Below are 141749 nucleotides of genomic sequence, written 5' to 3'. Positions count from 1 at the left end.
AACCTCCCCTTAAGAAAAGACCAAGATTGGTTCTGAGAAAAGATGGGGAGGAGGGTTGTAACAGAATATCAATTTAATATACAGTGCAGCAATGCTTAAAGTTTGGAAACGTCCTCATTTAGCAGTGGGAGGAATAGATCCACAGGCACCAAGGAATTCACAGAACAGATACAAGACAATATCTGAGATGACCATGTAGACTTTTGTGTCTATCATAGAGCAGACTAAGTGAAACATAAGGTAGTAAGTGTAGTGAAAGACTAATTTTATTAAATATTCTATATTTTGGGAAACCTCTAAAAATTACTCTTTTTAGGTGAAGTTTTTAATTTGACTTATCAATGCACTGCTTTCAGGTAAAGTTTGGAAAAAAATCTGAGACATCCTTAAAGTTTACTAATGGGGAGGAGGTACTATTAGTTAAGTAAAGGTGTGGCCAAATAGGTCCTGTATTGCTGCTGGATGCTTTCCAGGCCTGGGTTCCAGCAAACATCTGGAAAGGATGAATTTCAGAAACATGGGAGCTCTACTGGGAATTTTCTGCCACTGTTTGTGGAATTCTTAAACCTAGATTATCAGTAGATAGTTGCTGTGACAGGATAAAGGAAGAGGCAATTCCTCAGTTGAAATTTAGAATATTTATGCTTTTATAAATTTAACAGAGGTCAATGCAGAGCATAGTGGATTGGTGGTATGTGCTCTTGGCTGCTCATTTCCTTCACGAGGCAAACCATTGCATTCTATACAAGCTGAAGAAAATGCTGCAGATTTGGGTAAAGTAACCTTCAGAAAATTGCTGAGTATTAACATTTTTTCATTGATTGTGTTCCATCCTGTTTTTAAAAATCTTATTTGTAAGGCACAATGAATGTTAACCACAACAATAATTGTCGTTAATTTTAACTTGTATCTTCAAAATAGGGCCAGATCATGATCCTATGTGAAGTCAATAGCGAAATTCCCGTTGACTTCAAACCGACCAAGAATTATCCCACATGTTGGAATTTTCAAAAGTGTTCCCATATCACTTAAGTACGCAAGCCTGTTGACTGTGCTCCTAAAGTCACTTAGGTGCTTTGGAAAATCTCACACATGGAATTCAAAATAATAAATTATGAGATTACTACAAAGCATAGGAGAAGAGGAGGAAAGCTTCTGAAAATCTTTCTTCTTCAAAAGTCCACAGCTATTAAAGTTAGTAACCCTAGTGAATGTTGGTATTCCCCTTTAGATGTGATTTTAGGTGTGGTTTGTATAAAGGTAGTCCTTTAGAAGGATCACTTTTTATGTGTAGACATCTGCAAATCTAGATAATAAAGCTCCAGTGCTTGGCAATTTGAGTACCATAAATAAGAATTGTTCACTATGCAACAGGTATGCAGGACACATGTTAAAATCATAATGAGTGAGAAGTTTAGTAATATCCTCTATCAAAGGAGTTAAGGGATTTTCCCATTCTTTACCATCAGTTGACAACCCCAATTAAAGCATATAAATATTAGACATTAGTTGAGATTTTCAAAAGCACTAGGGATTTAGCTAGGCGTCTTCCATTTAACTTTAAATTCAGGCCATGCTTCCTGCAAAGGTTAGTGTTTGTTTATTTATGTGTGTATGTATGTATATATATATATATATATATGGAGAAAAAAGTAAAGCAATTATTATATAACTTTTTTCCCATGTCATAGAATCATAGAATATCAGGGTTGGAAGGGACCTCAGGAGGTCATCTAGTCCAACCCCCTGCTCAAAAGCAGGACCCATACCCAATTAAATTATCCCAGCCAGGGCTTTGTCAAGCCTGACCTTAAAAACTTCTAAGGAAGGAGATTCTACCACCTCCCTAGGTAATGCATTCCAGTGTTTCACCACCCTCCTAGTGAAAAAGTTTTTCCTAATATCCAACCTAAACCTCCCCCACTGCAACTTGAGACCATTACTCCTTGTTCTGTCATCAGCTACCATTGAGAACAGTCTAGATCCATCCTCTTTGGAACCCCCTTTCAGGTAGTTGAAAGCAGCTATCAAATCCCCCCTCATTCTTCTCTTCAGCAGACTAAACAATCCCAGTTCCCTCAGCCTCTCCTCATAAGTCATGTGTTCCAGTCCCCTAATCATTTTTGTTGCCCTCCGCTGGACGTTTTCCAATTTTTCCACATCCTTCTTGTAGTGTGGGGCCCAAAACTGGACACAGTACTCCAGATGAGGCCTCACCAATGTCGAATAGAGGGGAACGATCACGTCCCTCGATCTGCTCGCTATGCCGCTGCTTATACATCCCAAAATGCCATTGGCCTTCTTGGCAACAAGGGCACACTGCTGACTCATATCCAGCTTCTCGTCTACTGTCACCCGTAGGTCCTTTTCTGCAGAACTGCTGCCTAGCCATTCGGTCCCTAGTCTGTAGCAGTGATTAATTTGCTCAGTGAATTGTAGCCTGCCACCTTTTCCCAAATAACCTGTCCTTTTAACGCATTTGTGTTCTACTTTCACAGGATTCAGACCTTCAAGCAAGTCCACTACCTTGAAATTGGTAGCTGAACATCTTCCAAATGAGTTCCATCTCCAGGGCTTGAATTCTTCTGTCATAAATATAAAGGGAAGAGTAAACATCTTTAAAATCCCTCGTGGCCAGAGGAAAAATTCTTTCACCTGTAAAGGGTTAAGAAGCTAGGATAACCTCGCTGGCACCTGACCAAAATGACCAATGAGGAGACCAGATACTTTCAAAAGCTGGGAGGAGGGAGAAAAACAAAGGGTCTGTCTGTGTGATGCTTTTGCCAGGGACAGAACAGGAATGGAGTCTTAGAACTTAGTAAGTAATCTAGCTAAATATGCGTTAGATAATTTCTCAGCCATTTAAAGAAATAATAAAGCTGTGCTGAATAGAATGGATATTCCTGTCTGTGTGTCTTTTTGTAACTTAAGGTTTTGCCTAGAGGGATTCTCTGTGTTTTGAATCTAATTACCCTGTAAGGTATTTACCATCCTGATTTTACAGAGGTGATTCTTTTTATTGTTACTTCTGTTATTTCTATTAAAATTCTTCTTTTCAAGAACTGAATTTTTTTTTTATTAAGATCCAAGGGTTTGGGTCTGTGGTCACCTATGCAAATTGGTGAGGATTTTTATCAAACCTTCCCCAGGAAGTGGGGTGCAAGGGTTGGGAGGATTTATGGGAGAAAAGTTTCCAAACAATGCTTTCCTAATAAAAATAAACCCAAATAAACGTTTGGTGGTGGCAGTGGAAGTCCAAGGGCAAAGTTTGTACCTTGGGGAATAGTTTGTACCTTGGGGAAGTTTTAACCTAAGCTGGTAAAAGTAAGCTTAGGAGGTTTTCATGCAGGTCCCCACATCTGAACCCTAGAGTTCAGAGTGGGGAAGGAACCTTGACAGCTTCTCAAATAAGTAGGCTTTCTTCAAGTGCTGTCCCTGGGGGTGCTCCACTTTAGGTGCTCGTGCGCCCCTGCATTCGTAGTCTGAGACTTTTGGTAGCAGTGTGTGCTGCAGGCAGTTAACCAATGCTGTGCGACCAGCCCCCACTCAGTTCCTTCTCTACTGCCCTTAGCTACCAGCCAGAGCAAACAGCAGCTCTGCTTTGTAGTTAATTAGTCAGTTACTTAGTTTCCTTGTTAGCAGCTACTTAGATTGTTTCCCTTTTCTTTTCACCTTGGTTAAAAAAAAACAAAACAAAACACACAACCAAAAACCTCACAGCCAGGAATTTCAGAAAAACAGCCATTTTGAGGGTGAAAATGACACTCTCTCTCTCCCCCTCCCCCTGGTTTCCCAGGCTTTCAGCACCGCAGTGCCTGTCCCTGACAGCCACGGTTGGTGTGTTTGTGGCATGCCTTCTTCGCGCAGGCAGCAAAGTTTTGCATTGCCTCAGGCTCATGGCCAGAACGGCACAGAGTGGAGAGGTCTCTTGGACCTGCATCAGGGCATGAAGCTCGGAACACACACACAGACTCCCCAACTTTGCCAACTGCAGCTTCGGACAGGGCTCCTTTCTCCAACCCCACACTGGAGTGCCCCGCCGTGTGACACTTGAGGAAGCACCTGGGTCCCCACCGCAGGAATTAAAAAAACAAACCAACAAAAAAACCAACCAGCTGTCCAGACAGTAACAGCACCGGCTGTGCTCGGGCGGCTGAGAGCTCCGGCACCACTGCAGCCAAGGACTGTGGGGGACGGCTCCGGCACAGGCACTGAGGGGAGGTCGGAACCCTGTGCCTCCATGCCACAATCTACAGCCGCTCTGCAGACAGGCATCCGGTGCCGGCACCGGCTGTGCTGTCAGCACCGGGAGCCAAAGTAGCGGAAAATCCAGGCACCGCTGGCACTGCTAGAGCCAGAGACGCTCTACAAGAGCTGGCTCCGACGCAGGCACGAGGGGGAAACCAAAACCCTGCGCCTCTGCTCCGCGATCTACAAACGGCGGTGTGGCGCCGCTGCAAAAGGCGGCGGCTTCAAAGGGGCACCCAACACGCACAGAGGCACAGCCAGCAGCACCACCTTCTCCTCTGCAGCCCTGGCACTGACAAGGAGGCAGCCCCAGGGACCAATCAAGCCAGCACAGCAGCGGTTCCTCAGACAGCGGGTGCTGGTATTTGGCTCTGCCCCTGATCCCCCTATTCGTGGTACCGATATGAGAATGATACCCTCTGCACCAAGTCTCCCTGCGTCCCCAACATCACTCACTGTGTCACTCCTTATTTGAAGGAGGAAGAACAGGAAGCTATTCCCCCACCAGCTTCTATCCATCAGGAGTCATTCCTGGGGCATATTATGCTGTCCCCAGGTACTGACAGTGGTACGGGGACTCCCTATGCTGCTCCCATCCCAATGGGCATACTGGAATCCATTGGTAATGTGCCCCACACAAGGGGGGACTGCCCGCCACGGCCAGACCAGCACACAGTAATTCCCCACAGCTTCTGTACCAGCACCCTCAGTGGTACCAGGGGAAGAGGAGGAAGAACCCCTGCTTCTGCAGGGGACATCTCCTACCCACTTGCCATCATTGTCCATAGAGGACACCTTTATGCCTCCTCCCCCTAACATAGGGGATGATTTCAAATTGTTCCATGGCTTATTGAGAGGGTGGCCCTCTCTGGACATCGCCCTTGAGGAGGTCGCCGTGATACAGCATGGGCTAGTGGACTTTTGCATACATCTGCTTCATTTAAAAAAAAAAAAATTGCCCTTCATATGAATGAGGCACCAATGGACCTTGTAATGGTCATTCTGTGGACCCCTGTGGCTGCCCCTCCAGCCAGTGGGAGGTCCAACAGGAGGTGTGTACCAACAAAGGGCGCAGACTTCCCATCCAGCACCTAATTTCTTAGTGATAGACGCAGTCTAGCGACATGGCATACAACAACAGCATACGTTTCGTGATCCGATGAAGTGAGCTGTAGCTCACGAAAACTTACGCTCAAATTGGTTAGTCTCTAAGGTGCCACAAGTCCTCCTTTTCTTTTTGCGAATACAGACTAACGTGGCTGCTACTCTGAAACCTGTCATAGGAGGTAACTGTTCACCTTAAATATGTTACATTCAGCTTTGTGGTGTTAACAGCTAAGAAGTATGCTATCACAGCATTTATGAACTCTCTACTGATTTTCAACATATAAAACTGAGGGTTTTTCTCCCACAATATCAAATGAAAATCTTTCTCTGGATTTTTTTGTATTATCTTGATCACCATAGTATCTGGGTGCCTATTCAACTAAACTGAGGGAGATGGCAGGGTTTAAATCTTACATAATACATAAGTCTAAACATCAAGTAAAATATGTCATATATTCAACATACTCTTTTTTTTTTTCTTAGCCAGAGATGGTCCATAAATTTATTAGCTGTTTCTTTGAAATCCACATGAATATTTTTTCTCATAAAATGCATGTTCCATCAACATAGGCAGAGGATAGACTCTGTCTGGGGATTTTGTCTGTTCGATTTAACGTGGGAGGAGGTTGAGAACACTTTTATAACTAGAGCTTTTCCTATTTGTTAATATTATAATGGTACATCTGCGTCTGTTAGTAAGGGAACTAGGTCTGTAACGTTCCTGAAGAAGTTTGCCTTTTCTCCAAAGTACAGAAATAAATGTGAAATTGTCTGAAAATTGCATAGCTCAATACTTCAATCTAAATGGGAGACTATTTTTAAAAGCAATGTTAAAACTTAGTAGGACATCTCTAGGGGCTGGGTGCTTCCCCTATCTTCAGTGACCGAACTGCTCCATATGCAAACTATTTTTCTGCCAGGAGCTCCCCAGTCTGGAACTGGGCAGCTGCTCTTCTAGGCTCTGCTTCAAGTAGGTCTATGCCTTTAGTGTGTTGCATGCCCAGCTCAGTCCCTCCTTGCTGCAGGCTGCTCTCAGTGCAGACGAAGTTTCGCACACTTAACAGAATGAGAAAGGGAACAGCAAAATACTACTGATACCTAGTTCTTATATAGCACTTTTCGCCCATAGAACTTAAAGAGCTTTACAAGGGAGGGTATCATTATCCTCATTCTATAGATCAATGTTTTTCAAACCGTGGGTCGCAACCCAGTACTGGGTCGTCTTGCTCTGGTCAGCACCACTGACTGGGACATTAAAAGTCCCATCAGCAGTGCTGCCCAGCTAAGGCAGGCTAGTGCTTTCTGACGGTGCTCTTATCCCGCCCACGCTCTCTCTCCCGCGCCCCCAACAATCACTTGCAATACCAGGACTTGCTTTAATGCATGGGTACAGACCTCAGTCTGCCTGTCAAAGATATCCAGGACCCACAAAACCAATTCCTGGACATCCTGCAAACCCCCTGGACTCTGGCATGGTGCCCTCATGCAGCTAGACCAACCTGTTTGGCACATCAACATCCTGGAGCTGTGGGTCATTTGCCTTGCCTGCCAAACCTTTCTGTCCTTTCTCCAATCTCACCACCTTCATCTGCTGTCCAACAACATGACAGCAGTCATCTATATAACCAAACAGTGTGGGGCTTGGACTGGTGTGTCCAATACAACATCACGCTACAAGCCGTTCACCTTCCAAACACCAGCAACTCCTTGGCGGACATATTCAGCTGCTCCTTCCATGCCAACCACAAATGGGAACTTCATGACCCCAATCTTCCGTTTCTGGGGCACAACTTGTTACAATCTCTTTGCCACACCAGAGAACTGCAAGCTTCCCCTCTTTTGTTCCAGGGGAGGGACCTGCCCAGGTTCCCAGGGCAATTCCTTCCTCCTTTCCTGGACCACCGGCCTCCGCTACACATTCCCACCCATTCCCCTGGTCCCCCAAGTCCTGCGCAAGGTGCGGAATGACGGTGTAATTCTTCTCCTTATTGTCCCCACCTGGCATCACTAGTACTGGTACACTGACCTCCTACATCTCTCTGCTTGTCCTCCAATCCATCTCCTTATGCAAGCAAATAGTCAGCTACAACATCCCAACCTGAACCCTCTCCATCTCACGACCTGGTATTTGGATGGGGCTCACACATAGAAAACGCATGCTCCTCTGTCTGCAACATCCTTACCCATTGCCGATGCCCAACCACTCGAGCATGCTATCAAGCCAAATGGCACCTTTTTACCACTTGAGTGCAGTGCCACCAGCACCACCTGCACTCCATCTCCATTCCCACCATCCTGGATTATCTGCTTTCTCTCCATTGGTTAGGCCTCACCCACTCCTCTGTCCATGTCCGCCTGGCTGCGCTTAGTGCCTTCCTTCCGCCTGTGGATGGGTTTTCCATTTTCACCCACCCAACTACCTCCCGCTTCCTTTGCAGCCTTCTCAATGCCTTCCCCGCCATCCAGAAGCCTTCTCCTTCCTGGGACCTTAACCTTGTCCTTTCCAACCTCACCAACCTTCCCTTTGAACCACTCGCCACCTGCTCCCTCACTCATCTTTCCACGAAGGTGATCTTTTTGGTGGCTATTACCTCTGCATGGAATGTTAGTGAAAGGACACCCATGATGGAGGACCTTTCACTGTCTTCCCTGTGCCTCCATCCAAAATTTCTCCCCAAGGTGACCTCGCCATTCCACCTCAACCAGTGCGTGCACCTCCTGACCATCTACCCCAAATCGCACGCCATCCCTTGAGACCATGCACTCCACCCGCATAATGTTTGACAGGCCTTGGCCTTTTATCTTAATTTTGCCCCGCCTTCTGTGTGTCTAATTGACTCTTCTGCAATGGTGACGAATGCTGCCAGGGTCGCACACTCGCGCTCTCTCTCTCGCTCTCTCTCTTTTCTCAGCAACTCTCTAAATGGATCATCTGGTGCATTACCAACTGCTATACACTCTCTCGTGTCTTTCCCCCCTGCCCCCAGGGGGTCATGGTCCACTCTACGCGGGAGTATGCTGCTACATTGGCCTTCCTCGCAGATGTCCCATGGCATGATATTTGTAGGGCAGCTACCTGGACCTCCAGCCACACCTTTTCTGCCCATTACGCCATTGCCCCTGCCTCTGCAATGGATGCAGCAGTCCTGCACACAGTCTCTCTTCTCATGAGCCCTCGTGCCCATCTCCACACTGACCACTGGTCACTACTCTTCCACATTTGGAATCCACATAGGGACCATCACTTGAAGAAGAAGAAAAGTTTACTTACTGTAATTGGAGGTTCTTAGAGATGTGTGGTCCCTATATGGATTCCAATCCCACCCTCCAGCTCCTCTGCTCTGGGCTCCTTTCCTTCTGGGTAAGGGAACTGGAGTGGCATCAACCCGTACAGTCTCCTTAAAGCGTCGGACGCACCACACAGTCGACACATGCAAGTCAACAGACCCTACTATGAACAGTTCTGGCGCATGGCACACATGCACACCCATAGCTGGAATCCAGATAAGGACCACACATCACAAAGAACCTCCAATTACAGTAAATAACCTTCTCTCATGTGCCTAAGTTGTTTCCCATACAGATTGATAGTCTTCCTATACAGAGCCCATCACTATTATTAATATCATAACAATATGAAGAGGAGGAAATATTTGTGACACATTTTCTTTGAAGAGAAGTGAAATCCTAATGCTTTGATGCATTCAGATGCAGTACATGATATGACAGCCCTGAACAAAACGAAATAATTTAAATAAAAATCAAACTGCTTAATTATTAATATAATGTTAGTCCTACAGTCTTCAACAGTTGTCCTATGTTCTCACTGGTAGTTGCCTAGCCCCTGAAGCCTGCAAATGGATCTGTGCAGAGCCTCACTGAAGTCAGTTGTGGTTTGCCTACTCATTACAAACTCAGGCTACGGACTGTAAGGTCTTCAGGATCAGGACTAGGGCCGAGAATCCTAGATCCTCCCATTGAAACCAGTGGGAGTTAGGCACCTACATGCAGTTGAGGATGTGGGCTTCGGCTTAATAGTCTAACTCTTGTAAACAGTTGTGAGTAACTTTACTCATGTGAGTAGTCCCATATAAGTTTATGGCACTAATCACATATGTAATGTTACTCATGTGCATATTCATTTATAGGATTGGGCTATGCATTTGTATAACATCTAGCACAACTGGTTGCTGATCCTTCTCAGATGATGCCATAATATAAACAATGTTATCCTAGCTATGAGTATTATCACAATACGTGGTAGAATTCATTCATAAGCACTTATTGTGACAGGATTGGGCCAGATGGCTATAGGAGAGTAATAGAAGGCAGATATATAAGCCCCAGGCTAAGCAGGTCCCTTTTCCCTGGGTAAGGTAACAGGGAAGGTTCCAGAACAATCAGGAACCTTCTGGAGACAATTAAGACAGGCTGATTAGAACACCTGCAGCCAATCAAGAAGCTGCTAGAATCAATTAAGGCAGGCTAATCAGGACACCTGGGTTTTAAAAAGGAGCTCACTTCAGTTTGTGGTGTGTGTGTGAGGAGCTGGGAGCAAGAGGCTCTAGGAGCTGAGAGTGAGAACACGGAGTGTTGGAGGACTGAGGAGTACAAGCATTATCAGACACCAGGAGGAAAGTCCTGTGGTGAGGATAAAGGTGGTGTTGGCAGGAGGCCGTGGGAAAGTAGCCCATGGAGTTGTAGCTGTCGCACAGCTGTTCCAGGAGGCACTCTAGACAGCTGCATTCCACAGGGCCCTGGGCTGGAACCCAGAGTAGAGGGCGGGCCTGGGTTGCCCCCAAACCTCCCAACTCCTGGTCAGACACAGGAGGGGTCGACCTGGACTGTGAATTCAGAAAAACGGCCAAGCTGAGGGCTGCCGTGAAGCTCCCAGGCAAGCAAATCCGCCAATAAGCTCAAGACCCACCAAGGTAGAGCAGGAACTTTGTCACATTATGTATTTCTTTTAGTTTGGTGAAATCAGCATCTGTATTATTTTCATTGGTATTAAAGCCTGATAATTCACAGCATTGTGTCATTTTGAATTGGTTTCTAGCTCCATTCCAACTGTTGATTGCCTTGCCTTTAAAAAAAAATCAGCATTCCATTCACAGGTTGCAAATGAATAAGGCTTGAACAGATGTTAAATAATGTTTTGTGAATGTAGGGCACTTTATGAATCAGGTTAGTATTCTCTAATTACAATTATCTCACACACACTCTGGCATTCAGCTTCATTAATCGCAGCTATTTGATTTCATTTGCCATAAACACTCCTTAGCTAATGTTGTGTGACATTATCTCATGTGCAGCAAAACATAACACATACTGGGTAAACAGAGAGAAACTATAATAGTGCTTAGCATACATTGGCATCAGATGCAGATTTTGTTTGCCACACATGGTCAATTGCTTTAAAAAATCTGAATGTATGAATCTAAAACAAATGTTTTACTTTGGGTAAACATTCAGGTAAAAACATTTACTTGTGGACACAGCACTATCAAAACTGCTTTTTTAGAACATGTTCACACATCTCATAAATCAGAGTACTTAAGATATACGTATGGGACCACATTAACTTAATAAAGTTGTTCTTGACAACCAGCCTCTCACAACTAGGCTGATTAAAAGTTGACTGTAGTTTGAAGCCAACACAAAATGTAACATAAGCATATACTTGCCAATGGCATAAGTTCTAACTTTGTTTACCCTGGAACCTTTAAGGCTCCAGGATTCTCTCACCTCCAAAACCCCATCTTGTATGGAAGGACATTCCTCCTCACAGTGGGGAAGAGAGCATGCAGCTCCCCTGTGGAGTATAATGCTGTGTTTCAGCTGGACAGAAGCGGCGCAGTGTAAAACTTCCATAAAACTTCACACCTCTACTAGCCCAGGAATCAAGAGCTAACTAATTTCAAGCTCACATCTCTTTGTGGAAACATATGTTGCTACTGCTTGCCTGGCCCAAGCTGTAATTTTAAAATTGAAACTGTTCAGTGGCTAATAACATGAGAGGATTTCATATTTCTAAAACTTAACTTGCTCTGTATTAACAGAACTTTTAGCAGAGATGTTGCAACTGCAGCCGGCATTCAGACCATAGGCATACAGAGTGGCTTCCTGCTGCTTCCTTCAAATGCTTTCCTCCTGCAACCTGTGTTCCTCCCTCCAACTCCCATGCAGGTTGCTACATTTAGTATGTCATTTACTAATTAGAAGACATGATGTTAGAAATCTGTTTAAGTTTTAAGTTCTATGACTGGCCCAGTGTGACAGACTGTACCCCATAAAAGGCACAGCCAAACCATGGTTTGTGAGCCGTATGTGGCTCTTTTACAGTTAAAGTGCAGCTTGCGGAGCCCCTTCCCCCACTCCATTCTCCACCTACCAGATGTGGGGCAGGAAGCTCGGCGCTTCTGCCCTGCGGTGGGGTGGTGGGGCTAGGGGCTTCTGCCCTGCGGGGAAGGGAATCTTGGGGCTTTAGCCCCATGGTGTGTCGGGGGGCAATCAGGACAGAAGCCCTGTACCCTGGCAGGCACCAACCTGCAGAACAGATTGTGTGTGTCTTGCAGCTCTCGAACTTCTGAAAATTATCAGCTGTGGCTTGGAGGGTTAATAAGTTTGGCCACCCCATCATATTTTCATCCTTTTTACAAGACCATGATAAATTTTGTATGAAGTATGCCTTGTGAGGTATTATTTGAAAACTCAGAACCAGCTGAATATTATTGTCTTGGTAAAATATATATCAACGCTGTATGTAAAGTTATAAGATTCTTCTGTATAATATTCCTGTAACTTGTGCCAGAGTTAGAAAGGCAGGCCTAAACCAGTTTTTCAGAGACAAAGACAAACTGGCACCCTCACCAGGTATCAGCATAATTCAGATGAACAATTATAGACTATCACCTAGTTAAGTGGCCGTTCTGTGGCAGTAAGAAAGGTCTGAGCGAGAACTTTATATATTGACAATGGGATAGTTAGGAGCTTTGGGATAAACAGACTGCCTGTTGCCTGAACCTCCACTGGAGGTAATCAAAGAGGGAAGAATGGTATAAGAATGGAGGGGGGACACAACACAAATTATCTCTCCCACCTCTTCTCCACTCACGACATCAACAAAGCTTGAAAGACAAAGAAGGAAGCATCACTGAACTGGGGGGGAGGTCCTGGCTGAAACAATTCAGCCAGGCTCCTATAAGCTTTTGGTGAGAAAAACCTTTTTGCTTTTAAGTTCACTTAGCTTGTTAAGTTAGGCATAGTTTGTGATTTATCTTTTTATTTTCTTTGTAACCAATTATGACTTTGATGCCTCATTACTTGTAAATCTATCATTCTGTAATTAATAAACTAGTTTCATTGTTTTACTGAACCAGTGTGTTTGGACTGAAATGTTTGGGAACCACCACGTGAGATAACAAGGCTGGTGCATATCATTTTCATTGATGAAAGGATGGACTTTCGATGAGCTTGTATTGTCCTGAAGGAGAGAGCTGGGCAGTACAAGACACACATTTCTGGGGGAAGGTCTGGGACTGGGATGTTCCTGGTGTTGCCCTGTATGTAATTCATGAGTGGCTGGCCAAAGCATTCATTGTAATTCAGCTAGGAGTGATTTTGCATGCCAACAGCTGTGTGTAAGCAGGCCAGGAGTGGTTGCTCTCACAGAAAAGCAGTGTAAAAGGCACCCAAGGTTGGAGATTTAAGGGGACACAGCTGTCCAGCAGTCCAGATTGTACTCTGGGGAAATGTCACACCCAGGTAGTATGATATTTGCATAAAGGGTGGACTTTAAAGGATGCAGAGGAGAGCTATGATCTAATATTGGGAATACATGAGCAAGAGTCAGGATCTCCTGAGTTTTAATGCAAGCTCTCATTCAGAATCCTTCTGTGGACTGGAGCTGGTCAGGAATCTTCTGACAAAATAGTTTTCCCTCAGAAAATGCCAATTCGTTGGAACCAAAATGTTCCACAGAAATGTTTAGAGTTTGATGAACTTTTCCCTAAATGAAGGCAGGGTTCTAAATGGAAATCGACTGGTGTCCTGACCGCTCACCTAGTGGGCTGCTGGGAAGCATGGGCTTCCAGGGGCCATACAGCCTGGAAGCCCTGGCCCTAATAAGGGCTCTCAGAGTCTGCAGCAGGGAGCCTGAGAGCATCAACCCACTATCTGCAAAATGGGGGACTTCCAGGGCTGCCTCAAATCGTGGCGGATACCCCAGGCTTCCCCTGATGGCAGCTCAGGGAGCTGGGGCAGCTAGCAGCTCCATTTTGGCTGGGAGAAAAAATAACATGGAAACATTTCAATTTTTCAGAAACTAAAATCTTTTGGAATGGCCTTTCTATGCGAAATTTCAAAATTGATAGTTTTAGTTTGAAAAGGTCAGAATTTCCCATGGAACAAAAAGTTTCAACCAACTTGGACAAATTCCTTACCTCTGTCTGATTTCCCCACTAACTAAAATATGAACAGTTAGATCACCCACCTGTAAGGATTAATTAGATGATGATTTGAAAGCACTTTTGGCTCTTAATGCTAAGTTTTAGTACAGCCAGTATTTCCAACTCACTGTAGTGTAGTTTTTAATGTTGTCAGTTTTGACTTCCAAGGGTTTATTACACTATAAATAATTTTGTGTCTCACACTTTTTTAACGTGGAAATACCTTCTACAGGTACCTTCTTTTTGGAGCTCTCACTCTTCTGTTTACAGATGCATTGCATTACCAAGGCAATCCCTGCAAAAGAAATGTAGAAGCCTGATCATTTTAAAATGGAAATAATCCAGACTAAAGGTCAAATCCTAGATACAGGAGTCATAAATTCATTCACATCAAGTCTACTTGCTGACTGGAACTGTATTTGTAAAAATATAGGCAGGACAACTCTTGAGAATGCAGCACTGTTTTGCCTAAACTACGATATATTTGTTCACTGCTGCATAATAGCTAATCAACCAGTCTCGCTGCTTTGGTTCAGGTACTACCCCTTCCTAATACAGAGATATTCACAGAATCAGGATATTGAAAAAGAGAAGACAGATTTTTTTTTATTTATATTTTTGTAACTGTTTCTGAGAACAAAATCAAATTGAAGAAACTGCCCCAAGTGTTCAATGGGTATGAAGTACAGTTCTGGCAATGGATTTATTAATAAGACAAGAGTTTGCATGTATATCTGGCAGAGGAAACAGTGCCCTCTGGGGGCTCAAATTCATATTCATTACAGCTGCCTCTTGCAATTGTGATGTTTCCTTTATCATCTGGCTCTTGATATTTGCTTTCTGAATTAACACCAACAGCAGTTTCGCATTTTTCTAAACTCTTTGATTGTTTTAAATCTTTATTCATTTCTTTTTATTAACAAAAGGACCCATCCTTTTTAACCTCAAGTGACATAATAGGAATGTTGTTAGATGCATAGATTATTATTTCTAAATAGTTATAATTGTGCATGTGAATAAAAAATAGCATAGCCCTTGCCCTGAGGAACTTAGTCTATTTACATGACAAGCACAGCTGTGGGTAGCAGGAAAGGGAAGCTGGGTTGGGCTGTAAGACAGCTGTAGGAGAGCCCTGCTTTAAGGGAGAACAGTTTTCTACAGAGAGCAGAGGGTGTATGATAGTTTCACATGAGTTGTAGTTGGCACTCAGATAAGATGGTGATGGACATGGTAGGGGAAATCTGAACAGAAGAAAATTGTTAATTTGGTTTAAAATTTATTTTAATTTGGGAATAAACAGAGAGGAGAAATCCTGTTACAGGCCGGGAAATGTGATCATTTAAATCCTACAACCAATGGCCCAGGGAGTTCCCAAATAATCTGTCACCCTTTAAGAATGCCAGTATGAGAACCACAGAGCTCTCCTTCTGACCAATAAAATACCTTGGGAGGGCAGAGAGAGAGTGTCAGGGTTCCCTCCCCACTCTGAACTCTAGGGTAAAGATGTGGGGATCCGCATGAAAGATCCCCTATGCTTATTTCTACCAGCTTAGGTTAAAAACTTCGCCAAGGCACAAATTCTTCCTTGTCCTTGGACGGTACTTCTGCCACCACCAAGTGAGTTAGACAAAGATTCAGGAAAACGACCACTTGGAGTTCCTGTTTCCCCAAAATATCCCCCCAAACCCCTTCACTCCCTTTCCTGGGGAGGCTTGAGAATAATATACCAACCAAATAGGTAAACTAGGTGAGCACAGACCAGACCCTTGGGTTTTTAGGACACTAAAAACCAATCAGATTCTTAAAAACAGAACTTTATTATAAAGAAAAAAAAATAAAAGAAGCACCTCTGTAAAATCAGGATGGAAGGTAATTTTACAGGGTAATAAGATTTAAAACCCAGAGGATTCCCCTCTAGGCAAAACTTTAAAGTTACAAAAGAAAAAAAAAAAAAAACAGGAATAACCTCCCGCAGTGTAGGGAAAATTCACAAGCTAAAACAAAAGATAACCTTGCATAATTTTAGATGTATCATTTCAGTAGAAGCTGGATTATTTGTTTGGTTTCTGTTTGTCTCGAAAGGGAACACACAGAGAGCACAAACAAAACCTCCCCCTCTCCCTATTTGAAAGTATCTTCTTTCCCCATTGGTCATTCTGGTCAGGTGCCAACTAGGTTAATGGAACTGATTAACCCTTTACAGGTAAGTGATTCTGTACCTTTGGCCAGGAGGGATTTGATGTTACTGCATATATAAAGGTTACCCTTCCCTGTATATATATGACAACAGTCACAAGCCTTGTGATGGTATCAGACAAAAAAATCTGAGAGCAAGCATTCAGCATAGTCTCAGACTGCTGGAACTTCTTGGCTTACTGAGGGGGATATGGCTCCTGTTCAAAACGTGGCACTCAGTTCTTCTGAGCACAGAGCCTTGGCAGAAATGACCAATCTGCTCTTTGTCATCATATCCCGATTTTAAATCTGCATCTGGCTTCTTCCACAATGATCTCTTAGGTGAACATTTCCCTCTGCAGGCCAGGACATCATTTTTACCAAAACTACTAGTGCATGAGTAGGAGTCACCATGCCTTGGTATCATGGCACCACTTGTGTAGCCTGTTAATATATACATGCCAAACTTGCCTTCTCAATGGGCATCTTTGGGTTCTCTTTGTTCTTTGATCTCCTACATACTCTTAGGAATAAGGGAGTAAGCTCTTGTATTCTCTCAGGGTGTGAACATTCTGGTCAGACCAGAATTAATCTGAGATATACAAAATATACAATTCCTTCCCAGATCAATTTGAAACATGCATTAATGGAGATGACTTTAGTGAGTCCATAGATGTTATGCCAACATTTATTGTTCATGAATGCATTTAGAGCTTTCTCTCTCATCTATCCTTCAAAAGCAATCATAGTTTTTATAATACATTTATATATCATAGAGAATGGAACATTCTAACCAACTTTCCCTGGCATGTCAGTTAACTGTGGCTAGTTTACCCTGGAGTTGTGCACCTAATGCAAAACACCACCACCACCACACACCACCCTACAGGTATTCTCTAGAATTATTAAGTGAATGAGCTTTGGGCATGTTTACACCTTTTTAGCATTCACATTCTATTGTGTCGTTATCAGAAAGTGTCCCTTTTGAGATTCTCCACCGTCTCCTTCATGTTTGTGCTTGGTGATATGAGATCAACAACTCTAACAAGTGCAAAACCTCTCTTTGTCCTCCTTTGTGCTTTCTTTTTATTAAGGTTATTTGTTTTGATATGTTGGGATTTCCTTTTAATGGAAAGTAATGATTAATCTGATTAAAAGAAAGAATATAGATGTTTAGGTGGCGTATAATTGCTAATGTGGTGTACCAGTGTTATTCTATGTTTCTGGAAGTATGAGATATTACCTGTTATAGCACTGTTGTATGTATTTACCTACTGGCTAATCAATAACACAAAATGTATTTGTTTAAAAGAGTGCCTCCATCGGGACCTGACCCAAAGCCCAGTGAACTCAATGGGAATCTTTCCATTGACTTAGTGTACTTGGGATCAGGCCCTCAGCCTCCCATCGCATAAAATCTCTGCACATCATTTTTTATAACAAAGGACCAACACCAAATGGTAACACAACATATTGCATATCTTAAATAGACAGGGGAAAAAAGGCAAGAATTAAGGGGCTGTCAGATTTAAAAATGAATCCGAATAGAAAATAGAGCTAAGATGACCAAATTAGAGTTCTAGGAAATAATGTTAGTAACATTAGTCCTCTGTTTCATATAGCTTTGTATTAGATTCCCAACTAGCCTTCTTTTCATCTATCAGGTTTTTGGCAGTATCATAAGAAAAACCCTTAGTTTAAATATACTTGACATTCATTAAAATCATGAACTCCATGATTGTCTCATAGAATCACATGCACTAGTCATAGAAAATACTATTAGGTCATCTCCACTGTCAGTGCAGGGATTCTCTCCTTTACTATCCTTTCACGAGTTTTACTCAGACTCGTGGTGATGTCTCAGCTGTTAGTTCCTACCACGACATCCATAACTTCTCTACTTGTAAACCCAATGCCCCATACGTCGTATACCAAATGAGCTATCTGCCCTTTCTGCAACAAGCCAACTCAGCCTAGCCAAGCTAAGAAAAGGGAGCAGGCAACGTTTATTGATGGCTGTTGTTCATTTAGTACAATTTGTACTTTAACTGTTGGCAGAATAACAAACTGGAGGAGCTCGTGGCCAAATCAACTTTCAGCTGTGTGTGTGTGTGTGCACGCGTGTAGCTGGCACTCACTTTAATATGGAGCTCCTTCTGTCCATCTGAGGAGAGAATGGCACAGAGGGCAAAATTTCCATTATGATGCACTGTCTCAGCCTCAGTTTGGTACCTGTTGCTGCTACATTGTTGTTTTTGTATTGCCTTGTTTTACAGATTTCTATCGCTTCTGTTTTACTTCCAACATTATATTTAACGTATAAATAGAAAGGGAGCTTTACACCTCTCTACAAAAAACAGCAAACATTCATTATAATCCACAAACCCAGAGCAATCTGAGAGGATAGACAAAAATTACCAATTTTAAACTGTTAAGTTCTGCAGGGTGTGTTTTAATCAGCCCTTAGTTTTATGGTAATAAGTGATTTCCATTCTTTTTTATTTTTACATCAGCTCTCTTTGCAAGGTAAAAAATAAACCCTTTACATAAGTAACGTTTTATGGATCAAATGCTGAGAAAGCTAAATTTCTGCCATCTTGTGGTACCAAAGTTTACTGCAGCTAGGCAGCACAGTCCCTAGTGGTGGTGGTGATTTGCCTGCATTCACATCAGGCAGTAAATGTACACATAGTAAGATGACCAGTCCATCAGAGATTTAGGTATGCAGGTTGAGGGTTTCAAAACATGTGGTTATGGAGTTACATTCAGGCACATGATGTGAACATTTATGTGGCTTTGAATCAATACCTAGCAAAAATCTTTTTACATACTATTACAGTGCAGCTAAATATCATTATTAGTATTAGTAGTAAATATTATATTATGGTGAGTGTCCAAATGTTTCCATTGGAATAGTAATATATTGTCTTACAACCCAAAGCTTATCTGTAATATAGTTTTTGTCCATTATTTATTGTCATGATGAACAAAATAACTTGCCTTCTTGAAAAAATCTGTATATATGAAGGAGGCTGTTGTCTGTAGGACTCAATCTGATTTCTTGCAGAAGTTGGAAAGTGTGTAGTGAATAGGGTAGGGGACTGCAGGAAGAGGAAGAATAATCTTATGGTTAAGTCAGTTGAATGCTGCCCTGGAGAACTGGATTCTATCTCTGTCTGACTCGGAGTTCCTGTCTCATGCTGGGCAATTCAGTTAAACTAAGTTGTGTGTTCCTTGTTTTCTTGGTGCCCAACTTGATATCCTGGCTCTGATTTGCAGAAGTGCTGATTCTCACAACTGCAACTGAAGTCAATAGAAGCTATGTGTTGAATGTGTAAAATGCTATATAATGCTAAGTAATCTGAAAAATCAAATTGGGCACCCCAAATTAGTGGACACTTTCAAAATTAATCTCTATTCCTCAACTCTTATCTTTAAATACCACTCGCTCACCTCACAGTGGTATTGTGAAGTTAAATTAATTGTTTGTGAAGCACTCAGATACTGTAGTGCTGAGCACCACAGAAAATCCCATGAGGAAATTAATATATTGAGAGCAGGGTTTGAATTTTAATTAAAAAGGTTTAAGGCCACATATTGAACAATCAGAATTAAACAAAATATTGAATAGTGAGCACCATCCAGCGTGTGGACTGAATGAGGCAGGGGTCCTGTGGGAAAAACAGTATGACCTAGATCCATGTAGGAACTTAGGTCTTGTGATGCAGAACATTCCAACATCTAACTTTTAGGCACCCAGAAAATGCCAGGAACAACACTGTGACCCACAAAGCCTGAGTTAGGTGCCTAGGATCCCCATACAATGAACAGGAAGAAAAAGGCACCTTAGACTGCGATCTATACAACCAGCAACTTAGGCAGTGAGCTGCCTTAGCTAGCCAAGAGACAACAAGCGGGGGGTGGGGGGAGAGGGTGCTAAACCACGCCCCCTCACAGTTGCATGCAGGAGGCTCCCCCTAGGCATTTTGTTTTGGCCCCACATGCAACTTACGTGGCCACAGGCTATCTTTCACAGTTTGTGACTTGCTCTGGGGCATGTAGGCAATAGGCGCCTGGTTGTCTATCATAAGGCAGTAGTGCACATGCTCAGGAGGGGGATTGGTATCTAGCATTAGGCTGCACTCTGCATTCCCAGAGGCAAACACTAAGGCACTGAGTGAGTTTAGGTGCCTATAGGGTTAGGCAGCAGTCAAGCAAGAGTTTGGTGGTTCACAGTGGTGCCTAAAAACAGGAATTAGGTACCTAAGTACCTTTGTGGATTGTACTGTTTGTGATCATGTAATTAAAGGCTGTATCACAATGCATATGCACAAGGGAGCTGAATTAAGGTTGCTCAGGCAACCTTAACTCTAGCATTTCCTGTCTTTTAAGTGCTTGATTTACATCCTTAATGTGTTCTTTAACACAGTTTTTTATGTACTATATACTGTATGTGATCACATTTTGGCTCCTGGTTCATCTCCTATTCACCACCACAGAAGCATTTAGGGACCATAATAGGTGTGCAATGACCTTTCAGAAAACTCCCCAGTGACGCTTTAGGGAATATGTGGAACACTTGGTGATATTATTGATACCAATATTATTATAATGCAAATGATCTGACCAGATAGGCCATGTAAGGTATCTATGGAAATTTTATAATTTGCCAAATATGATAATCTTGTTTATATGTTTGTATCACTTGTGTATGATGAATTATAGATATATAGGGTATATCTGTATTTCCAAACTTGTACAGTGTTTCTGGGTGACACCCCTGGATATAATGGCATCAGCACTGCCTAGCCTGTTCAATGGCCCATCAAGGATTATCAGTCGTACAATGAACCCATTGAAAGGAGCCCAGGGGTAGACCTGATGAGTTAGCGAGGCATGTAGGGGCAGGCTGATGGACAGAACTCTAGGGCTTTTCCATGCCAGGTGCAGTGAAGCTTGTGTTTGGGACACAGGCAGTACAAGCTGCATGGCAAAAGGAATATAAATGGCAGCTGCATCATCTCCATTTTGTCGTCTTCATTCTTGCTTCTTACCTCTGGAGTAACTTTTCTACAAACTGAAGCTCTGAACAAAGGACTGCATGACCCATCCAAGCTGTGGATATGTTCCAGAGGGACTTTCAAGCCAGCAACTCACCAATACTGCTAAGAACCTGAGATAAGGACTTTATAGTCTTATGTAGATATCTGATTGCTATCATTTAACAACTTTCTTCTTGTTCTTTCTTTTTTTCCTTATTATAAACCTTTAGTTTTAGACACTAAAGGATTGGCTTGCAGCATGTTACTTTGGGTAAGATCCAAACTAATATTGACCTGGTAATGTGGCTGACCCTTTGGGGTCAGAAGAACATTTTGTATATGTGAACAGAGTTTTTAAATAACTTCTCACCGTACCAGACCTATGTATTGATTGGGACCCAGGAAACTGGAATGCAATGAAGGGGGCTGTGAGATTTATTTATTTATTTATGCCTTCTTGATAACCAATGTGGGGGATCAGAAGCACAGTTTGTGACTGGTTGCTGAGTCTACTGCTCTCCCTTTTGCAGGCTGCCCTGACCTTGGCATTTTCAGTGAAGGCTACCCTAGGCACACTGGGTCACATCTCCCAAAGCAGGAACAATGTAAAGCTGGCAAATATGGCCCTATGCTGTCCGCCTTTACAGCACCTGGCCAGGGGCATACTGGGGGCAGGAAAGGGAGTGGTCAGAGCATTCTGCACTCTGGCTATTCTGCAGAGCAGCCCTATAGCCGTGCCAAAGCTGTCATAAGTTGGACCAATAATTTCAGTGAAGAAACACAAACGAACAACTGAAATAAGAAACACAAATGGAGAGAGGGGGAGAGCTTGAAACTAACCTAGGCTAAAACTCAACAAGGTCAGGAAAATCAAACATCAGTGCACAGACCCCCAACAGCCGAAAAATAAACCAAGAGAAAAGTCAAGCAAACGAAGGGACATATTCTATATCACCCTCCCTGGTGTGCACATGGAACTAGCGTTCATGTCAGTGATACTGAGATGAGAATATACCTGCAATCATTCACTACGTGTCTTTTGTTTTCAGCTGCTGAGTTTCAGAGTTGTCTTCAAAGGGCAAACTGCAGGAAGCCATCTGCCTCCACAGAAGTGGCAGCCACCCAAGAACTGATGCTCAGTACAGAAACTGGTTGAGCAAGACAGTGTAAGTGTTCTTGACAAAGCACCTTAAAAAGAATCATCATGCAGGAACAGAAGGATATGGACAGCACAGTCAACTGTACACTGCCAAGACATTTCCCATTAAGGCATCCTCTTTAAGATTTGTTTTACAGACTGAGTGGATGGGTCACTACAAAAAGTATTTTTCCCTCTGCTGATACTCACACCTTCTTGTCAACTGTTGGGAATGAGTGACATCCACCTTAATTGCATTGGCCTCATTAGTACTGACCCCCCACTTGGTAAGGCAACTCCCATCTTTTCATGTGCTGTAAAATATATATACTGCTTGCTGTATTTTTCACTCCATGCATCTGATGAAGTGGGTTTTAGCCCATGAAAGCTTATGCCCAAATAAATTTGTTAGTCTCTAAGGTGCCACAAGGACTCCTCATTGTTTTTACAGACTCAGTTTCGGAGTATTCCAAAAGTCACAGAGCTGTAGTTTTCCCTTGATCCTATAAGCTGCTCCTCTGACTTACCACATCTACACATTCATAAAGTGAGATCCTCACCTGTTCTCTGGCCTCTTAACAAACATAAAAACATTGGAGAAGTGGAAAGCAGTTCTACAAGCCCCATGTCCAGCTGGGGAAGGATTCCCACAATGCAAGCACTATGGATAGCCATATGGCTGCCTTCTGAGAAGCCAGGGTATAAAGGGCCTGTTGGGAGCGGGTCTGGGAGGGGAAGGGGCATGTTGAGGCATAGGGCCACGGTACACAGCACTTTGGAGATCCCAGGAAGCACTACAGATCATAAAGCAGTCCTTGACACTGCTGTAATTTACGCAGGCCTCCAGGATTTCTCCAGGGGTCTCTGCAGTCCATGGAGCAGCCCACGACCAGAAGGGTACAAAGGTGGCTTGTAGCTAGCTTAGCATCCCCCTTCCTCTTGGGCTGTGACTTCTGTGCTGGGCTCACAGAATCTCACCTGTACATTTTAAGGCCAGAAGTGATGGAACATTTACCATATCCAGTGGAGGTCAGACAGTGCTGGCATTAGGCGTAAACATACTTAGCGATTGCTTTGGGCCCCAAGCAGCTCCAAGGGGACCTTCACTTGTGAGCCCCCTCCCAAAAAATATTCTTGTTTAGGGCCCCCAATGGGCTAGCACCACCTCTGAGGTCAGCTTAAATTATCCTAATTATCTCTCTGCCCTTAAACACAATGTCCATAGGTGTGTCATGTCAGGAGTACTGCATATGGGAACATGAGTTTATTTGTATTTGCAGGTATAACTTATTAAGCTTTCTGGGATTCTTTTATATAAATAACTCTACATACAAAAAGAATTGTATTATACAATAAATCAGAATATTCAAGATGTCCACACGAGGGATTTAAGGGCACTTGGTACAATAGAATCAACTACATACCTTTATTTTTTTTAACTTGTGGCTTTTCTTTGCTCAGAAGTGTAAGGTATTAATGTTTTATCAACTTCTTTATCTCTTGTTAAAATCCACTGCCCCAAAACTTCATTAATATAGAGTTACTGTTGACCTGCAGTGCCTCATATTTTTCCCAAATGTTGAGTACACCTCTATTTAAGACTCTAAAAACCAGCATATCAAGAGTGAAAGTATAATGGTAGATTTTACAGCACTTAGAAAAATCAGCTGTTAAACTGTGAAGCTACTTCAGCCTTACCGATCATGGTGCTACTGCTGCACTAAAATTCCAAATATTGTTACACTTGCTGTTATTTTGCTGTTTTTAATTCACCCCTTTTTCTTTCCTTGTTACTCTTGACCTATGAATCACAGCTGAATAATTAGTCTCCGTACTAAGAATGAAAAATAGAAGCTCAAGAGAAGTTAATTGGTCTCCTCACTCACTAGTCCAGGTACAGTACACTAATTTATGCACTAGAAATAATTCCAACGTTGCCTTGTGTGAAAATGGGCTTGGGTTGTGGCTATCTTTTCCCTTGTCAACAGTATGAGTCAGGTAAAAAAAAAAAACCCTCACCATACTGGGTTGCATCTCCTCAGTCCTTTAATATGCAATATGCCAACACCAAACATTCCAAAATCATCAGACAGACCCCCTCTGATGTTCTTCTCTGTAACCGTGAGGGCTAGAATCTTACTTTGTTTTGAAAAATGAGAGCTAAGATTCTCACCTAATCACTTGTCCCCAGGAACTTTAAGTAAGAAACCAAATATCACAAGACATGATAAAACTGCAAGAGTTGGTAATGCTGATGGGTCAACAAAAATAATGATAATGGATGTTATTAATACAACTGAGGATCAACAGACAAGGTTAAATAATGACCCAATCAAAACTTCATACCTGTATACCATAAACTTTTTATAATCAAAAAGACCTCAAAAAATCTTAATAATAATCATATTGAAGTTGTGGATTGCATATTCCATAGAAATATATTTGTATTTGCATGTCACTTACTGGGATAATTCTATGCTATAAAAGATCTATAGATGTATAAAAAAACCCAATCACATAGAAAGTCAAAATAAAGCAATTATAGAATAGCTAATTCTGAGGTTCAACATCTCTTGTAAGTTCAAAGCTTGTTCTCTACTTTAGAATAATTAGGACGTGGGAAGCCACATCCTATCAGAACTACTGATGCAGCTTTCAGCTTTGCACAACTGACTAATGTCTGTGATTTAAGCTTTTTATTATTTTTGCTATAGGAATAAGAATTGCTATATGAGAACAGACTGCACTGGTCTGCACCTATAATCAGCAATGTATGGTATCCTGTAGACAGCATGGTCAATCCTAAATGTTTCTGCAGAATAACAAAAAACATCCATAATACACACAAGTGTGCAATACTACAAAATGACACAGAAGAATTTCTTCCCAACCCTATCAAACCTAATGATTAGTTCATGCCCTGAAGCATAAGTATTGATAATCAGTATAACTTCTATTCTAGAAGGCAGTATTATATCCTAAGGTTCAGGGAGAGTGGGCCCCCAATAAGCACAAGTAAATCAAGAAATTGTGTGCATAGCCACCCATTTTCACATGCAGCTACCTTATTTGAAAATGTCAGTGTGGGAGTTTTATTGGCACAATGTGCCCTTTTGCAGGCTCAGTGAATCTGCATGTATTTTTGCAGGTACGCCCATGGCACTCACAAGTAAAAAAAACTATTCAAAGATGTCATTATGCTGGACTTGAAAGAACCTGCCTAGAGGGTATGTGCCACAATACTGGGTGCAATCAGGAGAGATGTTGTCGCCTAAATGAAGAGGTGGATGTGGGGAAGCATGCAAGCAAGCCCTGGCCTCCTGGAGAAGAAAAGATCCAGAATTTACTGAGTACAGCTTCCTCTGATTTACAGCCACGTCTGTCACTAACAAAGCGTTGACAAACATTTGTGATAAACACTTTGTCAGGCTTCTCTTGTGAAAGCTTTGGAGCTGTGCCTGACCATAGCTGGTGATAGTGCAGCAGCCTTTATCAGCCTAACCTTTATTCGTGCCACTTTAAATTTGGTATCAAAGAATGACCTTTTATTTCTCCTTTGATTAGCCCCTGTTCACAGACAGGTGTTCCCAATTAGCTTACCATCCTTCACTTCTTTTCTTGCAGCTTCTCTAGTGTTGCCACCTGTCCCTGCTTGTCCATTGCCCTTCCTGTTTTATTTGCATTGTTCCTTGACATATATCAAACTGGGATTATTGAAGTTCCTGGTTTAAGGGCTTTTGATCACTCAGAGGACTTGTAATGGGATACAGAGCCTTACCTTGGGGACATTTGTCCTCATCCAGCATAGGCTAGTAGTTAACAAAAGAAGTTAACCTTTGTTAGCTGAAATGGATTGCTGGTCTCAAGCCTGTTCCTGATGGACGTGGATCATCATCATGAAACCACCACCATAACTAGCACTCCAGTGCACAGACTCAAAAGTAAGGCAAAGGATCTAATGGCCTAGAGACTGACCTACACTCTGTCCCCTAAAACAGAGCTGAAGCATGTTGGCGGTGTGGTGTGCTGAGAATTTTGGTTTTTACTGGAATCATTACAGTATTTATCACAATTCTATTTTAAAAAGCTCCTGTTTTAGTGAGAATCCAAATTTCAATCTCCATCTGTCGCGGTTTCTGAGCCAGTCCCACTACTAATAAACAGCTACAGCAAAAAAATGAATACATTTTATTCCTAACCACTGCCACCCAAAAAATAAAGCAGATAGTCTGACTCCAAAAATGTCAGTCAGTTGTTCACTGCAGAGATGTCTTGAAAGAAAGGTTTCTACAGAATGGGTCAAGAAGCCATTACTTACAAGGAGCAGAGAAACTGATGACTACTCAGCCAGCTGATTCTTCAGGGCAAGAAACATCTGAATTCCTTTTATTTCCTTGTGCTTTCAAGTCAGATTTACAAGATGATATTTGCTGGAATTCTTGTTCACTTTACCATTTTCAGTAAGGATATACAGAAACAGAGCAAGCAACAGAGCAAATTCTCCAGTTTGGATTAACTCCAGAGTTAGTGGATGGATGGTTCTGGTGAGGTGAGAGCCTGACATCAAAGTATTGAAGCCTCTGTATCCAAATGTTGTATTTATGTCCTTTCCTCAGCAATAGGAACAAATTAAGTATCTTCAGATTCAACATTTTCTACAGAGACTTTACACATTTCCCTTGTGAACAGTCAGATCATTTTAGTTAGAAACCCCATATTCTATCTTCCCTTTGATAAGTCTAGCATTATTGGACCAGTTATGCAAATAGTCTGCATTCACAAAATTGAGTGTCAACTATACATTAAACCTGTGCTCATAAGCAATGGGGAGAATCCTGTTGGTGCCTTGTGTCTGCTTAGTTCAAAATATTGCACAAAATATGGACTCATGTGAGTCTTTTCTTTGTATTGTCATTGGCTCCTGCTGATGCTGGTAAGTCGCACATAGCTTTTGGTGATGCTTGGTCCAACAGGCATTTTGACAACAAATAACTGACTCTGGAAGAGATCCTGAGGTTGGACAATGACTGGACTGCATGATGTCGGAGACATCAAGCCTCTCTGTTCCTGCATTGAGGTGTCTACTCAGTCATATGCATCTGTTGGGACTGACATTATGACACTGAGGTGAAAAGACATATATTCATCAACCACCAAAGAGGATGTACACAGAGTGAAATTCACTAGTGGACTTAAGTAGAGGTTAGACCTTGTGCTGACCATCTGCACAGGGGTGAATTTCACCCACAGGTTGTGGAAATGGCTTCCCATGAATGGGTTATACTCTGTATTCCTTCAGTGAGAGATAGGTATTGTCTGGTTCTGCGATGGGGTATACAAACCCCACACTGGGCAACAAGGGGTTAAGGAAGTGCTCTGGACTCAGCCAGACCTTCACTGTCACACCTTTAGGAAATGCATCAACTGGAGCGGGAGTTAAAAGGCAGAGGAGCAGCTCATTTGGTGGCAGCCCAGGGAAGATAGTAGACCTACAACCTGCAGCTCTAGGAGAGAAAAGCTGGGGTAAAGGCAGAATCTCTCCTCACAGCAACTGTCAAAAGGTCCCTCCCTGAGGGAAGGGAGGATCTGCTCCAGAGACAGCCTGAGAGGGAAGCATTCCCCTCTCCCTCTAATATAAACTTACCCCTCTTTGTTTTGTTTGATTACCCAGCAGGGGAGAGCCCTGGGACTGAGCTGGCCCAGGAGAGCGAGACAGTTGCCACTTGAGAAAGGAAGAGAGCTACCATGTTACACGAAGCTGCCAGAAGGTGCCTTGTGGACAGAGGACATCTTTCACAGCACCTTAACCCAGATAGTGACCTTGGGGCAATCGTAAGGTGGGTGATAAGAAATGGCCCAGGGAGGGCAGCCTTAAGCCTCCCCTGGCTGCCAGATCACTGATAGCCCTCAAAAGGCCCTGAGTCAGAGCCCAGTGGCGAAGGTGGGCCCAGGCTCCCCCATGACAACCCCCTGCAGGTCATGGACCTAAGACTCCAAATTTGCCTTCTGGTTTCTGAGTCTTTAGGGTTAATGTTTTCAATTAATCTGCAACCCTGAGGACTAGGAACTTGCTTTTTTTTAAATGAAAGCTGAGTGGCTATATAATTGACTCTAAGGACATTGTTTTTAATAAAGCCCCCAAATATTGCTGTAGACTCACTGTAAAACTGCATGAGTTGAAAACGCTGCATTTCCAGGATCTTACAGCCAGCTTTTGGGCTACACTGGCCCCCAATTTTGTACTCCCTTACACATTAACACTAATCACAGTTTTCATGGTTTTTAATGTCAACGTCACTTCATTGCTGCTGATATAGCCCTCTAAAATGTAAATTGATCTCGCTGTGTAAGTCTGACCAAACTTCCTATTTCAGTTTGTGGATACCTTCTCCAGGGTTTCTCAAGAGGACATCATTGTTTTTGGTTTGGAAAACAGTAACTGTTCTGACTTAACAAAGTAAGCAGTGTTGAAAGAAGCATAGCAAAAACAAGCAGCACAAAGAAGCTTTCCTGGTTAAATGACTTTAGAGTCACCAGTCATGTTCCCCTTCAACAGATGTTGATATCGCAGAATGCACCACCACAACTGGCATTAGCTGGCAACTTAACAGGAAGTCTCAGCAGGAAGGCCCAGGATTGAATGAGGCTTGGAGACTGAACTCCCAGCTCAACCGTAGAGATGATCCTTTCAAGTTGGGGTTGATTCATGAAGTAAATGGGTGAGGCAGGATTTGGAGAATTTTGCAGTGCTGCTGCACATGCCACACGTAGTCTACATATAAAACTTCACTCTACAAAGCCAGTGATACACTGGACAATATTTTTACAAAGAAAATCTCAAAAGCGCTAGATAGAAGTCATTCCTAGTGCTCATAGATTTTTGTTGAAACCCTAGCCCTATTGAAGTCATTGGCAAAATTCCCATTCACTCCAATAGGACCAAGATTTCGCCCATTGTGTCTAGAAAGGAGGTGAACTCCAGAAGGGAAATTGTTTTAAACGTCTCATCAACTTAATGGTGCAATTTTAACTAAGGGTTCTTGTAAGCTCTCCCCAGCCTGGGTACTCCCATTAATTTAGTGGATGTCAAGCCAGTTTTTATTGTTCCCTCCCATTTTGTATTCTGCCATTTAGGTCAAAAATTTAGGAAAAGATGTGATCCTATGCACTCAATTGGCATTCCTGCTGCACTCTTTGAGAAAGATCCCAGAATATAACCTTGCATGTGTCTTCCTTTGCTATATGTACTGTCTTTGGTGACTGAGGTGGTATTGTATACTATCTTATAGAACTCTAAGGAATAATTAAAAACTTGCTTGTCCATATCAAATATAAAAACAAAAACAACAATGAAACCTCTTAAAGGCCTTGAACAGCTCTTAATTTTAGGGTTTTTTAAAAAAGGAAAAGCTGCCTATTAGTAATACAGTTTACAAATTCTAATACTTCGGAATTTACAGACTATGGCCCCAGTCTCGTGACTGAATTCAAATAAGCAGACCCTTTTGCCCACACAGAGCCCTATTGAGGGCAATAGGGCTTCACATGGGCACTGTTAGAGAGCTTATTCCTTCAAACTCTCCCACTTCCCTGGTCCTTCTCGCATGAACAGAGAGCAAAAATACCTGAAGTCCGAAGGTGCAAACAATTTAATGTTTATTGCGGTGAACTTCCAGCAAGCTTAAATCCAAGTTCCTTTTTCCTTATTTTCGAATCCCAACTTACTTCCTGTTTGCCCCTAATTTATATAGTAATAGTCCTAGCTATACCTTAACCAATCATTCTATTGAAATTTACCTAACCAATCCTAACATATTGTAACATAATTAGCTAACCAGTTATATCCCACCACCTTAATTAGTTTACACCCAGCAAAATTAATTATACAGCAGACAGAAACAATCACAGAACCAGACAGAGACCATGCAAATAAACAATAGCGAAGTGTGAACTATAATGACAAAACAATACAGAAGTGAGGATTTCACAACTACATCTACAAAGACATAAGGGTTTCCCAGCTGTGTCAAATGATAAGTGAGTTCTTACCAGACAGAAAACTATCAACCTAAATTTCCTTTTACATCTTCTAGGCTCTTCCCTTTCTCTGGAGGTGATAGATCGGATCACCTTCCTAATAGCCCCATATTGACTAGTTTGGAATGTGAGGATGTGACCGTTCGCTTCCCAGCTTATGGCTGCCTCTTCTGCTTAGCCAAAGGCATTGGCCTAAGAACAGGGCCTCAAACTGTCACAGTGAGAGAAGGCCCTTACACAGATTCTTTCTTGTATATCTCTATTACTAGCTACATGATAAACATATATCTGAATTTTTAAAGTATAGACCTTTACAGGCAGGCCTGAATATCTATATCCTAACAGCAGAGGTGAAAGTAAGCTGGTACGCCCTGGTACGGTGTACCAGTAAGAGCTGGTGCGCCATACCGGGACCGGATTTCCCAGAGGGCAATTTAAAGCCCTGGGGTAGCAGAGGCGGGACTGCGGCGGGGATTTAAAGGGCCCTGGAGCGCCAGCATCTGCTACCACCCTAGCCCTTTAAATCCCTGCCACCGCTACTCCAGGGCTCGGGCAGCAGGGCTCAGGCGGGGATTTAAAGGGCCCTGAGCTTCAGCCACCGCTACCCCCCCCCCCCCCGGGCCCTTTAAATCCCCCCTGAACCCTGCTGCCCGAGCCCTGGGGTAGTGGTGGCGGGGCTCTGGCGGGGATTTAAAGGGCTCTGGAGCTCCAGCTGCCGCTAAAGCCCCGGCCCTTTAAATCCCCGCCTGAGCCCTGCTGCTGAAGCCCTGGGGTAGCGGCGGCTGGGCTCTGGAGGGAATTTAAAGGGCCAGGATGGTAGTGGCTGCTGGAGCCCCAAGCCCTTTAAATCCCCATCTGAGCCCTGCTGCCGAAGCCCTGGGGTAGGATTTAAAAGGCCTGGGGATTTAAGGCCCCGCCTCTTCCGGTTGAGGCCACCCCCCTGCTCAGGACTCCGGCGTACCGGTAAGTCCTCTAGTACCGGTAAGTCCTCTAACTTACTTTCACCCCTGCCTAACAGGCACAAGGGTCTGTTTGCACAGAATCAGCTGCAGGAATTGGGCTGTAAAAAGAACATGTGTTATATTCCTAGTCATAACTGAACTAATCCAGACAAATATAATGAGATAAAACCCTATAGAAACTTGTTTACAACACATAGGATTTTAAACAAACTAGAGACAATGCTGGAGGTCAAAGCCAGTACCAAGATTTAAGAGTCCAAGTAATGCATTAGACTTAGTGTTGGAAAGAACCATGCACAGCAGCATTTTGAATCAGATGCAGTCTATGAATCAGCAGCTCTGGAATGTCAGTGCAGAAAGAATGGCAGTAATGGATGCAAGAGGACACAAAAACATGTGTAGGCCATTCCAAATCTATTTTAGCAAAGCACTTGTCTCTAAACTAAAAGATATTCCTGTGATGGTAAAATGATGTCTTGGTAACATATTAACTAAGATCCTCAAAGCATTAATTCAGATCCCTAAGATTCTGAACAAAAGACAAAATCTGTTAACCGGACACAGAGAGAACAAAAAAGAGCTTCCTGAAGCAAGGAGCGGGTACTGGAGGGGCTGAGTGTGGAGACAGGATGTTGTCTTATCACTACTAAGTTTCCAAAACATTTTGGGCCAAATACAGTGGTGCAAGTAGAAATCATTTCTTGCTGGTACGCTGCACTCATGGGAGGGACACAAAGGGGGAGGCACGTGACCTCCCCACGTGACTCTGCCCTGCCCCCAGCCCGGGCCCACCACGCTCTCCCTGTCCCCTCCCCATAATCCACATCCATCCCACGTTACCTGGGGGGAAGGAGGGTGCTCTGTGCTCCTCCTGCTGTGCTGGAGACTTCTGCTGTACAGACCCCAGGCAGGAGGACTCAGGAGACACAGCTGTGTGGAAGGACTGGGGACCGGGCTGGGGGTGGTACAGCCGTGCCAGAGGAGCTGCTGGTGTGAGGCCGACCTGCAGCCCCACGTTCTGCTCCTTTTGCTGCTGTGGTTCCTGGGAGATCAGGGCTCTCTGGAACCACAGCGGGGAAAGGAGCAGAACGTGGGGCTGCCTGACAGTTCCTCTGGCACGGCTGCTCCCCGGAAGGAACTGTCGGGCAGACACAGGAGCCTGCCCCCAGCCCCGACCCCTGCACAGCCCTGTCCTCTGGTGGGGCTGCTGTACAGACCCCAGGCAGGAGGACTCAGGAGACGCAGCTGTGTGGAAGGGCTGGGGACGGGGCTGGGGGCAGGCTCCTCCTGTGTCTTTCCAGTACACCATACCAGCTAAAAATATCTTACTGATACGGTGTACTGGACTGTACCACCATACTTGCACCACTGGCTAAGTCATACCTTGGCTAGTACTGAGACAGTCTAGAGGAAGCAGAGACTGCTGTCTCATAATCCTCTGTAAAAGCAGCACAGAGTCCTGTGGCACCTTATAGACGAACAGACGTATTGGAGCATGAGCTTTCGTCACCCACGAAAGCTCATGCTCCAATACGTCTGTTCGTCTATAAGGTGCCACAGGACTCTCTGCCGCTTTTACAGATCCAGACTAACACGGCTACCCGTCTGAAGCTTCATAATCCTCTGTTACTGGCATCCTCCTGGCTAAAGCAGCATTCCTCAAAATGGGTGGGGAAAAGAGACATGTACTCTGGACAAGAGCAGCATCTGTTCCCAGCTATCTCAGGCTACGTACTGCATTGCAGCAGGATAAATGCCAGCTATCTGGAAGGCTGGACGTAAATTTTTAAATTGCAGAACACTCCCCCGACTTAGGGAAGTGGTATGTCAGAACAGTGCATTTCCTGGCCCTCATTACTAACATTCTCTTGAGCACTATGGAAAGATCTTGTCCTGCTGTTCATGCAGTGGAAAAGACTCCCTATGCTCTCTTATGCTTTCCGGCCCCCCATTCCCACCTCCTTGCCTCTCTCCACTTGTGCCCTAGCCCAGAACAGAGAAGCATTTTTTCTCCAGCATCTTCCAGGATCCCAAAGCATCTGAACACTCATTAGAGAAAAGTGATTTTAGACTAGTTAACCTGAAGAAAAAGTGGAGTAAATCACCTTTTTGTTACTGTGAAGGAGGGGAAAGCATGTGAGCAATGCTAGAAGAGTTTTGTAACTGAACTTTATTTTTAAATGGGTCATAATTCAGGACCTCTTCCCCCTTGTCAAATTCATTTCAAACCTTTGTAGAGAATGTCTACCTTTGCTCCAAATCTAACCTATCAGTTTTGAGGCCAATGTAACCTTTTTGTGCACTTTAAAGGGGAGACAAAAAGCAGTCTTGGAATGAAACTCAGTTGTAAACTTAACTGCCATTGCTACATAAAAGCACAAATTGATTAAGAAATAAATGATTTCAGAATAAACTTTTCCCCAGGCTTCTGCACAAAAGAACTCAGATATCTGAAAGACTCCTCTGGTTAACTTTCTGCATCAGAAGCAGCTGACTGAATGAGTAGATATTATGCACTGATCAGCATACAAAGAGTTCATTGCTATCATTCGCAGCGTGGACTCTAAACTATATTAGAAATTATGTGGCAAGGCAATAATGGCGACTGGATGGATAGCTGGCAGGCAGGGCTCTGATAGTAATGGGAGAGAGCTACTAAAAATCACCACTTATTTCTCTGATTTTCAGTTGCACAGGATTCTTTCACTCATTTCAGTTTCCTGTGAAAAGGCAGGCTATATTGTCAGCAGAAAAGAGTATCTTCAGTGCTTCCTATACCTACTTCTATAATTGTCTCTGACTGGAGCTTCTTTCAGCATATAATAGGGGGTATACTTGTGGCCCCTTAAGAAGTACCAGTCACAAACAGGTTCTAGTTTTGAATGGTTTCCTGGGTTATCAAGTAATTGCATTACAATTAATTTCTAAATAACAATATGGAGTCCTTTTCACAGAGAAGGATAATAATCCTTCCACCACTACCTGCTGCACTGAAATCCTTGAATGGGATTGGAATGAGGGCAGGCCAGAAATTAGGAGGAAGAAGAGTCACTACATTTCATACTATTCGTCAGTATAAAACATCCTCAAAGGTATCATAATATATTTCAGCAAAGATTGTGGTCAGAGGGAGAATATTGCATTTAGAAGATTATTGCTAAAGTACTGTTCTGAAGAACTGAATAATTTGAACTCTGAGAGCACTTTAAGACACATTCTTTTCAGTCTCAGTATGTCCAAACCAAGGTCTTAAGTGGAACTTTAATGATGCATAAGACCTTGTGTGGGCCACCTGCACTGGGGTGAATTTCACACATAATAATGTGAATGCAGCAACAGGACAAGTTTCCCTACAAGGTACCGTTAATGACCTTAGCACTGGTTTGAAGGATGAGAAAGTAATTCACTCCCCTTTGTTCATTCAGTCCTTGGTTTCTACTGAGACTTCCCACAAGTGTGACAATTAATGTCAAATGTGATACTGTGGCTGATGAGGACACCTGTCCACTGAGAACTGGACTGAGACCACCAAAATAATTTCACACAAAACACCGAATAAACAACGTGTGGTAAAAACTGTTGATTACTACCAGTGTGGGATTTGAATCAATAAATTAGAAGCATAATGCTCTGTTCCCCATTACTAAGCCCCTGAGCCATCCAATCCTCCTTCAAAATTTTCTATGCTGTAAAAACATGAAAGGAAACTACTGAAACCTCTGGGTGTTTTCTTTTGAGTTATTGTACAGGGAGACTTTGTCTTGCCTCTGAATAATGAGACCTGGTTCCTGCTCAGCACCCCGCCCTTAATGAATAATTTTAAATAATTCAAATTAAAACTAAGTAATCATTGCAGAGTAATTGTTTTAACCACTGCATATAAAGCTGGTCCTTGGAAATAAATACATCATTAAACAAACAAACACAGTCTGTAATCTTTCCAGTCGAAGACTCAATTCATTTAGATTACTCTGCTGGTCCCTTCCCCAAAGGCTGAGGAAAAAGGGCTCTCCAGAGGAACAGGCAGAAAAAAGGAAACAAAACAAAATTATGTCTAATGGTTTGAACAGAATCACTCTCAATATGTGTAAATTAAATAAAACTGTTTAAAAAGCTTATGATTTTGGACATCACTGTTTATGGGTGGGAAAATTAGGTTGAACAGTAGAATGTTTTACCAGTAGAATGTCTGTTTTGGAACACTTAAAGTAAAAGTTAACTAGGTATGGTACATCATTGTTGTCATCTAGACAACAATTGTAATGCATGGCTGTGCACTTTAGGATTATGTAATTCTTTATTTTAACATCCTTTTATCAATAACAATGTCTGTAGAAGCTTGTGGGGAAAAGTGCATAATAGTCCATTATTGGTAGGCTGTTCTGTTAAATTGTGTAAATGATTACACTTCAAATCTGATTGCTCATTACTTTTCTTTCAAATATGCAAGAGGCAAATGCAGAATTTGTCTCTTTAATGTTTAAGTAAAATGTTTGTTTTTTCTTTCTATTGGCTTTTTAATAGAGGAAGTATAATGACAGGACAGAAAATTGAGAAGTCACTGGCAGATTTGGGTGTGCAAGGAATACAGAGTTAGAATCTAAAATGTGCATTCTCTGTATTAATGCTGTGTGCAAGCTATATCCCTTTATAGTCTAACAGCCCATTTTTTTGTGAGCAATAAGAAGACATCTTAACAGCTTAAAGGCAAGAGGTCCACCATAATATTAAAGTACTGTACGGAGTTGTAAACTTAAATAAAAATCTTTTATGGATTATTCTTGATCATGCACAACATTTTGACCTGAGACAATGGTTTATTGTGGAGAAGGTTCTTATCTGTATAGCTAGTGCCAGTAGCATGCCAACACAAGAAAAAATAACTCTGAAATGTTATGTCATTTATTAATTGAGCCAGCTGGAGTCCCAAATACAGCTTCTCCAATGGCAGAACTGTCCATGGCAATGCACTATATACTAAATACATGGTGCAAACATGAGCCATCCTCTCTCATAATAACTAGAGCTGCAGTTCTGAGGTTACTATTAAGGCTGTCAATTAATCACAGTTAACGCAAGTGATTAACGCAAAACAAATTAACACCTTTTTTTAGGGCTGTCAAGTGATTAAAAAGTTAATTGTGCTGTTAATAGAATACCATTTACTTAAATATTTTTGGATGTTTTCTACATTGTCAAATATATTGATTTCAATTACAACACAGAATACAAAGTGTACAATGCTCACCTTACATTTATTTTTTATCACAAATATTTGCACTGTAAAAAACAAAAGAAATAGTATTTTTCAATTCACCTAATGTAAATACTGTCGTGCAATCTCTTTATCATGAAAGTTGAATTTACAAATGTGGAATTATGTACAAAAAAACCTGTATTCAAAAATAAAACAATGTAAAACTTTAAAGTCCAGAAGTCCAATCAGTCCTACTTCTTGTTCAGCCAATCGCTCAGGCAAAGAAGTTTGTTTACATTTACAGGAGATAATGCTGCCTGCTTCTTGTTTACAATGTCACCTGAAGTGAGAACAGGCATTTGCATGGCACTGTTGTAGCCGACATCACAAGACATTTACATGCCAGATGCACAAAAGACTCATATGTCCCTTGATGCTTCAACCACCATTCCAGAGTATGTGTCCATGCTAATGACAGGTTCTGCTTGATAACAATCCAAAGCAGTGCAGACCGATGCATGTTCATTTTCATCATCTGAGTCAGATGTCACCAGATGAAGATTGATTTTCTTTTTTGGTGGTTTGGGTTCTGTAGTTTTCGCATCAGAGTGTTGCTCTTTTACAACTTCTGAAAGCATGCTCCACACCTCATCCCTCTCAGATTTTGGAAGGCACTTCAGATTCTTAAACCTTGGGTCGAGTGCTGTAGCTATCTTTAGAAATTTCACATTGCTATCTTCTTTGCATTTTGTCAAATCTACTATGAAAGTGTTCTTAAAATGAACATGTACTGGGTCATCATCTGAGACTGCTATAACATGAAATATATGGCAGAATATGGGTAAAACGAAGCAGGAGATATACAATTCTCCCCCAAGGAGTTCAGTCACAAATTTAATTAATGCATGATTTTTTTAATGAGCGTCATCAGCATGGAAGCATGTCCTCTGAAACAATGGCCGAAGCATGAAGAGGCATATGAATCTTTAGTGCACCTGGCGTATAAATATCTTGCAAAGCCAGCTACAACAGTGCCATGCGAATACCTGTTCTCACTTTCAGGTGACATTGTAATTAAGAAGTGGGCAGCATAATCGCCTGTAAATGTAAACAACCTTGTTTCTCTTAGCGATTGACTGAAGAAGAAGTAAGACTGAGTGGATTTGTAACCTCCAAAGTTTTACATTGTTTTGTTTTTGAGTGCAGTTATGTAACAAAAAAACCCCACATTTGTAAATTTCACTTTCATGATAGAGATTGCACTACAGTACTTGTATGAGGTGAACTGAAAAATACTATTTATTTTGTTTAAAGTTATACAGTGCAAATATTTGTAATAAAATATAATATAAAGTGAGCACTGTACACTTTGTATTCTGTGTTGTCATTGAAATTGATGTATTTGGAAATGTAGAAAAAATCCACAAATATTTAATACATTTCAATTGGTATTCTATTGCTTAACAGTGCAATTAATTTTTTAAATCACTATTAATTTTTTTGAGTTAATCGCATGAGTTAACTGTGATTAATAGGCAGCCCTACTTTTTTTTTAATGAGTGTTAATCGCAAATCTCTGTTTTGAACCTCTTCACTTACTGTACTTTATCACTTGGTGGAATTGGCACAGTTCCACTGTGTTCTCATGATCTGGAGTGATTAAATATCATAAAAAGTTAATGGAGCAAAGTAGCAAAAGTTCAGGTCTTTTGAATAGGATGTTTATTTTTTAAAAACTTCTGGATCATTCTCTGGATAAAAAGATGGTTATCTGTAGCTATTACAAGGCTGAGTTCCAACACCATCAAAGTACTTCAAGTCTGAATAGCACCTATGTGCTAAACATGCTTTTGCCTCCAGTTCTTCTGCTATAGATAACCCTCCAACAGCAAATGAATCCTGCCAGTCATGACAGAGTTATTACAGAGTTTCAGGATTGCTACAAGCCCATGGATCAAACAAAGTACAACAGCTTAACCAATGCTATTGCAAAGTGGATAGCTATGGACTGGAGACCACTCAACATTGTACATGACAGAGGGCTAAGACATGTTATTCAAATTGCATCTTCCAGAATTGCACATTCTGTGTTGTAATTGAAATCAATATATTTGAAAATGTAAAAAAATCCAAAAATATTATAATACATTTAAATTGGTATTCTAATATTGTTTAACAGTGAGATTAAAACTGTGATTAATTGCGACTTTTTTTTTATCTTGAAATTAATTGCAATTACTTTTTTAATTGTTTGACAAACCTAGTTATTATGTATCCCTATCAATAGAACTTTTCTGGAAACAGAAAGTTGATCCAAGTTTATTGTAGATAGCAACAATGCTAAACTTAAGAATCAGCATGAAATTGCCCTGGTTTTCTGTCTGGATAACAATAGTTCACTGATACAGTTTGAATATTGAATTTTGAATCATGTAGTTCTTTAACATTCTAAAGAGCCTCCTCATCTAGGACACGGTGAATGACGAATTTAGAATCTCACTGGGTTATAGAACTTGAAAACAAGTCCGGTGCAACGTAAAGTAACCTTCAGCTTTGCCCAACCTACGCTGAAGCCAAAACAAAATATTGAACAGATTCAACCAGACACCAGCCAGACAACAGGCCAAGAACCTTGCAGAACCTCCCGACTGCTGGAGATGCATCCACTTGAATGCCTTGCTATCACAAAGCCTTTGATCCTGTCACAGGACTGCCCTCACATGGACAAGTATCTGCACCCAATGTCTCAGAAGCACTGAACTACCACATTAGACTTTCTGCAAAACTCTCAAGCAGGAAGAGCCCATATCAGTTTATCTAATGTGCCATTAGAGTTTTTACTCTTTACAGAGGAGATTTATTGAGATATTAAAATTCGTCTCCTCCCCAGTCTGAGTAGAAACTGGATTTAACATCTATCCTCATAGTGAAAAAACATTGTCCAGAGAGGGCAACTGGTTTTGTTCTTCCAATCCTAGGAGATTCTGCAAGGTGAAAGGCATTTTTATGCCATGAAAACCACTTTTATGATCACATGTTATTGTAGACCCTTCATCACACAAACTAATGGGTCCTTACTTGGTATCCCCATGCTCATCTCTTTTGGTCTCTTCCTTTCTTTCTCACTTCCTTTCTTTTTTGTTCCTCATGAACTTTTTCTTTTCTTTCTTATTCTTCCTCCTCTGTTTTTATTTCATACAGGTTGACAAGGTGTTAATGGCATATTGTTAACCTGCACTCTCTTCTTAAGAGAGTCTGATTTTTAATGCTCTTGCATTTTTGGGTGCTTAAAAATCTGACCCTAAGTTATTTTTTTCCTAATTCCTTCCCTCACATAATGGCAATGCCTTGGACCTTTAAATATTTCCCTTTAAAGTTTCCCTGCTCATTGGTTTCTTATATCAAATTAAATTTCCTTGTAAGTACTTTGTCCAATCTGCTATCTCTTTACATCTATACTTTGTTTATATGTTTATGGAAAAAAACAAAAAAGTATTTCATGTTAATAGAAAAAGAGAGCATTCTAAAGAGCTATCCCATTATAAACACAGCCTTTTAATAGATAAAAGATCAGTCTTTTCTTACCCTTTAAAAGCATTGCTAGATAGTGGTCTAAGAAGGAGGCAAACTAATCTGGATAAAATAATAACTGATCTGAAATTTCTTTTAAGTTTGGTTACTATTTCTTTTTGTTTATTTTAATGTTCTTGTTCCTGGGTTGGAAGCGGTACACTAGAAAGCTATTCTTCTGACTCAGCCAAAGTCAGGAAGTACTGGAAATCTCAAGAGAAACCTGTTATTTCAAAACATCTAGCCTTGAAAGGTTCAGATAAATTTTGTTACTTAAAGATTTGATTCTTTATAAATAAGACATCAAATACTCACAAATAACCAAATTTATTAACCCATGAGTACTCGTCAAAGATCAGTTAGCACAAATACAGAAGGATAAGAGTTAAACACTTTTTACTATTTAATTGATCATCTGGGGATGCAATCAGCAGCATGGACTGTTCCAGAAATATAACTCACTGCTGAGGAGTATATATACCTTATGTTGTTACCATGGGCACAAACTCCCCAAAATTAGTTTGCATAATTCTTGCCCTAATATTTCCATTTCTATGCAGTCTGCCCTTGCTATCCAAGATGGTTGGGAAATTGTACCTAGTTTTTAGCACAATTATATTAGTTGCTTCTTATTTTCACAATCCTCAGCAAAATACTATTTTATCTCTGTGTTAGCTAAGAACAAAAACTTACACCCAGTTTATAATATATTTCAGTATAGATGATGCTGGGGAAATGGTTTACTTTAGCATAAACATGGATTCTCTTAAAAACATATAATATTGACTAAGTAATTTTGGCAACAATCGGAAAAGTATCTGAACTTTTGATTTGATTCAGACAAGCATCCCAAACATCACAGGTTTTGAAGTGTGCTCCTTATGGAGTTGCTCAGATGTACTTGGCTGGAATATAGTTAACAACTCTCCTGCTGCTGCCAGAGAAAGAGCAGAATTTGGCTCACTCCCTCTCAATAGGTTTGACAAGAGTAAATAGCAATACTTTTTTTTTTTTTTGGTCATTAAAGCCAGTAAATAAAACTTTTTAGAGACAAAGAAAGCAGCTCTCATTCTTAGGTAATCACCTTTTCAGGATCGAACCATTCTTTAAAGTAAAGCAAAAACCAAAAAACCCCTCCCCCACGCCTCCTTTATGTATTAGAAGTAAGGACTCTTTTGTATTCTTGATAATTTCCCACTCATGATTACTTCTGTTTGTAGATCTTCTAAATCTCATCAGGCCTTCCAGGGTCTTACTGAAGCTTCATGCCCACAGTCGGGGTTGCTGGTTAATTTAAAAGTGATGTAATCAGCAGTCTAACATGCTGTGTCTGTTTTATAGTCGGAGTCATACTGCTCAGCAGTAAAAAGCCATAGCTAAGAATATGTCTGCCTCCCAGGTAAAGAGCTCTGCCACACCCACAGGCAAACAAGAAACAAAAATGCACTTCAGACCCAAAGAAATAACTGGATCTTCTTATATATTCAGCAATCTCTAAGCACTCACCTGGAATTTTTTAAGAAAATGCTTAACTTTTATTAGACCTAGAAGGAAGTGCTCCAAGCAGCTTAAAGATCGAAAGAGCCAGCCTTCCATGCTTACGGAAACTGCTTCTCCCTCTGCCTCTAGATCTATACCTATGTGCAATGTAGAACATTAGCTGTAACAATATACTATTGTCTGTCTGTTCCCAGGCAAACCTAGCTTGTGGGAACACAGCAGGCACTGGGTGTGTTGCTTTTTATTTTAAAGAAACAAGAGCTTGTAATTAACCCTTAAATTATTTTTATTTAAATGTTACAGGTGGGATCCATAAAGGAAGTTAGATGCCTAAGTCCCATTTTTAGGCACTACTGCAATCCACAAACCCTAGCTTGGTTGCTTTCTAACTCTGTAGGCATCTACAGTTGCTTGGTGTCTATGTTATTTGAAGTACAATTTCCCTAGGTGCCTATGTTTCTGCCTCAAGCATGCATACTGCTGCCTCCCTTTAGGCACCTGGGTGCCTATCTCCCATTTAAGCCCCACAGCAATCACGGACCAGGGGAAAGATAGATGTTTAAATTGTGCATGAGGTCTGATCCAGTAGGTCTGCTTAGAGGCCCCCCTAACCACTAGGCTATAGAGTCAGTCTAACGCTTTCTCTAGTCCAATTAATATGTAATTGAATTAAAATGCAACAACTTTAATAAGAGAGATTGAGAGAGCCCCACCTCAGAATATTCCACAGGATAGTGATTAGGGTTGCCAACTTTCTAATAGCACAAAACTGAATACCCTAGCCCACCCCCTGCCCTGCCCCTTGTCTGAGGCCCTGTCCCCTGCCCTACCCCTTCTCCAAAGCCCTGCCCCCTCCATTCCTCCCTCCCTCTGTCACTTGCTCTCCTCCACCCTCACTCACTTTCACCAGGCTGGGGCATGGGGTTGGGGTGTGAGAGGGGCTGAGGGCTCGGGCTGGGGGTGCGGGCTCTGGGGTGGGGTCAGGGATGAGGGGTTTGGGGTGCAGGAGGGGGCTCCGGGTTGGAGTCAAGGGGTTTGGAGGGGGAGCTCAGGGCTGGGGCAGGGGGCTAGGGTGCAGGAGAGGGCTCAGGGATGGGGCAGAGGGTGAAGGCTCCGGCAGGGTGGTGCTTACCTCAGGAGACTCTGGTTGATGGTGTTGCGGGGCTAAGGCAGGCTCCCTGCCTGCGCTGGCTCCATGCGCCACCCCGGAAACGGGAAGCATGTCCGGCTCCTAGGCGTATGGGGCCAGAGAGGCTTCTTCTGCTCAGAGTCTCCAACTCCAAACCCCATTCTTGTGTGAGGCACCTAAGCCAGACCAGCTGTTTAGGCAGCCCATGCGACTCTCATTTGCTTTTTATTTGCCTGTTTTAGTATTATGGGAGGGGGGCCAAAAATATTCTGCCTACAGCCCCCAATGGGCTAGTGTAACCCACACACCTTCTGGGTATGGTATTCTGTCCCCTCTAGTGGCACTGTACCACTTAAAAAGAGAGAGAGAAAATGAGTCTGCTCTACAGCCTTAGCTAACAGCCAGTTGGCTTTTAGCTCATGCTTCTCGGCTCCTTGGAGCTAAGATCAAAGTGTAAGTTCCAGAGGCCCCAGGTTCTATCCCGCCCACCAACAACCGGGGTCTGTCGGCATTACACTAGCACTGGCTCTGAGTCCTGACTTGTAGTCTGCTGACCCAAATGCTGGAGCGCTGCCCTGGTGCTGTGGTGTGCTCCAGCTGGCTGCAGGGAGAGGCTCAGTCAGAGCAGGGATCCCTGTGCCTGGCCTGAGGGGAGTCGGGCATTAGCCTTCAGCACAGGAAGGCTCCGGCTGGTAAATCTCCAGCTTGGGGGACACAAACGCTTTCTGCTTCTAAAATTTACTTTTTCATGAGATTGATAAAATGCCTCGTTTTGCACTGAAGCCTGAATACATTCAGCCATTTTACATTTCTTTTTGAATTTCAAAGCAATTTTTCATTTGAAATAGGCCCTTTTTCCACTGGCAAAAGGGGTAATTTCTGAGAGAAAAATTCTTGAACCATAGCATAGTTTGAGAAACCGATCTGTTTTTTAAGTTTGCAAGGAAACAAATGAAAAGAAAACTAGAAGTTTTGCTTCTTGTTGTAACTATTATACCCACTTCTGCTCAGCAGGTTGTGCTACTTGAGTAACAGGAAGAAAGAGCAGCCCATTTGTTTTGGATTGGTGGAGCACCAGGCAGGAAGATGGGCGTGGAACAATTCTGAGAATGCGCTAAACTGCACAGAATAGCAGAGAACAAAGGCAAAGAAAGGAGATTCTGAAAGCTTTGAAAATAGCTTTACAATTCTCTTGTTAAAAGGAATACTAGTGGCACCTTAGAGACTAACCAATTTATTTGAGCATAAGCCTTTCATGAGCTCCGATGAAGTGAGCTCTAGCTCACGAAAGCTTATGCTCAAATAAATTGGTTAGTCTCTAAGGTGCCACAAGTACTCCTTTTCTTTTTGCGAATACAGACTAACGCAGCTGCTACTCTGAAATTCTCTTGTTGTTGCTGTTGCCTTATCTATGCTAGTCCCACACTTTGCTAGGAGTGTCCCCTTCTAAACAAAGGAGGCACCTGCTTTGTAGATGCTCAGGCGTCACAGTCTGTTATGTAATAGGTGTATCAAATTAAATTCACAGAATTAAATATAGAAATACAGTAAATAAGATAGGGAATAAAATTCCTGGATAGCAATGCCAAAGAAGAAATTCAGTACTGTACTACCAAAGACAATATAGATAGATCCAGCAAATGGATCTGTGCAGGCAGACCCCTCTGTCTATTGCCCACATGGATCAATTTACAGGATCTGGCACATAGTAGGCCTGGTATATAACTATTCTCATATCTTAGCAGTGGTCTGCTTACCCTACTTTCTTTCTTCCCCTCTCCTATGCTGCTGCTGTGCTATGAATTACAAAGGTTATTCGTAAGCCTTTCAGTACAAATACACATTTTATGGTGAATATTAGACTGATTTCACTGATTTTTGTTTGAGGACAGGGACTAAGGAAGGAGCTCAGGTATCCAGGAATCTTTTCTGTCTATTATTGTCACTGTCTATTATTTGTTTCCAGTAGCACTTATGATGCTGTGCAAACACCGAGGAATACAGCAGAGTCCCTGTTCTGAAGAGTTTTGGGAGAACTGGGGGTACAACACACAAGTGAAGTTATCGAGGGGATGACAGACCATGTCTTCAATACATTAGACGTACAAATTTGTAACGATGCTGGTTCTGGCGGGACGCAACTGAGAGTGCCAATTCAGGACAAACTGCTTAAAACAGGGCAGTCACAGCCCAAGGCTGGGGTTTTTCCACCTCTAAGGAAAACCAAACCAGCCAGACAGAGAAGACTTTGGTTTTACCACACTGGCTAACCACAAGTCAGACAAGCAATTCCCTTAAACACTCCAGTTTCCCACCAGTGCCACTCGTTAGGGGGACAGATGGTTATGAAAACCAGTGAAAGAAAAGAGGTTCTCTTGATCCCAAAGGATCAAGCCCCAGACCCAGGTCAATATACAAGTTAGATCTTACCCACAAATCACGCTGTTGCCAACCCTTTAGAATCTAAAGGTTTATTCATAAAAGGAAAAAGATGTAGATGAGAGCTAGAATTGGTTAAATGGAATCAATTACATACAGTAATGGCAAAGTTCTTGGTTCAGGCTTGTAGCAGTGATGGAATAGACTGCAGGTTCAAATCAAGTCTCTGGAGTACATCCACAGCTGGCATGGGTCTTTCAGTCCTTGGTTCAAAGCTTCAGTGTAGCAAAGTTCCTCCAGAGATAAGAAGCAGGACTGAAGACAAGATGGAGGAGCTGCAGCAGCTTTTTATATTCTCTTGCCATGTGGTCTTTCTTTCTTTGTTCCAAAGACAAGCTGTCCATCACATGGCATGGAAAAACCTCAGAGTTCTGTCCATAGGCATGTCCTTGCATGCCTTGCTGAGTCACAAGGTGTGTCTGCCTTCTCTCAATGGGTCAGTTGTATAGCTGATGGTCCTTAATGGGCCATCAATCAGGCTAGGCAGAGCTGACACCAACTTGTCTGGGGGGGTCACCCAGAAGCATAGCACAAGTTTGAACTACAGACAGTATAGAGCCAATATTCATAACTTTAACTACAAAAATGATACACACAGATAGACAGCATAATCATAACCAGCAAACCATAACCTTGTCTGAGACACCTTATTTGACCCACTTTATACAAGAATTGGTGCCACTACAGGACCTTGATTGCAACAATGTTCTATACGGTCCCAGTCCAATTCAATAACATCACAAAAGTGTATATAGACTATTCCCAGTTGTCCCTCTACTTTGCCATTACTAGTTGGCTAATTTCTCATAGCCATCAGAATAGCAGTGGTTTTTTAGGAAGAACTGGTAGTAGCTTACAGATCAGCTCAAGAGGGCACTTCATGTGTAAAAAGTGATGTGGTAGAAAGCATAGAGCAGGCAGAAGTAGGGAGAAGTAGACAATAGTATACTGAAGCTGGGGTCATTGGCAGAGCAAAGAGATTGAAGAAAAGAGGCAAAGACAAATTAGTAAAGAGATATAGGGTTATGCAGGGCTTTGAACACAAGAGCAAGGATCTTGAACTTAATACAGTGGATGTATTCAAAGAAGGGGTGATATGATATGACAAAGACATGACTGGAGTACTGTCATGGATGGATATAAACTGTTCAGGGAGGACAGGCAGGGCAGAAAAGGTGGGGGAGTTGCATTGTATGTAAGAGAGCAGTATGACTGCTCAGAGCTCGAGTATGAAACTGCAGAAAAACCTGAGAGTCTCTGGATTAAGTTTAGAAGTGTGAGCAACAAGGTGATGTCACGGTGGGAGTCTGCTATAGACCCCCGGACCAGGGGGATGAGGTGGACGAGGCTTTCTTCCGGCAACTAACGGAAGTTAATAGATTGCAGGCCCTAGTTCTCATGGGAGACTTCAATCACCCTGATATCTGCTGGGAGAGCAATACAGCGGTGCACAGACAATCCAGGAAGTTTTTGGAAAGTGTAGGGGACAATTTCCTGGTGCAAGTGCTGGAGGAACCAACTAGGGGCAGAGCTCTTCTTGACCTGCTGCTCACAAACCGGGAAGAATTAGTAGGGGAAGCAAAAGTGGATGGGAACCTGGGAGGCAGTGACCATGAGATGGTCTAGTTCAGGATCCTGACACAGGGAAGAAAGGAGAGCAGCAGAATATGGACCCTGGACTTCAGAAAAGCAGACTTTGACTCTCTCAGGGAACTGATGGGTAGGATCCCCTGGGAGAATAACATGAGGGGGAAAGAAGTCCAGGAGAGCTGGCTGTATTTTAAAGAATCCTTAGTGAGGTTACAGGGACAAACCATCCCGATGTGTAGAAAGAATAGTAAATATGGCAGGTGACCAGCTTGCCTTCACAGTGAAATCCTTGCTGATCTTAAACACAAAAAAGAAGTTTACAAGAGGTGGAAGATTGGACAAATGACCAGGGAAGAGTATAAAAATATTGCTTGGGCATGCAGGAGTGAAATCAGGAAGGCCAAATCACATCTGGAGTTGCAGCTAGCAAGAGATGTTAAAAGTAACAAGAAGGGTTTCTCCTTCTTTTTGCTAACATACCTGAAAGTCAAGGGAAGTGTGGGCCCCTTACTGAACGAGGGAGGCAACCTAGTGACAGAGGATGTGGAAAAAGCTAATGTAGTCAATGCTTTTTTTGCCTCTGTCTTCACGAACAAGGTCAGCTCCTAGACTACTGCACTGGGCAGCACAGCATGGGGAGGAGGTGACCTCTGTGGAGAAAGAAGTGGTTCGGGACTATTTAGAAAAGCTGGACGAGCACAAGTCCATGGGGCCGGATGCGCTGCATCCGAGAGTGCTAAAGGAGTTGGCGGATGTGATTGCAGAGCCATTGGCCATTATCTTTGAAAACTCATGGCGATCTGGGGAAGTCCCAGAGGACTGGAAAAAGGCTAATGTAGTTCCCATCTTTAAAAAAGGGAAGAAGGAGGATCCTGGGAACTACAGGCCAGTCAGCCTCACCTCAGTCCCTGGGAAAATCATGGAGCAGGTCCTCAAGGAATCAATTCTGAAGCACTTAGAGGAGAGGAAAGTGATCAGGAACAGTCAGCATGGATTCACCATGGGCAAGTCATGCCTGACTAGTCTAATTGACGAGATAACTGGCTCTGTGGATGAGGGGAAAGCAGTGGATGTGTTGTTCCTTGACTTTAGCAAAGCTTTTGACACGGTCTCCCACAGTATTCTTGCCAGCAAGTTAAAGAAGTATGGGCTAGATGAATGGACTATAAGGTGGATAGAAAGTTGGCTAGATTGTCGGGCTCAACGGGTAGTGATCAATGGCTCCATGTCTAGTTGGCAGCCGGTATCAAGCAGAGTGCCCCAAGGGTCTGTCCTTGGGCTGGTTTTGTTCAATATCTTCATAAATGATCTGGAGGATGATATGGATTGCACCCTCAGCAAGTTTGCAGATGACATTAAGCTGGGAGGAGAGGTAGATACACTGGAGGGTAGGGATAGGATACAGAGGGCCCTAGACAAATTAGAGGATTGGGCCAAAAGAAATTTGATGAGGTTCAACAAGGACAAGTGCAGAGTTCTGCACTTAGGACGGAAGAATCCCATGCACCGCTACAGACTTGGGACCAAATGGCTAGGCAGCAGTTCTGCAGAAAAGGACCCAGGGGCTACCGTCGACGAGAAGCTGGATATGAGTCAACAGTGTGCCGTTGTTGCCAAGAAGGCCAATGGCATTTTGGGGGGTATAAGTAGGGGCATTGCCAGCAGATCAAGGGACGTGATCTTTCTCCTCTATTCAACATTGGTGAGGCCTCATCTGGAGTACTGTGTTCAGTTTTGGGCCCCACACTACAAGAAGGATGTGGAAAAATTGGAAAGCGTCCAGCGGAGGGCAACAAAAATGATTAGGGGACTGGAACACATGACTTATGAGGAGAGGCTGAGGGAACTGGGATTGTTTAGTCTGCAGAAGAGAAGAATGAGGGGGGATTTGATAGCTGCTTTCACCTACCTGAAAGGGGGTTCCAAAGAGGATGGATCTAGACTGTTCTCAGTGGTAGCAGATGACAGAACAAGGAGTAATGGTCTCAAGTTGCAGTGGGGGAGGTTTAGGTTGGATATTAGGAAAAACTTTTTCACTACGAGGGTGGTGAAACACTGGAATGCATTACCTAGGGAGGTGGTGGAATCTCCTTCCTTAGAAGTTTTTAAGGTCAGGCTTGACAAAGCCCTGGCTGGGATGATTTAGTTGGGAATTGGTCCTGCTTTGAGCAGGGGGTTGGACTAGATGACCTCCTGAGGTCCCTTCCAACCCTGATCTTCTATGATTCTATGATTCTATGATCAGAACAATGGGCAAGAAAGATTATTTTAGCAGCTATGTTTTGTATGGATTAGATGAGGACTGTATAGGAAATGGGAAAGCCAGAGAGGAGGATGTTACAATAATCAAGGCAGGATATAACGAGAATTTTAGCAGTAAGGATGGAAAGAAAAGGTAAGATCTTAGAAATTTTGCAACTGGTTGACAGCATGAATGAAATCCTAGATGTGAATGAAATTTACTCATAATGATAAAAGCTGTGCCAGTGCTACCCGTGGAGTGATTAGTAACTACCTTCTACGTAACCTTATTTTGTTTTTGACTCAGCCACTCCTGTGTGTGCTAAATCAGCGCTTCTAGAAGCAGAAGCTTCTGACTAACCACCAAAAGCCTTTGCTTTCAGAGATGCCAATTCAGTGTTGTAAGGACTGGATAACATCCAAGTTAGAAAGGAGATCTTTACTAAACACCCTGAAAAGCTATTGCAACCCCTCTGTTGTATCCTATGTGTGTGGCAGCATGACGAATGGGAGTGGTGGAAGAGTGATTCTGAGGTGACTGAGAGCACTTGTTTTTTAAAGCTTGTACGCCTGAAGCTATGACACTATGGCATGCGCAGACAAATAACGTCACACCAACTTTTGCAAGCTTTCCAGCAAATGAGGACTCTTCTACTTCTCTGAACACATCCATTTATGGGAAGATCAGAAGTCAATACTGTTTGTTTTGCATGAGGAACTCAGGACAAGAGCAGAGGTTAATTTTAATATACTGTTGTACTCTAAAAATGGATCTGTAAAAACAGCATAAGGTTCCAAGGTGTGTCTATCATTGCCAGAGAAATTATGCTCACTTTACAATTAAAAAAAAAAAAAATCTTTCAACCTGACAAACTCAGCCTGGGCTCTGAAAGTCAAGCTGCGTTCTTTTCCACCTGTATGACTCATGTATTAGAACCAATAATAAATATGGTAAGCTAGTTAATTGTTTTCCCGATAAGTGAGCTAACATACAACTCAGATCCTTCTCCCATAGGTTTGTTCGCTCTGCAGAGCTTAAAATACCAGAATTTATTAGAAAGTAGTAAAAAATATAGTTGTCCAGTCATCAGATCTGATCTGTAAAGTAATGCCTCTGTCCAAACTAAAGTCTCAGCCTGTCACTCTGACATCTCCTTATGGATATCGGGCTGTCAACTCAGGCTGAACATGGCTGAACCAGAACTCCTAATCTTCCAACCCAAACCCTCCCCACTACCTCCATCCTCCATCACTGTGACAACACCAGTCATCCTGCTCTCCTCAAGCTCTTGTCAAGCTCTCATCATCTCACATCTTGATTCCTGCAACATCCTTCTCTCTGGCCTTGACAAATTCAGTCTTGCCCCACTTACATCCATTCATGCTGCACAGATCATTTCCCCAGCCCACCGCTTTGACCACTTCAACTCTCTCTTTGTATCTCTCCACGGGACTCCCCCTTCTTTATTACACCACATATAAGATGCTTCTGTTTACTTTCAAGCCTTTATGGTCAATTCCCACCCTACCTGTAATCTCTTATTGGCTAATGGAACTGTCAATACTCACCTCTGATTGGGTCATGGTGACAACATCCATTGCCTGCTTGTTAAATTTTCAACTAAACACCTTTGTGCTTTCTCCTATACTGCCCCACATGCTCATTGAGAGGTGCTCTCTGTAAACATCTGCAGAGCAACCTCATTATATCCATCTTCAAATCCCTCCTTAAAATTCTCTTTGCTGTGATAGCTATAAAAAAACTTACCCTTTAGGCAGCTGGTGTGCTCAGACCACTGCGTATCATACTGACCAATACTGTCTCACTGTTTTCTCTCCCACCTGTCTGTATCCATGTGTTATTTCTTGTTTTATACTTAGGTTATAAACTCCTTGGGGTAGCGATAATCTTTTTGTGCTGTGTTTGTACAGCACCTACAGCAATGGACTGCTGGTCCATGATGAGGGTTCTTAGGCTCGATGGTAATACAAATAAATAAATAAAATAATAATAATAATAAATAATTACATGTATATAACCACTTTTCCAATAATAACCACGCATGGAAAAATAAATTGTATGTGAATTAGTTCATCTGTCATTTCACAGTGCAAGACATGTATTTCATTTAACTTTTAACCATTTTGCTGTGTTCCTGCTTTTATATTTTCATCTCTTTTTAAGTTTAGTTTCTGTTTAGTTTAAACTGTCCAAGCTGACAAGCACTAACAAAATTAGTACTAATAATAACTTGTCCCTTCTCTCTATAATATTGTATGTGAGGTTATAAACCCCTCTCTGCAAATAAAAATTTGTTTCATATTTGTTTAAACACCCCTCCTCATTCAGTGCTCACTGAATGAGCAGCTATTCAGTATTTTTTCTCCTCATTTTTCAATGTGAGCATACTATTCACGCCCTGCTCTGAATACAGAAATATTAATTTCCTCATGGTTTTTTGATGGTGCTCATTATTATTGTATCCAAGTGCTTCACGAACATTAACTAGTTTATCTTCATCTCTCCCCTGTGAGATGAGGGGATGGTATTATCTCCTTTTACAGATGGGAAATGAGGCACTGAGAGATTAAGAGCAAAGTTATCCGCTGCTTTTGGGTGCCCAATTTGAGATGCCAAGGACCTGATTTTTTAGAGTACTTTGCATTACGGGGCACTTTATAAGTTCAAAGCACAGCTGCCATTGACTTTGGTTGCAGTTGTCAGTTCTCAGCACTTCTGCAAATCAGACCCGAGTGTCTCAAGTCAGGCACTCAGAAAACAAGGCACAGAGTTAGTGACCACCTGTGAAAAGTTTAGTTTCAGTGACTTGCATAGGCTCACTTAGACTTCTGAAAGGCATATGACTTGGGTTAAAAAACTAGAACTATATAAAATTAACATGGCACACATTAAATTGATTAAAAATTGGTTGACTGATAGGACTCAAAATGTAACTGTAAATGGGAAATCATCATTGTACAAGAGTGTTTCCAATTAGTTCCAAGAGGGATCAGTTCTTGGCCTTATGCTATTCAACATTTTCATCAATAACCTGGAAGAAAACAAAACAATCACTGATTAAGTTTGCATATGACACAAAAATTGGGGGAGTGGTAAATCATGAAGAGGCTACAGAGTGATCTGGATCACCTGGTTAACAGGGAACAAGCAAACAACATGTGTTATATTATGGCGAGCTGTAAACGTATACCTCTAGGAACAAAGAATGTAGGCCATATTACATGAGGGGGACTCTATCCTGGGAAGCAGTGAATTTGAAAAATATTTGGTGGTTATGGTAAATAATCAGCTGAACTTTTGGCTCCCAGTGTGACACTGTGGCCAAAAGAGCTAATGCAGTCTTGGCATGCATAAACAGGGGAATCTTGAGTAGGGGTAGAGAAGTTATTTTATCTCTATATTTAGCATTGGTGTGACTGCTGCTAGGATACGGTTTCCAGTTCTGGTGTCTACAATTCAAGAAGGATATTGATAAACTAGAAAGGGTTCAGAGAAGAGCCACAAGAATGATTAAAGGATTAAAAAACATGCCTTCTAGTAATAGACTTAGAGAGCTTAATATATTTAGATTAACAAAGAAAAGAAAGGTTAAGGGGTGACTTGATTACAGTCTATAAGTATCTACATAGGGAACAAATATTTAATAGTAGGCTCTTCAATCTAGCAGAGAACATTATAACACAATCCAATGGCTGGAAATTGAAGCTAGACAAATTCAGATTGCAAATAAGAGTACTTTTAACGGTGAGCCTAATTAATCATTCAAACAACTTACCAAGGGTTGTGGCAGATTCTCCATCACTGACAATTTTTAAATCAAGATTGGATGTTCTTCTAAAAGATATGCTGTAGGGATTATTTTGGGGGAGTTCTATGGCCTGTGTTATGCAGGAGGTCACACTAGATGATCAAAATGATCCTTTCTGATCTTTGAATCTATGAATCTAATCTGAGGGTATGTCTTCACTACCTGCCATATCAGCGGGCAGCCATTGATCCAGTGGGGATCGATTTATCGCATCTAGTCTAGATGCGATAAATCGACCCTCAAGCACTTTCCCATCAACTCCTGTACTCCAGTGCCATGAGAGGCGCAGGCAGAGTTGCTGAGGGAGCAGCAGCGCTAGTACTGAACATGTTCAAACTTAGATTTTTCAAAGGCTTATAAAATGGCCAAATTTGGGCAGTTTTACAAGGGCACAGCAAAGGCATTTTCCTGGCACAAGGTTAAATGCTCCCCTCTCCCTCCCCCCACCCTTTCTCCTGCCAAATTTCAAGGCTCTGCTCCAAAGCTTGACTGGGTTAGAGCTTCTAAATGACACAGTTGTAAGATGTTTTTTTTAACATGGCAAAACAACAGGACTTTCCCTAATCTCGTTCTTGGAAACTGATGAACTGTTTTGGTGGAAAAATAAATAAAGAAAACAGCCTGAAGCAGACACCCAGGATGGAAAAAATTCAATCTAAATAGTATAGTAGTTGAAAATTTAGATATAAGGTCCAAAACCATATTCATTTGTCTGAATGGGTTTCAGAGTCAGTTTTCTAGCTAGGGAGGTTAATAAAAAAAACTTCTTTAAAAAAGTATTTACAAAAAAAAAAAAAAAAGCTGAGATAAATATGTTATATGTAAGGACAATATTCTCCAGGAGAGTTTTAACTGGTTAAAAAATGGTATGAAATAATATGAAAATAATTTGGAGCATGTTAATTTGATGAAAAGTCAAACCTGTTTTAAGTGTTTCCAGTTTAATCAGCAGAAAAAGAGTTGAGTAATTACTTAGGATGTACAACTAGAATAAGTTGATGCGCATCAGCAGTTGCATCTTCAAATCATGTTCCATTCTGTTGCTTCATTCAGGGGTCAGATATAACTGAGACAGGAGGTACATTCCATAGAAATTCATACATTTCATATAATTTATGTCCAGAAGGAATCACTAGATCATATGCTCTGGCCTCCTATATATCACAGGCCATTAAATTTTACCCAGACACCACTATCTTGAGCCCAACAACTTGGGCAAGTTGCAGAGCTCCCTGAGCTAAGCGGGGGAAACTGCTCTTTTTCAGGCATGTCATGTTAATGTGGGTATGAACTTTAAATGGAAACTGGGTAGTGAATTTGAATTAAGAGATTTAACTTGAAGGGTGGAGTGGGTTTGCAATCAAGTTTTATAGGATTGGATGGCATAATGTTATTCCTAGTTACATGCCAATGAAAACATTAAACTGATGTTAATGTTGCTTACATGAAAATACAGGATAAGAGAGATGAAAGGAAGATAATTCCTGATATCCATGACTGTCAGGAGACCACAAATCAAGAAATGTGTGTGAGATAGCAAGCTACACTTGGAAAGGGCAAAGGATCCAGCAAGGCTTAAAATTGGCTAGGTTGCATGTAGAGGCAACTTGGTTGTTGGTGCGGAGATGTTATAAATGTATTTGAATAAGCTGTCAGAGCCCTAAAATATTTTTATTCTAAATTGACAAATTTCCATTGTCAGACAGTGACAGACCTAACATATATTTGATGCCACTTTAAGCCATGTTGTCCATGGCTTGCTTTTGTCACCAGCATCCAGAAATTCTCTTGGTAGCCCTAGACATACAAAGAGAAATGTGAAGTAACAAAATATTTCAGACTGTTCAAAGGATGCCATGTCTGACAGACCATTCTCTCATCTGCCTCTGCATACTGATTTGCAAATTCTAAATAGCTTTGACATGCAATACACTTTGAATTCTGGCAAGTGCTATATATTTCCAGTACATTGAAAATTAAAATGAAAAAAGCACTTGTGTTTGCATTATGGATATTGAATTTTGACTTGTGCTATCAATCGATGAATCTATCATCTCCTTTAATTAATTTTTTTTAAAAGGGTGGGTAATTAACTTTTATTTGCTTCTGCAAGAAAACTTGATTTAAAGATTTAGTCAAATATGTTCAATCTTTTTAGATCAACTCAAGATTGCTGTCATTGCTCCCAAAACAATTTTGATGGGTCAATTACATCATTATTCGGATATAGTTTCACTGTAAGCCTCAGAATTGGCATATCCTCTTTGCTGAAGATGCTGCTTTTATAATGCTGGATAGGGATAGGAAATCTCAAGTAGCTGCAAATCTCTGAGGAATTTCTAAAGTTTGTTCTAAAGTTTGTAAAGATCATTAATGAGTAGAAACACTGTTGGTGAACTGGCAGACATAAATCAGTCAGATAAATTACTGTTTTACCAAAGTCGTCAGTCTTTACCAACCTACTTTACTAAAGTTATCAGTAAGATAAAGTATGACTTTAAAATTATGTATATATATAAAATTATATATATCTAATACATGGCAAAAATCAAGTCTCTTCTGAGAAAGCAATGAACACTTTAGCAGTACGCACAGCAGATGGTTAAAGAGAATTCAATCTGAAGTGTCAACAGCACAAGTCATGGCTTCTTAGAAGACTGTCACCTTGATTTTTATAGAATACATTTTCTCCACTGAGAAAATTCTCACCATAATTTTACACCCAAAGTTTTGTGAGATAATTGCTACTTAATATATTGAGATATCAAAGTACAGGTTCTACATTTGCCAAAGACATAATCCCAGGAGTCTGTTTGGAAAATTATTGGGGACTTTTTAAAATTAATTCTTTATGCCTTTTAATCCTGTGCTTCCCTGAAGCTTTGTAAACTTCCCTGGTGTTTTTGTGATGGGAACACCACTTCTTAAGAACTGATTAAGGCTCAGCAGAACTCATTTCACAAAAAGGTCTTCAATAGCAATTATGAGAAGTATTGTCAACCAATATTCCAATGAGTTTGCATGAAACTGGTAACATAGAAGTGAAAAGTGTTTTTACTGATACATTGAGCCAACTCTTTGTGATATCTTTTGTTTGAGAGTAATTCAAATATTGGTAATTATTTATTTCATGCTTCCTTTCTGTGTATTTGTGGAGTTTACACAATTTAAAACATTTGAAAGTTTAACAGTTGGCCCCTTCATGTAATTTCTTGAGAATTACTTCAATTTAGCACTAGGATATTATGGAGTACTTGGGAGCAAGCTACTGCAAACCTGCTCCTGTACTGAAGTTGTTTTAACACTACGTACAGTATCTCATCATATTTAGCTAATGATTTATATTCCCTTTGGTTATGGATAATGATAATTACAAAATAAAGGAGGTCTCAGCAGTTGAAACAATTGTTTATGTGAGTAATAACCATGGAGGGGAAAGCTTGTTGATTTTGCTGTTCGTGTATTCGTTTTTGCTTGGAAATGGATAGAAAAAGACAAGGAATTTTCATTGTAACAAATAATTTACCTCCATGTTCTTTAAGCAAGGTACTTACGCACAACGTGCTTATAATTAGGCATGTGCGTAAGTATCTAATCACAATTATGAAATTATCAATAAACAGATATAAGCTATTTTATTTAGAAATATAGAGTGCATATTCTTAAGGCTGGCAGCCATTATGTTTAAAATATGTTACTACAATTAAACATAAGCACAACTTTGGAGTGACATACATATGCTATATCTCTTATGTTAGATTGCATCAAGCCTCAGTGCCCCATTTGACTGTGTTCACACCCTGTGCCTATCAGATAATTATTGCATAGAGTACTTATGTGGCTGGGAGGTGTAGCTGTTGTTGTCCTGATTAAGACAGTATGCTCCTGCAAAGGTTTTAACTAGAGCAGAAGGATGGACTTGTTACAACATGATCTTGATTGAGAAGACTGAAAACTTGCTTCACAACACAGAACTAGATTTTAACAAATTACATCATGTATTAAAGTGAGAAAAACAGCTCTGAATAATTTAGACCATTGGTAATATTTAGAATGATTCCCAGATGCATGATCCATAATGCGCTTGTATAATTATTGGGGCTGCACAGTGTCTGAGTGCACCAAACCCTAGGGTGCCAGTTGCATGCCATGTACACTGCTATTCTGAGGCAATCACTGTAGGTTCTTCAACAGGTAGGCTTTGTAGACATTATTAGCCCTGGTGAGTCCCCATAACCATTCAGACATGGCTACGTGAAAAGGTATTTTACTAGGGCTGGCAGGAAAGCCGAAGTTTGCACATACCCTAGGTACAGAGGCTTGAATAGTTAATGCTCAAAGTGAGCAACAGTGGTTTTTGGTTGGGCCACTGGGGCAGTCCACTTGAGGCAGTCAAGGCTCTTCAGGCCTAGCGCTGCCTGCTCCAATCCAGTTTATATTCAATCAAATAGGAATTTGCAGATTTCTAGGGGAGGTTCAGTTAATGCCTCTCATTGGGCCACTCTGCACTGGCTCCCTACCCAACCACTTCTGCTCCTCCATAAGTCCCACCCAGACCTGCACTCTGCTCTCATGTCTGACAGTCACTGCCTATTTCACGCATGACTCTGTATACATTTCCTGAGGGTCCTCTCTGGATTCAGCTTCTCTGCAGCTCCTCCCTCACAATGTGGCTGCTGCTTCTCAACAGACCCTGGCCCCTTCCTGGTTCAGTACCTGGCTAAGGGAAGAGGATATGCAGTAGGGAGGGGGCTGGTGAAAGGTGTAGTCCCCTGTGTTGCAAATCCATCACACTAATTTTGGAACAGGATCCATCTAAATAGCCTATGCCCAACAAACACACAGTATTCAACCAAGTCTTTGCTGTGAGAAGGGTCTTGGGGATGGACAATGCTGTGTGGCAGATCAGTCCCCATTAAAACTCATAATCCTCACATTTAATGTACAAGCACAGCCTCCATTTTTGTTCATAAAATACATAAATAGTGCAGCTACCATTAGGGGCCATTTAGACCTACTAAATCTTACTAATTTAAGAAAGAGGCTCCCTCATTTTTTAAAAATAATTTCATGCCATTTTAAAAGTTTCTATTTTGCGGGCTGGTAATCTCTGAACATGAGCAGACTAAACTGAACAGAGAAGTAAATTTGTACTTGGATTCAATCTCCAGCAGTGGAAAAAGCTCATAGTATATCTGAATTTAAACCAGCATGGTGGTAAAACCCGCTTGGAACCACCCCTTGAGAGCCTCCACACTGAAGGATTTAATTGTGTTTCAATTACATTTAAAACTTCATTAAATTTTAACTTTCTCTCTGAAAATTGTTACAGCCTTGAAACCAATTGATGAGTCAGTTGATGGGGGGGAGGGTGTCTTCTCTTCCAGCCCAGGAGCGCAAAGGCAGAACAACAAGGTGATGAGCTTGGCTATTCAATAGTTCTCTCCAACATCCCTGCCACTGCTTTGACAAAACAAAATGAAAGATGTTATGTAAGCTTGACCTAAACTGGACAAAACCAATGGGTTTGAATTGACTAGGGTTTAAAGGGACTGGGACTTTTCAGCGTGGAAAAGAGATGACTAAGGGCGGATATGATAAAGGTCTATAAAACCATGACTGGTGTGGAGAAAGTAAAGAAGGAAGTGTTATTTATTCCTTCTCATACCACAAGAACAAGGAGTCACCAAATGAAATTAATAGGCAGCAGGTTTAAAACAAACAAAAGGAAGTATTTTTTCACACAATGCACAGCTGACCTGTGAAACTCCTTGCCAGAGGATGTTGTGAAGGCCAAGACTATAACAGGGTCCAAAAAAGAACTAGATAAATACATGGAGAATAGGTCTATCAATGGCTATTAGTCAGGATCGGCAGGGGTGGTGTCGCTAGCCTCTTTTTGCCAGATACTGGGAATGGGTAACAGGGAATGGATCACTTGATGATTACCTGTTTTGTTCAGTCCCTCTGGGGCACCTGGCATTGGCCACTGTCGGAAGACAGGATACTGGGCTAGATGGACCTTTGGTCTGACCCAGTATGGCCCTTCTTATGTTACCTTACATATGGTACCCCAAATACCTATATGAAATGCTTTGTACACTCATTTTACTTTCAATGTATAGTGTGTTTTGCGCCAATCATTGTTCAAGGCAAAGCCTGTCATTACTTGTCAGGTGACAACATTGCAATGAGCCTGAAAAGTGATGGCCTGGTCTATTCTATGTAAAGTTCCTGTTCTGGCCCCTCCCAGGGCAGTTGGTGAAAATATGTAGTGGCCTGGTGCTCCCTCCCTGCCTCTCATCTGTGGTTGCCAGAGCCATAGGGCTTTATCCAGGAGCTGCACATGGCTTCCGATTACAATTTCACGTGGACATGATTTTTAAACAGATAGGAAACCACGCGGACTATGCATGTGACACCATCGCCCAGTGCTTCATGAGCAGTTTCATACAGATGCCTGCGGTACAGCTGGGTGGATCTGTGATATATCACAGCCATGGCTAATGATGATTTTGTGATGCTAAAACATGATGCCTCAAAACTGCCCCGGTTTACGTATTTTGAAAACAGGGTGACTGCTGGGGGGAAGAACCCAGGAGCTGAGCACCTCCAGTGGTGATGGCCCTGACAAGCACAGAGCCTTGTAAATGAGCCCTTGGCGGCATCCCTGTAGCTCCGCCCCTGCCTGAAAGGAGGGCTGGAAGCCCTCGGCTGCCGCGCCTTTCCATCATGCTGTTCACACCCCCACCTCTCATCTGCTCCCTTGACCCAAACACTGCGCCTGCGCTACAACATGGCCCAAACCCCCTTTGTGCGCCTGCGCAGGAAATTCTTGCGTCTGCGGGTGGCCATGTTTCCCTCCAGGCGCCCAACCTAGTGCGCGCCTGCGCAAACGAGCCCTTCGGTGGTAGCCGCCGCTGTCCTCGATGCGCGCCTGCGCGGTGAGTCTGAGGCGGCGGGGTAGGTGTTCTCTGCGGAGGGTGACGTCACCCCCTCCCTGCCCTGCTGTCGGCACCGCCTCTGCTCGAGGAGGGGAGGGTCCGGACTCGCCGGCTGCAGGCGCCGCCATGGCTGCCATATTGGGGAGGAAGTGAGAGCAGGAGGCGGCAGCGGCGGCCAGGGAGGAGCCCTTCCCCTCTCCCCTCCGCTGAGTGAGGCGCTGCTCTGCTGGCGGCGGCCGCTCGCAGGACTCCGGAGCGGGCGGCGTGGAGGTGGCAGCGGCGGCGGCTGGGCTGAGCGCCCCGAAGGCGGCGGCTTTGGCCTAAGATGGCGGACCCGGCGGAATGTAACATCAAAGTGATGTGTCGCTTCAGGCCTCTCAACGACTCCGAGGTGACCCGCGGCGACAAGTATGTCGCCAAGTTCCAGGGAGAGGACACCGTTATCATCGCGGTGAGCGCCGGGCTGGGGAGGGGGCCGGATACCACGGGGATGGGCGCGGTACGAAGGGGAGAGACAAAAGTCGGAGAAGAGCTGAGCGAGAGCGGAGGGGGCCAGGCGAGGGGAGCAGCCGGGCTTCGTGGGGGCATGACCGGGCAGAGGAGGGAGCAGGGCAGGCACAGGGGTTGACTTGGCCGGGCGGAGTACAGGTACTATATAAAGCTGCCACCCAATCAAAGACTCCCTGCCTAGCAGGCCTCTTGCAGAAGCTTAGTCAAACAGCACTCGAAACTTTGGGCATGGCTTTAAGAGGCAGTTTTGAATTTGAGGTGGTACTGTCGTGCACATTTCATACACTGTGCATACGAAAGTTGTAGTGCTTTATCGCAGATCAGTGCTGTAATGAGTGCCCTCCCCCACGCCACCTGAGAGACAGAGAGAAACAGCTCTTATGTGTGGAGGAAAATGGTGTATACAGCAGTGTGTGTGTGCCATTAATGGATCTGGATTGTTCGTTACTGACCAGTAGTAATTTTCCAATTCATATCTTTCTTTACTAATCGGTCTGAGGAAGTTTGCACTGAACTAGGGTACAAAATAAGCAGGGTGACTCAGGAGAATAGAGCGCCCCAGATATTGGGCTTTCCATTCTTCTGTTTTCAGGATATTATTGATAGTGGTTTTGTGAATACAGTAGTGAAATTTTAAAATAAAGAACAGACATCCTAGAAATAGGTGTATGGGAAGAGAGAGAAAATGGGCAAAAGATCTAGGCTTCTTTTGTGTAACGTAATGAGTTTGGCAACTAATGTCTGCATTAGTAATGTCTAAGAAAGAAGTTACCAGAGTAATTTGTCCACTGAATAGTTTTGGCAAAAGAAAATCTGTTGAGTGGCTTTTGTGATCAGTACATCAACCAGTGGGCTAGTGACTAATACTTTGTCCAGCAAAATAAATTGAGCCTGCTTATGTCTTTGTGGTTCATCACACATATTTGCTTGCAATTTAATAAAAATCACTCTCTGTAGAATAGAGGCCTGCTGTGAAGAGATCTTGTTGGTGTCCTGGAAAAGATCATTCGAGCAGTGCCAGTTTGCAATGCAGCTGCTGTAGAGTGAGTTATTGAATGGAGAGCTAGACTATATTTACAGTAACAGTCTTCTCCCGTATCATTTGTATTTGTTGGTAAAGATTTTTTTTTCTGTACTTATGTCTCACTTGTACTCATTCTTAATCTGCACATTCAGATGAAGAATTTGCCACACAGTGGCACAATTGCAAATTTAGAGAGGAAATGAGGAATATACTTTAAAATTTACCTTGCTAATATTTTAGATTTTAGGTTTCTGTACACTATTTTCTTCTTGAAGCAACCCAAATTAAACATACCTATTCATAGCAGCTTAACTTGGAAGTGGAACAAATGTGTAACAGTAAATAAAGCTTCTGTTAGCTTCATATTTATAGCACAAGGCTTTAAAGTATTACTTCTCTTCTACTTAAATTCAGTTTTAGAAAACAAATGGATTGCTAATGGAATATGGAACCTTTTGCTGTTTCTGGTATAAATTCAGATCTGATCAGTAGTAAGTAGGCCACCGAAAAGCAAACAAAATGCTTGTGAAATTAGCTGGTATTGGCCTATTCAAGACCTCATTTCAGAGATTGGTGCAGCAGACTGCATTAATTCTCACAGTTACACAGAAACTTGCCCATCATTTATCTAGACTGTTAGCAAATACAGAATATGACAAAACTGATGTCACTATTAGAAGTAAATATGCTCACTTTCATGCTTGGTCCTGAGTATCCATTCATAGGAGCACCGTGTGCCCCATCTGAAATCAAAGGCTGTGAAGTCCGTTCTTGAGATGTATCAGATTTTCTAGGTGATAAATTCTCTTCTGTCCCCACTCTCTAACTTTCTAGCAACTACCTTTTGGGCCAAAGTGCAATCATTGCTAATGGGGCAGGGGCTTGAAGTTCATAAGGAGGATCCATGGTTTAGGTTTCAAATGATAAAAGTGAGGTAATTTGCAGTGGACATTGAGAAACATTATCATTGTGGTGTAGACTGTGTAGGATCTTCCACAAGAACTCCAAGATGGTCAGTTTTTACAAATGTAAAAGAATGATTGAATGTTTTCTTGTCGCTACTTTTTACCACTAATGGAAAAGCTAGAATTTTCACTGGGTAGTAAAGAAAATATCACAGTGGTGCGAGCTTTGCTTTTCTAGTAAGATTTCAAAATAACATCTGAAGGATGAAGTGGTCTGGAGACTCACTAAGTCAGTGTGAGGCAAACTAGTTCTTCTTAGAGACCACATGGAGCTTGAAATTGACAGAATTAGTAGGGAATTAACATGCATTGTAATGACTTTTTTATTAACTGTATTCCTCTGCAATAGTGAAGGCCAAATGTAAAACATCCAGTAGCCTTAGGTCCAGGACTTGCTATTTTCAGCCTTGGACCAGTGCCCAGGAAAGCACTGATAGGTTGAGGTACCACTGACAGTCTTAAGTCCTGTCTCATGATATTCCAACCACTGGGACTGTAAACAAATGCTCTTTACAGTGAATATGCTGGAATTCCCATCATTCCAGTAACATAAAGCATTTTTACTCCTGATATATGGCAAGATTCCCAAACTTAAAATCACATCCTCTGATTACTAAATAAAATTGAAGTCCTAATTCTCCGGGACTGTCAAACTTGCACCTTTCATAACCATTCAGTTTATCTCCAAGGATGAGTGAGTTAGGTTTTGCAAAGCTTCACTGATCCCTAGTAGCCTGAACACTTAACCAGCTAGCCTGTTTGAAATATCTTGTCTGAAATAGCCGTCCTAAAGCCATTCCTCAGTTATTTCCATGCAGAGTACTGTATATCCGTTTCCTTCTCCTTTTCATGCATATCGGGCTTCTCTTCACCACTGTATATAGTGGTAGCTGCCTGCCAAGCTCTTCTTTTCAGTAAGTTGGGCTAGGATTCTCTTCACAGCCTCCTCACTCGAGGAGAGGCTACACCTTGATTGGCCCATGGTACTTAACAACTCTGCCTCTGCAGGCCCATGCTGAAATATGGAGAAGCTTGCCTCTTATCTACCCAGTAACATTTGGGAGTTGTCGTCCCTATTGGCTGGGAGAAGGGCAAGACTGGAAATAAGATAGGAAACAGAGTGGGAGCAGAGATGCTCCCACTACTCTTCTGCGCGTTTGTCCTACTCTAACCGTACACATGCGTTCCTTGACTTCCTCTTCCTTTCTGGGGAAAGCAGCAATAGTTTTCTTTTTCCTGGGCATCCATACATCTACAGGCATGCTTGTGATCCTGGACACGTGAGTATTTTCCCTCTCCTGTCTTTTAGAGAGACGATTTATTGTAGTTTTAGATGTTACATATTTCACAGCAATTTGTGGTTGAGATGCAGTATTATTTTGTTTTGAAGAACAATAGCTATAAGAAAGATGTAGCTCCTTAATTGTTCTTGCATGAGGCCATATCTCTTGGGCTTTGAATTCTAATTCCAAGCAAGTCTTTTTCATTTTAGAAATAGTTAATTTTAAGGGGAATCTTTTCTAGCTGTTCTTCCTGATGAATTCATGTGTTTAAAAAAAAAAAACAAATGCACATCATTAAGACAGTATGTGGACTTGTATGCATGTAACATTTTTGTTATAGCAGTATAAAGATATGTTTTCATTGTGACTCCAGTTCTTTGGAGGTTGGGTGGGTATTATTCTATTCCTTCAAGTACTGTTAACACTGGGGATTTGCTCAAGATATTTTAGCTTTGGTGCTAGAAAAATTTGTCAACCTAACCTTTTTTTAAATTGACTATGTTAAAAAAAAAAAAGCTAGTTTGTTAAAACACCCTCTAATTTTTAAAAATTCAGAACACAAATTTCTTTAAAAAAAAAAAAAAAAAAAGGTTTTTTCTGATCTCCTTTAAATAATTAGAGGCATTTTTTCATTGAGGGATGAACTGACTGTAGAGGGAAATAGTGAAACTGACAATATATTCACTGGTCAAATACACAAGTTAACTAAAAAAAAACCAGCTAAGTTCTGTTATCCTACAGTTTATAGTAACTTTAAGTGTTTTAATTATTGTAGGTAGAGTATCTTCATGTTTAAACATGGCATTCTGTGAGGAGCACTGGGAGTGTCTGGAACTAGGCTGTGGAAATAGCTGTGCCCCCTAAATGTTGTTATGCAATTTAGTCCTAGCACAGCTCCTCCTCTCTTTGCTAGGAAAGTGAATTGTGCTTTAATTTTATTTTTAACAAGTTAGCAAGCACAATGATGATGGTGTGTGTAGACAAGGACAAATTACGGGGTTGGGCTGTGCTGACAGAGGTGAGTTGTTGGTAAAGCTTTCAAGTGTGGACCAGGCTATGATAAGCATTATGACACCTAACTCGAGGCAACTTAATCTTGTCTAAACATGACTAATGTCTTACTGATGATATTTCCTTGATGATTGCAGCAGCAGCATAATTTTCAAATTGATATTTTTAAGTTATCGTGCTTTTAAAATACTAAAGCCTTTTCCAGCTAATGACTCTATTGAAATATTTACAGCATGAATGCTGAGAAAACTGGGTTCTTTAATGCTGAATTCATTATAATGCCTTTTTGTTTAAGAATGTATGCAAGGCAAGCTGAAACCTAATACAACTGCAGTGAACATGGTTTTTATAAGTCCCTGTTGGAGTTACCCACAAATTTATATTTCTTCAGTGTTCAATGTAAGTTATGGGGAGTGCTTACTGAAAAGGTCACATGAAGAGAGAAACCAGCATATTCATATGTATGTGGTTTTGACCTTTATTTTTTTACACTTGAAACTGTTTGCAAGCAGAGAGCATTATCACTTGGAATGAAATGCTTGTATGCCACTTTTAGTACCTGTATATGTGCTCTTTCTTGTCTTGTGATTTTCTGCCCCCCAAAAACAAAAAATAAACTAGTGTACTCAGTCACACCCAGACCTTTCAGACTGTTCACAACTGCTTAAGTCTGAATTGAGATCTGGAAGAGCAGTCTGGGTATTAACATACAAATAAGCAGTGTCCTATTTTTCCTTCAAATGCCTATATTCGATAATGTACCTTTCCCATCTTTTTCTGTTTTTTTGAAGATCTCTGACTGCCTCAGTGTATTTTCTAATTAACTGGGTAGTATCCTTAACATGCAAGGCCTGGTCCCTGCCCTGAATATCTAAATATACCTGGCTTTAAGTTTAAAGAATATACTTCTTTAAAACTGGTTTTGTATATTAAATTAAAGAAAGGTTTGGCTCTGTCACTTTCTTGCAGAACCAGACTAGTGAAGATCACTTTCTTCTACTGACTTCATCGTCTTGGCAGCAAGAAAGCAATATTCAGAAAGAAAAAGTAATTCATATGGAACACTGAAAGAGGGTAGGGCATGCAAGAAGTGGGACACTTACACAAAACAGCAGAAGTAGGACGATGGTATGCTATTTTGTATTTTAGAAGGAAAAAACCACTTCCATACTTGTAAAAGTACTCCACCTTAATATTATAATCTGACCTCATATGGAAAATGACTGCATATGTTAGAAGCTGTACTCTTACCTATAGCTGAAGTATTTGGATTTTTTCAGTGGTGGTGGTTAGTTTAATATTTTTCTGAGCCTTGATCACTTAGGAGAAGTACAACAGTTTCTCAAAGCATATGGCTTTTTGACAAACTCTGTAATAGTGCAGACATGTATGGCTAGAAGACTTGTTTCAATTCTGAAGGAATTCTACTGTACTGCTGCTGTGCTATATCATTTTAGTAATAATCTCTGTTCATCCTAAAACCTAAAGACACTTTAAATGTCAGCATTGTTAACTGTTTCACTGTTGATCCCTTTAGAACAAACATCCAGCTAGAGCGATAGTCCCAGGTCTGCTTGAATGCTAAAATTCCAGCTGTTCCCCACCCATCTGCTAGAATCTCCAGTTTTCCCTAACATCTTCCCGGCTGCAATTATGTATTTTCATTACAAAAACTTCTCGTATTGAAACTGAATATGGGGCCATCATAAAATGGAGACTGATAGTATTTTCCCATTTATCCTCTGGCAAAGGAAATGCTGCAGAACTCTATCCCTACAGGTTGCAGAGTACACAGAGCCTTATATATGGTATATTATGTAAGCAAGTAAGGAAGCACTCAAGTTACAATCTTAACACAGAAAAATAAGAATGGAGGACTGGAAAACTAAGGTCCAATGACATACCCTGCACCCTCTACAGTTACAAAAAATCAGTTCTACATGCATCTTATTCTCCTCATGCACTCCAAAAGGATTGAAAAGCATAATTTTTCTTCCTAGAAGCAGAATACTATGCTGGGACTCTGCTTGTCTGTCTTTTTTGCTACTTTGAACTCTGGCACTGACAGAGCAATAGTACATTATGTTCCAAACTGGGAAAGAGGGTTGGGAATGGAAAATAAATGTGCTCTCAAATTAATGGGGGAAAAAAAGGGATAAGTTTTGCTAAAATCACTCCGTTTGGGATTTCTTCGAATCATAGAATATCGGGGTTGAAAGGTACCTCAGGAGGTCATCTAGTCCAACCCGCTGCTCAAAGCAGGACCAATCCCCAACTAAATCATCCCAGCAAGGGCTTTGTCAAGCCTGACCTTAAAAACTTCAAAGGAAGGAGATTCCACCAGCTCCCTAAGTAACGCATTCCAGTGTTTCACCACCCTCCTAGTGAAAAAGTTTTTCCAAATATCCAACCTAAACCTCCCCCACTGCAACTTGAGACCATTACTCCTCGTTCTGTCATCTGCTACCACTGAGAACAGTCCTCTTTGGAACCCCCTTTCAGATAGTTCCGTCCTAAGAATCTTTACTTAGACCTAAAGTTTTACATTTTTTGTATATTTTTGTGGGCAAAAATGGTGATAGCAATACTGTGTCATACTGTTTTGCATTGGGAGAAAAGCTGGGTTTTTTTATACCTCAATCTTTTATAAACTGTCTTGTGCTCCTCATGCCAAGAATAAGCCGGCTACAGTGTCAGACAGAATGGGTTTCTAAAATGATTACATTAGCAAAAAGAATATGCTTTAGAGTTAAAAGCATTTTATATGTTGTGATACAGAAATGGAACGTTACTGGCTGCTCATCTTATAGTATCAATAATGAAAAGACTATTCCAGGTATTAAGGATCAGAAAAGATGATCCAAGCCACACATTGTTATGGATGGACTCTGAAAATCTTACAGTAAACTTTAAAACTATAGGGTATGAATGCAATAGAAATAAACACTTAATACTTTTATACAATTTATTTTCTGTACTTCTGAGGATAACCTGAAGTTAAAGGTTATTCTGTCTCATTAAGAGTAACAGAATTGTCTACTATGAACAAGACATTGAGAGATGATGACTTGCCAGCGGACATCTGTGAAGAGCAAAGTTTTGTACATTTCAGTTGTTTCGAATATATTTGAATGTAGGCTAATACTGAAAACTGTTGCCCAGTACAGCTAAACTGGCCATTAATTATGATAATAAAAAAAAAAAACATCCATCAAGATTTGAGTAACTACTGCTGGGTCATGCTGGCAGGTAGCTGCAAGTTAGCTTCAACAAGGGCTTGGAATGTTGCTTTGAGGCAGACTGATTTAAGTTCATTTAGAGAAGGTTCATAGAGTGACACCATAGAAGCAGCCAAGGAGGAAGCTTAGGCTGATGTCTTATGGGGTAATGTTTGTTTCCAGTACAGCCAAACTCTGGGAAAGAGGTGAATCTGGATGTTTAACTGCGGGTCTGTGGGCTCTGGGGAGACTGGAAAATAGGGATTTGGCACACAAATGAATAGGCAACCTATAGGCTTAATTTGCAAGGTTAAGTGAAATATTTTTACTGAGCAATTGTGAGTCTGATTCCTAGTCAAAAGGATATCTGTAACACAAGGGTTATTACACCCAACGTATAGAGTATGTGATGGTTCAGCTTGTTTTTTGTCACTTATGGTAATACCCAAAAACTGCAATCCAGAGCAAGGCCTGATTCTGTACCTTTCCTCAGAAAGTTTTCAGTCATAGCCTCTTGATGCAGCTAAGGTATTTGTGGCGAAGTGAGGGAAATCTGTGCCACAATAATGGTGTGATCTGGGCACTGAAAAATAGGGTTATGTTTCTTAATAATATATAAAGACCTACTGATTTTTTTTTCTGAAGATTTTTTTTAGAAATTTGGTTGTCCTGCTGTGAGAAAGTAGGCCACTGGAAAACAGCTAGAATTGATATTGCAAATGCCAAATAAGTGAAACCTGTTTGGAATTACACAACAATCTTTCAGACTGTTTTTTGTGATAGGTGTATATGTAGTTCTTTTAAAATCAGTCAGAGGTCTAGGCAAAGCTGTTCTTTATCACCTCCGCTTATTTTGGCATTGAAATATTTTAAAATTAAAAACAGTTGTTTGACAAATATAGATCAGTGGAGATGCTTGAGCTGGAGCCTCATTGGTGTAAAGTGTGATGGGAGGGAGTGGATTTCAGGCAGACTATTCTGTTAGGGCACTGAACCTTTGGAATTTGCATTCCTGGTTTGGTCTGTAATCACTCAACTTTCAGGGCATGCCACTAAGACCGCCACCTTCCTGGTCAGTAATGAGAATGGGGATTCTGGTAGATTTAATAAATTTGTTACAGGGAACTGTGTTCTGGAAGAAGTCAGTCTGTCAAGGGTTCCTGAAGTTTGTGATGTATAAACTTTTATATTTAAGATTAATTCAAATAAGGGATTCATTGTTTGAGAGAGAAGTCCTTTAACTAATCCATAAAATTCAACAAAGCGTAGTACGAATAGTGAGTAATCCTATAAATCAAAAGGAGTGGGAAGAAAATTTGGTTATTTTTCTCTAAGCTCTGCCCTTTCATAGTACTATCTCAGTGGCAGCTTAAAGGAGAATTATAAAGGCATGATATAGCTAAATTATTTTAAGTAGAGTTAGTAAATTCAACCTCCCTCCCTACTGTTTGTTAATGGAGATAAATTTTATATCTTACAATGTGGGGAAGAATGTTAAAAAACTGATTTTCAGAGAAGCTTGTCTCTCTCACCAACAGAAGTTGGTGCAGTAAAAGATATTACCTCACCCACCTTGTCTCTCTAAAGAGCTCAAAAAAGTTAAACTAACATGAAGTTTAATTTGATTGAATAAATTGTTTTGATTGAAACTAAAATATGTTACAGGCACACTGAATGTGATGTTTAAGAAATTCCTGTAGGACTTAGCATTAAATCAAAATAAAATATAGCAGTTTGATTGTTTTGGACAACATCACTAACCTATCTATCCACTAGTTAACAAAGAATTGTGGAAATTTCTCATGCAGTTTACAGCTTTGTTTTATAGCTCTATTTTCATTTTCCCATGTGAGGAAATAAAAAGCTAAAAATTAACAAAACATTGTACTGGAAACATCAGGAATCGGGTACTTTGACCATTTACGTGAAGAAAAAACACTGGATGAGTTAAGCAGTCTTTTAACTGTTAAAGATAGATATGGATTACTGCAAGATGTAATGTTTTAAGAGCAATGACCTGCCTGACTTAATCCCTCTAGAGAGAGTCTCCAAAATCAGTTGATAGTCACTTAAGACTTTCTCAAAAATGTACTGACTTGGAATAGTGTATTCATGAATATCAATTTTTTTTAAGTGGAAAAATAATTTGGAGGAAGTTTCAAATTACATCTAAACCTGAAGGAATACCAGCCACATCAATAGTACACCATAAATTTTGTTTAGGATATTATTGGACACAATATGAATAGCGTAGATATGGTACAAAAGGTGATAATGGGGGCAACGTGATCCAGCAATAGGAATGTGTATATGAAGTAGTGCATGCAGACTTGTGCATATTAGACAAATGTTACCTGTGAGTTATAATGAGTTGGCCTGCAACACACACAATACCAGATATGCCTGTTAATATTCCTTTTATTAAAGTCACTACAGGAAGATTGAGGAAATGGCTGTCTATAGCTGTATCCTTTATTCAGTGGCTAATTTTATAGATATGCTTATTGAAACTTCAGCCTCACACCTCAAGACTGATAGTAAATGTTAAAGAAGGAATCTGTCTTGCTAATAAGTGTCCATCCCAGTTTTAGTTTGGCTTGGATAAACTTCTTAGACTGTATTAAAAGAAACTAGCATAGATCATGTGTGGGATTTCCAAAAGCACCTAAATGATTTGATGAAGATCCCTGGATCTTGTGTCCTAAATCACTTAAGTGCTTTGGGAAATCCCATCCCAAAACACAAAATTGCTTTCATCATAATGCATCTACCATCCCGATGGGAGTGGTTATGAGTGTCTGAGTAGTCACTCAGATGATGGGAGTGGTAGCAGCATAATCCAGAGAAAGGGGATAGTGACATACTCTACCTCAGTGACATAATACTACATTGTCTCTTTAGTCAGATCAGCATGTAGTCACCAGAATATCCAAAGCATTAGTAATGGACACCTCCAAGAGCCTGCTAAGTCCAAAACTAAGTCTGCACTAACTGAAACACTTAAGTAGAATTCAGTGCTTCAGCAGCTTGAATATTTCCTTCCATCCAGAGAATAAAATATAGGTAGCAGTCTGCTTTTGCAGCGTAGACTTCAGCTACCTCAGGTTTGGCTTCTGCCTATTAAGCACTGTAGTTTCTTGGCATACTTCCTCTAGAATGCTACTACTCTTCCTTTTCAAGAGGGATCTCATCTATCAGAATCCTGAATTAATATCCATCTAGTCCTTTTCCCAGAGGAAGAAATGTTCTTGAGTGTACAGTACTAACCTGAGCATTTTGGTTTAAGATTTGTGTGAAAACTTAAAATGAACTGACTTGTTGCCAAACTGTAATTAAGTGAGACTGGGTCATACTTATGGTGAAAGTTCTTTTGAAAAACTGTTTAGGCTGGTTTCAGGCTGCAGATATGTTTAGTTCAAGGCTTCATTCGTATGTGCTCATCTTTCACTCTGGTAACTTGTGTATAAATCAGTTCCTCTTATTGAAGGCTTCAAGTATACAAACAAAAGCAAAAAGATACTGTAGAAGCAGGCTATTAATATGGACAGTTCAAATTTGAAAAATGTTCAGTTTTACTTTCTGTGACTGGGATTTTTTACTCTTCTTGTGTCTTTTCAGTCTAAGCCGTATGTGTTTGACCATGTATTCCAGTCAAGTACATCACAGGAACAAGTATACAATGATTGTGCTAAAAAAATTGTAAAAGGTAAGGAAGAACATTGAACTTGACAATAAGGAAGCCATCAATAGACTATTAAGTGGCTTTTACTGTTGAAAATTGTGATGTAGTTCCAACTCTCCTCTTCCTACCCATCTTTCCACCAAAAACTGTATCTAAAAGAAACAGCATGAATTATAGCAGGAGTGGCAGCAATCACTACAGTTAAAGTTGATGAATGACATCAATTCTGAACCCATATATTCAGTTCATAACTGTTTGAAATGTTGTTCTTGTCAGGTTGCAATCTTTCAGGCCAGGTCTCTTCCATTAAAATTCTCTCTTGGACAATTATAGGGGAAAAGTTGTTCTTAAGTAAAAGGATGGGAAAATATAACTTTTCTATTTTAAAATGATGCTCAAGACTCTTAAAAAAAAATTGCAGCCAAAATCAATGGGGTTGAAATATGGCATAAGAATAGACTGTGCTATGGAAATACCTGTTCCAGGAAAAAGTCTTGATTAGTATAAACCTTCAAAAATCAAGCATATGCAATGTTTTTCTAAGCTTGTATAATACATAGCTAAGTAAGTTTGAGATCATCTTAGTTGTATAAAGAGAACTTCAGTCAACTATAGTGAAGATCTTCTGCAGATAGAACTCCTGCCTCAATGCTTATGCATCTTAAAGACTACAGAATCTCTGTCCTTGAATATATTAAAATTTGGTTGAGGCAATACTTTTAAAATAGAATTATAAAACACCTAGAAAATCATCATGTGATAGTCTAACCAGTTCATCATTTGTAGAATAAAATCTTGCCGTACTACTTGTAGTAGAATCCCTTGAATGATTGGGTAAAGAAAAGGCGTCCCAGTTGATATCAATTATTTGGGCTTTCAAAAGGCTTTTAACCAAACCTTCACAAATTATGAAAGAAAAAAAATTTAGTCTTGGGGTAATAGGCAATTTACTGGCAAGGATCAGAAGCTGGCTAAGAGATAAAACAGAGAAATAAATGTTAAATTTTCATCATAGCAGAAGTTTAGAAGTGAGTTGCTATAAGGGTCTGTAGTAGCACTCGTTTTGAATGCATTAATGATTTTAAAAGGGGATGAGCAGTTTGGTATTCAAACTTGCAGATACAGATTACTTGAGCAAGACTGCAAAAGGCTGGGAAACTTCAGAGGATCCTTACCAAGCTAGGTAAATGCATAACAGGGTGGCAGATGAAATTAATTGTTAACAAATGCAAAATAATGAACATCGGGAGAGAGAATTTGAACTAATCATACACCTTTCAAGGTTCTAAAGTAACTGTAAAAACTTATGAATTTCCTAAGTGTGGACAGCAAAGTTAAGACTTAAGCTCAATATGCAGAAATTGTCTAAAAAGCAAATAAAGTTAGGAGGCATAAGGAACAACGGGATGTATAGTACAGAAGTATTATGTCAATTGTATAAATAGTGTGTTCTAACCTGGACTGCAGTGTTCTCTTTACTTATCGCTTCACAAAAAAAGATGTTGCATTATTTGAGGGAGTTCAGAAGATGAGCGATTAAGGGGATGGGTAAACTGTCATGAAGAGTTTTAAAGATTGATACTACTCCCTTTCATCGTGTTCCTCCTTACTAGTCTCCTCTCAAGTACTGTAATTAATAGTATTGAGAGGTAGATAAGGAACTTCTGTTTGTCTCATAATATGAGGACAAGGCGCCATTTAATGAAACTGGCAAATTCAACACTGATAAAAATTTCTTTTTTCACAAAAGTCACAATTAAATTATAAGCTTGTGGTAGTGAATTAATCATTGAAGCAAGTTACCTAGGAGACTTCAAAAAAAGTTTGGACATTTATATGGATAACAAGAATATCAGTTCAATAAATATTACACTAAATTTGAAATGTACATATATTACAGTCACAATACTTTTAAAAAAAACTAGCTTTAGAAAGGATACAAACGTTTAAGTTTATGGCATAAGCTAACCTACTGGAAGTTAGAAAGAATGTTTCTCTGGGTGGGCTTGTTATCCAATAACAGCATGTTGCAGGATTTCTTCCTCTGTCCTCAGAAGCCCAGTATTTGTGTTCCTAGTTTTTCAGTTCTCATAGTTTTCCAGCCTAAACAAGACACTAATTTCTAATGTAAACTTTTTAAAAAAGCCTTTCACCCTGTCTTATATACTAAAAAGAAGCAAAAAGGTACAAGCCCATTTTTTTCCCTTTGCAGCTCACCTTTTAAAAGTGTCTGTATGTTGAGTCTGAAACTCTCTTATGTAATACATTAGTTTACATTTTAATTTATTAATGTAACTTCTCCTACTCTAGCAACATGCAATTCTGTTTTATTAGACTTGTGTTCATAGTGGAAACACCTTGTAATGGTCAAAATTCATTTGGAGTCAAAATCCTAAATTAGATTATTTGTCCATTAAACACTCAATTATCTTCTTGCAAACTTCTCCATAGGCAGTTAGCTTGGAAAAGAACACTAACGCATAAATTCTTTCTTGTTAGATGTACTTGAGGGATACAATGGTACAATATTTGCTTATGGACAAACATCATCTGGGAAAACACACACTATGGAGGTAAGGTATCTAAAAAGGACTTTCTCACAATATTTTATCATTTTTTCCATAGTTATATACCCTTCTCCTTTTGAAATAAAAGTCCTCAGTCTCCTCTGTTCATCTGGCATCCCTTCCCCCACAATTTCTTGGTGGGCTTGATCGTAATATAGTATTTTGGGCATCATTATTTCCATGAGTCTGGGAATAGCAGTAATTAATTTGTGGAGCCTTATTTGGCCCTCCAGCAGCAGAATAAGAAATACTAAGTATTCCATTAATAGCAGCTTTTTATCTTCAATTTATTATTTAAAAGATTCCTGGGATAATTTTTTACCCTAACCAAATCTTGGTCCTAAATGGGTTGGCAAGACTTCTTAAAAATTTTCTTTCTAGTTACTATTCTAAAATCAACTCCTTCATAGAATCATAGAATATCAGGGTTGGAAGGGACCTCAGGAGGTCATCTAGTCCAACCCCCTGCTCAAAGCAGGACCGATCCCCGACTAAATCATCCCAGCCAGGGCTTTGTCGAGCCTGACCTTAAAAACTTCTAGGGAAGGAGATTCCACCACCTCCCTAGGTAACGCATTCCAGTGTTTCACCACCCTCGTAGTGAAAAAGTTTTTCCTAAAATCCAACCTAAATCTCCCCCACTGCAACTTATGTGTTCAGTTTGTCGTCTTTGAATATTAGAAATCTGTTGTATTCATGGAATTATAACTGATAAAGAATATTGCATTTAGTTGTTTTTTTTCCCTCAAAAGGGAACACTTCATGATCCAGATGGGATGGGGATTATTCCAAGAATAGTGCAAGATATCTTCAATTATATTTACTCCATGGATGAAAATTTGGAGTTCCACATTAAGGTAAATTGTTCGGTTTAAGAAGTACTATTGAAACAAAAAGTTGCATCTGATTTTAAAGTAAAGTAATTGATGGTTAAATCTTTGGGGGTTTTTGGTGTATGTACAAGTCTCCCATTTTATTTGGAAGATATGAATCCAAAGACAGTTGGGCCCAGAGGTTGGGAATACCTGTTTTTCATAAATAGGGAATTCATTGACAATAAGATGCTAATCTTTAACAGTGAGGGCAGTTATCCTTTGGTAACTTGGATAATGGTTGTGGTAAATTCTCCATCACTTGAAGTCGTAATTAAGCTTGGATGTTTTTCTAATAGAGATGCTTTGGTTCAACCACAAGTTCTTGGGCTAGGTGCAGGATTCACTGGAAGGAATAAAGTCTCCTGTGTTAGGCAGGAAGTCAGACTAAATTATTATAATGGTCCCTTTTGGCCTAAAATCTATGAATTACTGTTTTTAATGCTGTATTTTTTTTATTAGGTGTCATATTTTGAAATATACTTGGATAAAATAAGAGATCTTTTAGATGGTAAGTCTGTGCCCTTTATATAGGATGGGGATAGCAACTTGTTAGACTGTAAAGAAACTTTACCGCCAGATTAGGATAGTTATGTGGCACATTAATGATATGTTGTAAATGGCAACTATCAATGTAGTCTTTTGTTGGCTTTCATAACCTTACAATTGTAAAATTAAGTATAGCTATGCCTTTTCTTTGTATAATGTATTATGTGTATAAAAGCTGGGTTTCTCTAATGGCCATTTTGTGTAAATCCTTGTTCAGATGTTAGAATATAAGAATTGTATGGGATACCATGAGAAATGTTTGTTTCCCTCGGGATATATATGATCATTCACCACATTATTCTTTTGAACAAATGAAATATCTTATCTGTAGAGTTTTTTTTCTTCCAGTTTCAAAGACCAATCTTTCTGTTCACGAGGACAAAAACAGAGTTCCTTATGTAAAGGTGAGTATAAGTGTTACGCTATTGACTAACCTATCTTTTCTCCATGTACATCACTTATTTATGTTTTGTCAATTTTTAAAGGGCTGCACTGAACGTTTTGTATGTAGTCCGGATGAAGTAATGGATACTATAGATGAAGGAAAATCTAACAGACATGTAGCAGTTACAAGTAAGTGGTTTTTTTCCTTTCATTGATTGTATAAATGAGAGAAGCCCAAACTATGAATGTAAGTGAATGGTTCTAGTTTTTTGAAAGATTGACTTTTGTGTAACTCACCTCAGTGTGTCACTTGCTGCAAGAGTAGGTTAAGACAAATTAAAACAATCTTGGTCTATTTAGTTTGTCTCCCCTTCATCTAACTTCCTGTTTCTAGGACAGTGTTACTCAACTTGAGGTTGCATGCCCTTTCTTGGAGTAGGGGCAGAGTACAAGCATGGAGTAGTGAAAGGTCATGATCCCAGATCCATGTCCCCCACCCCTTGAATGTACTCCTGTGTCTGGAAGTAAAGCAGTTTGTGTCTCATGAAGCCACCTGCTTTTTGTCTCTACTACTGCAGAGGCCTATAACAAAGCTGATCACGAGATACCCATGTTTACCTGTCTGCAGATTTAGGCAGCATTCCATAGGTCTAAGCTTCTCTCTTTGGTCCTATGGCACTGTACTAAGTTGTAAAAGTATGTGCCTTGTGTCTTTGGAGCTGTCAGTGGACTGTCTCATTGTAGGCAATATGTAGCCTTCTTCTGAGTGGGACGTAGGGAGGGGAAGCTACAAAATGAGATGGCAAAAAGAGGAAAAACAAAAAATGTTACATTGGGGACAGAAAAGGTAAAACTGAGGCAGAAGAAAAGAGAATATAAACAAAAAATATGGCAGTATTTGGCCAAGGGAATGGACAAGCTTTTCATCCACAGAGGACTTCATCAGAAAAACATTGGGACCTGCTGTTTTTGGTGGAAATTTCCTGTTCCTGCTGCCTGTTCCTACTTTATCAGTAAAAGGTTGAGGAAGGCAATCAAATATCGAGGCCAAGCCTGCTCTGGCCCTCCCTTTGATCAGGAGAGTGTTTTGGAGGAGTGATAAGCCAAACACAGTTACTTTTTTTCTTGGTGGCAGCAAGGAACAGAAACCAGGACTGGTCAGCATTTAAAGGCTGAGGAACAGGGAAGTAGCAATGGATGGGAACAAGGGACTATTCCTTCTTCACACTTCCTCAGCTTCTCTTGTAGCTACCCGCACATCTTTAAAGGGCTATGGGGGATTTAGGGTTGTTTCTGTCTGACACAGAGCTAGAGAGAAGACTAAATAGGGGGCTCTTCTTCTCCCTCTTCACCTCCAAAGTAAATCAGCTTAGACTTCTGTTACTGAACTCAAAGAACTGTTTTAATTCAATATGAAATGTGTGTCTTTGAAAGTTTACTTGTGTTTCACATCTTACCTATGCTATAAAGCATAAAGAAAAAAAAATCATTATCTTATAACAAAAATGAAAGTTTCTAAAGGTAACTCTACACGTTGGGTCAGTATGTAACAGCTTTGGAAAAAAAAGTGACAAATGTTCTAGTGTTTCTAATAAACTCCAAAAATACTTAAGCCCAGAGTAAAAGGCCAGACTAGTAAACTGTCAATATACTTTACATTTTATTAATAGAAATGTGTAGGAAAAAAGCTGACTTAATCTATTGAATAAAATGGGATAGACCCTTCATTTGCCTGCTTTCGTTTAAATACACTGTATTCATCACAAACTACTGTAAGGCTGTCTATCTCTAGAGATATTCACTGTGAGAGGTTCATGTTGTATACTAAATGTTCAGCTAAGGTCAAATTAGAGTAATTGTTACCCAGTGCAGATTTGTTGTATAAACAAGTGTTTTGAAAATTCTTAAATATTTGCATTATAGATATGAATGAACACAGCTCTCGAAGTCATAGTATCTTCCTTATTAATGTAAAACAAGAAAACACTCAAACAGAACAGAAACTGAGTGGAAAACTTTACCTTGTGGACTTGGCAGGTAGTGAAAAGGTAACTTCGTCTTTATATATTTGAAAACTAAAGGAACATACAGAACCTTGTTTAACGTAGAGCTCAAGTATCACTTCCTAAGAATACACAAATCATAATTCTGACTCCTCAGTCAGCTTCATGACTCGTTTCAACTCCAGTGCTCATATATGAAACCCAAACTCCAGTATAGGCTAATTTTATATGCTCCCTATTGATAGATAAGCTTGAATTTGGTAAAAGGTATAGTGATTTTTTTTTTTTGTACATGGAAAAAAGTAGATTTAAGTTCATTGTCTCTGTTTAAGTGTGATTGACAAATGGGAGGTGTGGGTTGTGATTGGTTATATGTTGGAATTGAAAGGAGTTTGTTGTGAAGGTGGTGTCAGTGTGGATATTGTGTAGGTTGTGGTTGCTTGTGTTAACGCTGTCCTAACTGGTGATCACGCTGACTGGAAATGCACTTGAGAAACCTTAATTCTGAGACAAGGCTGTTATGTGGAAATTTCTTCCTTATTTCCATTGAATGAAGTGGAGTCACCTTGTGCACCACTCTGCCAGTACTGTGAGCTCCCTATTTATGGGGTTCTGCTTGTCCCCTATAGTCCATCAGGCATTAGGCCTGAGTGAATTATGGTGTTTAAATTGAGTTTGGATAGTAGCATGAGTGATAGGCACAAAGCATTTGACCAGAAAGAATAAGATCATGAGAAAGGGGGATTGTTTAGGTTAAGTTTATAGTGACCCTTGAAATACCAGTGTTGTTATACTTAGAATTTAGGTTGAGGTAATAAAAATAAAGAACAACGTGGCTAATTGGGTACCCACCAGGTGCAGGAAATAATTAGTTATATTAGTTTGTTTTAAAAATAAATGCTTACTCCTGTAACTAGGGAAAAATATGGCAAAGTGAGATGAGGAAACCTTGAAGAGAGCAAGTTTCAGCCCTGAACTGCTTCGTCTGATTTTAGTTAAGGTCCAAAAACCCACAGTGACATCACTTGTTTATTTATAGTGTATAAAAAGCCCAAGGTTTTCAAGGTTTTTTGTCAGAGCTTTTCCTTGCCCCTCTGGAGACATGCCATCATGGAAAGGCATTTCCAGGCCTGATCCTGTTGTGAGTATCTCGCCAGAGGAGTGCAACAAAAATTACAAAAAGTTTAGAAAACTTGATCTACAAGGAAAGGTTAAAAAAGTGGCCATGTTGTCAAATCCCTTTCACTGTTTTACTGGTTCCTAAAAATGGTCAGTGAGCAGTTTTTTCCAACAAATTGTGCACCCACCTTATAGTATATGTATTTGTGTTGTAGTTGTTTACACTTAACACTTGTTTACATTAATAGAATAAAACGTAACTTCAAAATTCTTTCAGTGTAGATTGGGAGAATGTGAGGGAAGGGAAATGCAGATCATAGAACTGTAGAGCAAGGTTTGGCATTTAGACTAGGAAACTAGGCTGGGCAGCAGATCTGGGGACAGGTGTTAGCAGGAACCGGTGATGCTTCCTGTTCTTTCAGAGTAACAGCCGTGTTAGTCTGTATTCGCAAAAAGAAAAGGAGTACTTGTGGCACCTTAGAGACTAACCAATTTATTTGAGCATAAGCTTTCATGAGCTACAGCTCACTTCATCGGAAGTGAGCTGTAGCTCACGAAAGCTTATGCTCAAATAAATTGGTTAGTCTCTAAGGTGCCACAAGTACTCCTTTTCTTTTTGCTTCCTGTTCTTCATTCTCTCCCATCTTTATCCATGACCCTCACGTGCCTTCTGAGAGAAGTCATGTTGTAGTAATTTTCCACTGCAATCTCCTCTGCTCTTATAGACTTTCAGTGTCGGGAACTTGTATCTGAGGTTTTTTTTGTGGCAGAGGCTGTTTTTGAATCTGGTCTATATCGGCTTTCCCTGTTTAAGATGGTAACTTTCCTGCCTGATTTGATTGACTTTTGGGTTAATTGGTGTCCATAACTTCGAATTTCTTAGCTTTTGCACATGAATAAGGTTAAGATTTTGTCACGGAGGTAATGGAAGTCACGAAATTGGTGACTTCCAGGCAGGGCTTTGGAGCTGTGCTCTGGCTCCGGTCCAGCTCCAGGCAAAAACCTGCTGCTCCGCAGGCTCTGCTCCAAAGCCCTGCTTCCAGGAACCTCTGACATTTTCGCTTCAGCCCCGGAGTAGCAGAGTTGGAGCTGTCAGCCAGCGGGGCAACCCGGTGGCACGGGCAGACCCCCGCATCTCCAGGCCGCTGCGGGGAGGGGAACAGGGGGATCCCACAGTCTCAGTCACTGAGGGTAGGGGGAATCCTGGAGGCCCAGCAGCAGTGGGTGCTGGACCCCTCCTCTTCCCCATTTTGTCATAGTTATTTTTAATAAAAGTCAGGGACTTTTGGTTATTGCCTGTGACTTGTCCATAACTTTTACTAAAAATAACCATGACACAGTCTTAGCATTATGCATGAATTGTTTGTTTGCATTCAATCCTTTTTTTTAAATGACCGGTGAGTACAGTTGGTCAGACTTTTCACCAAAATTGGGTTTTCAATTCAATTAATTTTTTCATGGAAAGTGTCTGCTTTCCTTGGGAAATTTTTGATTTTCATTGGAAAAACTGATTAGTCTTGAGCTGAAAACTTTCGTTGTTTGATGGAAAATCAGAATTTTTCTTCGGGTGGTGTGGAGTGAGGGAAGGGAATCCATTTTCCCAGCTTGCTCTGCCAGTTAGTGGTGCTACAGCGACACTTGGTTTTAAAAAAGAGCAAGCTGTTCAGGCTTTTTTATAAGCACTGAACCTGAAAAATGCTTTCTAGAACATTTACTTGTATTTACTCAATCTTTTTTAGGTTAGTAAAACTGGAGCAGAAGGTGCTCTGCTGGATGAAGCTAAGAACATCAACAAGTCTCTCTCAGCTCTTGGAAATGTCATTTCTGCTTTGGCTGAAAGCAGTGTAAGTGTATTTTTTAAGTCCAGAAAAAGAGAGAATACAGATGTAATAGTGCCCAGGAAATATGGGCTGAAATTTTCAAGGAGGTGCATGGGATTTAACCACACACCTCCCATACATTGCCTTAAAAATCTCAACCATTGTATCACTACATTGCAAGTGCAACAGTGTCTCTTACAGTGTCTCTTGCTGTGTAAAGCAGAATTTTAAATAATCTTCTGACATTATATAAGCTTATATTAAATATCTTAATGGAAGTTTCCTTTACCCTAAAAGTACAAAAGCTTGGACATAACTCTCTCTTATCTGAAAGGTTTGTGCTTGTACCACTGTGTTGGGCATTGTTTAAAAACTTGAAGAGAAATTATCTTCTTGCTAATTTATTGGGCTAAGCTGAATTGAGCGCAGATCCTTATCCAACAAACTAGATAGTTGTCTGTCAACTCTAACTTAGTCCTTCAAACATATGCTAATCTATACATTTATTCATTCCAGACTTATGTTCCATATCGTGACAGTAAAATGACCAGAATCCTTCAGGATTCATTGGGTGGTAACTGCAGAACCACTATTGTAATTTGCTGCTCTCCATCATCATACAATGAGTCTGAAACTAAATCTACGCTCTTGTTTGGTCAAAGGTGAGTAAACAATTTAAAAATGCTAGTCGGGAGAGACATTTGTCTCATTGAAGACTTGTAAGTCATGAAGTGCAAGCAACTTTTTATTACACTCCCATGCATCTTATCTGGTAAGATTGGTGTAAGTAAACGCCTTCGATGAAATAACTGCAAAAGATGTCTGCTCTTATCAAGCAAGTAGGTTGAGCTCTTAAATTCTGCTGCTGACTGCATGTTCAAATATACACATTAATACTTCATTCTTTCTGTTTAAAAACCAAAAAGATCAGTGCAGAAAGGCACTAATGCAGAATAATTCTTAATTTAAATTTACAGATGGTTACGGTTCCTATATCAAATATAATATAAACACTTCAACTCATGTATACACACTGCTAAGCATTTTAGTGCCCGATTATGTAGTGTGCCTAAAATATCATTAAGCAGGGCTTGAAAAATCCACTCATCATGGCAAGTAGGAACCTTTTTTTGTGAGTGTCGTGGACCAATATCATCCTCTTCAGCAGAGTTTACTTTCATTTAAAATAAAGCTTCTCTTCCTTATGGAAGAAAAGATTGATCTAATGCTGTCTTCCTAAGAGTGCAGCGTTCCAGTGCTCGCTTCTGCAGCTGCTCTTACCATGCTACAGTGTAAATACTGACCAGAGTGTACGAGGATTTTTTGGGGGGGGGTGGGGGTGGGGGCTGTTACTATTTATTACCTTTATGTGCTTCAGTGAAACAGGGAATTGTTGATCTTGCTCTTTTGCTGCTTAGCAAAGCACTGAGCAGTAGCAAAGGCTGTCACTGGAGCTATTTGTGGTGGAGGAAAACTCAGAAATGAGAAAAGTGAATGGTAGAGTAGCAGAGACCACACCAAAGCCCTCTTCAGGCTTTTGAATGGGGGGAACACAGAACGCTGCATCTCCTTTCTGGCAGCTGAGGAAAGAGGGGTTCAAATTTCAACTATGCTGTTCAGCTAGTCCCTGAACGAAATCCAGCAACAATACCCTGGTAGGAATCCCAGCAGGTGGGGGTGTATGGATATAGGCATCTTATGTGGGTGTTTCCCCTACGCAGTGAGGACTCCATTTCTGTGCAGGGTAAACACCTAGATGGGATAAGTCTTTGACTATTGGATGTCCAGTAAAACCCGGTGGATGTGGATGAGGGTTTGAGCATGTGGGACATGAGTTTGCACCTGGGGGTGGGGAGAAGAGATCAATGGATGGGATAACAAACTTCAGGGCAGAAAGTAAGGTGGGATGTACACACAATAAGGGGGGGGGAATAGACAAAGATATATGGAGGCAGAAGGAAACAGACACTTGCTTCATAGTCCTGATCTCTGCCTCTTCAGATTCACTTTGCTGTTGTGGCTACTGGTAAACGTTCCCTTACAAGTCCCTGGGGAAGGGCATGTAACTGCCAACAAAACATTGAAATAGACTATGTGCAAAGTAAACAATTGAAAAATAGATAACTGCTAACATACTATAGATAATCTGAATGGTTACAGTGCATCAGTTACACCATTTTCAAATGGAAATGAAGGGTCAGATTCTTGAACCCAGTTACTGTGAACTATTTGAGCCATCTCTGTGCCACTCATTCCCTGCCTGCACACACAATTCTCTACCTCTGGGCAAGATCTTAAATTGTTGCCCTGATTGAGCTCTCTAGCCTGTTTCCTGTAACGTGCATTACAGTAAGAATTCTTTAACACTTAGTTACTAATACAGGCTCATTTTATATTTAAATCCAAAATATAGAGAAACATTTTATTCCAAAAAAACAAAGGAATCAGGCAATCCTTATCATTAGGAACTCTAAGAATTTGGATATTTTTGACATGAATCTGTTCTCCCATCACTACTATTATTCTGTCTGATTTTAATTTTCTATTTTTAAACTGCCAATTTAATAATTCCATCCCCTGAAAAGTGAGTTGACTTTTCTTCTTAATCTGCTCCTCTTTATCCAGCCATTGTTTTACTTAGAACACATCCATCCGAGGAATTAATTTAGTGGATCAAGTTTCCAGCTGGCCTTACAGAGAAAACATTTTAGTATGGAAAGAATTTGTTGTGTGGAGTGATTCAAAAAGTTTTCTGATTGCCAGATCAAGGAAACTAAGTAACTGAGAGTAAGTTCATCTGAAAGACTGAAGTTTTGAGCTTAACATCTTCAGTTTCCCAGGTTCCTCTCCTCTGAACTGTTATCTAAGTAATTTCTATAGAAGTTGGTCTCCCAATAATTCATCTTCATAAAACGTGAATGTATCGCGTTCCTACCATCTCATTTCATAAGCCATACACTTAGTGTCTTTCACTCGCATCTTGAAATGCTTTAGTAACATTAATTCTCACGCCCTTCTGAGAGCTTTTACCTATTTTAGAGAGAAATATAAAATCTGTCTCCAGAGTAACCAGCATCAATTAAAAATTTACAGTAACATTCCTTTTTAGTTACAATTTAGATTAAATCCACCAAAGGTATGTACACCTCTACCCCAATATAATGTGGTCCAATATAACGCGAATTCAGATATAACGTGGTAAAGCAGTGCTCTGGGGAGCGGGACTGCTTTGCCTCGTTATATCCGAATTCGTGTTACCACAAGCGGTTCTTCTGCACCCCCTCCCCCTTTACTTGCTGCGGGCCCCCCGCCGCCCCAGCTCACCTCTGCTCCGCCTCCGCCTTCTCCCATGAGTGCGCCGCAGCTCCGCTTCTCCCTCCCTCCCAGGCTTGATTGGCACGGCAAGCCTGGAGGGGAGGGAGGGAGAAGTGGACCGGCGACAGCACGCTCAGGGGAGGAGGCGGAGCGGAGGTGAGCTGGGGCGGGGAGCAGTTCCTCTCCCTACCCCGATATAATGCTGTCCTCGGGAACCAAAAAATCTTACCATCTTATAGGTGAGACCGTGTTATATCGGGGTAGAGGTGTATATGTGATAGCAATCAATTTTGAGGAATGAGGCATACTAGAGACTGTCAGGAAGTGAGAAGTATACTTTGCTGGAGTTTAGGGTTTCATAATAAAAAATAACCGAGGATCATATGGGGAAACATTTCTTCTTCAAGTAGTGTCCCTATGGGCACTCCACTTCAGGTACACGTGCACCCCACATGCTTTCTATTAGAGATTTTCATTAGTAGTGTCCGTTCAGCCTGCATATGATATCCTTGTGTCCCACACTCAGTGGCGCTGAAACAATTGTAATAGTAGGGATGCTGAAAGCCAGCCCCCTTACCCATGTTCACCACCTCCTCCCCCCACCCCCGCCAGCTGAGGCTGGCAGCCAGGACCCTGGGCGCGGGGCTGGCAGCATCCCTAGTTCCCACACCTGTGCCCACAATGAAGCTATATCAGGTTGCGCGGGTGAACCGCCCTCAATTCCTTCTCAGCTGCCTCAGCCTGAGACGGAACTTAGCATGTCTTCTTTACATGTACCTCAGCTATTGCTGAGCTTGTTTCTCAGTTTAGTTACCTTAGTAGTTAGTTCTGATTTTTTTAAAAAAAATTTATATTCTCTGGGAAAGTCCTTCCTGAGAGGGACATGCCTGATTCACTGGGGTTTAAATGTTGCCTCTTTTATGTAGAGAGGCCATCCTGATTAGTGACAGACACACAAAGTGCATTTGCTGCTGGGAGAGTCGAACATACTATAGAAGTGTAACTTCTATTTAGCCCTTCAAATCCAGGGCTCAGAAGAACAGTCATTACAACTTGATTTCTTAGATGATGGTGCACCCCCTTGTACATCAGTTTTCCCTCTGGGTCTCTAGCACCTCCTTGACCTTAGTGCAACACTCTCCCAGAAAGGGGAAATCCTCAGACCTCCTCTAAACATTGTAAGAGGAGCTTTAATTTCCCTCTCAGGGATCCAACCCCCAAAACCTTGTTTTCTGACCAGGTTGACACCTCAGAAACGTCATCCTTGAGGCTCAGTACCATGGAGGCAAGGAGCTCCACCAGAACTGGTGAAATAGGAAAGTGCCGCAGCCCTAAGGCTAAACATGGCTCTGGAAAGGCTTTGATACCATCTAGTGGAGATGGTCAGAACAAGTTCAGATGTTTTGTACCATCAGAGTTTTTACTCTTGTTCTGTTACCTTGTTGAGTTCTTTGGTACCAAATAAGCCTCCAGACACATAAGCACCATTTGCAAAGCACTTCAAGCTATCGGTACTGTCTGGCAAGGACAAGCTTACAGGTCTGTGTCTCACACAGATGTTTGAGGCTCCCCCCCATTTGATGCAACTTCACAACAGGCTTCGTCACTGAAGGATCAGTTTTGACAGGATGATTGAGGGTTTGACCTCTCCTGCCGCATTAGCCTGCCAGCTTCAACCTTTTGTCCACCTCCCTCCCATTTGGAGACCAACTGTTCCATTTTGAATAACCACAGGAACGTATCACCTTGGACAAATGGGTGATGGAAGTAATATCTTTGGGCTGTGCCATCCATTTTACCTTCCTCCTTGTTCCCCTTCTCTTTCCCGCTTCAGGGACATATCTTATAAATTACTGTTAAGACAAGAAATAAAACCCTTCTTCGTTTAGGGGTGATAGAAGTGATCCCCACTCAGCATAGGGGAAGTGGGGGGGAGGGGCCTTTTGTTCCCAGGTGTTCGCTTGTACTAAAGAAAAATCGAGTGTGGAGACCAATCTTAGATCTAAGACTTCTAAACAAATTCGTGAGGCCTCAAAAGGTCAGGGATGGTGATTCTGGTAGCTGCCATTCCTTCTCTATATTCAGGGGTTGGTTTTGGCCCTTGACCTTCAAGATTCATACTTCTATGTAGTGATACACCTGCCTTGCAAAGGGTTCCTGCATTTTGTCATAGGCCAGGATCATTTTTAATACGGGATGCTCCTGTTCGGGGTCTCCTTGGCTCCAAGAGTGTTTTCAAAGATTCTATCTATGGTGACTGCCTATTTGCATTGTTAGGCAATTACAAGGTATTCTGTACCTTGACGATTGGCTACTCAAGCATCAGTCATACCAAGAGGTGTTGTCTGCCACAAAGACAGCACTGTCTCTATTCTTGGACTTGGGTCTTCAGTGTGGAAAAATCCACACTGACTCCCGGTCAAAACATATGATTTATAGGGGCATCCCTGGATTCCTTGGCATCCAGGGCCTTCCTGCCCGTGGACAGATTTGTGACTTTATCACACCTTGTCAGAAGTATTCAAGGGAGCTCCCATACTTCAGTCAGAAACCGTCTTCATCTTGGTCACATGGCAGCTTGCACCTTTGTGACTGTGTGTGCAAGGTTATGCCTTCACTGTTTTCAGGGGTGGCTCAAAGCCGTTTACTCGTCTAACAGGCACAGTCTAGACAAATAGGTGTCAGTTCCCCAGCAGGTGAAGTATTCCCTAGACTAGTGGAAGGTCCATTGCAAGGTAGCAGCAGGGGTTCCCTTCCTCCAACCAACATCATTGGTAACCATGACCACAGATTCATCTCTGTTACGGTGGTTGGAGGGGCACACCTTGATTCTCTAACCGTGCAGGGGAGATGATGATCCTAGGAAACCACCCTCCATCTCTGTCTGTTGGAGCTCAAAGTGATCGGATACACCTGCCTTGAATTTCTGCTTCTCATCAGGCACAGATCTATCAAGGTCATGATGGACAACATAGCCTGCATGTTCTATGTCAACTGGCAGAGAGGAATGAGATTCCCTTCTATGTGTGCCGAAGCAATGATATTATGGAACTGGTGCATAAAACATTGCATAGGAATTTCAGTAGTGTAACTTCAGAGCAGACACATTGTCATGGCTGATTGCTCTCAGCAGGTGTTTTCCGCAAGACTATGAACAGTAGTTGGATCTCCAGGTTCTAGTTGGTATTTTTCAGACTTGGGAGTTTCGAGAAGTGGACCTCTTTGCCACAACTACAAACAAAAATGCCATTTGCTTGCTTTGGGGAAGGTAAGGTCATAGTTCCTGGGGGGATACCTTCCTTCTCCCTTGGATGAAAAAGCAGTTTTATGCTTTTCTCCTGATGCCTCTGATCCTCCGAATGACAACAAAATCAGACAGGACAAGACCAGAGTCATCCTTAAAGCCCTGATGTTCAAGGCTAGCATGGTTTCCTTTCCTGTTCCACCTAGCTCTTTATCCACTGATAAATCTTCTGATCACACCTGAACTTCTCTCTCAGGATGCCCATGCGAATCTGAGCAGTCTCCTCAAGGTGTGCTCAGTGGTTTTTAGGACTAGAGGTTGGCCTGTTCTAGAGAGTAACAATACAGATTATTCAATAGTAGGAAAGATTCAACCAGAAATACTTATCTTTAAAAGTGGAAATGAGTTATTCACTAGTGTGAACTCCAGAACGCTGTCCATGAAGTTGCCTTGCTTCTGCTCATTTTCGAATACTTGTTGCAGCTTAAGAAAGCAGGATTTTCACGTAGTTCCTTCCAGATTCCTCTGGCTGCCCTGATAGCTTTTCACACCACCATTGAGAGGTTCTCCCTGTTTGCTCACCCTGCAAATATAGGGTTCATGAAAGGTCTGGGAAATCTTTTCCTATGGGTGAAAGTCCCTACCCCATTTTGGGACCTTTAATTTGGTTCTTAAGTCATATGAAGCCTCCTCTTGAACTGACGATGACCTACTCCTTATTGAATTTCTCTATGGAAACAGACTTCCTAATGACTATTACCTCAACCCCCAGAGTTCGAGAGTTTGTGGCATTAATGACTGACTCTCCTTTCATAATATTCTACAAGGATAAGGTTTCCATTACAGCTGCATCCCAGTTCCTTCCTAAAGTGTCTTCTAAGTTTCATCTAAATCAGATAATTTGGTTACCAGTTTTTCCCCCCATCCCCCAAAACTGAACAGTTCCAGCCAGGTGGCTGTCCTCCTAATTCTAGCTGTCAGAAGGGTGTTATCCTTCTCCCTTGATAGAACTAAATTTTTTTTTGTGGCTCTCCTAAACTGTTCACTTCCTTTGCAGACAGACCAAAAGGTTATGCCTTTTCTATCCTGGGACTATCAAAAGGAATACTGGTGTGTCATCTCATTCAGTGAGGTCACAATCTACGTCTGTGACTTTACTCAAAACAACCCCGTTTCAGATATCTGCAGAGCTGCTACATGGTCTTTGGCACATACCTTCTCCAGACACTATGTATTCGTCAATGCCTACAGATCTGATGCAGCAGTTGGCATTGCAGTTTTCCTTTAACTTATTTGACTCTGAATCTCCTTCTACCTTATGGGGATGCTGCTCCAGAGTCACCTGAAGTGGAACACCCATAGGGATACTACTCAAAGAAAGAGAGGTTACTCATCCTATGCAGTAACTGTAGTTCTTTGAGATGTGCGTTCCTATGGGTGCTCCACTATTTGCCCTCCTTCCTCTCTGCTTCGGAGTTTCTTTCTGAGACTCGGATGTGGAGAAGGAACTGAGGAAGGTTCACCCATGCAGCTTGATACAGCTTCAGTATTGGACATGAAGATGTCAGTGGCACATGCAGGGACTCAACAGACAACGATAATGGAAAATCTCCATTTGAAGGTGTGTGGGGCACATGAACACAAGTCGGGGGACACATCTCAAAGAATTACAGTAACTTCTCTTTTTGCTTAAACTAGAGAACATAGTTTGTCAGGGCGCACATCCTTTCCCTCAGGCAATATATTCTCAGTGTAAACCCTACTTCATTCCCCTTCGTTGAGTCCACATTAGTGATTATTCATTTATGTAGAATTTGCAGAATTAAAATCTGCGTACGTCTGGCGCTGGAATTATCTTTGATTGAAGTTAAGGCGGTGGTTGAGCATATGGAGCTTATCTATAGATGGTTGGAAGGAAGATGATGGTGTTTTAGAAGGGGAACTGATTAGCGCAGTGTAGACTGGATGTTTAATGACTTCACTGCTTAACTTTTGATGTACTTTGTAGTTGTCTTATCACAGTTATTGAAGGTTTTCTATGTGGCAAGAAGAATAAGGACACAGTCAGGCACAATTTTGTGCCTACTGGATAGGTTAGGTATGAATCAGTCTGACCAAGCTGTGGGAAGGCTGGAATCTCCGTATCAGACTTGTTCAGCCTGGCTAATTTTCTGATCTTCCTATCTAGAGCTAAGACTATTAAGAACACAGTCTGTGTCAATGTGGAACTCACTGCAGAACAATGGAAAAAAAAGTATGAAAAAGAAAAAGAGAAAAACAAGACACTGCGTAACACCATACAGTGGCTTGAAAATGAGCTCAACAGATGGCGCAATGGTAAGAAGTTATTACATTTTTTTGTTGCGTGAATTTTAGCTTAGTGAAGATAGTTGAATTAGTCCAACTAGATTAGGCGTGGCCAAACTGTGGCTCTTGAGCCACATGAAGCTCTTTTATAGTTACTGTGGCTCTTGGAGCCCCTCACCCTCCCCCCCCCCCCCATTCTCCACCTATCAGACAGGGGAGTGGGGGAAGCTCGGGGCTTCTGCCCTGCAGCGGCATGGTGGGGCTAGGGGCTTCTGCCCTGTGGGGGTTGCGGGGTGGAAATGTCATGGGGCATCAGGGCAGAAGCCCTGCGGGGTAGATTGTATCTTGTGGCTCAAACTTCTGAAAATTATCAGATGCAGCTTGGAAGGTCAGTAAGTTTGGCCATACCCGGACTAGATGATCATCGTAGTCCCTTGGAATCTATGGATCATTGAAAAGTAAATTTTAAAAAATGGATATATCAAAAACTGATAAATTATAAGTTGTTGTGTCAATCTGAAGTCTCATCTTCAACTTTGCATTTCATGGCTCGTTATAACCATAACGATACTGAATTCTAGGTTAACTCTTCAGTGTTACACATATTTTTGCATTTTGTGAATCTGAGGTAAGACCTATTAATTGCTATTCTTTTCCAAATTAGTGTATTGAGTTTATTAAATTAATTTTAAAAAGTTAGTTTGGTACAGTTGCAGGTGTCTAAACAAGGTAAACTATTTTTTACCTTTATATAACTTTGACCAAATCTATTTTTCCAATTTAGTTTGTGTTACTATAAGACTTCGCTGACAGTTTTAACCAGGAAACAAACTTTTACAGGCACATTAATAGCCTGTGAAAACTAGGGTTGTATCATCATGAAAAATGCTATTAAAATAGCATATAATCTTTGAGGCTACTGCAGTAGTCCTTACTCCTTTTAAAATAAATTGTGACTGAAACTACTGAAACGTGTGGCTAAGAATATTTCTTCACGTTCCAGTTGAGATGACATGCGTTAGCTTTCAATTTACTGGATTTTTACTTCAGTAGACTCTGTATTTGTGTTAGGTGTTTAACTTCTAGGAAAATATTGATTGCATTAAACCAGGAGTTCCCAAACTTGGTTCGTGGCTTGTTCAGGATAAGCCCAGGGCGGGCCGCGAGACACTTTGTTTACCTGAGCGTCCGCAGGTATGGCTGCTCGCAGCTCCCAGTGGCTGTGGTTCGTGTCTCGCTCACCCTGAACAAGCCGCAAACCAAGTTTGGGAACCCCTGCATTAAACTGTTGTACTTTTTAAATACATTAAATTGTAGGGGAACTGTGGCTGTTTAAAGTAAATGTTCACTAATATGTTAAATGTTCTTCATGGGAAGCACTTGTGGGATTATGGAAAGCAGAAACTTAGAATGCTGTGTTTTGGAAAATTTACTGTCTGTGGATGGAAGATAGTTTTCATAATACTAATATTAACAGGATTCTATTAATTAAAGGATAAGAATATAATTAATGCTAATCAGAATGGTTTAATCAAACAAACCTGATTACATTCTTTGAGATTGCAAGTTTGGCTGATAAAGGTAATTACATACATGAACTAGACTTGTATAATATGTTTGATTTAGTACTCACACCAGTCTAAAAAATTAGCACTGTGCAATATTAAAGCACAAATTAAATAGATTAAGAACTGGTGAATTGACAGATCTCAAAGTAATCATCAGTGGAAATCATTGAATGGTGGAAGGGCTAATGGGGTTATGCAGGGATTAATACTTGACTTGATCGTATCAATAGCAGTGTTAAATAGTAATTACTGTTTAGTAAATATTTGATACTGCTTACTAATATTTATATACTAAATATTGACACTATTTAACTGCTTGGTAAAGCCATTCAAACAATATGCATTTTAATATAGCCAAATGCAAAGTTAAACATCTAGAAACCAAGAATGCAGGCTATACTGTATCTGGGAAAGCAGGGACTGTGAACGATATCTAGGGATCATAGTGGACAAGCAACTCAGCATGAGTTCCCAGTGTGATGCTGCAGCTAAAATGTCTGTGATCCTTAGATGTACATACAAGGAAGTAGGGTCTATAGGAATTGCGAGATCATTTGACCTGTGTATAGTAGTGGTGTGATTGACACTAGAATATTGTGTACAGTTCTGGTGTCCACATTCTAAAAATTGGAGTGGGTGTGGAAAAGAGCCGTAGAAATAATTCAAGGGCTTGAAGAATGCCTTATCAGAGAGAGACAAGGTGGTTGATATCTTTTATTGGACCAACTTCTGTTGGTGAAAGACAAGATTTCAGGCTTACACAGAGTTCCTCTTACAGCAAGAGACTTAAAGCTCAATATATTTATCTTGTCAAAAATAAGAAGATTGAGAGGTGATTTGATTACAGGGTAGAAGTACCTTACAGGGAGAAATGCTGGGTACTAAAGAGCTCTTTAATTTACCAGAGAAAGGCATAACAAGACTCAAACTGGAAGCTGAAGCAGAAATATGACCTAAGTTTTTAAGTGAGGGTGATTTAACAACTGGACCAAACTATCAAAGGAAGTGGTGAATTCTCAGTCTTTCAGATAACTTCTAGAAAGGGATCTAGCTTTTATGCTTTAGTCAAACAAATTATGCTTACTCAAGCACACAAGTTATTGGACTCAGTAATTAACTGAAATAATAACTGGGTGAAATTTTAAGGCCAGAAAACACCATTCGCCCATCAAGTCTGACTTCCTGTATGTCACAGGCCCTTAAACTCTCAAATATTTTATTAACCATTTAACTAGTACCTGTCATAGCTAGGGACTATCTCGTATATAACTTCTCAGGGATAGTTCACTTTGAAAGACATTTCTAAACTAACTGTGATAAGAGAACATATTTATAAAATCTTTTTACTTAAGGGGAGACTGTACCAGTTGATGAGCAGTTTGACAAAGAGAAAGCCAACTTGGAAGCTTTTGCAGTGGATAAGGATGTTGCTATCAATAATGATAAACCAGCTGCTACAATTGGAGTGACTGGTAATTTTACTGATGCTGAAAGGAGAAAGTGTGAGGAAGAAATTACTAAATTATACAAACAACTTGATGACAAGGTATGTTGTTCTTGTTAAATATAAAATCTCTTAGTAAGCATATTTGGAGCTACAGTGGTTGATATTTAATTCAGACAAATCTTCATTTGTTAGTACAAATGAGCATGGTGGGTGTTCTCAATCCATATAACATGGTCTGACTGCAGTTCCCATGGATTAAACACAACAGAAACAATCACCTCATTTGGGACTAATTGGCATTCTCCTTCTCAGTTTCAACAGGCAGGGACGGAGAATGGAAGGATAGAAAGAACAAAGCAAAGTGGGCAGAGCATAGGAAATAGATGAAAACGGAGTCTGATGTAGGTAGAGTTGAGTTGTCTTGAAGAATGTTCTGCATTCAACTAGTTGAAATGCTCTTGATTAGTTGGATGTCTGATGATACAATACTAAGGGGAGGGGAAGGTAATATGCATATAAACTGACATTTGAGTAATCTGTTTTGGAAAGCTGAGAGATGTTGCTCATTTGTCCATTATTATATTTTACAAAATATGCCATTTGGTTACATATCTCTGAAATTTAAACAATATTACTAAATACCTTGAAGTAAGAAGTTTATATGAAGTCAGGAGAATTTTCATCCAAAGTAGGTTACTTGGGAGTTACAGAGGGGACATGTCCTAGTTCTTGAACTTGGAGAAGACATTGTGACATAACAAAGGGGTAGGATTTTGCTCTTGGGTGCAAGGTAAATTATGACAAATACATATAAAGCTAGAAGCCTGCTATATTTTTTTTATATCCCTTTTGAGTCCATGAATCATCGGTCTTGTGTTTAGTTTAATAATTGTTTCCAAACATGGAAAGGTTGATGAACAACTGACTTCTAATCTGTATTTGAGATTTTTGTGTGTTCAAACTGTTCAATGGATTGCTGGTTTTAATTGCAGGATGAAGAAATCAATCAGCAGAGCCAATTAGTAGAAAAGTTGAAGACACAAATGTTGGATCAGGAAGAGGTGAGTTTCACTATTGTGTATTTTATTTTGGGTTTTTCATTTGATACAAATAATTGGGGATAATACAGAAAAAAACCACCTTAAAGTCATAACTAACTTTTCAGTAAACTGAAAGTAGGATGATTATATAAGCAAACTGGTTTATTCATTTACCACATCATAATCCTTCTCCAGTTTTAAAGTTAGAATCTAACTGTTCAGTGTCTATCCAGAGCTCCCAGTTTGATATACTTTGGCCAGACAGTAGCTACAGATTCACAAACCCCTTTACCAACTTAGTGTGTCTGTTAAGAGTTTTGGCACAGTAGGTCTTCCCCACCTTTTCCATGGGTGTCAAGAAGTCTCATTCTTCAGACGTTTCAAAATACTTGTGTTCCTCTGTAGGAAGAATATGAAATGGAGGGAAAAAACCTTCTTAAGTAGTGTTCATTTTAATCACCACCATATTTTGATCACAAAACTGTTCAGTTTTCCAAGCCATTGAGTTGACCTCATAATTTTTATACAGTTAGCCTTTTATCTAGGTTTGCTGGAAGTATTGGACACAATGTTTTTTATTTATGAATTGTATATTAATCTGCTCTTGCTGTGTAATGCCAACCAAAAGTATTTAATTTGGTATAATTTATTTAAAAAACAAAGCTTTACCAGATCGTTCTGTTTCTGTTAATTTTGACAGATTTTTGAGTAGGTAATTTTAATATCTAATCTCCATACAAAGCTGATATGTTTTTACAAAAAATTAACTCCTTCAGTCACTGAATTATTTCTTAATTTTAGATGCAAATGATTCCATTGCTAGAGAAAACAGAAGGGAAGCATGGGCAACCTTGCCTGGCTCTCCTATGTAAGAAAATAGATTTACTTCATTTTAAATATTTGTCTTGAGCCATGTCTACACTACAGAGTTATATTGACTTAAGTTAGAGCTATTCAGGCTGGAATCATAGAATCATAGAATATCAGGGTTGGAAGGGACCCCTGAAGGTCATCTAGTCCAACCCCCTGCTCGAAGCAGGACCAATTCCCAGTTAAATCATCCCAGCCAGGGCTTTGTCAAGCCTGACCTTAAAAACTTCTAAGGAAGGAGATTCTACCACCTCCCTAGGCAACGCATTCCAGTGTTTCACCACCCTCTTAGTGAAAAAGTTTTTCCTAATATCCAATCTAAACCTCCCCCACTGCAACTTGAGGCCATTACTCCTCGTTCTGTCATCTGCTACCATTGAGAACAGTCTAGAGCCATCCTCTTTGGAACCCCCTTTCAGGTAGTTGAAAGCAGCTATCAAATCCCCCCTCATTCTTCTCTTCTGCAGGCTAAACAATCCCAGCTGCCTCAGCCTCTCCTCATAAGTCATGTGTTCTAGACCCCTAATCATTTTTGTTGCCCTTCGCTGGACTCTCTCCAATTTATCCACATCCTTCTTGTAGTGTGGGGCCCAAAACTGGACACAGTACTCCAGATGAGGCCTCACCAATGTCGAATAGAGGGGGACGATCACGTCCCTCGATCTGCTCGCTATGCCCCTACGTATACATCCCAAAATGCCATTGGCCTTCTTGGCAACAAGGGCACACTGCTGACTCATATCCAGCTTCTCGTCCACTGTCACCCCTAGGTCCTTTTCCACAGAACTGCTGCCTAGCCATTCGGTCCCTAGTCTGTAGCGGTGCATTGGATTCTTCCGTCCTAAGTGCAGGACCCTGCACTTATCCTTATTGAACCTCATCAGATTTCTTTTGGCCCAATCCTCCAATTTGTCTAGGTCCTTCTGTATCCTATCCCTCCCCTCCAGCGTATCTACCACTCCTCCCAGTTTAGTATCGTCCGCAAATTTGCTGAGAGTGCAATCCACACCATCCTCCAGATCATTTATGAAGATATTGAACAAAACCGGCCCCAGGACCGACCCCTGGGGCACTCCACTTGACACCGGCTGCCAACTAGACATGGAGCCATTGATCACTACCCGTTGAGCCCGACAATCTAGCCAGCTTTCTACCCACCCTATAGTGCATTCATCCAGCCCATACTTCCTTAACTTGCTGACAAGAGCCGCAGATGTCAAAATCTCCACCAGCTTGAGAGATTTTTCCTGGACCTCCTCTAGTTGGATATCTCGGGCCATAGCCATCCTACTCAACAACTCCTGATGAGTCTTAAAATTGTCCCAAGGTGAAGAAATAGGCTCCACTATAACTGCCTCATCTGGGGATGAGGAAGAAGGACTTAAGTTACGTCGACGATCATAAGCCACTTTAATTACATCAGTTGTGCATGTCCACACAACACTCCTTGGGTTGGCGGAATGTTTCCACAGTGAGGGCTCTTGCATCGACAGTGTTGCATTGTAGGAAGCTATCCCACTGTGCAACCCTGCCGCTGGGAGCTCTGGGAGCAGAATATGGTGCATCATGGGGGCATACTCATCCTCACGTGATGCAGTTCTTTCAGTCCTGTCATTCCATGGGCTTCCGACCTTGTGCTGTTTTTCAGCAGCCCTTGTTAACTGTGTGCCCACCATCTCTGCCTGAAAGCATAATGAGCATTATGAACACAATGGGACTAGTTCTGCAGTATTTAATGAGCTGTGAATCAGTGTTGCCTGCCCTGCTGCCCGCCATGTAAAGAAATAATTCAAGATTGCTGCTGGCATTCATGGAGCAGCTGCACATAGTGGACTGTCTGTTCTGGGCTTGGGAAACAGTCACTGAGTGGTGGTATTGCATTGTGATGCATGTATGGGATGACAAGCAGTGGCTGCAGAACTTTCGGATGCACAAATCCACCTTCCTGGAACTGTGTGCAGAGCTCATCCTAGTGCTCCAGAATGAGAGCTGTCCTCACTGTGGAGAAGCGAGTGGTGGTCGCTGTGTGGAAGCTTTTAACTCCAGACTGCTGCTGGTCAGTCACAAATCAGTTTGGAGTTGGAAAGTCCACCGTGGGAGCTGCAGTGATGCAAGTGTGCAGGGCCATTAATCTGCTATGAAGGACTGTGACTCTTGGTAATGTGCAGGAAATAGTGGATGGCTGTGAGGCAATGGGATTCCCTAACTGCAGCAGGGCAATAGATGGAACAAATATCCCAATTTTGGCCCCAGACCATCTTGCAACGGAGTACATCAACTGGAAGGGCTACTCTCCATTGTGGATCACCAAGGCCTTTTCACTGACATCAGTGCGGCGTGGTCAGGAAAGGTGCATGATCTTAGGAACACTGGACTATATAGAAAGCCGCACAGTGGGACTTCCTTTCCTGACCAGAAGAGTCAAATGTCCATAGTAATTCTGGGAGACCCCATCTGCTCCTTGCTCTTGTGGTTCATGAAGCCTTACACCAGGAACCTAGACAGTGGAAAGGAGTGGTTCAGTACGTGCCAAATGACCATTTAATGTGACTTTGGCTGATTAAAAGATTGCTGGTGCTGCCTTTTTGGCAGGTTGATCATTTTCAGTCGACTGTACTCTGAATAACATTTGCAAAGTGAAGGGAGAAAAGTTTCCCCAGGGATAGAGTGCTGAGGTGGATCAGCTGGCTACTGATTTGGAGCCGCTAGATACCAGGGCAATTAGAGGGGCACAGCAGGGACGAGGCTATTCGAATTAAGGAGGCTTTGAAGAAGCATTTTGACAATGATTCTCAGTAATGTCTTTATGTGATGCATTTGGCCAGGCAATATTTACTTGCCACCCTGAACAACCCCTTTTGTGCTTGCTTCCTGAGCTTTAATTGTACTGAGCAAATACTCCTGCCAGTAGCCACCAACTAACATGTATGAAACAAATAGACTCATTTCATTTCAAAGACTAAAGTTTAATAACAGGATGAAACTCTCAAATTTTTTCGAATGGGACATGGTAATGAGGAACAGTCTCTCAGTTATGGCTCTCACAGCTGCATGTAACTGCACCTTTCATTGTGTCGTGTAGCTTTATCATCTGCTCCTGCCTCTGTTGATTTGCAGCACTTTGCGAAACATATCCTCCTTTCTTCTCCTGGTTTGCTGCCTTATCTGATTTGAGGCGCTCTGCTGGTGTGGAGGAATGGTCCTCAAGCGCACATCTGCAGAAGCCAAAGAAACTGTTAACAGAGACAGTACTGTGAATTCACTCAGAACCATGAATCACAAAAGTTACACACACCTCTTTCTCACTGTCCCTTTGCTATCACACAGCTTGGTGAGAGTCCCAATGTGGTGAGTTTGACAGGGATGGGGTGGGGTTGGGAACGGGGGAATGAGCAAGAGGAGACAAAGGGTCTGGGTGGTTTGCAAAGAGGGTCACTACATGCATCTAGGGAGAGTATTCTGGATATTGGGTAATCAAACCCAATATCTCACACCCTGCATCCTGGGTTATAGGAGTATCTCCTGCATGCATGTGGCTTCAGACTGGATCTGTATGCTGCTCGCCAGTGTGTTGCTCTGATCCCTGCAGAAATAATTTCTAGTTGGCGTGGCAGTTTCCTATAGTGGGGGGAGAAACAAGGCAGCTCTGCCAAGGAACCTTCAGCAGAGGATTGCAGAATACCTACAGAAAAATTTCCTAGAGATCTCCATGGTGGATTCTCGGGACATGCTGGTGTACATTAAAGAACTTACTGCTGGGCCACGCTGCATAGAAATTTGTTAGTTTCTGTGCCTTATCTCTCCTCTACCATATAACAAAGTACATGAGAGCTCAATCTCTTCTCACTGTGCTGTATCAAAGCAAAATCAAAGCTTACCAGAGCTCGCATCCCTTGCTTCAGGAATACCAGAGCTGGAGTGCTGGGACTGGCTGGACCTCTCTGGAGTCAAAAAGAGGTCCTGACTAACCACGCCACTGGATGACCCTGTCATGTGTTCCACAGCTCCTTCCAACTCCACTTCCTCGTCTGTCACTTTACCACTTCATCCTCAGGATTGACTCCGCTGTTCACTGCCTCAAGTCCTCCCAAAGTATCCTTGGGGCTCTTGGTGGTCGAGGTGGGGTCGCCGCCAAGGATGGTGTGCAGCTCCTTGTAGAAGCGGCATGTCTTCTGCACTGCACCAGAGTGACGGTTGGCCTCCCTTGCCTTCTGGTATTCCTGTCTCAACTCATTGGTCTTAGTACAGCACTGCTGCTTGTCCCTTTCATGCCCCTTCTCCTGTATCCCTCTACCAATCAGCCTGTAGGTATCAAAGTTCCTATGGCTGAAATGAAGCTGTAACTGCACAGCCTCCTCTCCCCACAGACCCAGAAGATCCAACCACTCTGGTGTTCTCCACACAAGAGCATGTCTACTGCGGACAGCCGGCGTGGTCAGCTGGAAAGATGCTGTGTTTAACTGTCCATGCTGAGCAAACAGGAAGAGGAATTTTAAAAATTCACAATCCTTTAAATGGGGAAGGGGCGCATGCCTATGTTTCTTCAGGGCAGCAGAGTTCAAACTGCTGACTAGAGCAGTCGTGATGGGCATTGTGGGATGACACCTGGAAACCAGTTAGAGCAACATAAACAAGTGCAGTGTCGATACTGACAATGCGTTGATCTAACTTTTGTCACTAAAAGCTCTACTTCTCTTGTTGAGGTGATTTTATTTTGTCGGCATAGCAGGAATATTAAATCAGCGGGAGGAGTATTGTAGTGTGTACACCTCCACTGTTTTGTCAATGAAAGCTGACTTTTGTTGACAAAACTGTAGTGTAGGCAAGACCTGAGCATATAAGACTTTGACCATACTTCAGAAAATGGTTTCAGCTCTAGTTTTTCAATATTTTGAAAACTCTCCATTCTGCTTGGTTATGTGCCTATTCAGTAATGAAATATTAAAATACAGAGAGGGTGAAGTACTGGCCCCGTTTAAGTCAGTTGGGAGTTTAGAACATTCTAATTAAACTAACGATTAGCAACTTCTTTAAAGTTCACCAGGAAGATCTGCTATATGATTTTCAAGCCTTCCCACTCCTCCCTCCCCTCATCCCCCAAGGTTTTGACTAATAGTTAACTTTAAATAAAAATGCAGATCTTGTCAGTTGTACCAGATATTGAAATATACAACATGAGCTTTGTCTACTCTCCTTGACAAATAGTTTAACCATCTGTTACTTAAAATCTGGTTGTACTGAGGATAAATTCAGGGATTGCTATTTCATGATGGTAGACCATGTACAAATTCTAAATAAATAAGGCTTTATGCTCTAGGAGAAACTGTTCAGTAAGTTTGGGCTCTCACTTGCATTTCTTAATGTCTCTGAAGTGACGACTTGTGTTTAATTACTTTTTTATCGCTTTTGTAGCTTCTAGCAAGTACCAGGCGGGACCAAGACAATATGCAAGCTGAGCTGAATCGCCTCCAAGCTGAAAACGATGCCTCTAAAGAAGAAGTAAAAGAGGTGCTACAAGCCCTTGAGGAACTTGCTGTCAACTATGATCAGAAATCTCAGGAAGTAGAAGACAAAGCAAGGGAATATGAGCTGCTTAGTGATGAACTCAATCAGAAATCGGTAGGAAATCAGGTCAAGGAATTACTAAATGTCTGTAATGTAACTTTTTTTTTGTTAGGAAACGTTTTTTTAACTGCTTACATACGTTGTCTTTTAAATGGCTTTTCTGAGTGTTAAAGCATGAAATTTAGCTTTATTTCTTTCTGATGTGGAATTGTAATACACCTCTACCCCGATATAACGTGACCCGATATAACGTGGGTTCACATACAACATGGTAAAGCTCCGACACATCGCTCTGAGCAGCGTGTTAAAGGTGCCAGGCCGGGCTGGGGCTGAGGGGTTGGACAAGGGGCAGAGGGTCTCGGGGGCGGTCAGGAGCTCCTCCCTCCCCTCCCCTCCCCCCGGGTCTGGGAGGCAGGAGCTGTGGGGGGGGGCCCACTTTTGGGGGCCCCGCAGTCCCAGAGCGGCCCGGGGGATTAGCGGGGGGCTGGGAGTAGCCCGCTCCTCTTCCCTTGCCCCGGCCCCAGCCATGTCGCTCGGGGGAGGGAGGCTTGGGGGAAGGGATCCCCCCACACTCACCAACAGCGGCGGAAGTGGAGCAACCCGGCCCCAGCCCGCTCCACTCCACCAGCTCCCAGCCGCAGCACTCCGCTTCCCGCCACAGGTGAGTGTGGGACTTTTCCCAACCCCCCCAGCAACATGGCTGGGGCTGAGGCAAGGAAAGCAGAGCAGGCTGGGGCCACATCGCTCTGCTTCCTGCCTCCGGTGAGTGCAGAGGGTGTCCTTTCCCCAACCTCCCTGTACTCACCGGCAGCAGGAAGCGGAGCAGCCCGGCCCCAGCCCGCTTGACTCCACCAGCTCCCAGCCGCGGTGCTCTGCTTCCCGCCGCAGGTGAGTACGGGAGGCGTCCTTTCCCCAACCTCCCCACGTGCACCAGCGGCAGGAAGCGGAGTGCCGTGGCTGGGAGGTGGTGGAGTGGAGCGGGCTGGGACTGCCGGTGAGTCGGGGGCAGGGGGTGTGGATAGGGTTCGAAGCAGTCAGAGGACAGGGAGCAGGAGGGTTGGGTAGGGGGTGGGATCCTGAGGGTGATTAGGAACAGGGGTCTTTGGAGGGGGCAGTCAGTGAAAAAGGAACGGGGTGGGCCAGAGCAAGTTCGATATAACGCGGTCTCACCTATAACGCGGTGAGATTTTTTGGTCTCCCGAGGACTGCGTTACATTGGGGTAGAGGTGTAGTTCTGATTTGATTATCTAAACAACAAATCATAGTTAATGGGAAAGATAGAAAATGCAATTTATATCTGCCACTCAGATTTCCCTTCTGGAGCCTTGGCTTGGAGTTGCCCTTTTGAGGAGTTATTCCATAGCTAATAATTTTTGCAATTTGCCTTGGGGGCGTGGGGGTGGGGGGGGTTTCAAAATCCTGTTAAATCGCTGTAGCAGCAGGTTGTACAGTCAGTTCTGTTGACTAAAGTGAGCAGAGGTAGGTGTTGACTCTCAACACGTTAATGCAGTAGGCAATTCAAACTTATCACTCTTCAAAAGCTACCAGCAGTTAAGGGTGGAAAGTAGGCAGTTACTGTATTATTGATGAGAGAAGTGCCTGTTTGCCTTGCGCTTTTGGTGTCCAAGTCTCATTCCGTGGGTCTGTTCCGTCCTAGTCCCGGTGTTAGCGGTATGTCACCAACCAAAAGATGGAGAAAGATTCTGCTCTATACTTCTATTTGAGCTGCTTCAGAAGTTCTAATATTTGTCAGGTTTTGAATAATTTACTTAATCCTCTTTCCTGTGGATTCTTTCAATACTTTTCAAAACTATTACCCAGGTAAAATATTTTTCTTGTTGATTCAGTTTCCAGAACTACTCTGTTTTTGGGATGAATTTTGCCTTTGCTTCCATCATACTAGTAACATGCAATTTTCTTTGTGTTTATTGCTTATATAAAAATTGTGCAGTTTCATACAGGCAACATAGACGTTTCCGTTTGTTTCCTTACCAACCAGTTGCTGAGTTTCTTAATTAAAAAACATTTTGTGATACCAGACTAGATCTTCATTTGCATGAAAAATTTTAGTTCTGTCAGCTGTACTCCAGTCTGGGGAATGTTCTTTTCTTCTCTTCCCTTTGCTGTGCTGACTCTATTTACATTTCACTTCCTTGCTATGCCAATGAGTAAATAACTGGAGATACTAGCTTGAGCGATTTGTTCTAAACTCTCTGCTATGGTGACTAGATGTACATAAGAGGCAGTATTTGTTGACTGTCAGCAACCTAAAGCTAGTTGGGCCTTATTTGAAATAGCAATTAGTATCTGCCATCATGCCCAGCTTTTTTTTTTTTTTTTTTTTTTTAAAGCTCCTAGCCTGATGGTGACTGATTTGTTGGAACAAACAAAATACTAGTGCTGCTGTCCTAGAAATATTCAAAGTAATGTTTTCTTCCAGCAGTTGGGAATAATAAGGGGCTTGCTTGCTACAGGATGTACACATTTCTTGAAAACTTACTTTTGTCTATTGCGTCCACAAGGACAGTACTATTTTCCAATGAAAAATTTATTTGTTCACTCGTAGGTCTGTAAAACTAAAAGGGTTTTCTGCTGTTGTTTTGCAGACTGATCTGAAAAACTCTAAGGTTTTGTTTTTGTTTTCTCTCCAAACATTCTAGGTTGGGTGGATAGCAGATACTTTTAAGAACAAGAGTGCTGGTAAATTAGGATTATTTGACACTGGAATGATTTTAGAAAGTGTTTCTCCATCTTTTTGTTGGTGGGTTTTATCAAACTTGAGTAGTACAAAGACTTTATAAATGAGCAATCTAGAACCAGTACAAAAATATTTTTAAATTCGCACTTCACCAAAGAACCTAACTCCAGGAATCCCTCTTGTGTGTCTGTGTGCAAGCCAGCTTGGGACTTCAAATAGTTATCCTAAACTTTTGCGCTCAGCAGCAGGCCTATGGCATCCCTCTTGGCTGGAAATCTGCTAACTTCAGTCTGCATTTAGAGGCTTAGTTTCCTTCTGATTATAGTTGTCAAAAAAGTTTCTTAGGAGTGGGATCCTCTGATCACTAACTTTTCTTAACTCGGTGTAAGGTGTCAAGTCATTGCTGCATGTATCCCAGTTACATTTTTTTTGTTTCGGGTATAAATTTTCTGTTTAAACACGATTGACAACTGGTGTCCCTTTGTCAGTGACAGGCCTGTCTCTTCTGGGCATGTTTGTGCCATAATTGGGATAATTGGTTTCAGGCCTCCCTTGATCACAGGTGTGACAAGGGATCCCAGGGTACGACCTGGAACTGTGGGACCACTGTTGCCCCATAACACTCCAGCCTGGGCTATCTCTCTCAAAGCTATGCCAGTGACAAGCAGCAAAACTCCTGTGATCAAAAGAGACGCTGTGATCACTCAGCCATCAGCAAGTGGAGCCTCATATCCAGCTAAATTATATGAATGCTCCATGAGCCACTCATGAATCCTAGAGAGAGCCACCAGCAAATCACCGCAACCTTGCACCCCAGAAATTTACAGTCTTACATTGCTCAAGACTCACTTGGACAGTGCAACTGTCATTAATTAGTTCGCCACTTCATCAAAAGAAAGTGGACATGCACCAGCCTTTGTAATCTGAGCTGAGATTCCCCAAGCACTTCAACCAAAAATACACTGTTCAGGTAAAATATAAAAACAGATTTATTAATTACAGAAAGATTTTAAGTGATTATAAGTAGCATGTATATAGATCAAAGTCGATTACATAAGAAATAGAATTGAGTGTCAATTTATTTTTAACTTTAACAGACTAAGGAGGATTTGAATCAGTCTCTCACTCTAATAGATCATACAGGCAGCTCACAGTTCTCAGTACACTGGCTGGATGCCCTTTCCAGTCTGGGACCAATCTCCCCAGCTCAAAGTCTTTGTCTTTCAGATGACCTTCCAGGTTTTGAGATGGGGGAAGAGAGGCCAAGTGATGACATCACTGTCCCTCTTTTGTACTTTCTTCCAGCTGCTAGAAAGATCCTTGCTGTGAGGTGGGTTAGGCTGTCCTTACTGAGAAGCCTCTGAGATGGTGGATTTTTCTTGATTGGCATCAACACCTGTCTGGCCAGTGATAGTTGTTCCTTTTGTCCCTACTGAAAGGCCAGCTATGGATGTCTCCCAACCTCACAACATATTTCACTAACGCATAGGGCGGTACTTCATAACTTCACATACCATGATAGTACATACAATCCAAAATGATATAAAATGAGACCGCACCAGCATTCAGTGTACAAAATATATCCTATGACCGTGGTGAATATGGGGGTTTCATGGTGCTACTTTGCAGTCCAGAGAGTCACAACATGTGCAGTGATGGTGAGCTTATTAATCCCAACTTCATTGGAACATTGTTTGGCTTCTGAAAATTGCCTTGATATAGGTGTACTATTTGCATTCCAAGCTTTATTCTAATCTTAGTAAATCATTCCTTAGCAACAAGGATGGGCCTCACATTTTTACTAGAAGTAGTGTAAACAGTCTCCTCTGTGTAGCTTCCCCCTCCACCTTTTTTTAAAATAGTTTTTGCCAGAGCCTTTTAAGTCTGTGTAGAGTGCAGTTTTAACTTGCCTGTCATAGAATGGTATGATTTACATGTGGCATTCTTCAGAAACATCCATGATTGGCTGTGGGATATGTTAACAATTGTTGCCATGAGCCAGTGAACACACCTGAAAGCTCCTCTGGTTTCGTACAGTTCTTTAGCCAAGTCCTTTTCAAAAAACAGTCTTAAGACTTAAAAGTGATTTGAGACTTTATATTGGTGCCATAAATCCAAAAATGCAGGCACTGGTGTCATTCTCGTCATTTTAAAACACCTAGCTGGATCCCATGCACTAATTCTACTGCTCTGTCAAGGCTTTGACTCCTCAGGTGCCTGAATCTGCTTTATTGAGTAAGATGTCACCTCTGTATATCTTGAGCTTTGAGAGTGGACCATGCTTGATTTATACCATACTCTGCTCTTAGCTTCAGAGACCAAAAGTTTCTGATCACTTCAGGATAGGCCTGATGCCTTTGGCGGTGTTCCTGGCCTTTGTACTGAAGCACTGGCCTAACAGCTGTAATGGTCAGTGTCCTCTGCTTCCTGCAATACCTGGGTGCATTGGCTTTGGTGCCCATGCACTGAGTCTTGGAACCATAAACATCGTTGCCTTGTCCACATTGTTGGTCTCTTTGTAAACAGTGTATGTTGCTGCCAGTGCGGCCACAATGCTGAGTGTTATTACAGCATACTGATATTTGTCTGGAATGAAGTGAATGCTGCTAAGGAACAGGAATGTTAGAAATTTGTTTACTGTTCAGAAGGGCAAGAACTGCCAGGTTCCCCCAGGATGATCCAGCTTTCTGTTTTTTGTTTAAAGGTAGCTATAGCCATCGCATTTGAGATGGAGACTGTCTAGGAAAGCCCAAGGGCTTTGGTATTATGGTACCAAGAACAGAGATGCTTCCACAGAAGGGGCCCTTATAATGTACTCTAGATCAGTTGGTAAAATATGGCAGAACACTCAATTGTAGAAAGTACAATTTGGGTTTAGGATGTCACAGGCTGTCCTTCCCACTGTGCCTATGGTACAGTGTCCCCTAGCCATTGTTCAGAATACCAAGATGCCTTTGGATGCAAGGCTAAGAGTGAGCAGTGTTGGCAACATTTGTGCGGACTGTCTTTCCTGCTAAAATATCAGCAAACTGTGGGAGAAGTTGCACCTTTCTTTAAAGAATTCACAGACTAACGTGCTACAGGGTGGACATGACCATGCATCAGGTGCAAGGTTCCCTTGATAATGCATTGATATCTCTGTTGTTGTGATGTTTGAGGTGATAGTGATAAGTATTTATCATTGATGCTTGCAGGCATGTATGGCAGCATTCATCAAGCCTTTGTATCGATACTCAGCAGAAGGTAAAGAACCTGGCAGCAAACCTTTGTGAGAATGGAAAAAATGAAGTCACTCAAAGACTAAGGAAACTAAAACAACCCTCTGTTCTCTTAGGGTCGTTATTCAGTATCTGTCTACCATTATCCAGTATCTGTCTGTAGAAAAGGCAGTCTTTTGGTACAAGTTTCTGATGCTGAATCTAAATGTGTTTCGGATGACTTTATCAAAATTAAGGTTGGAGAACAACGAAGAAGTATGTTCTGTTTGGCAGGGTATTGGCATAAAGTGGTCTTTTCAATTTAAGTCTAACCCTGGATTTAGTGTTAACTGTTGGTTGCACACGGATGGGCCAATCCTTAGTCTGTGTAAATTGTTATACCTTTATTGTGAATGTCTACTCTAGAATTAGTGGCACTGCACAAAAAGACAACTTAGGGTATGTCTTCACTACCCGCCGGATCAGCAGGCAGCCATCAGTCCACTGGGGATCAATTTATCGCGTCTAGTCTAGACGCGATAGATCGACCCCTGAGTGCTCTCCCGTCGACTCCTGTACTTCAGCACCGCGAGAGGCGCAGGCAGAGTCGACGGGGGAGTGGCAGCAGTCGACTCACCAAGTCGATCTAAGTATGTCGACTTCAGCTACATTATTCACGTACCTGAAGTTGTGTAACTTAGATCAATTCCCCCCCACCCCAGTGCAGACCAGGGCTTACAAACTTCTCCCACGGCGATATCTGTTCAGAAAGCTCTAGGCAGGGATGGACTGGAATTGATATAATCTGCTTCTGTGCAGAGGACTGCAGATAAACATCTAAATTGTCCCACAAGCAAAACATACAGTGATGATATGGATGGGTCCCATTTTAAAGCAGATACGGATGGGTCCTATTTTAATGTCTTTAAGAGAACCCCCTGTGCTGTCTCACATTGGTAGATGTAACCATAAATGCTCTTCTAGGGTGTTGGCAGAATTATTGTCAGAGTTGCAGGATTATGTATTGTGTGCTGAAGGGCTTTGTGTCTTTCAGAAAAGAGTTTTGGTGAAATACTGCTAGTTGTTGAAACTTTTGTCTTGCATATTATGCTACTGTACAGTGCTTACAGGATTTTTAACAGTTACTTTTAAAACATAATGTAGTTACCAGATTGGGGCACTTTTAATAAAAAAATAGAAAATTCATTTTAAGGTTGCTGGATGAAAAACAAGAAGAAAAATATTCCCATGTAAGGATTTAAACTGATAAAATCTAATTTTACACCTTCATTCCTTGTTGTAGGTAACTTTAGCCAGTATAGATGCAGAGCTTCAGAAACTTAAAGAAATGACCAACCACCAGAAAAAACGAGCAACAGAGATGATGGCCTCCTTATTAAAAGATCTTGCGGAAATAGGAATTGCAGTAGGAAATAATGATGCAAAGGTAAAGAGGAGCTGTCACAAATGTAAAATGATACATTCATTCATGTTTAGATCTTTTCAGTGTAGTAAAGATGTAATAACTAGGGTAATTTAGAACACCTGTAACCATATAAATGTCTTCCTGTAAGGTTCTGAGAGAGGATAAAGAGAACCCAAGTGTTAGTATTTGCCTTTTACAGCTTTATACAGTGTTTATAACTGACTTTGTACACTATGCCTTATTATAAAAATGTCCAAGAACAGTTTAGTCTAACTATGCAAATACAGTGCAAACATTCCTCAACTTAAGTCACTTCAGTCCATATCGCTAAATCACCAGATGTAATTTGGCACAGTTGATGGTTCCTGCTTAGGAAAGGCTGAGCACTGATGGGTAATGGTTGCTTTTACTTCTAGAATAGCTGTTCCTTCCAGAGTAATTGAGTTAACTAATAAGCCATGTATAGAAGATACTACAGCTTCCTATACCTTCCCTGTGGGTATAAGACGACTTCATTTTCCACTTCAGACAGTTTCTTTTCAAATGCTCACATCTGTTCACTTAGAAAATTCCCATATAGACTAACAAACTAAATTATTTTGAAGAGTTTGTCGCTGACCTGTAAACACTTGCAGTGACCTACAGCTTGGCAAACACAAGTCAGAATTTCTTGAGGGGAAAAAAATAAGTATGACTTAACCCCACCTGCTTCCCACTAGAAAGGCTAGTATAAGTTGTGTATGAATTTATTTAAATCTGCAGAGGAAAAAATGAAAAACAGTAGTAGCGGTGGCTACCATAAATGTGGTCTGAAATTGAATAGCAGTGCAATGACTGTGTACTAGGGAGTAGGCATTTCTGTTTTCTGATTGTACTTTGAACTGCTGCATCCCATATTTAATATTAATATTTTGATCACTTAAACCTTTCAAATTCTGAATTTCTCTTTCAGCAGCCTGAAGGAACTGGCATGATAGATGAAGAATTCACAGTTGCAAGACTGTACATTAGCAAAATGAAATCAGAAGTGAAAACAATGGTAAAACGCTGCAAGCAGCTAGAAAGCACTCAAACTGAAAGCAATAAAAAAATTGAAGAAAACGAAAAGGAGCTGGCAGCTTGTCAGCTTCTTATCTCACAGGTAAATGTTGCATTACTCTAGCTTTGCTGATTCAAGTCACTTTTGAAACATGATTCCTATGTTGGTTGGTTATCAAGTTACTGGTCAGTAGCTAGGTTGCTCTCACTTAACCTATAGCATACAATTTTGAAAATAGACAAACAAGGTGGATGCGGTAATATCTTTTTATTGAACCAGCTTCTGCTGGTGGAAAACCAGCTTTCGAGCTTACACAGAACTCTTTTTCAAGTCAGATTTTAAAAATAGTAATTCAGAGGTTTTGATCTGAACTTCTTTTTGCAGAACAGGTGAGAAATCAGGCATCTGTTTCTTCAAACGGTCTTAATGGTGTATTCCTCAACCTGTTTTTAATATCGGCAATACACTAAAGTGTTTAAGATTATCTTTAAAAAATCTTATCATTCTTGATACAAAGTGCACTGAGAACTATAGACACCAAGGGATTAATGCTTCCTGTGAAACATGAGAGCACAGGTATGTGGTTTAGGATGTCTTAAAACCCCACTATAGGTCCCTAGACTTAAATCTCCATTTCCATAATTTTCTATTTAACACTGAAACGACATTCTTATACTGGGTTAATCTTTCTTTGTGACTGGCTGACATTCTTTTTGCTGTTGGAGTGTTGCATACAAATAATTTCTCAAAGCTTACAAAAGCTGCCCTTTTTCTGAAGTGCTCTGAGGAGACAGCCAGTTTAAACACAAATTGAAAGGAAGAGGGGAGGAAAGGCATCAGGGTTTAGACACAGTATGAGGAGGTTATCACAGTAGAAGTGCTCTCTTTTTTTGTTTGAGCTTTTCAAAAATTTCAAATTAACTGTCTATATGTAACAGTCTGGCTGTTCCCCTAATTCCTTTCTCTGTATGACTGGTATGACTTTATCTCCATCTTATAGGGAAAGCAGCTTTCCATTTCTGGGTAGATAAATCCTCAAGTGCAACAGGGTAGATTGATTTAAATCAGGGCAATTTAAATAATCATTTTGAATCAACTTTTCCATTTATACTTCAGGTTTCAGAGTAGCATTTATACTTCAGTTATTTTCTAAAGAAAGGTGCATTGTCATTGGTTGATCTAACCATTAAAACATGTTGATTTACAACTAAACAGAGCCTCCACACTAGATTTGGTAAATCTTTTTGATACCTAGGAAGCTACACTATAACTATATACATTTATTTAAGCAACTATATAGCTTTATATTTTCAGATTCTTATTAATTATACATTTTAAGTATGTTAGAAAATGGTGAATGAAATTTTATTTATTTACTAGATAATTAACTTTTTGTTTGATGTGTGTCAAGCTGCATTAGGATGGTAACTGGTATTTAAACAAACACACACAACCACATATAACATTTATTTTTATTGAACAAAATAACCTTAAATGTTTTGGATACATAAACTTATCAAAACATGTTTCACATTTACAACTCTGTTATTTATTAAAGAAACAGTATCACCAATAGTCAATGAATTAAACTGATTTTTTCAGGTCTGCTGGAAAAATTTTCAAATATGCCTAAGTAAAAGTGACTGGAGCTGAAGTTCCTACTCACCTAAGTCTCTTGAAAATGAGACAGAAGTCTCTTATGTTACGTAGGCTGTCCTGCAGACTTTTAAAACAGTAAATATCATCCCCTCCCACCTCGTTTTTATTCATAGGCTGCTTTTTCAACTCCCAGTCAGTTTGTCAACTTTGAATGAGTCCAAATGAAGAAAATATTCTTTCTATGCCTGCAGAAGAAGCTAGTGCTGTCAAAAGCTGGGTTAGCATTTCAACAATGTCTGGTTCTACAGACTTCCATCAGTTCATTGGTGTGACTTTCTTTAAAACAGCAGCAGCAGACATGTACTACTTGAGTGGTTCACCTCCACTCCTGAAGTTTAATAGGTTTGCCATGATTGATGGGTGATGCCCTTGTTACAGCAGCATCTTCTCCATTACTTAGGTATCTACTCTGGTACTTTGGGTTGAGAATATTGACAAGAAAATGAGATGGAGTAAGTCCTTGATCCATCCACTTCCTTACTGCCTGCAATTTAACTTTTGTTATTGGGGCATTTCTTTCTTCAGTGTCTCTTGAAGTACACTTCCAAATTTCAACAGCATCAGCAATACAGCAGCAATCTTTCTGCAGTTTGTCCGAAGCCATGGAAATAAATTTCAGAGTATTCAGTTCCAGCTTATTTTCATGTCTCTTAAATCCATACTTTGGCTTAGATAGTTTCATTTGTTTTGTTACAATTTTCCTTACAAATTGTCATCAGAATAGGCCAGTTCTTAATAAGTAGCACAAAACAGTCAACCACTGAATTCCATCATACGTCTTGGAGGAGAATTAGTTTGGATCCTCCTGCTCTCTTTAGTGAAGCTGAAGCAACGTGGTTGTTACGGAAGTATTTTGCTCTTTCAACATTTTCCTTTATTCATGCAGTTGTATTTACATCTTTGGCTGAAAGATGCACCAGATGAGCGTGGCCCCCATGTTATAAGTTTCAGGTTCCCTTCATTATCTTCTAGATTTCTTATCATCTTTACTACATTTACAGCATTGCCTCTGACAAAGCTATGCATTTGACACTTGAATTTTTGTCCAATTTGTTATAGCTTTTACTGTTTCTTTTAAGTATTCTGATATATGGGCATTTACTGACTGCTCCAATTATTTTGGTAAGATAAACAACCACATCTTGTGTTACACAGCACATATTACTGGATCAGTGTGTGCATGGCTAAACCATCAAGACCGCAATTAACAAATTTCCTGTCAATGTTTTTTGCACACGGTTCATTTCCTTCTCATACACTGTATCCAGCAACCTTCCAGCAATGTCTGCTCTGCTAGGTTGAGTATAGCCTGGTCATATTGATTGTACCATATCAGTAAAATATTTGTTCTGAACAAGACAAAAGGGGAGAACTTCATGCATAAATAAACCATGCATCTTTTTCATCTATGGAGTCTTGCTGGAATTTGCTGATCCAGATGATAAGTTCTTCCACGATTTTACTGGATGACGAAGAAAGTCTCCCTTTTTTGTTTTTAAGCAGGTGATTTACTCTCTGGTGTCTGTTGTTAGTTGCAGCACTGCTGGTAATACCAGCAGATGGCTCTGAAGCTGTAGACATTGCAGATGGATGTTCATAATTCTTTGTGTCTAAGCTGGGCCCTGAAACAAAATGTTTAAAAAAAAAAAAAAAAAAGTCCCACTCACGCTGAGTATTACTCAGTGCACTTTTAAAGCGGTGCACTGAGATTTGTAAATTGATTCAACGTACTGCAGCTGTTTAAATAGTATAACTTATTGTAAACTCAACTTCAAAGGGAAAATAATAAATCATAAGTATTATCTAAATCTATTTAAGTCTTTATTTCTAGCGACATACCAAACAGCTTGGGGAAAAAAAAATTTAAATGTTAAAATTCATGAATGCCTGATAAAACTTTACTGTTAAACAGGAAATCTGCACCTAGGATATTTGATCATGTTAGCAATAAAAAGTTGTCTCGAAGTTCAGCAGTTACTGTAAAATGTAACTGATAACTACTCCCACAGCAAACTAACATACCAAACATTTGAACGCACACACTTTGAAATTCATAAGGAATCAAGCCATCCAAAACTCAGCTTAGATTACTGTCAAAAATTTATTATTCACTAGCATAGTAAAACATGGTAGGCAGTGCTTAAGAATGGTGCAAAACTAAGTTGACCAATCAGTTGATCCAAATTGTTTCAAACATGTCCACATCATCTTCAGAGTCATTGCATTCTGAGAAGCATTTTTCATAATGTTTCATTCTGACAACTAGATCTTACATCTTGGTTGCACTGTTTACATTTGGCACATGTTCCTTTTTTTACTCAGAGGTACAGGGTTTTCTTGAAAATGTTCCCAAACAGGGACTATGGCGTGCAGCCACAGCAGTTTTTTCCTCCTGTTTCCAGGTGCTGAAATCAACAGTAGAGGCTGCACTCAAATGAATGTCATCCCTTCTTCACACAGTGTCCTGCTTTGACACCAGTGTTGCTCTCTTTGGGTTATGTACACTACTTCTGCCTTATTACATATCTACGCCATCACTACCTCCAGAAAAACAAGGGCTAACAACAATCCAGGATTGTTGCTTGTGTAACCCACATGCCTTTTGCACTGCAGTATTTTGTTTGGAGACAGAGGGAGCCAATTGAGAAATTAATGGATTTCTGTTTGTAACTCTGTGTACACATGCCATGAGACAGAGCAAGGAGGTCATTTACCTGAAGTGTCCAGAACCATCAGGAAGCAAGGGCTGGTAGTTACTAGGCAGATCGGTGTTTGTCCATGAGCTGGAGAGTAAGTTTCAATGGAAGGTGGAATCTTAAATATTCATAATTTTGAGATCACGTGGAGAGAAGCTATAAAACAGGAGTGGATGATCCTAATGAGATGCATGATAATGTCTCCTGAAGTCAGAGGCCAGATTCCAGTGCCTGTGATGATTTTGCCAGTCTCTTGCACCAAGTAGCACAGCCCCTGGATCCCCCCACAGGATCAAACCCTTAAACAGTATATGATGTATTATGCCATATTTATAAAGTTTGACCTTAAAAGCTAGATATTTTTCCCCTGACTTTCTTTATAGAGAAAAGCAGCATTTAACTCAGTTCTTGATAGAGACTTGTGGATTCAGCATATTTTTTATTTTAATATTTTAAGAGATTATAATTTTAGGCCTTAACAAATCTTGCATTAGATTCAGATTTAATTGTAAACAGGTTTATTTTTTAAAATAATTATTTAAATAATATATTTAAATTTTAAAAACATTTTTATATTTTTCCCAAAAAACAAACAAACAATTTTTTAACCCCCTGATGTGCAAAGATAAAAATCTGTAGCTTGCCTTTCTCTCATTCCATCAATGTATTTACGTGTGAGCAGAGGTTTTTGAAGTATTATGATAGTCTATACAAGGCATACTATGAGGGTCTTGATCCTGAATTGGGTCAAGCCTTCCTTTTTCTAAAAAAGGAGAATATTTGTATGCATTTGGTTTTCAGATTAGTTATTTTGCCTTTTAAAATTTTTAATATTTTAAGTCTTGCATGGAACTTCATTTTCATATGCCTAGTTTAAACGTAAATTAATCTCATTTTCATTCTGAAAGCATGAAGCCAAGATCAAGTCACTGACAGAATATCTTCAGAACGTGGAACAAAAAAGGAGGCAACTGGAAGAGTCTGTGGATTCCCTTAATGAAGAACTAGTCCAGCTTCGGGCACAGGGTCTGAATTATTCTTTATATTTAAGTATGTAACCATTAATGTGGCCATGCAGTATGCATAACTGGCATTGGAGAAGATATGTGGTTAGTGTTTGTCTTATTAAGATAGCAATCTAGTGCTATATAATGTGTAATTTAGAAGTATTAGAAAACAAAGTAAAGTAGTTAGAGATAACGTATTTGGAGACACTTGTCTGAAAGAACTATTCAGAAAAGGATTAAGATACAGATATAAGACTGTACCTTAATCTGTCTGCATACGAAAAACTTCATGCAACCTAATTCAAGGTTTAAAATGAAACGTAAGTGTAAATCTGATAGTTGTTCCTATGATTGACTAGGCTCTGTAACTGAAAACTTTATTTTCTCATTAGAAAAAGTCCATGAAATGGAGAAGGAGCACTTAAATAAGGTCGAAACTGCAAATGAAGTCAAGGCAAGTTAATGTATTTTGCTGTTCCTTAATAATTTTATATAAAACTTCATATTTTAAATAGTAAAACAAATATTTTTTTTCTATAGCAAGCTGTTGAGCAGCAGATTCAAAGCCACCGTGAGACCCATCAAAAGCAAATTAGTAGCTTAAGAGATGAGGTTGATGCAAAGGAGAAGCTTATTACTGAACTCCAAGAGTAAGAGTTGTGCTGTTAAAATATTTTATTGATTTTTACTTAAATTTTTATACCTAGCAGATTACTGAATTCCTTAGGATATTAATTTCTGGGTAATATTTGATTATTCTGATTTAATTAGTTCTTCAGTTAAGTTTTTAACCATTCTTCATAGTAGTGAGTAGGATAACTGTGGTGTCACCTGAGGTACAGTGCTCAAAGCAAAGAATGTCATCCTTTTTTTTTGTTTTCTTTACACTGGTCTGTTGGTGCTGAGTTTCAGGGTTTCTACAAGTGATGAGTAATGAAAAAACAATGGCATTTAGCATTTGGAAATCCTAACTTTAGTGTGGATAAAATAAAGATAATATACTAAGCATCTATTGGTATAGTGAAAAAACCTTCTTTCCAGCATTGTAAACCTGTTTAATGTGAGCATGACGCTTTGATAAAGAGTTCATTCATTTGACAGATCATTTCATTTGCTGATCATCTATCAGATAATCAGTCCTGTGTAACAATTAGTTGCAAAGATTTCTGATTAAATTTATAATGCAGTCTGAACAGATTCCTTTTGGACCTTATAATCCTTTATTAAAGGGAGCAGAGCACTTTCTGTCTCAGCTTAGTTTTGCTAAGAATGGCATATAATGATGAAGACTTGGAGCATTGTTGGAGTATCATTATGTTTCTATATATTTGTATATTAATCCTAACTTTCTGTGTCCAGCCAAAACCAGAAGATGATGCTTGAGCAAGAACGTCTTAGAGTTGAGCATGAGAAACTGAGAGCTACAGATCAGGAAAAAAGCAAAAAACTGCATGAACTTACGTAAGTAATAATCATACTTCAGGCAAGAAAATGTGTGGCTGCAAATCTTAAAATTGTAAATACTAGTGAGCTGAAGTGGTGTGGGAGATGTTCATTACTTAACACATTACTAAGGATACGATTCTGTCACAGAGGTCACGAGTTCTGTGACTTTCTGTAGACCTCTGAGACTACTTCTGAGGCAGGGCCGGAGCAGTTGTCAGCCCTGGGCTGCTGGAGCAACGGCTGCTGGAACAGCTGACTGGTGGCCACCCGGGGGTTGATGGAACAGCTGGCCACCATCCAGCCCTGGAGCAGGGGGCAGGCAGAACTGGCTGGCGAGGGGACACTAGAGCAGTGGCTTGGGTTGGGTGAGCGGCAGCGGTCAGCCCCTGCAGGGCTGGAGCAGCTGCAAGCCCCAGCAGCTCTGTTTGTCTCTCTCTGCCCCCCAAGGTCGTGGGCTTCCATGAATTTTTTTGTTGTTGTTGTCCGCAGCCTGTCCCTGACTTTTACTAAAAAAAATACCTGTGACAGAATCTTAGCCTTACACATTACTTAAAGCCTCCAGAACTCTGCTTATTCTGGCTCAGCCACACCATCTATAGTCATGATAATTCCTCCAGTATTAGAATGTTATATTAGTTTGGTGCCACTTTGCTTCAAAGAATAGTCTGTGTTTTAAGAGAATTGTTTTCCCTCCCCATGGCAGCCACAGTTACTTGAGGTTTTTATTGTGATTTAAGAATTCCGTTACTGTTCTGAAGTGGAAATGGGCTACTACTTGTAGGATTGTTCACTCATCTTTAATATTTTTTCTTCCTCTCATCTCACTGTTCTCCCCTTCCTCTTTTTAAAAATCAAAATCTGAAAGTGTGACCTCATTCTGAGGCACCCTTCCCCCTCCCCCCCAAAAAAATAAACATGCTGCCATTTAGTTGGCTGTAATGCCATTTCTTTATGGGAGAACCATTTTGGATTACCCACATGCCAAATTTAAAATGGGTAATGGTTTGCCCAGTGCATGCAAGATTGAATTCTCGTATAGACTTCTTCAGGAAACTAAATAAACTGTTTAAGGGAATTGGTTATGATGGCTCAAAATTGGATGTACAAATGTAAAAAGAAATTTCTCTAAATGCCTCTAGCCAGAGGAGCTCTCATGGATATCTTTTTAAAGACTTTGTCCAAAAATTCATTGATTTATGTGGGGATTGGGACACAGAACATATTCTAGTTTACAGAAAATTGGTGAGCATGTATTTGGAAGGGTTACCAGAGAGTTGAATGCATTGTTTTATTGACTGACTTGTAGAACTATGTAATTTACATTTACTGGGTGTCATGTTTTGCCCTGTAGTATTGTAGTTTTCCATAAAGACAAAACCTGAAATTTTTATTCATGCCTGCAAACTTGTAGGAGATTTTAATTTTGTGTAGCTAAAACTTGAAAATCAGTTATGAACTTGGTTACATTGGTCTGGGAGCTGCTGGTTAGTCAATGACCAATGGCAAAACAAAATCCCTTTTAGAGTGATGGCAGCCAAAGTATGTCTAAGGTCTAATATTATCAATCATCAGAGATTTTTAAACAAATGCCCTTACACCAGTGGAAAATGCAGCTTTGTTTTATATCCTGGTAGGTTACGATTTTTTGGCCCATAAAGTCACTTCATTCTAACTCTTGCTTTATGTCCACATCCCTAAAGCTTCAATTCCAACACAATTTTTGTATCTGCCATCTTGAACTGTAGGAGTTAGAAACTCTGGTGCTGTATTTATACCATCTGAAAGCAACTTGGGACCAAATTATATCAAGCATTAATCTCTTAATCTAGCAGTTCCTCATACAGTATGCATAACTGAATCATATGAAGTTTTGATGGCATGAAGTGTAAGATTATCACAATTAGATGATTTTAAAGTGTAGGCCAAGGTATTCATTTTTAACTTTTTACAATACAGTACAGTATCATAAATGTGCATGGCCTTTTCAAACCAAAGACCATGCTGAATACTAACAGTGTAAAACTTCTCTAGTCTCAAACTCAAAAACATATTTATAAATTTGCTGTGGCTCCCTCCAGATGAGATCTGAAATGTAGTTGGAGCTCATGAGCGTTTCCTGTTGCAGCATTAGAAGTGGTAGAATAGCTTAATCAATTTAGACTTTTGGTGATACTGGGTGGGAGGAAATTGTTGTTATAAAGACAGAAAAAAAAAACTTGCAAAGTTTGGTTTCCTTTCTCCTTAAACCCAACACTGATTCCCTACTTTTCACCCTTCACTATGTTTTTGATCAAAATACAGTTCCTGGGTCCTTTCTCCAGTATTCTGCCTGAACTCTCCAATTGCCTCATAATTTGAAAGAAGCTGAAACCAGAGCCCTTAACAATAAAGTTGATGCTTATTTCTCAGGAACGAATCTTACATAGGATGATTGAGAGAGCCCTATAATGTGATTGGTATCATTAGGCTGTTGTATCTTTTGGAAAATGGAAATCTGAACTGCTCATATATAAAGAAAGAAATCAGTAAAACAACATGAAAAGTTTTTTTCAAATTGAATAAATCCCTCAGCCCACCCGCACATAATATCTGTTATCTCCTTGACCAGTCAATGTTAGAAATATTTGTAGGAACAGTAGATCTTTCCAAGCAGTGGCTCTGGACCTATAATCAGAACTTTTCAACCTCTGGTATGTTAATATAGCTGTTTTAGGATGTTCTATAACTCAGCTGTCTGAACTGACTTATTAAAATCTCTTTTAACACTAATTGTATACAAATTTTCTCACCATATCCCTGCTCTTCTGGTCTTGGGCTCTTGAATTCTCTGCCATTTGTGACTGATTGTAGGGTGGTTTTGCACTTTGCATAATTAAGGACTTAATCTCCTTTCATTTTGGAACCTAAAATAGGATTTATAAGGTTTGTATTTTACACAAATATAAATGTTTAGCTGTATTAATGTATATATATATTGTGTTTTGATTGTTAGGGTTATGCAAGACAGAAGAGAACAAGCAAGACAAGATTTGAAGGGTTTGGAAGAGACTGTGGTAAGTTATTACAATGTGTACTTAAGATAAATGCTTGTAACTTTTGTTCCTGTTAAGAATTGTAAGCTGTAAAATACTTATTTATTGTTTTAGGCAAAAGAACTTCAAACACTACACAACCTTCGGAAGCTGTTTGTTCAAGATCTGGCTACTAGAGTTAAAAAGGTAACATGGCATGATAGCAAGACTTGTCTCTATTTAAATGTGGTAGTAAGTAAGTGAGCCTAACTAATTTAATGTAATGTATCACTCTTTTCTGTTATTACCATAGAGTGCAGAGATTGACTCAGATGATACGGGAGGCAGTGCTGCGCAAAAACAGAAAATTTCCTTTCTTGAGAATAATCTTGAGCAGCTTACAAAAGTCCACAAACAGGTATAGTAAAACTTAAGACTAAATGAAATTAACTTTAGAACTTCAAAAACTGTTCCTTGTTCGAGATGTATTTTAAAGGTATAATGCATGTGTACATATTTGTATCCTGGAGTAGTTGTTCATACACTTCAGAGATGCTTGCTTGTCTCAAATTTTAACTTCAATTTTTAATATTAAATACATAGACTAATGTATTCCTGTGAAGGTTTTTTACAATTTAGACTGAAATGGTGGTGTGTTTGTGTATATATAATACAGTGGTATCTATCTATAGTTAAGTGGTGTAGTTCTGTTGACTCTTAATACTTAACAGGAAATTTTACTGCTCATATTTATTATTTTAATTAGTTTATTCAGTTTAAACTTTCAACAAAGTAAGTATTGTCCCGTCTATTATGGTTACTTTCATCTTGCTACAGTGTAATTATTATTTTTTCAGGGAAAAATTAAAGATATTTTGCTTATCCTCAGCTGGTACGTGATAATGCAGATCTTCGCTGTGAGCTTCCTAAACTGGAGAAACGACTTAGAGCTACAGCTGAGAGAGTTAAAGCTTTGGAGTCTGCACTAAGGGAAGCCAAAGAGAATGCATCTCGTGATCGCAAACGATATCAGCAAGAGGTAGACCGTATTAAGGAAGCCGTGAGATCCAAGAACATGGCCAGAAGAGGACACTCTGCACAGATTGGTTAGTAAAGAAAATACCGCAGTTTCCAAACATGTTTTGGTTAACTTTCCTTTCCTTTCTATTCTTCTTCTTTTTGGATAACTTAAGGCCAAATTCTGTCCTGCATACATGCCTGCAGCTCCTAGTAATGTCAGTGAGAGTTGCACATGTGAAAAAAGGCAGGATTTATCACTTAGTACAAAAACTGCAGAAGTTAATTTCAGTGTACAGTACATGCAAATATTGGTAAGTCATTGCTTTGTTGACGTGATTTGTCTCTTCGGTGGGTGGGCTTTCACACCATATAAAACCTCACCTGCATGGAACAGTAACTACCAAGGTGAATGTTCTGTCTCCTTTAAAAACAAAAGTTTGAACATAAACAAAAAATTCTATAATTTGCTCTGCAAGTCTTTATTATAATTTTGTGATGGCAAGATTACGAAGTGGCTATCAAAACAAGGGAAGGGACAAGAAACTTAAGTGTACTCAATTTCATTAGCAAATTAGTAATGCCTTTGCTAAAGTAACAAACACAATTTTCACAGTACTTTTTTGGTAATTGATTTGCTTAGTTATGTATTTTGAATAGAAGGATCTCATCAAAACTTGACTCTCATGTCTCTCTAAAACTGGAAAATCCAAGGAGAAAATGCAAGATCTAAGACTTCTGTAATTCAATGTTTTGAACTTAAACACAACAATCCTCATCAACTTCCATTCCGAATGCAAGGTCCATTCTTTCAACTTTGTCTTCTCTAATATCAGTACAAAGCAACATGTACTTAAAAACAAACAAAAAAAGCCCAATCTCAAAACACTCCATTGCTTGCAAAATTTCCCCTCTGGCGAGGATGAGAACAAAACCACATGTGATGGATGTTACTCAAATCTCTTAATGCAAGACTGTAAGGCACTTGGATACTGTGGTGGTGAGAACAGTATAAGAACATGGAATAGAACATACATTTTATTAATTTATAAAAAATTACCCTAATTTTCACTTTAAACAGTAGGATAGGTACAAGTTACTATGTGCAGTAATTATCATAATCTGTAAAGCCATTCCTCTGCATGCTTAAATATTGAAGGTGCTTGCCAATCAAAATATAGTGCTTTTTACTCAAGGATTTAATGCTGTGGCTTAGTACCTGAGCAGTTATCACCTACCATGATTTATTACACAACATAAAGAATAAGATGGTATCATCCCTAAAAAGAGGATGTTGCCCTGTGGAATTTGTTGCCAAGGGATGTTTGTGAAACTATAACTGGGTTCAAAAAAGAATAGGTAAGTTCATGGAGGATAGGTCCATCAATGGCTGTTAGTCAAGATGGTCAGAGATACAACTCTGTGCTCTGGATGTCCCCAAGTCTCTGACTGCAAGATGCTGTGACTGTATGACAGAGGATGGATCACTCAATAATCACCCTGTTCTGTTCATTCCCTCTGAAGCATCCGCATCTGCCACTGTCAAAAGACAGGGTACTGGGCTAGACAAACTATTGGTCTGACCCAGTATGGCCATTCTAATGCTGGGAACAGAAAGTGATTAAAAGAGTTAATCTCTCTAAAATGTCTTGCATTCACAGAAATTGGTAAGGCTGGGAAGAAATGTATGCTCAGAGAGCAAGTTCTGTATCCAAAAAATGATATGAGTCACTAGACAACTCTTTTATAGCTCGCATTAATCCAAAATACCAGTTATTAAACAGGAGTTCACTTGACACAAATTCTTCTATTATTTGTGGGAAGTCACTGAAAACAATTCTGATATCCGATCTAGCTAACCTGAGGGTGGTCTAACACAGCATTATTATCCATTTTTCTTGTGTTATACAGTAACAGCTTTCAACCTCAGATTTCAATGGCAGATTAAACAACATCAAGAGTATTTGCTTATTTAAACCTGAAAACACAGTAGAATCTTGCCAATCTATACTTTAGTAAACCATCAGTCTATATTGAAAATGGATTTAAAGATTTGTTGCTCAAAGAAGTAGGAATCTGGAAAATTTTCCTTGTGCTGCTGGGGTGGGGCCAGTGCAGTGAGCGAACGTTCCCCACTGGTCAATAGCAGAGCACCACCTCATCCACTAACCTTAATCCAGTCTTCACTGAAGCCCTGAGACAGGACTGGAAAAGCTTTTCCCATCTTGCCCATCTCCCCCAAAAGCCATACTTCTGAAATGGGATCAGGATAAACCCTGCAGAAAGTGTCTTATGTTTGCTGCAGAAGTAGGGGGGAGAACTGCTGTATTAAAATGGTTTTGGTTGTGCAGACAGTAGTTGGCGTTGAGGGGGGAAAATAGTCCCTTATTTCTGCTTCCTCTTAGATCACCAGAAGGACAAGGGAATGGGGAAGATTTGAGGGTCTCTTTCTACCTTTGTCACAGAGCATAGGGAGAGGCCTCTGATACGCTAGAAAAAGGCCCTGGGCTGACCTATTCAGAGAGTGGCTTTCTGTGAAAGGCCAACAGCTAGCTGGACAGGGAAGGGGGGAGGTAAACTATTTTAGTCCAATTTTGTAGAATTGTGCATGCAGATTTCTCTGAGCATACCAACTTTAACTATAACACAAGCACAGAGCTTCTTGTGCTTCCAAAATCCCAGTTTTAGAGCTGTACCCTCTCTCCTACTGCTGAGGTCAGCTAGGCTTGAGAAATTGCTCCAACTTCAGAGCCCTAAGAGGAGAGTGGGACATGTCCTGGGCCTATTTTATGATTTTTGCTATAAATTGGGAAAGGATGAGGGAGAAAAGGCCCTTCCCATGCTGAGTTGCTGGAGAGTGATGGTAGTGCTCCTGTCCCTGATCTCCCATCCTCTCCCTGGGGGATTCCTAAAGAGGAGGAGAATCTGTAGCTCGATAAGGGCCATAGCTTCATTTTTGTCAGGGCGTAGCAGCTGTTTGCCAAGATAAGACTTCACCCTGCTAGCTTTCAGCCTAGGCCCCAAAACTTCTCCAGCTGATGCTGTCAGCTAAGAAGATACCTAGTCAGGATGTAAGAGAATGCATAACCACCATGAACCCTGTTGCTATATATGGTGATCACACTGGCAGATCTTTTGATTCAGCTTTTTGAAGGGAGGATCTGACAGAAACTGCTGAATGCCTGATGTGGTACACCTTAGCCATTAGCAAAAAGTTGGCACCTCCACCTTTGGATAGGGCACAGCTTCTGCAACTGCATAACTCAAGAAGCTCAGATATAACAACAGCAGAAACTTCAGTAGCTTGTTTTCTTGATGAGGCAGAATCAGCCTGGTTGGGCCTTAAGGCACAGAGTAACTGAATTTGCACATAGTTCTTCACCTAGTTGGTTTTAAAAGATACTTAGACATCTAAGAGCAAGCTTTTGCCTACAACAGTTGTTGCAGCCTTGTGAACCTAATTTTAATTATCCTAATTAGCATTCATCTGTTTCATACAACCAATCATATGATACATCACCTGAGTATAACAATGTGGTTGTTATAATCCCCAAAACATCACTTCCTTAGATTTTAAAAATGTTTTTCTCATTTTAGAAAGCATGATGCAAATAGTAAAAATATGCATTTCTCAGGGTGTCATAAAACAAAATATTAATGAAGTTAAACAATAAAAGGTCAAATGATTAGAATTGCTTGGTATATGATTTCTAACAGTCACATTTTATTTCGTGTAGCTAAGCCTATCCGTCCCGGCCAGCATCCAGCAGCTTCTCCAACTCATCCAAGTGCAATTCGTGGGGGAGGTGCGTTTACTCAAAACAGCCAGCCAGTCACACTGCGTGGAGGTGGAGGACGGCAGGATAAAGTGTAAGTTTCTCTTAGTCTCTAAGGTGCTACAAGGACTCGTTGTTTTTTGGTGATACAGACTAACATGGCTACCACTCTTAAATCTTTCTCGGGGCTGTTTTTTAGTGTCTCCTTAAACTACTGTATTTCATAGTTTGTGTTCATAATCCATCCAGCTGTGTAAACAAACCACTTGAATATTCTGTGGTTATATCTTGCAACTAGAGGACTATGCTAAAATCCGTAAATAAGCAGCCCATACTGTTGCCTCCTTTTGTACACCAAAGTCCAGTTGTGTAGTAAAGGGGCAGTTCTGGGGTTAGGAATCGTACTTCTAATTGAACAAAATACAAAAGCTGTAATGTATAGATCAATTTGGCACAACCATACTACATAAAACATCGAATGTAGATGTAAAAATACTCTTGCTGTTTGAGTTGAGTTCTCAGTGTTACTTTTTTAAAGTACTATACAAAGTGCTTCAGTGGTCAGATTTTCAGTAACTGAGATTAGTATGTGATTTTAAAAAAAGCATGAGAGTATATATTACAGCAAATGAGCACTTACTGAAATCAGTGGGACCCTTCACATACTTAAGTACCAGTGTTGATATGGGGCTTTAAAGCATATTTTCACACTGATAGATTCATGGCAGTTAGTTGGTTGCTCCCCTCTGCTCACTGTAAAACATCGGCCTCATTTCGAGTATTCCATCTGTCTGAGCATCTGCTGCACAATTAGTTTTCTGTATTGAAACTGTCTGCGTCTTAGGTTGAAGCACAGTTAGAGCCCTGCAGGTCTTCAGATCCTGTATATGTAATAAATCTCTCCTTAAAGACTCAGAATTTGGCTTTTATCTTAGTTCCATTCTTTCCTAGTTACTATTAACATATTTTCTAAAGTTTTCCTTTACACTGATTTAAGTTATTGAAGGCTATTAGGGGTTATGCTTTTTGTTTCTGGGATTAGAGAGGGGCCAGGGAACAGGAGTGTGAAGTACAAGATTTTCAAGTCCAAGTCTCTTAAGTATCAGACAGCGAACTGATGCTGGCTGTTGATTAGCACCTAGATACCCTGGTGATTGGCTGTTTTATAAATACTCAGATCGTAGTTCTCTCCCATTGATAGAATTTGTATATTGACTTTCTCTTACTCTTATTGCCTATTGAGCTGTCATCTCACTTGGAAAAGAAAAAGAACTTCCGCTCTTCGTAGCTGTATACTAGTTGGCATTGGGAAATTCAAGCAGGTAGACTGTTAGCTGTTAGACTGAGTTCTTAAGTTTAGCAGATTAGCCAGCTAAGAGAGATAAGTGACATAACTTTTGAAGCCTTAAATTTTTGTTTTCAGTGCTAAGAAAATCGCTTCTGCATTAGGTTATTACAGTACTCCCCTGCGGGGAGAGTGGGGGGGGAGGAAAAGAGGGATAGTCATCTGGGCTAGTTAGAAATGAATTTTTTAAAGTTTTTAAAAAATGGAAGAGTTGTGAAACTTCTGTTTAACACTGGGATCTGCAGACCTCCCATTGATGTTGGTAGTAAGTTCCATGTGTCCATCAAAGGCATGGTAATGGCCCCTTGTATTTATGCTTTTCACATTTAATTTTACAGAGTAAAAAAACATTACCAGTGTATGGACAAATGAAGTTGTGCTCTCTTTGAGCAGTTACATCAGTTTTACCACTGAAAACTCATAAATTACTCCTCAATCTGCAGATCATGTCAAAAACCTTATCACCTGTTCCTCTCTACCTCCCCACTTTCCAGCCACCCAACAATGGTATTTTGTTCTGAACAGGTGTGTGGCAGAGTGTGTGGGAGATTGGAAATGTAGGTACATTATTTAACCATTTCTGCCAGGGTTAGTATGGATATTTCACACTTGAAACTTACTGAGTGGCAGGCTTTTAGGGGTCTTGGAAGAAACAGGGTGTCCACTTTTTAATAGGTAATGTAATTTAATTGTTTTCATGAAAAAATATTAATAAAACAAAAGAAGGGTAATTATTAGTCTATTACCCTTACACCCCAGCCTTTTGGGGATGACTAGTGGGTAAGGATGTCTCATTCCAAAGACCCCCTTCTTTCTAAAACAGCTGTAAAGATACAATTTGAAGAGCATCTTTATCAGGTGCTGCACCCAACCGCCACCCACCTCAGTGAAAATTTTACATGCTGAAAACTGCCAAAATATCAGTTCTAAGTAGCTGCCAAATTTGTATACATGGGCAATGGTCATAGGAAGTATTGGCATATTATGTGTTTGTATTAATATAAGAACAGCCATACTGGGTCAGACCAAAGATCCATCTAGACCAGTATCCTGTCTTCTGACAGTGGCCAATGCCAGGTACCCCAGAGGGAATGAACAGAACAGGTAATCATCAAGTGATCCATCCCCTGTCGCCCATTCCCAGCTTCTGGAAATAGAAAAGAAGACACAGGATAGAAAAGTCTTTTTTCCTGCCTTCCAGGGAATTGGCTACATAAAACAATCGTAATTACTGCAAGCTACTTATCTTCCTGTAAATTGTAGACATCAAGGTATTTAAAACAAACATGCCTGTTGCTCATTTTGACATTGTGAGGTATAAAGCAAACTTCAGATGGTCAATTTGATGAAACCGACTAAAGGTTGAATTGGATAGGGATATTAAAAATAGCACTAAGCACCTTGTTCTTAATTAGTATAAATGATTATATTTCATGTCATTGGCATATGTTTGCATATCTGTTTAACTGTTTTTTCTTTATAGTTGCTGAAAAGTAAATGAAATATGAAGATGATTGGATATCATGCAGAGTGTGTCATTCCATGACAATAATCTCTCCCATTGAGGATTGTAGGATTATTTTTTGAAAATGTATAAATTATACCTGGCCTGTACAGCGCTCTCCCCTCCTACAAATTCTGCTGATTTCCCAACAAAACTAGAGTGCAATTTTGGCGTCTTGAAAAAATGACATGTTACTTCAAGTGTAGCTCTGTCCATTACAGTTTGTCTTTCATGTCTTAAATTTAGTCTGCACTGTGCCAAGTTGAATGTATGTTAAGAAAATCTTAGTTCAAATTTCCTAGCTTAATTTGTGTACATTTTATTGTCTGAGGGAATGTGGAACAATGTTGACATTTTTTTCGTTTTGTTTTTTTAATTTTTACCACTTTAAATAACACTACTTTTCCCACTCTAAATTAGAACAGCACTGTGCATTGAAGTTCTCCTTAAGTGATGTTCTATGTAGCCAGGACTAATATTATTTGTACAGTGTGGAAATACTGAAGTGTGCTTATGACAGCTGCCATCAGGCACTTAAATCTTGAAACCACAGAACTAAAGATTTCAGTTTGAACAAGGCTGTTTAACTGTTATCTCATTAAGTACCTGTAATGTTATTTTGAGTTAAATACTGTACAAGTAACAAGAGTAAACTTAAGTTTACATGGGAAAAGGCTTTGGCAATAGAATATTTCATCTGTCCTGTTCTTTATTCTATGCATAGCTTGATGGAATGAAACCATTCTGCTTCATTCTGATGAGCTTGTTCACTGTCACCTGAGTTGGACAAATGGATATTTTTCACTAATTTAGCATACACTGAAATGAGCTAGAGTAATTTAGGATTCAGTTCTTATGTTTCCAATACTGTATACATACTGGAATTCTTGAGATGAAATTTAAACTTTCAATTTGAGAAAATGAGTCAGTTGAAGAGCTGGATAATTAATTAAAATCCACTAATAATGGAGGCAAAGAAACATTTTCATAGCTGATACAGCCAGTAATCCCAGAGACGTATGTAAAAACCTGTGCTAAACTGAATTGTATTGTAATCTGTTTACTTCTAGAAATATTTAAATGTCTACTCTACAGTAGTTGTATCAAACTTTTTTCTTTTTCTCTTTGCAATATAGTTCTGTAGGATTGGCTAACAACAAATAAACTGTTTTGGTTTTGAGCTGATTTTTCAGAAGTTTTGAGCACCCATAACTTCCACTGAGATTAGGATCAGGCTTTTAATGTGGTAATTTCATCACTTGTGTAATTTATTCCTAGGGTTTTAGCCACTATATTTTTAGAACAGTCCTTCTCAAAAGATAGAAATGTTACCAGATCTTTGAGAGGGAAGGAACTTAGCGATATGAAAGAGAGTTCAAATAGTTTTGTCCTGAACCAGTTAACGTTATCTTTAATATTAGTGGTCTGACCTTTTTTGGCTATTCATCAGGCATAATGGAAACCTAAAAGCTCCATAAGGACCTCAATAGTAAATCACTTTTTTAAAAACTTTTTATACAAAGTAAAATATTTGTGCTATGATATAGCATACTCAAATCTTAGACCTTAATTCAACATACTTTTTTCTGTTTCCTTGCTAACTACTGCAGCTTGACTTTTGTAATAGGTTAGATTTTTAAACCTATTTGTTTGCATCAGCCAGAAATCCTCAATGTTTTGGAGTTTTCAACCTTTAAAGACCTATTTTTGCTCTTTGGAGTGTGTTTCTATCAGTCCTAATCATGCAAATTCTTCTGAAGCATGATAAAGGCAGCATATCAAGGAAAGAGGACAGTGAAGTGGCAGTTATGATAGATGGTCTTAAATGGAGTCCTCCTAATGGAAACAGCCTTGTCCATTATCTCTGAATATTAATTGCACATTTTCAGACCTCTACATATTTTACTTTACACTGGCTAAAAACTGGCTTCCTTGGAAATATTCTCAGATGAAGCGGGATCTTTTTCTCATGTAGATGGTAGTTTCATTCCTGTAAGTAATGTATCACGGGTATTGGTGCTGAACATTGCTGTGTAATAAGCAGTAAAATAAACTGTAACTAGCATGTAGCTCAAAATGTACATCACTTTTTTTTATATCTAAGCTTTTTTGTTTTAAGCTTTTATGAAGTTTACCAAGAATTGCAACTTACAATTTTCAAAGGAATGGCTTTTTTGTTCTTTTTGATTCAGTTATGGTAGGTCATCTGGACAGGACAGTTACTGTTTTGTAAATTAAATCTGTAATAGACTGTTAAATGCTTTGCTGTTTCAATTTGCAGTCTGAGTGGTTTTTATTTTTATGTTCCTCTGGATCATATTTTTTAAAAATGGTTTAGAGTAGGAACTTAAATAAAGGAATAATATTTATTCATGGTGAGCAACTAAATTATTTGCATAACTTAAATACTGACTCACTGCTGTGTGTAACTCTAAATTTGACATGAGATGACAAGTCTACCTGTGGAACACAGTGACTTAATTTCAGTACATGAAGATGCATTAAAACATAATTGGTTTGGAGAAGACGCCATCTAGTTTTAACTTACCTGCATGCTGTAAATGTATCTGTGTTTAAATAAAGAGAAAAAAAACTTTGAAATGTAGTGAACTTTATTAAGACCTTGCAATAGTGTCATTGAGTCAGCTTCATATTAATACTTTTCACTTGGCAAGACAACATGTATTTTGTTGTGGGTTATAATCATTATACTCCACTTTATTAGAGCCTTTGTTGTGTAGTTAATGTCGGTTAGTGTAGGTGTTGGAAAAGATTATTCCATCAGTCTTAACAGTTTGCGTTTTTTCACTCTTGTAAATTCATGTTATGAAAAGCTTCCAAGATTGATTGCATCTTATTCATGACAAGACTTTTAAATATGGTGTGAGCTGCTTCAGCAGTGGATTTGTCGACCCACCACAAAGACAGAGGCATTGATAGTATATGCTGTTTTCCTAAATAAACTGATATGGAGAAAAGAGCTTGAATTTGATTTCCTTTTCACCAGTATCTTCACTGACTCCTATAGTTGCTTCTAATTAAGTATGAAATCAGGATAAAGCCAAAATCTCTCTTCTCTCCTCCTCTCTTCCTCCCTTCCCTCACCCCCCCCCCCAAAAAAAAAACCCCACCCCTCCTCAGAATGATTTGTAGGGGATTTGCTTGATGTAGAAAACACACAGGCACTCTAAACACACAGGCCTATGTGGTAGATGTGAGAAACTTCTAGGTATAGAGACTTCCCTAATTGTTCAGTGCAGCCCTTTCACTTGGCTTGTCAGTAATAGTGGTCACACTGAACTGGCTAAAGTCTGACTACAGCAGCCAGTTCCTTTTTCTTAAAAATGGGATAAAAGCACATCCATGGATATTAACTGCTATTTTGCCTTTAAAATACTTCAGTACACCATTTCCTGGTTATGGGAGAGAGTCATTACCAACCTTCCACTACATCCCCTTGGTTAGATTATGTTTCATAAACTATTCTAGAGGGCAGGTTAGAGAGACAGTGGGGAAGAGAAAGTATGCTGACACTGCTTCTCTCCCTCACCCCAGCAATTTGAGGAATGCAAAAAATGGGTAACAGGGCAGGAGTAAAGCAGTCTGAGGTCATAGGCAGAATGACAGCATGATGTCCTCCCCATACTGTGGCTGTGCTCTCATGCAACAACAGAGGATGCCTTCCCATTCTAGACAGGGATGGCAACAGGGAATGCAGCAACAAGGTCCCCCTACTTCAAGAGCCAGAGGGCTGCAGCATGTGAATCCCTAGTACTTTTACCGAGGGTATGTCTACCCTTAAAATGCTACAGCAGCCCAGCTACACCACAGTAGTGCTTTGGTGTAGACACTACCTATGCCTGTGGGTGGGGTTCTCGTTGGTGTAGATCAGTGTTTATCAAACTGTGGGGCACACCCCCTGGGAGGGGAGGTGCAGAGAGAAGGCCAGCCATGATGCGGGGCAGGGAGGGAGCACCATGCTTCCAGCCACACTCTGCCCTCAGACCAGCTGTCTCCAACCCTGTTCAACCTCCAGCCTCAGCTCCACTCCTCCCCTGCAGTTCTATCCTTGGCTGTGCCTTCAGCCCAAGCTCCCCAGCTGAGGAAGCCTTGGCTGTGTAGTAATTGGAGAGGGGGGCGCAGACAGATTCAGTTACTGGTAAGAGGGGGCGGCAGCAACTGAAAAACTTTGAGCACCACCTGTGTAGATAATGAACTTCCCTGAGAGGGGGTAGCTAAGTTGATGGAAGAATTCTGTGGACCTAGTGCTGTCTACGCAGGGACTTAGGTCACCATAACAATGCTGCTGAGGGCTGTGGATTTTTCACACACTGAACCAATGTAGTTAAATCAACCTAATTTTCTAGTGTAGATAAGCCTAAATGGACTGGGCCTATTAAACTCTTTTCCTGCTGCGCAGTCCATTGTAAAGATGGCAGAAGGCTCCACGAGAGCAGATGGTCTTGGAGTTAACACCCCAAATGAAGTGAATGGGGCAATTCAAATCTGAATTATTGCTTCCAGCTTTCTGCCCGCTTCTGGCAGATGTCAGTACACCAGTCATGCTCCATTCACATTTTCTACACAATCATGAGGTGAGAAACTTTTAAATGAAAGCTGACTGAATCTGTACTCACATGACTCCAGAAACTGGGGTTTTATGTGCAGACTTATAGTACATATGCCTTGATCTGGGCTTGCTTCAGCAGCAATTCAGGAAAGAAGCAAAATAAGAGACACATAAAAATCTGCCCTTTCAGCATCATGATACATCTGAAAGATGGCCACTTTGCACAAAAATTTTCAATACTATAGGGTTAAGAGGTCAAAGCAGAATTCAGCCTCTGGATCCAGTTACCTCAGTTTGTTATATTTTTCTCTGTCCACATTATTCCAGATTAACAAAATGCTTTCTAGCTTTACTTAGTTAAAATGTTGCATAAAAACAGGAAAATAAGAGGTAAGGGAGGTACTTTATTTTAAATGCTGCTACCAAAGTCTTCTCAGCCTTCTCTAGGCCTTTAGACTTCAAATCTAATTTTACTAGACCTTTCTGAAAGCAAGACAATTTTCTCAAAAGCCTTCCTAATTGACTTTTTTTTGTATGGAGCCATGAATTATACAGCAGGATAAGTAAAGGATACTAGATAGAGAAATAAGCATGAAAGCAGTTTCATTAGTTCTCCTGGGCATAACCAACTGATCGAAGATCACTTAATCAATCTCTAAAACCAAGTACAATTAAACCCCTTTGTCATCATTATCACAATTCAGGGCAAGAGCACCTATATTCCCCTTCATGATCCAGCAAGGGTACTCACTCACTCTTTAGGCTTCCAGCACCACAGCTCTTACATCTCTTGGGTGGAGACATATGTCATGCTCCCTTGTGACCTGTGTTCCCTGTAAGCTGTGCTGCGCTGTTGGGCGGCCACCCAGGAGAGATTCAAGTGCTGCCCAGTTGACTAGCAGAGTGTGTACAGCTGGCAGCATGTGTTGAGGTGCTCCTTCCCCTGCTGCTTTGCAGCAACATTGCTCCATGCTGCACCTGCTCCTGGGACCCTCCTGCTGGCTGTGCAGAGTAGGGCGGGAGAGAGGAAGGTCCTGATGTCAGGGTGACCCCCTCCTCTCCCCGCACCTGTACCCCATCTCCACAGAGCAGGGGAGAGGGGACAGCCTGGCTCAGGAGGACTCGGAGGTGGAGCTGTTGCAATCTCAGGTCTGAACCACGAGTGACTGAGTGCCTTTCTTAAAGAGATAGTGCATGGTTTCTGAGACTTTCCCAGCAGCCAGCTCACACAGTCTCACTCTCACACACTCTCTCTCTCCCCTGCCTCCCCATGAGAAGAGACAGCAGGGCTCAGGACAGAGCAGGGGAGCCTTCTGTGAGTGCCTTAAAGAGACAGCACACAGTGTCTCTAAAAATGGCCATGTCTACACTACGAAAGTACTCCGATTTTACAGAAGTCAATTTTTGGGAACAGACTGTATAAAGTCGAGTGCGTGTGTTCACGCTAAGCACATTAATTCGGCAGTGTGCGTCCACAGTACCGTGGCAAGCGTTGACATTCCGAGCGGTGCACTGTGAGTAGCTATCCCACAGTTTCCGCAGTCCCCACTGCCCATTGAAATTCTGGGCTGAGCTCCCAATGCCTGATGGGGCCAAAAATTTGTTGCGGGTGGTTATGGGTAAATGTCGTCAGTCAACCCGCCCTCCCTCTTTGAAAGCAACAGCAGAAAATCATTTTGCGCCCTTTTCCCTGGATTGCCCAAGCAGACGCCATAGCACGGCAAGCATGGAGCCCATTCAGCTCACCGCAGCAGTTACGACCATTGTAAACACCTTGCGCATTATTGTGCAGTTTATGCAGAACCAGCACCTGAAAAACCAGGCGAGGAGGTGACAGCAGCGCGGTGATGAGGACATGAACATAGATTTCTCTAAAACCACGGTCCCCAGCAATTTGGAAATCATGGTGTTACTGGGGCAGGGTCAAGCTGTGGAACGCCGATTCTGGGCCTGGGAAACTAGCACAGAGTGGTGGGATCACATAGTGTTGCAGGTTTGGGATGATTCCCAGTGTCTCTGAAACTTTCACATGCATAAGGGTACTTTCATGGAACTTTGTGACTTGCTTTCCCCTGCCCTGAAGCAGAAGAATACCAAGAAGAGAGCAGCTCTCACAGTTCACAAGAGAGTGGCAATAGCCCTGTGGAAGCTTGCAATGCCAGACAGCTACCTGTCAGTAATCAATTTGGAGTGGGCAAATCTACTGTGGGGGTTGCTGTGATGCAAGTAGCCAATGCAATCATTAAGCAGCTGCTATCAAAGGTAGTGACTCTGGGAAATGTGCAGCTCATACTAGATGGCTTTGCTGCAATGGGATTCCCTAACTGTAGTGGGGCTATAGACGGAACGCATATCCCTATCTTGGGACCGGACCACCAGGGCAACCAGTACATAAACCGCACTGGGTACTTTTCAGTGGTGCTGCAAGCACTGGTGAATCACAAGGGACGTTTCACCAACATCAACGTGAGGTGGCCGGGAAAGGTTCATGACGCTCGCGTCTTCAGGAACTCTAGTCTGTTTAAACTGCTGCAGGAAGGGATTTACTTCCCAGACTGGAAAATAACTGTTGGGGTTGTTGAAATGCCTATACTTATCCTTGGGGACTCAGCCTACCCCTTAATGCCCTGGCTCATGAAGCCATACACAGGCACCCTGGACAGTAGTAAGGAGCTGTTCAACTGTAGGCTTAGCAAGTGCAGAATGGTGGTAGAGTGTGCATTTGGACATTTAAAGGGTCGCTGGCGCAGTTTACTGACTTGATCAGACCTCAGCGAAACCAATATTCCCATTGTTATTGCTGCTTGGTGCATGCTCCAAAATCTCTGTGAGAGTAAGGGGGAGACGTTTATGGCAGGGTGGGAGGTTAAGGCAAATCGCCTGGCCACTGAATACGTGCAGCCAGACACCAGGGCAGTTAGAAGAGCACAGCAGGAAGTGCTGCGCATCAGAGAAGCTTTGAAAACCAGTTTCATGACTGGCCAGGGTACTGTGTGACACTTCTGTTTGTTTCTCCTTGATGAAAACCCGCCCCCTTGGTTTCCTCTAAATTCCCTGTAAGCCATCCGCCCTCCCCCCTTCAATCACAGCTTGCTTGCAAAGGAAATAAAGTCACTATCGTTTAAAAAACATGTATTCTTTATTAATTTATTATAAAAATAGGGAGATAACTCACAAGGTAGCCCAGGTGGGGTGTGGGAGGAGAGTAGGAGGGAAGGAAAAATCCACTTCAAAACTTGTTGAATGACAGCCTTCTGTTGCTTGGGCTGTTCGCTGGGGTGGAGTGGTTGGGTGCCCAGAGCCTCCCTCCTGCGTTCTTGGGCATCTGGGTGAGGAGGCGATGGAACTTGGGGAGGAGGGAGGGCAGTTAAACAGGGGCTGCAGCAGCAGTCTGTGATCCTGCTGCCGTTCATGAACTTCCACCAGAGCATGTCCGTTTGATCCCACAGTAGCCCCAGCGTTGCCTCATGCCTCCTCTGATCTTCCTGCCGCCACCTCTCCTCACGTTCATCGGCCACTTTCCTGTACTCTGCTATTGTGTCCCTCCACACATTCTGCTGAGCTCTGTCAGTGCCAGACAATTGAATGAGCTCATAGAACATTTCATTGTGCATTCGTTTTTTTCGCCGCCTTATCTGAGATAGCCTTTGGGACGGAGGAGGGAGGCTTGAAACATTTGCAGCTTCTGGAGGAAAAAAAGGGAGTGAAGAATTTAAAAAGATACATTTACAGAGCAATGGCTGTACTCTTTCACGGTGAACAACACTATTCACATTACATAGCACATGTGATTTTGGTATGAGGTCGCATTTTGCATCTTATATTGAGTGCCGGCGGCTTTGGTGTTAGAGATCACACATGCAGTGCTGGGCAACAGAATTCGGCTTGCAGGCGGCCATGGTAAGCCATAGTCTTTCGGCTTCTGCAACCTTCAGAACAGCAGCGCCCTCCTTTCCCATACCAAGTAGAGCACGCTGAGTTGGCCATTTAGTGCTGCGGTTTTCCTGTTAATGTGCAGCAGCAGAAACCAAACTAACCCCCTCTCCCCCCCATCCAATTCTCTGGGATGATTTCTTTACCCCTCACCCCACCACGTGGCTGGTATCAGGGAAGATCCCTGCTAGCCAAACGTGAACAGCTCAGCGCCAATGCCCTCCCCCGCCCCCCCACCGCGTGGCTATCTGCGGGGAGGATTTCTTTTCAGCCACAGGCAAATAGCCCAGTAGGAATGGCTACCTCTGAATGTCCCCTTAATTAAATTCCCCTATTTCAACCAGGTTACGATGAACAATATCACTCTCCTGAGGATAACACAGAGAGATAAAGAACAGATTGTTGCTTGAATGCCAGCAAACACTGGGACCATACGCTGCCAGGCTTTGTCATGCAATGATACCAGATTACTTGCTACTAGCGTGGCGTGGTAAAGTGTCCTACCATGGAGGACGGAATAAGGCTGCTCTCCCCAGAAACCTGCAAAGGCTTTTAGAGTACCTCCAGGAGAGCTTCATGGAGATGTCCCTGGAGGATTTCCACTCCATCCCCAGACACATTAACAGACTTTTCCAGTAGCTGTACTGGCCACGAATGCATCCCAAGTCCTCAGGGCTATTTAATCATTTAAAAATGCTTGCTTTTAGAACATTTATTATATTTAAAAAGGTATACTCACCAGAGGTCCCGTCTCCAGCTTGGTTGGGTTGGGAGAGTATTTCAGACAGGGTGATAAAAAGATCCTGGCTGTCGGGGAGAATGGTGTGCTGTGTGCTCTCCTCAAGCTCATCCTCCTTGTCTGCAAAATCCTCAGACATGGCGGAGAGTACTCCATCATCGGAGTCTACGGACAGGGGTGGGGTAGTGGTGGCAGGCCCCCCTAGAATTGCATGCAGCTCAGCATAGAAGTGGCATGTCTGTCCCGCAGCGTCAGTTTGATTCTTTGATTTTCTGGTACGCTTGTCTGAGCTCCTTAAGTTTCACGTGGCACTATGTTGCGTCCCTGCTGTAGCCTCTGTCCCTCATGGCCTCGGAGATTTTTTGAAATGTTTTGGCATTTTGTCTTTAGGAACGGAGTTCTGATAGCACAGATTCCTCTCCCCATACAGCGATCAGATCCAGTACCTCCCGTTTCGTCCATGCTGGAGCTTTTTTTCGATTCTGGGACTGCATGGTCACCTGTGCTGATGAACTCGCCTGGCCAAACAGGAAATGAGATTCAAAAGTTCCCGGGGCTTTTCCTGTACACCTGGCCAGTGCATCCGAGTTCAGAGCGCTGTCCAGAGCGGTCACAATGGTGGACTGTGGGATAGCTCCCGGAGGCCAATACCTTCAAATTGCGTCCACGCTAACCCTAATTCGAAACGGCAATGTCGATTTCAGCACTAATCCCCTGGTCGGGGAGGAGTACAGAAATCAGTTTTAAGAGCCCTTTATGTCGGAAAAAATGGCTTTGTTGTGTGGATGGGTGCAGGGTTAATTCAATTTAATGCTGCTAAATCTGACCTAAACTCATAGTGTAGACCAGGCCTCAGAAACTTCCCCAGCAGCTATAACACACACTGTCTCTGTGTCTCACACACACACATTCTCTTGCACACACCTCCTCACACATACTTGTATTATTGTTGTTACTTCTTGGTTCTTTCTGCACATATATTCTCTCTCATTTTATTCTTTCAAAATGTGTTGTTTTAGTGTTTTGACAGGTCTATACATTTCATAATTTTTATTTCTCTTACACGTAAATGTAGTAAATTTAATTCTTTGACTAGTGAGTTCTAAAATGCCTGACTTGTCCTGACTGGAATAATTATCCCTATGGTAACTTTTAAAAAGCATATATTATATGTAGGTTTTTTTTGTTTCTACCGGTGGCGCACATCTGCACATACCTCCGTGCACATAACAAAATATATTCCGCACATGAATGAAAAAAATTAGAGGGAATGTTGCTTGTGACTGAGGCTGCACAGTTCCCTGCCTCCCCTGTAAATTCCCCAGCAAGTCAGACCACCCGAAAAGCCATAGTCTCTGCTTTGCTTTCTCTTCAGAGGCTATGAACAGCTGCAACTGCTCATGTTTTAAAGTTACCACACAGCCCTTTCTAAACAGGTACATTTATTCCTAAGGTGACAGTGTTAAAAGAAACCATTAAAAGAACCTTCACACATGCTAATAACCATCCCTACAATATACTGTCCCATTACTAAAAAGAAAAGGAGGACTTGTGGCACCTTAGAGACTAACACATTTATTTGAGCATAAGCTTTCGTGAGCTATAGCTCACTTCATCGGATGTAGCTCACGAAAGCTTATGCTCAAATAAATGTGTTAGTCTCTAAGGTGCCACAAGTCCTCATTTTCTTTTTGCGAATACAAACGAACACGGCTGCTACTCTGAAACCTGTCCCATTACTCTGTCCCTTCTGCACAACCTGCCCAACCCTCTTCATGTGCTTTCTAACAATAAGCATGGGGAAGCAGCCGACAAGTCACTCGCTCAGTGTTTTGTTGACTTCAGGTGTTGCTGGTTATGGTTGTTGTAAAGATGGTGCAAGAAATTAGACTGGGGTTGGGGCGTAACAGTTACTTTACCTTAAAAGTCCCTTAAACCTACATATGCTCAAATAAATGTGTTAGTCTCCAAGGTGCCACAAGTACTCCTTTTCTTTTTGCGAACACAGACTAACACGGCTGCTCCTCTGAAACCTGTCACTAAATCTACATGGTAGCTTCAAGAGGCCGCACCAATGTCTTTGAAAAGGAACAACCAACACTGATGATCCACAGCTGAACCAGAATATTGATATACACTACACATATTTATATAGTTCAGACAAATCGCTCCACAGCTAAGCATACTAACTGCCTTCTGCTTCTGAGCTGTTAAGAAAGCGGCGTCCTGAGGACTGCCTCCAGGAAGAAAAGGAAAGTGGCATAAACCAAGACCAGAGCAATCCTCGACCTGCGCTACTGTGGGTGTAACAGAGCGGAGATAGAAAAGGAGGACTTGTGGCACCTTAGAGACTAACCAATTTATTTGAACATGAGCTTTCCTGAGCGGAGATGTCACCTCTCACATCTATTTCCTGCCAGTTGAATGGGAAGTTAGTCCCACGGCATCTGTTCTGAGACCGAACTGTGCATGGATCCCCTCCCCCCAGTGTTGTAAACGTGTTCAGTTGGGTGTATGCAAAGGTTGGGTGAATCAGAGCAGCGGCCTCCAAAGCGGGGCGCGCAAGACGATCACTGGGGGCGCGGCAGGCGGAGCACCGCCGGAGGGGGGAAAAGGGGCCCGGCGCTGAGTCCCCCGGCCCGCGGAGGAGCAGGGGCAGCCGCGCAGCCCGCGGCCGGAAAGAAGCGGCGCTTTCCCCTTCAAAGCTGGCCGGAGAGACGCGGCGCTTCGAAGGGGAAAGCGCCGCGTCTCTCCGGCCGCGGGCTGCCCCTGCTCCTCCGGAGTCCTCCGGCCGGTGCTCGCAGGGCCGCGTTCCGAACGGGGCTTTAGGGCGGCAGGCCGCGGCCCCGGGGCCCGCTGCGTTCCGGGTGCCCTGCCTGCCTGCCTGCCTGCCGGCGGGGGTGGGGGGGAGCAGCCCCCAGCATCGTGGCCATGGGGGTGGTGCTGCCCTGCGCAGAGCCACCTGCACCCCCCACCCCCGCACCAAACAGGAGCTGCCCCAGGTAAGTGCTCTGCCCCTCCTGCCTGCCCCAGCCCTGAGCCTCCTCCCGCCTCCCCACCCGAGCGCCCTCCGCCTCCCCACCCCGAGCGCCCTCCCCCACCCTGACTCCCTCCCCGAGCCCGCCTCCCCACCCCGAGCGCCCTCCCCCACCCTGACTCCCTCCCCGAGCCCGCCTCCCCACCCCGAGCGCCCTCCCCGAGCCCGCCTCCCCACCCCGAGCGGCCTCCCCACCCTGACTCCCTCCCAGAGCCCGCCTCCCCACCCCGAGCGCCGTCCCCCACCCTGACTCCCTCCCAGAGCCCGCCTCCCCACCCCGAGCGCCCTCCCCTCCCAGAGCCCGCCTCCCCACCCCGAGCGCCCTCCCACACGCTAACTCCCTCCCAGAGCCCGCCTCCCCACCCCGAGCGCCCTCCCCCACCCTGACTCCCTCCCAGAGCCCGCCTCCCCCCTGACTCCCTCCCAGAGCCCGCCTCCCCACCCCGAGCGCCCTCCCCCACCCTGACTCCCTCCCAGAGCCCGCCTCCCCACCCCGAGCGCCCTCCCCCTCCCCGAGCCCGCCTCCCCACCCCGAGCGCCCTCCCCCACCCTGACTCCCTCCCAGAGCCCGCCTCCCCCCTGACTCCCTCCCAGAGCCCGCCTCCCCACCCCGAGCGCCCTCCCCCACCCTGACTCCCTCCCAGAGCCCGCCTCCCCACCCCGAGCGCCCTCCCCCTCCCCGAGCCCGCCTCCCCACCCCGAGCGCCCTCCCCCACCCTGACTCCCTCCCAGAGCCCGCCTCCCCCCTGACTCCCTCCCAGAGCCCGCCTCCCCACCCCGAGCGCCCTCCCCCACCCTGACTCCCTCCCAGAGCCCGCCTCCCCACCCCGAGCGCCCTCCCCCTCCCCGAGCCCGCCTCCCCACCCCGAGCGCCCTCCCCCACCCTGACTCCCTCCCCGAGCCCGCCTCCCCACCCCGAGCGCCCTCCCCCACCCTGACTCCCTCCCAGAGCCCGCCTCCCCACCCCGAGCGCCCTCCCCTCCCAGAGCCCGCCTCCCCACCCCGAGCGCCCTCCCCCACCCTGACTCCCTCCCCGAGCCTGCCTCCCCACCCCGAGCGCCCTCCCCCACCCTGACTCCCTCCCAGAGCCCGCCTCCCCACCCCGAGCGCCCTCCCCCACCCTGACTCCCTCCCAGAGCCCGCCTCCCCACCCCGAGCGCCCTCCCAGAGCCCGCCTCCCCACCCCGAGCGCCCTCCCCCACCCTGACTCCCTCCCAGAGCCCGCCTCCCCACCCCGAGCGCCCTCCCCCACCCTGACTCCCTCCCAGAGCCCGCCTCCCCACCCCGAGCGCCCTCCCCCACCCTGACTCCCTCCCAGAGCCCGCCTCCCCACCCCGAGCGCCCTCCCCCACCCTGACTCCCTCCCCGAGCCCGCCTCCCCACCCCGAGCGCCCTCCCCCACCCTGACTCCCTCCCCGAGCCCGCCTCCCCACCCCGAGCGGCCTCCCCACCCTGACTCCCTCCCAGAGCCCGCCTCCCCACCCCGAGCGCCGTCCCCCACCCTGACTCCCTCCCAGAGCCCGCCTCCCCACCCCGAGCGCCCTCCCCTCCCAGAGCCCGCCTCCCCACCCCGAGCGCCCTCCCACACGCTAACTCCCTCCCAGAGCCCGCCTCCCCACCCCGAGCGCCCTCCCCCACCCTGACTCCCTCCCAGAGCCCGCCTCCCCCCTGACTCCCTCCCAGAGCCCGCCTCCCCACCCCGAGCGCCCTCCCCCACCCTGACTCCCTCCCAGAGCCCGCCTCCCCACCCCGAGCGCCCTCCCCCTCCCCGAGCCCGCCTCCCCACCCCGAGCGCCCTCCCCCACCCTGACTCCCTCCCCGAGCCCGCCTCCCCACCCCGAGCGCCCTCCCCCACCCTGACTCCCTCCCAGAGCCCGCCTCCCCACCCCGAGCGCCCTCCCCTCCCAGAGCCCGCCTCCCCACCCCGAGCGCCCTCCCCTCCCAGAGCCCGCCTCCCCACCCCGAGCGCCCTCCCCCACCCTGACTCCCTCCCAGAGCCCGCCTCCCCACCCCGAGCGCCCTCCCCTCCCAGAGCCCGCCTCCCCACCCCGAGCGCCCTCCCCCACCCTGACTCCCTCCCCGAGCCTGCCTCCCCACCCCGAGCGCCCTCCCCCACCCTGACTCCCTCCCAGAGCCCGCCTCCCCACCCCGAGCGCCCTCCCCCACCCTGACTCCCTCCCAGAGCCCGCCTCCCCACCCCGAGCGCCCTCCCAGAGCCCGCCTCCCCACCCCGAGCGCCCTCCCCCACCCTGACTCCCTCCCAGAGCCCGCCTCCCCACCCCGAGCGCCCTCCCCCACCCTGACTCCCTCCCAGAGCCCGCCTCCCCACCCCGAGCGCCCTCCCCCACCCTGACTCCCTCCCAGAGCCCGCCTCCCCACCCCGAGCGCCCTCCCCCACCCTGACTCCCTCCCAGAGCCCGCCTCCCCACCCCGAGCGCCCTCCCCCACCCTGACTCCCTCCCAGAGCCCGCCTCCCCACCCCGAGCGCCCTCCCCCACCCTGACTCCCTCCCAGAGCCCGCCTCCCCACCCCAAGCGCCCTCCCACACGCTAACTCCCTCCCAGAGCCCGCCTCCCCACCCCGAGCGCCCTCCCCCACCCTGACTCCCTCCCAGAGCCCGCCTCCCCACCCCGAGCGCCCTCCCCCACCCTGACTCCCTCCCAGAGCCCGCTTCCCCACCCCGAGCGCCGTCCCAGAGCCCGCCTCCCCACCCCGAGCGCCCTCCCACACGCTAACTCCCTCCCAGAGCCCGCCTCCCCACCCCGAGCGCCCTCCCCCACCCTGACTCCCTCCCAGAGCCCGCCTCCCCACCCCGAGCGCCCTCCCACACGCTAACTCCCTCCCAGAGCCCGCCTCCCCACCCCGAGCGCCCTCCCCCACCCTGACTCCCTCCCAGAACCCGCCTCCCCACCCCGAGCGCCCTCCCAGAGCCCGCCTCCCCACCCCGAGCGCCCTCCCCCACCCTGACTCCCTCCCAGAGCCCGCCTCCCCACCCCGAGCGCCCTACCACACCCTAACTCCCTCCCAGACCCCGCACCCCCACCCTAACTCCCTCCCAGAGCCCGCCTCCCCACCCCGAGCGCCCTCCCCCACCCTGACTCCCTCCCAGAGCCCGCCTCCCCACCCCGAGCGCCCTCCCACACCCTGACTCCCTCCCAGAACCCGCCTCCCCACCCCGAGCGCCCTCCCCCACCCTGACTCCCTCCCAGAGCCCGCCTCCCCACCCCGAGCGCCCTACCACACCCTAACTCCCTCCCAGACCCCGCACCCCCACCCTAACTCCCTCCCAGAGCCCGCCTCCCCACCCCGAGCGCCCTCCCCCACCCTGACTCCCTCCCAGAGCCCGCCTCCCCACCCCGAGCGCCCTCCCACACCCTGACTCCCTCCCAGAACCCGCCTCCCCACCCCGAGCGCCCTCCCCCACCCTGACTCCCTCCCAGAGCCCGCCTCCCCACCCCGAGCGCCCTACCACACCCTAACTCCCTCCCAGACCCCGCACCCCCACCCTAACTCCCTCCCAGAGCCCGCCTCCCCACCCCGAGCGCCCTCCCCCACCCTGACTCCCTCCCAGAGCCCGCCTCCCCACCCCGAGCGCCCTCCCCCACCCTGACTCCCTCCCAGAGCCCGCCTCCCCACCCCGAGCGCCCTCCCCCACCCTGACTCCCTCCCAGAGCCCGCCTCCCCACCCCG

General features: G+C 42.1%; 1 protein-coding gene across 3 annotated transcripts; it reads left to right on the top strand.

The window, feature by feature from the left end:
- The first annotated feature begins 59706 nt into the window (after positions 1–59706).
- KIF5B (kinesin family member 5B) lies at positions 59707–128750 on the top strand. 3 transcript variants are annotated; one of them, XM_077808284.1, is made up of 26 exons: positions 59707–60047; positions 71226–71313; positions 73789–73862; positions 74609–74713; positions 75191–75239; positions 75626–75681; positions 75763–75850; positions 77585–77709; positions 80523–80627; positions 81120–81265; positions 89351–89499; positions 92390–92583; positions 93477–93545; positions 99807–100013; positions 107158–107301; positions 108233–108421; positions 113583–113700; positions 114074–114135; positions 114222–114331; positions 115041–115142; positions 118120–118180; positions 118274–118345; positions 118452–118556; positions 119028–119244; positions 122893–123025; positions 125760–128750. In XM_077808284.1, exons 1-26 carry the CDS (start codon positions 59922–59924, stop codon positions 125764–125766), a joined length of 2901 nt encoding a protein of 966 aa, XP_077664410.1. In that variant the 5' UTR covers positions 59707–59921; the 3' UTR covers positions 125767–128750. The 3 variants fall into 3 exon arrangements, with proteins under 3 accessions (XP_077664410.1, XP_077664409.1, XP_077664408.1); XM_077808283.1 differs by having other exon boundaries at positions 113583–113724; XM_077808282.1 differs by lacking the exon at positions 125760–128750 and having other exon boundaries at positions 75626–75850; positions 113583–113724; positions 122893–123029.
- Positions 128751–141749: the final 12999 nt, after the last annotated feature.

This window comes from Eretmochelys imbricata, chromosome 2 (genome assembly GCF_965152235.1).
Source record: "Eretmochelys imbricata isolate rEreImb1 chromosome 2, rEreImb1.hap1, whole genome shotgun sequence".
Lineage (NCBI taxonomy): Eukaryota > Metazoa > Chordata > Testudines > Cheloniidae > Eretmochelys > Eretmochelys imbricata.
This window is presented reverse-complemented; position numbering and strand designations above follow the sequence as displayed.

What these genes read in the sequence shown, in the direction of transcription:
- KIF5B (XM_077808282.1), top strand. Translation starts at nt 59,922, where the DNA reads ATGGCGGACCCGGCGGAATGTAACATCAAAGTGATGTGTCGCTTCAGG. An exon ending in ATTTGGAGTTCCACATTAAG is followed by an intron (nt 74,714 to 75,190) that starts GTAAATTGTTCG and finishes TTTTTTTATTAG; the next exon opens with GTGTCATATTTTGAAATATA. An exon ending in AATAAGAGATCTTTTAGATG is followed by an intron (nt 75,240 to 75,625) that starts GTAAGTCTGTGC and finishes TTTTTCTTCCAG; the next exon opens with TTTCAAAGACCAATCTTTCT.